Source organism: Desmodus rotundus, chromosome 8 (assembly GCF_022682495.2).
Source record: "Desmodus rotundus isolate HL8 chromosome 8, HLdesRot8A.1, whole genome shotgun sequence".
NCBI classification, from domain to species: domain Eukaryota; kingdom Metazoa; phylum Chordata; class Mammalia; order Chiroptera; family Phyllostomidae; genus Desmodus; species Desmodus rotundus.
Genome location: NC_071394.1, coordinates 124,624,663 through 124,738,892, shown reverse-complemented (window position 1 = coordinate 124,738,892; position 114,230 = coordinate 124,624,663). Strand labels below are relative to the sequence as shown.

Here is a 114,230-nt window from a genome sequence, read left to right as displayed (position 1 = left end):
CCATCGCAACTGCCCACTTCTAGTCCTGGCTCACATGACCACATGGGGTACTCTGGAGTCCTCAAGGGGCTGCTTGGCCCTGATCCAGGGGAGAAAAACTGAAATGCCTGCAGGGCCACGCAGATATTGGTCATAGCATAATGCAACAGGGAACAGTGGGAGCCAGAGAGAACTGGAGAGCCCATGGCCCAGCTAAAGACATTCACAGTATTATAAACCATTAGATACACTGTACCTGCCTCCCCACTGAAACACGCCTGTGGGCTGCATTCAGATGCTGGGATTCCAGTACGCAGCCTCTGAAGCTCTCACACTGTATCTCCCGCAACTCCACCACTGCACGGATATAAAATATGACAGACACAGAGTGGCCACGTCACCATTACCAGGTGGCAGAACTCAGGGTGACCATGTGTCCTCCATGGAATGCGATGGAACATGGGAAAGCAGGCTGCCCTATGCAGACTTAGGGGACTGCGCTGGAACATGCTGTGTGCAGGCAATGCCCTCTGTGGAAGAGAGAATGCCTGGGAGACCCCACCCCCCGCCCCAGCCAGAGCAGTCTGGTGCTTCTTCTTTGGCAAGACCCCAACCTCAGTGCACAGAGTCAGCCTCTGACGCTTTTCTTATACCTGCTATATTGCATCCAACAGGAATACCCGCTCCCCCCACATTCACAGCCAAGACTACAAGGGACAGTGTGGTGAGCCTCCCAGAGCACCTCTTAGGATCCACATACTGTGGTTCCTCCAGCTGCCAGGAGTGTGGCTGCTGACAGCTCCCAGCTGTGCCCCTGTCAGGCATTGCCCTAGCCTCAGGAGTCTACCTCGACTGAGGTTATGCCCACCCCCAGAGCAGCCTGCTGCCAGTGACTGGTTGAAAAGCTTGCTCACTCTCCTCTGGCCTCAATTTGGCACAACCCCAAGGGGTCATCTGGCTCCAGAGCTTCCTGTGGGCGTAGCTGGGGCCTTTGTTGTAATTGCAGTGAAGATCACCTTCTCCCTCTGCCCAACCCTACCTCCCTCCCATTCTTCCAGGTGCAGATGCTGTTCCCAAAGGCATGCACTCCCTGGAAACTTCCTGCATGCCAGTCTGCATCTCAGAGTCTCTTTCTGGGGGGGCAAAGCATGGACAGGATTCAATGAGTACTACTGCCAGGTTCTGAAAACTATTTATTCCACGTCCAGGTATTCTTCGATTTGATCCTCTCAACTCCTCAGTGAGGTGAATATATAGTTATTCCATTCTATGTATGAGTGTAGTAAGGTCTGGAAAGGTTCTATGTCTAACCCAAGGTCTCGTGAACAATGGTGGTGAATCTGATCTAACCTTCCGACCCTGCAAGCCCGGCTCCCTAGCTCACGGCAATAGCCAGAGCTGATGGGCGAGGGACAACACTTTATAGGGAGGAGATGGGGTGGGGTGGGGAGCAGGAGCAGGCTGCCACACACAGTTACTGTGCTTCACACAACCTTGGCCCGCGGTGCGCATCCCTGCCATCGGAGATTTATATCTATTTTCTCTCGAGTCTCCAGCAGGTGGCAGTCAAGAGTCTTGAGGATCCAGAGGCTCTTTCTCATTTGCATACCAGTTTGACTGGGCTCCTGGGGAGCTGACAAAGGTAAGGAGTGTGTGTGTTTGCGACTGAAGCTGAGCGCCCAGGTGGGAGGTGGCAGAGCCCATCTGGCTCAAGTAAGAGCGTTAGCCTGACCATCATCTAGGTATGAAAGCAGGTCATGCCCTTGCCCTTGACCATGAACGCACCTCCCTTTTTCTCTAACCCTCATAAGATGGCGGGTCTCAGCTGCTCAAGCACTCAAAATAAAGCAAAGTTTCTTCTTGGGAGAACCCTGACCACCCACGAGGGCTGACACCTGCTTACTCCTTAAAAATATCTAGGGTAGAATCTGAAAAGGGGGAATTCTTCAAAAATAGTAAATTTGAAGACATTCCTTGAAAGTTCATTCAATGACAGTGCATAATTTTGAAAGGCATAAACCCTCCAAGGACAAAAAAGTATATAGAAGAGAAAGCAACAGACGTGGCGAGAACTTTTAGGAAGTTTGAGCGGTAACTGCCTCGGCAGAGCGGGGGAGTCTGGGTACAAAGTGCCCACAGAGGTGCTGGAGGCGGCAAAGGACGCACTCCTCAAAACCCCGCAGTTTCAAGGGATCCGGGCGAGGTTCCTTTGCCGGAGGGGAGGAGGGTGTGGCTAAAAGCAGTAGGGCTGGTAAACGGTTTGTACTAAGGGTACCTGGGCTTTCAGATCCCTCCGTTCTGGACACACAATCTGGCTGCCATTACAGAGAATCCCGTCTCCTTTATTTACACAAAGCGGAAGCGAACTAGGAATGTGGGAGCTCTGCAGTTCATGGTCAAGGGGTCAGCGTCAGCAAACCTCCCGGCCTTACCCTCGGCTCCAAGCAGCGTGCCCTCCCGAAGGGCAGGAAGAAGAAGAGGGAAGAGAGCACATCGGGCTGCTCCTGTCCTCTTTAACCAGGAAAGCGGTGCTTTCCCAGAAGCCACCCTTCCCCAGCAAAGCTTTGCTTAGGACTTGTGGCCATTATCGAGTCACGTGGCCAGCACAAAGCACAGGGAAAACTGGAGAGGCAAATACTTTGCTTATGGAGCCTTCCTAGGAAAGACAAGCAAGGAGCAAGAGGGTGGGAATGAATGTGGGCCGAGCTACAGTTGTGGTCGGTGGGTGCCCAGGATCACAGGGCTTTTCTCTTGGCTGGTCATTTTCTCAATGTGGAATTCCCCAATCCTTTGCCAGAGTTGTGGCATGTAGCAAAGGTAGGGAAGCAGGGGGCTCACTAGGACCCCTTAAGGCCCCTCACTCCTGCCAATTGCCCCCTCCCAGAGCCGGAGGGAATATCTCTGGGTCTACAAGTCTTAATGTGAGCTTTCCATGGGCCCTCCTGCTTTGGGCCACAACCTGCACTGCTGCCTTCTAAGATGGCTAGTCCTCAGTGTTTATGGTTCTGAACGCCGATTCAGCTTGCTTTTCACCTGCCCCCGCCTCAGCCATTAGCAGAGTGAAGAGAATAGAAACACGAGCCAGGTACAACTCTTCCATCCCCTCACCATCTTCAGGCCTACCTGCCATCCATGTAGGGAAATGGGTAAACTTCGGTGGGCGCATACACCCTGCAGCTGTCAGAAGCAAAGAACGAGCTGCCTACACCACCCCATGGACAGAGCTCAAAGGCAGAGTGTTGAGGGAGAAAGATAAGGAAAAGAATGAAAGTTAGAACAATACTCATTTCCATAAATGAAAAGCGCATACACACAAATGGCCAATAAACCATGACAGAGTGCTCAATTTCATTAGTCATCAGGGAAATGCCAATTAAAGGCACAATGTGAAACCTCTGCACACCTACTCAAGTAGCTAAAATGAACAAGATAAAAATACCAAGCGCTGGAGGGGAGGATGCAGATGAACCAGAATTCTCACACGGTCACTGCTGATGGAGTGTGTGTTGGTAGAACCACTTTGGAAAACCGTTAGGCAGTGTCTACTAAAAGCACACACACTCTCACCCTGGCTGGTATGGCTCAGTGGGTTGCAGCATGTTCCTATGGACTGAAAGGTCCAGATTCCCGGTCAGGGCCCATGCCCAGGTTGTAGGTTTGATTCCTGGTTGGGGCACATATGAAAAGGCAGCCAATCAATGTTTCTCTCTCACATCGATATTTCTCCCTCTTCCCCCACCCCTCCCCCACCCACCCTTCCTCTCTAAAAGCAATGAAAAAATGTGGTGGTGAGGATTTTTTAAAAAGTAAACACACTGTCTCCCCTGACCCAGCAATTCCACTCCCAGGTGTGTGCCTGGCAGGATTGCATTATATACATTCACCAAAATTCCTGTGCTAGAATGTTCTTAACGGTGCTATTCATAGGAACCCCAAACTAAAAACTACCAAACACCCATCGGCAGTAGAATGGGTGGGTAAAGTATGGCATATTCACCCAACAGAATTCTAGAAAGCAATGAGAACAAAAGAACGAAAACCACAAGCGATATGGATGCACCTCATGAAGCTAAAGCTGATCAAAAGATGCGAGAGTTCATACTATAGGGTTCCATTTAAATAAATATCAAAACTAGGCAAAACTATCACAGGGAATTCGATGTGATGGGAGTAATTAACCTTGGAAGCGGTGGTGACAGGAAGAGGACATGAAGGGGAGTTCTGTGGTGCTGGCAACGTTTGGTTTCTCGACCTGTGTGCTGGGTATTGGGACGTGTTCAACTAGTGACAACCTGTGAGCGGGAGGGACACTGCGGGTCTGTGCACTTCTCCATTTGTAGGTTATCGTGCGATCGAAGTAAAGCAGAAAGAAAGGGCTGGGGCAGTAAAAACAGAAAGCACATAGGCACAAGCAATAGTACATACTTTACAAGGGTGTGTACACATTTAAAGGCCTGCTTCACCTGTTAGAGAGGGTGCCTGCGTGGGGAGGGACATGGCAGTGAGGTTGGGGTGGCAGGGGAAGAAAGAAACGGAAGAGCAGAGAGGAGTCTTGTATGCCTGCACGACACTGTGCCTGGCCCCACTCTGCAGCTGAGGAGCGGAAAGTGTGGAATAAGGAAACACTGGTTTGAAAAACCTTGGACTGTTCTCTCAACGGTCTGCTGGATGCACATCCCTGCTTTCGTTAAATGGGGTCTGGCAAAGAGAACAGAGTCGCCCAGATCTTGACAAGGGCTCTTGGCGGCAAGTGCCCCATCTCAGGCTCACTGCCCTTTCCTGCCTCCCTGAGGCCTCTCTCAGACTACAGATATGTTGGCTGAATCTCCCCAGGATCAGAACTCTGGTTCCTCCTCGTGGGCTTCTCGTCTCAATCTGGGTGCACGTAGACTCGTCGGGCTTAGCCCACCTCTCCTGCTGGCAACACCCCAGTGCTCAGCACTAAAGAGGACTGTGACAAGCTGAACGTTGTTAGCTGTAGATGAAGCTAGGGGCTCTCTAACGCTGACCCCTTTGCCCCCAGCAGACTCCATTCTAGCTAAGTCTCCTACTCGGACCAACGTCCTCCATTTGCAAGTTTGAATCTTCATTCTGGAGCCCAGAAGCCGCCGGTAGAAGACCTCAGGGAGGACCCGAGTTTTACTCCCCTCTCCTCCCACCTAGGAGGTGTGAACTCAGGAAAGGCGTTCCCGCCCCCGGGCTGAAAATTTCACATTGTCTGCACTTCCCATATTGGCCGCTAGTGGGAGATGGTGGCCAACCTGAGGCCCGCCAGGGGGCTAGAAACGGGCAACTAGCAGTTGGTTCATCCGTCTAGCCTCCAGCTACACAACTAGACGCGGGGCCAGAAAGGGTCCTGTGTCCTGAACTTCCCTGTAGACTGATTTTCTTCCTCATTCAGGCCCCTCCTGCAAGCACAGATAGCTCCTCAGTGTACATGCAGGGCGCTCAGTGACCCCTGGAGCTCCACACACCAAGGTCCCGAAGGGAAGATGGTCCCCTGGTGACCGCTCCAAGATGCCAATAATGGAGGGCAGGTCACAGCCTCTGAGCTCCCAAATACAGCACCTCAGTGCCCTCTGAGAACTCCATACCCTTTTGCCCTCCAACAACAATCCTTACTTCCAGCAGGAGCCTTGAAGATGTGTTAGGAAAGAGTAAAACGCTGCTGGGAAAAAGTCTCTCGTGTGTGCACACACGTGTGTGCATGGGTGTGCTCTCGTGATGCTCTGGGCTGTGGACCCCGTGCAGGGCAGTGCATGCTACCCCTTTCAATGATGTTACTGCTCTGTGGGCAAAAGATGGTTGTGGTCTCTTTTGTTTACACAAGGAACTGTGTTGCTGGATAAGCATCCCCACCGGTCAGCCTGGGTGTGTGAGCGATTGTGTTTGTCAGTGTCTGGATCCCCGTGCCCTTGTGTGAGAGATACTGTCTGGCTGTCTCAGTGTCAGCTGTGTGTCTCCATGTGTCAAGGTGTGGGTTGCATGTGGTGAGTGTGAGTGTGTGTGTGTTTCAGTGTGAGTGTCCGTGTTCGTTGGTTGTGTGGTTCTTCCAGTCAGGGTGTTTCCATCAGCGCACGGTGTGTGTATAGGTGTGCACCATCGTGCAGACCTGTGTCCTGTCTGTGCATGTGCCTCTAGGAGCATGTGGGTCTACGTGAGTGTGTGTGTCTGTGTCAGTGTGTCAGTGGATGTGTGTCTCTGAGTCATGAGGGTGTCACTGAGTTTGTCAGAGTGTCTGCCTCAGTGACAGCGTGTGTCAGTGATGTGTCTGCTGTGTGTCCCTGTGGGTGTTTGGATGTCGGTGTGTGCCTGTGTCGGTGTGCTATGTCGGGCATGTTTGTCTCAGCACGGTTGTCTATGTGTGTCAGGGTGCTAGTGCATGTCCGTGCGCGCAGGGAAGGTGTCTGGGGTAGGGTCCCCAAGCCAGGGAGGACATGTGTGTGTACTCTGGCCAATGTTTGCCGGCGTCCGCGTGGGTGGCTCTCTGTGGCGAAGCATCCCCAAGTCGGTGTGGCTGTACCCCACCATGTGCCGGTGTCCGCGTGTGCCTGTCCGTGTCGCGTGGGCGGCTGTTTGTGGCGGGGCGCCCCCAGGTCGGTGTGGGGGTGTACGCCCCGGCGGGAGCCGAGGTGTTCTCCCGGTGAGCGGGCGGAGCGCCACGTGCGGAGCCCCGGCCGCGTCGCTCTGGGGCGGAGCCAGCCGGGGGCCCCAAGCCCCAGGCCGAGCCCAGGCGGGGCCCGCCCCCGACCCCGCCCCCAGCCCGAGCCCGCGCCTCCCGCGGAGTCCCGGAGCCGGAGACTAGCGGCGGAGCCGAGACGGCCGTGGCGCCCGTGGGATGCAGGGATCGCGACCCCGGGGCTGCTGAGCCTGCGCCCAGTGCTTCGAGCCTCGCGCCGAGCCGAGTCCGCGCCGAGCAGCAGCCACCCATCCCGGGGCCCCGGCTGGGGCACCAGCAGGTGAGCGAGCGTCCCGGAGTCGGGCAGCCCGGCCCGGCCCGAGCACCCTTCGCCTGCCGCCGCCCAACTTTCCTCCCCGAGGGTCGGAGCTTCCAGCCCCTGCTCTCTCCCTTCCCTGACCCGGGTCCGCCCGGCAGCTCCCTCCCCCATCACTGCCCCTAAGGGTGGGAAGGGGAGAAGAAGGGGCGCAGTTCAGCCTGGCTGGAGGGGATCCCCGGGGGAGGGCATCTCTAATAGCCGCGCACCCCCTCCCCTTCCCTTTCCTTCCGGGTTTCCCAGTGCGCTGTCGAGGGCCGGGGGAGGGGGAGCTGCGGCCCCGGCTTCCCCGCCGACCCCGGCGCAGGCTCAGGGAAGGTCTGGGATTGGGACCCGGATTCCCGAGGCCGGAGACCCCAAGGTCAGAGCGGCGACTAGGCGCGCAATGAATGTGGTTCCAGGGAGCGGGGGAGCTGACAGAGCAGGGCTGGGAATGGGGGAGGGGGCCAAACACCCCCTTTCTCTGGGCCGTGCGGAGCCGTCTGCCCGGGCAGTCCTCCCTGGGACGAGATCTCTGCCCGTCCTGACCAGGGACAGATCTCTGTGCGTCCTGAGTGGGGAGAGATATCTGTGTGTGTGTTCTATCTCCGCGCGCCCCGACCACGAAGAGATCTCTGCGCCCTCTGACGCCCTAATGGGGCGGCATATGGTCTCCGTGCGCCCTGAAGGCGGAGAGATCTGCGTGTGCTCTCACCAGGGGAGATCTCTGTGCGCTGGGACTGGGGCGCAGCTCCCTGCCCTCCCGGCTCTGACCCGGGCAATCCACGTGCCCTGACGGGAGGTGGCTCTTGTCTTCTGTTATTTGATCGTCTTTGGTGGCGCCTTAGGAGGAAATAGAGGTGCCTTGCCTTGTGGGAGCTGGAGGTATGGAGTGGTAGTGGTGGGGGGAGTGCTGGGGACAAGGCCCTGGCCCTAGGCCCGCCTGCGTTGGAACACCTGTTTGAGGACAGCGCAGAGCCCAATCAGGAAGCCATGGCCGAAGTTGCGGCAGGAGTCGATCTTCTCTCCTTACTGCCTTGAGACCAGCCTGGAGTGGTGGGATCGACCATCTCCTCTTGGGGCCCTGGGCCGGCATTCCCTTCCCCCAGCTGTCTCCTTGCTTCCTGCTGAGACCCTCCAGCCCCCCAGCACCATGAAGACAGGCTATGCTATGATCCTACCATGCCACAGCGCCTCAGCCCTCTCCCGGATCCCCACCATCCCCCTCGCCATCCAGAGGGATCTTGAGAAGCAGAGGCTGGAGCCACCCTGGCCCAGGCCCTTGCTGCTGCCTTCAACTCCATCCCCTTGTCCTCAGTTCCTCCCGACTAGAATTGGGCGAGTGCTCAGGGTTGGGGGGTAGTGGAACTGGAAGGTGGAATGAGGGTGGCACCAGCCAATGGCTCAAGTCAAGCTGTAGTCACAGGAACGTGGGGAGCTGAGGGCCAGAGTGTGGAACACAGATTTCGTGCTAGGATTTCCAGCTCCGTACTGAAAGGAGCTTCACTGAATTTTTAATCTTACTCTGTCATCACCACCACGTTGTACCGGGGGAGGGGGGTGGAATTGAGGCTGGGAGTGAGTCAAAGACTTTATACAAGGTCATTGGATCTGGGGCACCACTTAGGGTGAAGATTCCTTGAGATCTTCCCGGGGCCACACTGACCTAGGACTGACCGAGGCGGATCTGAGCAGAAGGGAAGCTGGCCCCAGCTGCGGCATGGACAGCTGCAGTGCCTCTTGGGTGCTGGGCCTGGTCTCTGGGTGGGGATCGCAAGTCTCCTGGAAAAATGATGGGATTGACTCACTCAGCATGAAGCTCGAGCTCAGAGCAGTGGGTCAGAAGCCCCAGAGACAGCTGGGGGTGAGGGAGCAGGAAAGATTGGGGTCCCAGGCAATCCAGGGAGGAGGGAGTCCTGGGGGCAGCCTGGGTGTTGTCAGTGGCGTTCTCTGTTCTGTTTTGTTCACAGGAGGCTAATTCCTGCTGACCTTTGGGAAGGTTATCGGGAAAGCATGCAGTGAGAAAAGCGTGTCCTCTTGGCCCATTCAAAAGAGGAGTGATTACTTTTGGCCAAGAAAGTCTAGGGTATCTAACAAATATAACCTTTCACCTGGGTTTTGAAGGATGAATAGGAGTTTTCCAGGAGAAGAAGGTACAGTCCAGCCATCAGGCCTAGCATGTGCCAGCCGTATCCAGAGAGGTGCAACAGCACAATTGTTACTTCAGTGACCTGTTAGGTCCCAGTGAAGGAGAGAAGAGCAGCAGCTAAAGTCAAGATCACAATTCCAAGGGCCTTTGTGAGCTCTGCTCAGGAATTGGGAATTTATCCTCAGTAATGGTACTAAAAATAGCTAACTTTCACTGAGTGCTGCCTGCCAGCCAGGCGGAGCACTAAGCACTTTATAAGGCTCATCTCACTGAATCTTTGCATCAACCCTGGAGGTAGGGACCATAATAATGACCATTTTGCAGGTTGATAAAATCGAAGGCCCAGAAAGCTTAAGTAACTTGCTCACAGTCATACATCGCTAAGTAGCAGGACTTGAGTTTGAGCCCAGGTGTCAATACAGCTGCTCTGTGCTCTCCCACCTCTCCAGTGCAGACCAGAGGTGCCATCGAAAGTCTTGCAATGGAAGGAGAGGGACAGGCAGGTTACCGCAAGTGACAGAACCTGTCGTGTTCCAGCTGCCTTCTCTGTTAAGGGACATGCCACTCTCCTGTCCCTAACTTAGATTGCTCATTAAGTGAGGTTCTCTGCCTCCCTGTCACACTGGGAAAGGGGCAATGGGCACGTGAGGTTTGGGTTGGCAATCTAGATGAAGAACGAAGGGGAAGGGTTCTGATTTGAATCTGTAGCACTTCCAGGGAGGGATGCTGATGTCCAGTGTCAGTTGGAGGGAAGGGTCCACCCTTCAGGAAGGAGACCTGAGCAGGAGATGGGAACTTAGGATCATCCGCAGACACTGGAGCCATGGTAGTGAATGAGATTGTCCAGCAAGAGTGCTGGTCAGTGCTGGTCACCAGCCTCTCAGTCCTGGTGACATTAGCATCACTTGGAAGGCTTTAAAACAAAACAAAACAAACCTATGCCTAGGCCCCACCCCAGAGATTCTAATTCATTTGATTCAGGTGAGGCTTGGGCATCAGCATTGTTGAAAGCACCCCCAAAGTGACCCCAATTGGTGAAGAGGGGGAGAGAGAAGAGGGTGGAGGGTGGAGTCCAGAGCCCTCGGGCATTCTAACCATTCTAACTGTCGAGGCAGGAGGAGTCCACCAGGAGGCTGGGCAGGAGCAGTCAGCGAGGTGGGATGAGAGCCACAGTGGAGGTGTCCCAGAGGCCAGGAGGGTGCCTGTCCCAGAGGAGGGGAGTCCCCTGTCTCTTTCTTCTGAGTTAAAAAGGTACATTCTGAGAAGTTCATGGATAGATTTAAAAAAAAAAAGGAATGCTTAATTTTAAAAAAGAATTGTCCATTAGACTGAGCAACAAGGAAGGTCCTGGTGATTTTGACAACAGAAATTTCCCTCTTAACACTGACAGAATGTGGTGCCCAGCAACACCGATTGTGGGATGCATGAATGAATGAATGGGTGAATGAATGAATGAATGAATGAGTTGGTGACAATGGAAGTCCATTTTGGAGAGGGATGAGGAGTGAGCAGGAGGTGAGGACGTGGAGAGAGCATGTGTAGACAGCTCTTTCAAGGAGTTTGATGGTTTAAGAGGGAGGAGAGAGATAGAGGGGAGCTGGCAGGGGGTGCGGTCCAGGGAGGGTTGTAGGAAGAGCCTGGAGCGGACACTGAGTGTCCATGCAGTGCATCCGTGTGTGGTGCTGATGGGCAAGTGCCTGTTCCTCACAGCGAGGCACCAGAAGCTGTGAGTTAAAACTGTGCCCGTGGGGGCCAGTGGGCCAGTCAGGAGGCCTGGGGTAAGACGACTCTTCCCATGAATCTCTGAGCAGCAGATTTCGGTGGCAGGAACTGTGGTTCCTGCTGGAGGTGGGGTCAGCAAGGGGAGGGAGATCTTGCTCTGTGGAGAGAAAAGTGATGTTTGGGGACAAGATGAGGTCGTCTAGAGCAGGTGTCCAGGAGTAGAGGGGCAGGTGTGAAAGTCCTGTGGCTAAATGCCCAGCAGCAGAGAGAGGAGAGGGCAAAGTCAGGGGCAGCCTGTGCACACAGCAAGGAGCAGAGCTGGCACAGGGGTGGCTGGAGCTGCAGGTGAGCCTGGGACTCCTTCTGCCAGCTCAGACCACCCTGAGTCAGAGAGGTCTGAGGCAGAGTTCAGCCTGGGACGGCGGGGAAGAGCCTGGATAGGACATTCAGCACCTACTCTGGGCCCTGGAAGATTCTGGAAGGTGTACAATTCAGATACAATAACTCTTCTCCTGAAGTCTACATACTGTTGGGGAAAGACAGACCAGCTGCTACTAATCAAATAGATAGAGAACATAATTTTAGATAGTGACCGGTGTGATGAAGGAAATAAAACAGGATGATGTGAGGGAGAGATGGGAGTCACTTTACACCTTCTTGAAGGAGGAGACTGAACTGCAACCCAAGTAACAAGAAAGAACCGATTTTGAGGAGGCCCCGGGAAAGGATGTCTTGTAAAGAGGGAGCAGCAAGTGCAAAGGCCCTGGGGCAGGGACAAGCTCCCGAGGCGGGGTTGGCAGCTGCAGCTGGGGTAGGGTTGGGGAGGTTCCTCACTTCCCTTTCCACCCGCACCCTCTTGGTCATCTGCCCCTCCAGACTGCCCCTTCGGCTGTGCACACCACTCAACGCAGGCTGGCAGCGATTCCTGGGGATGAGACTATATTTAGATACAACTCTCCTCTCTGTGGGCCTAGAACATACTGTGTCTTTTTAAGATGATCAATATGGAATGGGTGCTATTTATAGAGACCCCACGTCAATTTCTGGGGCCTGAGACCCTCCGATGGGGGAGGGAGTCCAGGCCCAGGCTGTGCCAGGGCAGGCACCGAGGCTGGCATTACATGGGAGCCATGTGACTCATGGATTCTTTGAAACTTGTATCACCTCCCCTGCCTGCCAGGCCGCCCTCACCTCATCCCTGCAGAGTCACAGCCATGGGCTGCAGAGCTGAGTGCCCACCTCCAACTTCAGTTCCTGGGGGGGGCGGGTATCCAGTGTGCCCCAAGCTCAACAGAAAATTCAGTTGTGGTTGTTGAAATCAGAGTCCAATGGGACAGTTTATCAATCTCTCTTGTCCATTCCTCGTGCCGTTTACTACTCTGAGTAAGCAGAAAGGACACTGAGGACCCTTGGGGCCTCTCAGGTTCACCCCATGGGCCAGAGAATTTGTCCCAGACAGAGAAAATGCAGGATTGGAGTCCAGAGCTCAGCCTCCCTGGTGGGAGGTCAGTGTGTCCCAGAGCAGCCAGAGGGGACTGCCTGGAGGAGGTGGGATTGGAGCCAAGCCATGGAAGATGCACAGGCTTTGGAAAGGTGAGAGGGATTGGATTATTTGCTGCCCTGTTGTGGGAATAGAATGTTTCTGCTCTGATGCTAGACTTCTTTTTCTCTCTCTCTCCTCTTCAGTTTCTTCCCCTGATTAAATCTCCCAGGGAGGCAGTGGAAAGTTGAGTCCCCACAGGCGTGATAACCAAGTGGAAGGACAGAGCTGCTCTCACAGCATCTGTGTGGGCCCAGGGAAGGTCCCTCACTCGCTTGGAGATTCGGCTGTTGTCACCTCAAGGGCTTTTGATCCTCTCTTAGAGCCCTGGGAGGCGGAGGACCAGTGCCGGCCACCCCGTAAACTCAAGGTCACACCGGGATGCAGGCGGCCCTAAGCCCAGGGCCTGTGTCACCCGGCCCCGCCTAGGTCTTGCCCAGGCAGTCCCCATGCTTTCTGGGAATAGATTTTGAACAGTAGAAAGGCTCTTCCTGGCAGCAGGAGGGTAGTAAATGCCTTTCTGGCGGGTATCGATTCCTCGAAGGCCTGTTTGAAGGAAGGGCCTGGCCCAAGAGGCAGTTTTCAGAGGGACAGCAGGTCAGGGAAAACTAATGTGGCTGCAGGCACCAAACCAGTTCTCAGGCCACATTAGCGCTGCCCCCATTTGGGCCAGGCTGGGAGGTACCCTAAACCCCCTAAAGTCAGACCCTGGGAGGGACCAGCCCAGCTCAATCAATACCTCCTGCGTGGCCATCAGAGCCCCAGCCTCATCGACCCGAGGCCGACAGCTGGAAAGTGGACCAAACAAGCCCCCTCAGAGCCCAGGTGCCTTCCCTCTGCTGCCTCTGGGCCTATTCCCAGGAAGATCCCATCCCTGGGCCCATTCCCTGCTGGCCCCAAGCCCACTCAAGGGACACCCAGCTGGTGTGGGGGTGCAGGGAGGCCAAGGGACGGAGGCCTGCTCAGCACACCCAAAACTGAGTGGAAGGCAGCACAGGACCCTCCAGGGCTGGGTCAGACGCAGCCCACACTGTCAGTGAAACCAAGCAGCAGCCAGTCGCTAGCAAAATTGGAAACCCAGGGAAAGCCTCCACTCACTTGCTGGGCCTGGGTGCCTATTAGATGGATAATTGCCGAGCTTCTGTTTCAGGAAATGTCTGAGGGAAGGAGAGAAAAAACTCCCCAAGGATCCCCCGGGGCCGATCATGCCCAGAGATAGCTGGACTTTGGGTCTCTTCCAGCCCTCGCCTTTGTGATTCAATTAAGGGCTTGTCCCCAGATGGATAAATTATGTTCACAGTGCATTGCACAGGTAACTTAGATGACACTCACCAGCAAACACAAAGTAAAAATTTCAAGGGTGTTGAGCAAGAACACATAGGAGTCCATACGATGTCATTGCATAGATGTGAAGTTTGGGAGCGGGCAGAAGTACCCTATGGTGATAGAAATCAGAAGAGCTGATTGGAAGGGGACTGTAGGGAACTTCCTGGGATGATGGAAATGTTTACTATGTTAACTGGGGGAGTAGTTACCCAGGTATGTACAATTGTTAAAACTCACCCCCCTGTACCCCAAAAATCTGTGCATTTTCTTCTTGTATATATTTTACACCCCAGTTTTAAAGAGTAGGAAGGAAAAAGGGCTGCACATTTGCCTCTCCTGTCACGAACACTTGTGGCGCAGATTTTGTGTGTTGGTGGATTGGCCTCTCTCCCTCTTGGGGGGCGAAGAAACCCTGTAGAGTAGGCCCCTTGGGCTTCTCTGGGGGCATTTTTCCCTCTCTCAGTGCACACAGTAGGTGCCCCATAAACACCCCGGTTGCCATGGCATCAATGCTGACAAATCAGTGCTAAAATTAGTTGGAAGAAACTGGGCTAGAGAGAGACTTAGGATGCTGGTTGCTGTCTCAGGGGCACCTGTGTGCCAGGAAGGGCATTTCCTGGACCAAGGTGGGCACGTGTCTGGCCCCTCGTGTGTGCTGTGCAGGTTTAGACGGTCCGGGGTCTGGGGAAGGAGTGCCCCTGGGTGACAGAGCCAGCTCTGTAACTTCTGGGAGTTGTACCGCGGTCCCTCGTACCCACGGTTTCACTTTCCGTGCTGTCAGTTACGCGTAGTCAAATGCTGTCTGAAACTATTAAATGGAAAATTCCAGAATTAAGCAATTCATAAGTTTTAAACCTCACGCCAAACTGAGTAGTGTGATGAAACCTCGAGCCACCCTGCTCTGTCGCACCTTTGACCCTTGTCTCCGGGCTGTGTGTGCTGCCCACCCCTCAGTCACTCAGCGACGATCACCGTATCCAATCGGTCATCGGAGCGAGAGAGACCACATTCACTTGACTTTCATTGTGGCATGTTGTTGTAATTGTCCTATTTTATTATTCGTTATTGTCGTTAATCTGTTACTGTGTCCGAGTTATAAATTAAACGTTATCATAGGTATGTATGTATAGGAGCGAACATAGCACGTACAGGGTCGGGTGCCGTCGGCGGTTTCAGGCACGCACTGAAGCTCTTGGAACAGATGTCCAGTGAATAAGGGCGGATCACCGTCGGTCATCTGGGTCCACACCCTGGAAACCCAGGGCCCAGGGCAGTGCTGGTTCTTGACTGACAGCTCAGTGCCACTCAGCACATTAGAGATTCCTGATGCAGGAAGCTGTAAAGGGGTGACAGGAAGACTTGAGCTTGGGGAGATGGGGGTGCCGGGTACCCTATGGAGGGGGCCCTGAACAACCTAGGGAGTTTGGTGAGATGGATGAGCAGCTTCCAAGCCCCCCACCCCTGTCCTTACTGTGGAATGTGGAGGGGGATGAGAAAGCAGGCATCTTGGGCTGAATCTAGGGCTCAGGCCAAAGGTGCCCACTGCCCTGCCCATGCAAGCTCTCCTCAACTTCCGCTCTGGAGGGGAGTCTGGTCTCAGGGACCCCCACCTCCCATTTCATCCCTGCCTGGGAAATCACTTGGGCAGAGCAAGCAGGTGGGGTTTTCCAGTCAGCTGAATTTCTCAGGGCTTCAGCCTGAGCGTTGGAATTCATGAGATGCAAATGTATGTAAATGAGGGCATCCCCAGCTTCTGGGGTGGGCGTTTGCCTCCGGCAGGGATGGGGGTGATTCCAGATTGCTGTGGGTGGGGATGGGGACTAGAGAAGGAAAGCCCCTCAGGATGCCCCCTTCACGAGGACCGAGGACCAGGCTCTGGACTGGACAGGGTTAATGTCGGTGCAGCTTCAAAGAAGTGGCGCTTCAGGGAGTCGGTTCGCTGAGGCCCCGCACAAGGACGCGCCTTTGATCTGGGAGCAAAGACCTGAATGCACAGGCCACCAGCACCAGCTGGCACCCCCGCCGAGCCTTTGTCCAAGCCTTTACCCCGAGAGAGCCAGGGCTGTGCAGATAATTGCCGGGGCGGCAGGGATGTTCTGAAACCTGCTGTCGACCCCCACCCCCCACTACCCCACCTGTGGCTTGAGCCTGCAGAGCCTCCCACAGCCACCGCCAAAAACCTGGGTGGCCACTTTCCAGTCTGCTGAGGACAAGTCTCCTTCAACTCATCCCGCCCCTCCTTCCCCTCCATGTCCCCCTCCCCCTCCTCCCCCATCCCCAGGCTTGCTGGCCACCCAGCCCCAAAGCAGGTGGAGTTCTGCAAGGATTTAGGGAGAACCTGGGGGCTGGACTTCTGTGGCAGCACCATGCAGTAGAGATTCAATGTGAGCTACCAATGCAAGTCACATGTGCAATTTTAATTTTCAGTAGCCATATTTTACCACGTAAAAAGAACCGGGTGAAATTACTTTTAACGTACTCTCTTTCATCCAGTATATCAAACACATTACCAGTTTCAGTGGTGGTCCATATCTAAACGTTGTTAACGAAGGAGTTGACGTTCTTTATCGTACTAAGCCTTCAAAATCGGAGTGGATTTCCAACCGCACATCTGGATTGCCTCTAGCCACGTTCCAGGTGCGCAGCAGCCACAAGTGCTGGGTGGCTGCCCTGTTGGACAGGACAGCTCTGCGGGGCCTGAGCTGGAGAGAAAACTGCTGCGGAATCGTTTCTGTCGGGGAAGCTGCCGACTCTTTGGGTGTGGGCGGAAATCGACCAGGTCTCCCTGGGAGCATCTGCTCACCCGTGGGCATGGCCAGGCTGCATAGAGGGAGGACCAGCCTTAGTGGAGGTCCTCGGGGCAGCCCCGTAGCTTTGGAGTGGAGATCCCTGACATGCTTGGTCCAGGTAGGCGGGCCACAGGTAAGCTATGACCTTTCCTCCTCTGCTCTGTGTGCCCTCAGAGGTGGGAGGCAGTGTAGTGAGTGGTTAGGCTCAAAGGCCTGGCTACAGGGAGGCTGGGGCTTGCTTACCTGACCTCTAAGCATCTCATGCTCTCCTAAGACAGGGATAATAGCACCCCTCCTTGGCAGGACTGGTGAAGCAGTAGAATAAGGTGACCCACATTTAGTGCGGCCCCTGGCATATAATGAGCACCTGAGACTGGTGGGATGACTCCCCCGCCCAGGCTCTTGGTTGAGGAAACTGATGTACAGAAAGGAGGGGGATGGCATTGTCCAATGCCACAGTGTGGGTTAGTGGCTGGGCAATGGGTAAGGTAATCTGACATTCATTTATTCGTTTATTCATTCACTCACCAGACTCTTGTAGGCAACTCTGCTGGGCCAGACCATGCTTGGGGAGCGCAGGGACAGCCAAAGGGAGAGGCGGGTGTGGAAGTAAATTACTGTACCCTGCAATGAAGCTTGGATGGCAACACAGGTGTGCCAGGTACACAGAGAAGGGAGGGGCCAGCCAGGCAGAGAGGGCAGCAAGGAAGGCTTTTCAAAGAAGGGTTCTCTGAGCTGGATCTCTTAGGGGAAAAGTAATGACAATACCACAACCATGACAGCAGGTGACAGTCATTGAACACTTCCTGCGTGCCCAGCACGTACAAGTACAAATACATGTATGACACCCCTGTGAAACGAGGAAGGTCTGATTTAACCCCATTTTACAGATGAGAAAACTGAGGCAGAGAAACATCAATTAACTTGCCTAAGAGCGCATGACAAGTAAGTGGCCAGGAACCAGATCCACAAGCCGTCGTGCTTCCAGGCCACAGATCTAACCACTCCCCTATCCCACTTAGGAGCAGGAATCTTCCAGACAGGGGGCTGTGTGTGAGAGGGTTGGAGGGGGGGACAGGAACAGAGCTGGACACAGGGCTGGGTTCTGGGGCCCAGGGCATTTCCTCCCTGCCATTCTCAGCTAGACTGGGTGGAGGCTTCCTTAAAAGCTACCACAGAGTCTCCGTTGGTGACTTTTCCTCATTTCCCTGCCGTCACCTGTTGATTTGGGATCCATCACCTTGGGAAGGAAAGGTTCTACCATGCCATCTGTAGTGCCCTCTACACAGTGGGCACTGATTAGATGTTTAATGAATTATTCAATTAATGAGTCCACAAGTCAGGATGTTAATTAGTTGTAATGTGTTCTCCTCAAGGAAGAACCGCAGTCGCTCCTGGGGCCCTTACCTCCAACCCCCTGTGGGGGGTGAGCCCCTGCTTCAAGGGTGGCCACACCCTCTGCTGGAAGGCGAAGTGGAAGGCCATGCCACAGGGCCAGGGCACAGGTGAATGAGTGCCCACAGTTGTGGGTGCCCCGGCCTGGGTTGCCCCAGGCTGCAGGGCAGGAGAGGGGCAGGCCGTAGAGGAAGCCAGCTGAGGTTTTCTAGGAAGCCTGCGAACCACTTCCACAGGACGCTTTGCATAGATTTACAAGGCTCCAGGCTTTGATTCCAAGGTGACCCAGGACGCAGGCCTGTACCTGCTTTCAGGATGGGAAGGGGAATGGGGCTGCAAGGAGGGGTTGGCTGGAGTCGGGTCCTTCCTCACGCCTAGCATGGCCAGGTGCCCTGGTATGTCCGGGACTGAGGGCATCTCGGGAGGCAGGGATTTCAGGGCTCAAACTAGCGACGTGCTGAGCATGGCTTCCCCTCTGTGGTACCCACAGCTGCGCAGGCCGACGTGCCCCGTGTCAGGACACAGTAACCGGCACTGACTGAGCAGCAGCTGCTTGCCGCGCGTGTTCAGGGAAGTCTCCCTTCCGGAAGGGACCGAAAGAGGAGACAGTGCAAGGGTCCATTTCCCGGTGTGCACAGTCGATCTGCTCCCCCAGTAGCATCTCTGCCCTGATGTGAACACCCGTGCACACAGGCCAGTGATTCGGAAGGGGGTGGCGGGGCAACGGATTCCCAAGGAGAGGCTTTCAGGCTGTCTGGGGAGGCCAGACTCACCTGACAAACCGGCAGAGAGCAGGAGGCCAGGAAGGGGCCAAGGGCTGTGGGCAGGGCACAGCCTCCTGGCCCAGAGGAGGGAGGTCAGTGTGGGTGGGCAGTCAGAGGAGGGGTCCTGGAGGAGGTGGGGCGGTAAGAAGAGCCTGAGGTGACTGCCATCACACAGGGCAGGGGAAGTGTTTGGGGATGTCTGAGCCAGGGAGTGGTGGAGGGTGCAGGTGGGGGTGAAAGGCAAGAGGGAAGATGAGGGTGGCATGGGATCCACACGGTCCCAGCTGGGATGGGGAGGCCTGTCCCAGGGCAGCGGCACTGGGGATGGAGGCCGTGATGTTTGGCAGGGGTCGAGGGGGTGTGGCCAGTGCCGGAGGAAAGGACGTCAAGAGGAGCCAGTTTGAAAAGGGGAGTTCACAGTTTGCTTCTGTTAATCCTTGGGAGCCAGCAGAACTTTGGGAGAGACATGCTGCTAACCAGAAGCTCACAGTCTTGGGACAGGGTGGAGTAGATGGTCCCTGGAGCTTAAGTGACACTGACAGGACAGGGAAGATTGGCCCAGGAAGGGGTGTCAGCTGGAAGAAGCTGTCCCGGCCTGGGGAAGGAGCCGTAGGGCCAGTGCGGATGGGGAAGCTGCTCCAGGCGAGGGAGGAGTGTCGTGGAGTGCTGGTATCTAGAAGGGTAGCTACGGTCTTTGGACCAGATCAAGTCCAGGCTCCTTCACATGTTGGAGAAAGAGAGGCCCCCTTGCTGGTCTTCCCTGCCTGGAGGTAGGTCGTCCCCACAAAACTGGTGGAGACTTGACCTCCTAAGCCTGAGGGGTATGGCTGGGCCTGTGCCTGGAGCGTCCTCAGGCCACCCTGACCCCTCATTAGCCTGGCACCACCGGAAACCTTGCAGCTGGTCTCGGCCAGTCTCAGCCACAGCAGGGCATGGGCCCTGAGCTCCTGAAGGAAGGGCAGGGCCAGAGCCAGGTGCCGGAACAAGGGAGAAAATGGTCCTGCCTTGAGGCACCTGTGTGGCCCAGAGACCGAGGATGCTCTGGGCTGGTTTATTTTGGAAGCTGAGGCTGCCTGGCCGCTGGCAGCAGGGAACTTCATCTGGACTCTGGTTTCAGAAACCACTCAACCCTAAGGGTTTGGGTGCTCTCCTGGGCGCCAGGTGGGACAAGACCCTTCCTAAGACCCAGGGCCCCATCTTCAGGGCCTCTTATCAGTGTATCAAATAAGAAGACCTAGTAGCGGGTCTGAGGAGTACTGCAATTTTGAAGTATCGGTGAGCGTTAATGATATTCTAGGTACCTGCCGCACCTGTAGTGGGCAGGGAAACCTCCCTCTGCAGGCTCTGTTGGCCTTGGGTACTGCTAAACCCGTCCGTTTTGCTGCCTACATTCCTAATGGCAGGAAATGCTAAATTTCAGTGAAAGGTTAATGAGAATAAGAGGCACTTTCCCCCCAAATTCTTTCCCCATCTCTCCGAGAGGTCTGTTAGGAGACCCTGAACTACACAGACAAGCAAAGCGGGTCTCTGCTATTAGCAATCAGCAGAGGGGTCACTCTTGGCAGGGGAGGGTAACTGGTTAGTGACCGGAGGGGACCCCCCAGTCTGAGGGATGGGGAGCATTTTATTTCTTCACCTGGATCCTGGCCCCAGGTGTGTGCAGTTTGTGGAAATTTGCCCACCTGCACCCTTGGCATCCCTGCAACAATCCACATGAAAGGTTGGTTTCAATACAAATTTTAAAAACACCTTTACTAGAACAGATGTATAATATATGCAGGTGCAAGCTCGCACGCGCACGCACACACACACACTCACACACTCATGCTGGTGTGTGCCAGGGAGCCTCAGCAGGTCCATGGTGTGCGCTCGTCTCCAGAACCCCGGCAGGCATGTGGACACAAACGGATACCAGGAGACGGAGGCAGAGAGACTATTTTTAGGAATTAACTCCAAGCAAACAGGGGCCTCCTGACTTACAGGTCTAGAGGTCACTCAGGGTGGAGAGGGTCGCCCTGCAAGGGGCTGCTGTCATTCCAGGCTGGCTTTTTTTTAAATAAAAAGAATGATGACATTATTGTTTTCATAAAAATAATACAAGATCAGCATACCTTATTCAAGCACTGAAGAAAAGGAGAAGGAAGAAAGTTGGAATTTACCCAAATTTCCACCAGCGAAGGAAAGAAATCACCATTCACATTTGGTGACGAGTATCACAGATGCCTGTCTCTTTCAAAGATGGGAGGGAGACAGAGACGTGCTTTTGTGAAAGGGAACCTACTCCCGCACCTGCTCTTTTTAACAAAGATGTTTCTTTAACTTTACTTGAATGCCACCGAACTAGAGGCTGAAGGGCAGGGCAGTTCTTAAAGCCAAGGCTCTGGAGCCTCCCGCCTCGGCCTGCGCCCCCCGGGGTACCAGAGGCGCCCTTTGGAGGCCTGCCTGTGTTGTCTGTGCTCGCTGTTTACCTGGCACCTGGCCAGGCGCCTAATTTGTAGCAATCCGCCGAGCCTGGGGCCAGGCCCTGGGAGGGCTGTGTGCAGGGCGGCGGCAGCTCGTTGGGGTCACTGGTGACATGTTTTGCAGGAGTACGATCAAGGCAGAGTTGGCCCTCGGTGGACAGAAAGGGATTCTGCCCTGGCAGAGATCTCCGACAGGTGTCCGTCCACCCTGTGCTCTCAAGCTGGTGCCTCGCCAGCCCCGGGTTTGATGTAATTAGCGACGCCGCTTCCCGGCGGTGTCCTGGTCAGGAGCTGTGCCGACCACATCCTGTTTTGGTGGGGCAGTCAGCAGCGCATTCTCCGGTCTCTGTGTCATGGGCAGAGCATGTTCACACCAGGTCCTGGATCCCTGGAGGCCGCCGGGGCCGCATTCTCCCGGTTTGGCGTCACACACATATGCCGGCTGGGCGTCCTAGTGGATAAGTGGTCACTGTTTTTCCAGTTCTGCTGTCACATGGGGTTGGTCCTGGTTTGTCAGACTGGGGGGAGGGGGCACATTGAGTGGGGGCCTGAGGTGCCTGAGATGCACCCTCAGCACTTCCCATCTTTGCAAGGGTGCCTCGCCCTGGGGGTTTCACTGAGGGTGCTCTCAGCAGGGCTCCTCAGCAGCTGTGCACACCAGGGTGCCGACATCTGGATGACAACTCCAGCTGTCCCCAGAAGCCCACAGGATTCACCCGGGTCTCTTTCGGCAGAGACGGGTGCCTTTGTCTGCTGCCAGATGTCAGCACCCCCGGGCCCCACGTGAAGTCCGTGTCCCTCCCCGAGGCCGGCCTGGGGTGCTGTGGGAGACCAGGCAGAGTGTCTCCCACCCTGTGACCCCACCACCCTGGCTGGAGAATCTGCCTGGAAAGGAAGCCCAGTGTGTGGGCTTTGGCCCAGGAGGCCTCTGACCATCCTCATAGGGCCCTGGGCTCCTGTAGAGGGGACAAGCTTGGGAGGAGGGCTTGTATGGGGCACCCTCTAACGCCCTTGCCCCGCAGCTGTGTGCTCCTCATCTCTGTTCCTCGTTCGTTTGTTCGGCGCCAGCCCTGCCGGACGTCTGGGATAAAAAGGTGACGGGCCCTGTCCTCGCCCCACGGGGTGTCCCTCTCCATCCGTAGCATGTCACACAGTCATGAAAAGTGTCTCAAAGTATGCCTGGTTAAGGAATCAACAGATGCGAGTGTTTCTTCTGCTGCGTGGGGCAGAGTGGAGGGACTTTGGTGACACCATCACTGTCATCCGCTGGCATTCAGACCTGCTCGTTGGGATGGAAAAAGGTTCAGGGAGTCTCCTGCGGGTCCCCGTGCACGCCCCACAGCCTACAGCGCTCTGGGTTCACCCAGCCCGGCGTCCACCAGGTGGGCCTGTGGGGACATGGGGACCTGGGGTCTGGGAGCATCTTTGCAAAACCTGCCCTTGCGTCCACCAACACGGCCACTCCCCAGCGGCAGGCCTGGCCTCCCTGCCCTCCGGCCCTAGGTGCAGCATCAGGCCTGGTGTTTGTGTCTTCCAGCCTCCCCACAGGCAGCCTGAGGACAGCCTGGGCCCCAGAAGCAGGATGAGAAGATGGCAGACTTCCTGTTACCTCGGGGCACCAGCAACTTCCACAGGTTCACCCGAGAGTCTCTGGCAGCCATCGAGAAGCGCATGGCGGAGAAGCAAGCCCGAGGCTCGGCCACCTCGCAGGAGAGCCGCGACGGGCTGCCTGAGGAGGAGGCTCTCCGGCCCCAGCTGGACCTGCAGGCCTCCAAAAAGCTGCCGGATGTCTATGGCAACCCGCCCCGAGAGCTCCTCGGGGAGCCCCTGGAGGATCTGGACCCCTTCTATAGCACCCAGAAGGTGACTGCCCCCCACCCGCTGCCCATGCTGCCACACAGCCTCCCAGTCTACACAGCAGCCTGGGGAGAGGGCCTTGCCGCCACGCTGGGCTGTAGGGAAGTGAGTCATTGGCGATCTATATCCCAGTCACCTTTATTTTGGGGTTCCAGAGTAGAAGGCCAGAAATGTGCGGCCCGAGATGGCTTGGTGTTGTGAAGAAAGAGAGGGCGGCCACGATTAAAATCTTGCCTCGTGGCGGAGTACCTACTTGGGGATTGTCTGGTGTGTGTGAAATGGAGGTGGGCCCCAAGTCCCGTCCTGAGTTCAGTTTGGGCCCCAAAGCACAGCATGGGATCCCCTCGCCTAACGAGGGACAGCGGGCAGCCCCCACAGCCCGCCTCAGAGAACTTCCTGGGCTTCAGCTGGGCCAGGGTAGCCTGAACTGGGGACCTCAGCAGCAGCTTCCTGGGCTTTGTGGCTGGCAAGGGGACCAAGCCAACCTGCAGGAAATCTGAGAGGGGTGGGGAGGGTTTGTTCTGCTTTTGTCCCTGAGTGTAGGAAGAGAAGTGGCTTTTGTCCACTAGGCAGGGTGAGTTCGGATCTCTTCGAGGATGGATTTCTATCCAGAAGATAAATTCCCCCACCTGGGTCCCCTGCCCTGGCCTCACTTCTCAAGACTGACTGCCCAGCCCCGCACCCAGCCAGGCCCCAGGCACACCAGGCTCTCTGCGGAGGCCTGCTCCCCAACCCAGCTGCCCTCACTTCAGGCCTCACGGCTGGAGGAAAGTGGATTCGAACTTGGGGAGGCCTTGCCCCAGAAGGCTGGGGACAGAGGACAGTGGCTGCTCACGTTACTTCAGTCAGTGCCAGGGCCGAGGAAGCAGCAGGGCGCAGACGGGGTCCACATTCCAGGGCGAGTGTGAGTCTGTGGCAGGTGTGGGGTTGTGTGTCTCTGTCACAGGGCACCTGACTGTGCTCGAGAACATGTTGAGGAGACTAGGGGGCTGAGGGTGGGTGTGGTTGCAGGTTGGCGCCACGCGTGAGTGGGAAAGTAGCCTCGTGTACGTGCACAGGTGGGAGAAGAGACCTCAAATCTGGTCCTGCTTCTCCCGGTTCCAGTGACTCAGGAGGGTTAAGGTCAGTGGCTGGGGCCAGAGTTGGGGCCAGAGTTAGACTGGAACTGGAAGTAAGAATTGAGGTTGGGGTTAAGACCACAGCCAGCGGGGAGTCAGAGTGGTGATTAGGTGTAGTGAGCTGGGACAGGCAGGAGTCACAGCAGGGGACCTAGTGGAGAGTGAGGTCATGACTGGGCTCAGCTTTTGCAGACTGGTGGCAGTTGAGCCCGGAAAGAGTCAGGGATACTGTCTTCTGTCCCTGGGACTGGGAATACTTGAACCGTGGCCCAGGTATGATTCTGGTCTCCAAGGTCCGGTCTCTCCTTTCTGACCCCTGGCCACGCTGCCTGCGGCCCCGCAGGGTGACGCGAGCACCACTGCCGTGCTTTTGGTCCCAATAGATCTGGTCAGCTTGGCTCCCCGGCCCAGATTAAATGGACCTTGTCTCACCAGCAGCAGCCTGGGCGAAGCCCGCCCCCAGAGCCATGCCACCTCCGCCAGGGCCGGCCCAAACGCCCACTCAGCGTGCATGGGGCTCAGCCACACAACACTCAGGCCCCCTTATGCGGGGTGGACAGTGTCAGCTGGGCACTTGGGGAAGGGTCTGCCCCAGGCTGCTCACGGTTCCCCCAGGGGATGACGCTGTGGGGCTGGCGTCCTGGCTCCCAGGGCTGCTGCTCTGTGCTGAGCTGGGGTCTGCCCTCCCTCACCCCTACTCCTTGCCCCTTAGTCTTCTCTCCCGTGGGCCTGGGGGGAAGCCACGCCAGGCAGTGGTGGGGAGTGGTGGTGAGAACAGAGAAGGAGAAGGAGGGGCATCAACTGGGTCCCGGCTGTGGCAGCAGCTTGGCTAGGATCGGGAGAGGCCCCTTCTTGCTGCAACAGTAATTCTGAAAGTGCATAAACTAAATCCCATCCGCCCTTGATGTTCTGCCCACTCCAGCTGTGGTGACCCAGTGGGGGTCTACTGACCTGCGGAAGGTGCTGCTTCCCCCATCCCTCGCTCTCCCTCAGACCTTCTCTTCTCCCCGCCCCACCCCTTAACCAGGGCTCTAAGGTTTTGTGTCCCGCAAAGCCGTCTCCACAAGGGCCCAGGGGCTGCCGCCCGACCTAAAGCAGCTCTGTGTCCACAGACCTTCATCGTGCTGAATAAAGGCAAGACCATCTTCCGGTTCAGTGCCACCAACGCCTTGTACGTCCTCAGCCCCTTCCACCCCATCCGGAGAGTGGCCGTGAAGATCCTGGTTCATTCATATCCTTTTCAGGCAGCCCCTGCTGTGTGTGCTCTGGGGGCGGGGGGCGGCGTTGAGGGGGGGGATATGCCTCAAACAAGCAGCATGGTCATCAACCCGGGAGTGAGTTGAAAATGTAGAGTCTCCGACGCCACCCCAGGCCTGCAGGTCAGCACCGGCGTTTTAACAAGGTCCCAGCGGATTCCTGGGCACGTGAAAGTCTGGGAATCCTTGCTTGGATTCTGCAGGAGAGAAACGTCCTAGGAGCTAAACTACTGAGCATCCCAGAAGAAACGAGGCCTGTTGGTGTCCCCTGGCTCTGATATTGGCTCCAGGTGTCCCCTCCCTCACCACCCACTTGCAGGGACCTCAGGCAGGTCACCCAGGCTCAGCCAAGGAGAAACCACTTCCCAGTAAAGAGGCCTCTGGTTCCTTCGCTCGTGGGTATCTTTCGGGGGACGCAGCACTTGCTTTTTGATTAGGTGTTGATGAAATGTTTGCAGTTGCAGTGTCTCAGAGAACTCTGGTTAGCGTTCAGTTATATAAACCACAGCCTGAAAAAGCCGCAGGCGGCAGAGGAGAGCTGTGGAGTGCCGCCACATCACAAGGGACATGCACTGGTCTTCGGACCACCCGTGGGACGGGGTGCTGGCACCCAATCATGGCTGTTCCCCAGACTTCAGGAAAGGGGCCCCACAGACAGAGCCTCTTGGAGAGGGTGGGTGATGGCTGCAGAGGCATGGGCGTCTGTGTCACTGTGATGGCCTGGGCAGCCTTCCTTTTGACAGGCGGCTGGCTCTGCTCTCAATGGAATCCATGCTGCTGGGCCCAGCGGTGTGATCAGTTGTGGGTGGGGTGGGCTGGCCCAATGCAGCTCCCAAACGTCCCCCTCATTTCCCCACTCTGGATAGCCAAGGAAGAGACCGCACCCATTAACCTCTGGGCAGGCAGGAGGCTTCAGGAAAACAGCTGCCCCATGAGGGAGAAGTAACCAAGGTTGGATGCTAATGGCCTGGGGGTTTTCCTGTACAGGCAGGAGGGAGGACCGCTCCTTCCTGGCCCCACGTTCTACCTCCCTGGGCCCCAGGCCTGGTTCTCACCCCAGGGATGAACTGGAGGTTCTCGGTGCTGAATTTGTCCTGTGCTCACAGACGCTGCCCGCTCCTGTCTTGCTTGTGAAGTTGCTGAGCCACGTGTTAAGTCCGGGGGAAATCCCACCTTTGGGCTGTGGCCGAGGCATCAGCAGGGTGGTCTCTCAGGTGGCCTATATTCAGGGGGCAGCCTGCCATTCACAGCTACATCTTTCTGAGACAAGAGTGGTCTTAGATTTAATTTTGAGCCATTCTGCCACTGTTCCCAAGCCCTCTGTAGAGGCCAGGGACTTTTCTGGGCAACCTGGGATTATAAAGTTGCATAAGACCCTGTCCTTGCTCCCCTTGGGAATTTTATAGTCCCCGACAAGTGACAAAACAGCTACAGGAATACTTGTCATTCCTGCAGGTGTGTGGGCACAGCCTGGTGAGGGAGGTGGGGGGGTGGGGGCGGGGCGGGCAGCCGGATGAGGAAAGACCAGACTTCTTTATTGCGCTGAGCCTGACTTGGACCTCACTCCGAGGGCAGGCCTCCCTGAAAGCCAGCTTCAGCTCCCCCCTGGGGTTTCTCCTCCTGGTTTCTAACCAACCCAGCAGTGCTTGGCAGCCAAGGCAGCCCCCAGAGATAAGGCAGTAGCCCCAGGGTTCCTGAGGGGCTCTGGACGGGGTATGGAGCCCATGAGGCCAGGGAGGCAGGTGGGGGCACTGGAGGTCCCAGCCTGGCCAGAGGGTTCATTGAGTGGTGGATCTGAGGCTGTGAGGTTCTGGTACCACCCAGCAGGACTGGCCCTGTGGGCTCTGAGCCAGCCTGAGTTGCTCAGGGCGGTTGCCCCAGGGAAGTGGCTCAGTGGGAGAGAGGCTCTATGCTGGGTTCCTAGCTGCTGCCTTGACACTCCTCTGCCTGGGGATGGATGGGCGGGCACTGCAGGCCCTCAGCAGCGCCCCTTAGTGGGCTGGGGGTGGGGCACTGGCAGAGAGGAAGGGGCCTAGATCCGCAGGGTTTAGAAGCCACCCCTGGCCCTGAGCTTGCCATTCACAGTGTGGCACACCCACCTGTAGCATCAGATCTTGTAGGGATTGCCAGATCTCGGGCCCACCCTGCATTTCAGCACAGTGCCCAGGACCCCTGAACACACTGCATTGGGCAGACATGAGTCTGCAAGGGCCGTCTCAGTCCCACCCAGGAGGTTTGTTACAGTTGCAGATTCCTACCCTTTGCAGACTGCAGTCTCCAGCGGTGAGGCCTAGGGATCTGTAGCTTTCCGGTGCATCTTCTTAGTCAAGATGCAATTCACCTGCCATAAAAGTTACCATTTTAAGCTGTACAATTCGGTGGGTGTTAGTGTATTCATAAGGTGGTGCAAACAGCACTGCCGTCCAAGTCCAGAATACGGTTATCGCCCCGAGGAGAAACCCCCGTCCGGTGGCAGTCACTGCGCATTTCTGGTGCACACAGATCGCGTGGTTTGCATTATGAACTTCTCTCTGCTTGCATCATTGTTACTGTGGTTAAAGATCCTATAGCATGAAGTCTGCCGTCTTAACCATTTTTCAGAGTCCAGTGCAGTCATGTTGCCTGTATGCGCCTTGCTGTGCAGCATCTCTAGAAACTTTTTTTAAAATTTTATTTATTTTTAGAGAGAGGGGAAAGGAGGGAGAAAGAGAGGGAGAAAAACATGGATTGGTTGCCCCTCGCACACCCGCAGCTGGGGACTGGGCCGCAATTAAGCATGTGCCCTGACTGGGAATCAAACTGCTGACCCTTTGGTCCGCAGGCCGGTGCTCAGTCCACTGAGCCACACCAGCCAGGGCTAGAACCTTTTTCACCTTGCAGAACTGTGACTCTACCCGTAGCTGGCTTACCTCTTTATATCCTTTCAAACACCTAAGTTCTCAGAGGGCAGAGGTCCGTGTCAGGCCCTTTGGAAAGAGCATGAGGGGCAAAGACAAACTTAAAAGGGGGCAGGAATGCAGTCCCCCCAATCTCAAGAAAGAAATCCCACTCACTTGCCACAACTCGGGCACGCACAGGGACATGTTGGCGAGTGCATGCCGCGTCAGTTCACCCTCGCCCTGGGCTCCACGCTGACAACGCAGCCCTGGGAAGGTGCCCGAAAAGAAAATAGGGGCATGTTAAATTCTTTTTTTCCTATGTATTTCTGTTAAACTACTGCAGGGTGCGTTCCCGCTAGGATCAAATCAAAGAAACCCCGGATTCCACAGCAGTTGCGTTCAGAGAGTCCTCGTGCTCACGCCAAGTGGCACTTTGCTTTCCTGGCTGCACAGCTCTGTCCACAAAGGCCTCCCACACTTCTCCAGCAGATTCAAATGGGCAGTCACACCGCATGTTTGTGTGTTCATTAAATAGCACAAACCTATGAAAAATACCCCCACAGTTAATTTCCTTCCCTTTGGGAGTTTTTGGACTCCTTGGGATCTGAAGACAGGCAGCCGGGTTGCAGGCAATCCCCGTGACCTATGCAGGGAGTTCTTGCTGGCATTTTAATCATGAGGCTGGGAGTGGGTGTCTGGAGACAATGACACGACAGGATTGAAGATGTTCAGCTGCGCTCGGGCCTGGAGAGCTGGCCTGTGCTTCTGCCCACACACAGGACCAGCTCAGCCATCGGCCTGAAACCACCAGGCAGTGCAAACAGGTGCGCCCTGGCCGGGAGTGTGCCTGACTCATCCCTCCAGTATTGGCTGCGTGCTGGGCTCCATGGGGGAGCTGGGGATGCTTTGGGCAGAGTCTCATGGACTAGAGGCTCAGTCCAGGTAGGAAGAGATCGCACACACTCACACACAGCACACGGGTGCACACACAGTGGAAAAGTTGTCCTCAAGGCCCGGAGAGCTAGGTGGCGTTTTGAACAGGCAAGGGCCAGAGACTCGTGACTGCCACACCCTGACCATGGCTGCATCTGGGAAAGCCAAAACCCAGCCACGCAGCCCCTGCCACTTCCCAGCATGGGACCCGGGCCCTGGTGGGCAGGACTCAGAGGGCTATCTGCTCTGGCTCTTCCCTAAATCTCACCGTTCGAGTCCAGCTCACCTCTGTCTGTGTCTGCTCAAGTCCTCTGGCCCAAGGTGGCCTGCCCACCCTGCCGCTTGCTGCCAAGGGGCCTTTTCTGCACTCTGGTGAGAGCTGTGGACAGCTCGCATGCAGCCAGGAGAGGCTTGGCTCCACAGAGAGGGGTCTCCCCAGCCTCAGCCCACCCCGCTTTGCCACAGCCAGCTGGGCTGACTGCTTGCTAGAGGCAGCCCAGCCAGCCTTCTCTGCCTGTCTGAGGGCCTCCTCCAGGAAGCCCAGCCAGAGGCAGGTCTGGTTTCCTATAACGCCCCATCTCCAAGCAGTTCAGTGGCTCCAGGGCCTCCCTGTCTCCCACACAGGGCTGGGCACACCCGCTCAGGTGGCAGTTCTTAAAAATCACCACTAAGCCCACTCCTCCTGTGTGGCATTCTGCTCTCACTTCCGGTGTGAGCCCTGCACGCGTTCGATTTTCATGCTGCCCTGTGGGTGGCAGAGGCCAAGGTGGGGTAACAGCCCCCCTCGGTGGGTGAGGGCCTGAAGCAGTGCGCCTCATGCTGGCCCTTCAGTCTGGAGGCAGGCGAGTGGCCCAGGTGACCTTTGGTGTCACGGTGCAGAGGTGGCAGGGCAGTGGGGCTCAGAGTGGAGGCTGAGCTGGGCCATTGACCAGCTGTGTACCTGCCGGCATTTTCTGCGGCTGCTATAACAAACTACCACAAACTTAGCAGCTTAAAACAACACGAAGTCATCACCTTATAGTTCTGGAAGCCAGAAATCCAAAAAGCTCTCACTGGGCTACCATCAAGAGAGCGGCGGGGCTACGTTCCTTTTTGGAGGCTCCAGGGGAGAACCTGTTTTCTAGGCTTTTCCAGCGTGTAGAGGCTGCGTGCATTCCTGGCTGGTGGCCCTGGTTCATCTTCAAAGCCCTCGACAGCTGGTGGCGTCTTTCTCGCATGCATCACTCCGAGGCTGGCTCTCTGCCCCGCTCTCTCACTTATCAGGACCCCATGATGACCCTGGGCCCACCCAGAAAATCCAGGATAATCTCCACACCTTAAGGTCCTTCATTTAATCACATCTGCAAAGTCCCTTTGCCATATCAGTTCACATTTATAGTTTCCAGGGATGAGGGGGCTGTTATTCTGCCTACCATAGTATCCTTCAACTTGACCTCTGCGCCTTGGTCTCCTCCTCTATGAAATGGAGACAAAGTCCCACCTACCTCGTGGGGTGTTGGGAGAATCGAATTAGTTCACAGAGACGGAGAGCAGAGCCCGACACCCAGGAAGGGCTCTGTAAGTGCTGGCTGTTAGCATCATTTCACATTTCGGGAATCATCTGGGGTCCTCAGCAGAGGGCTGAGCAGTGGATCTATGGAAATGAATAAAGGCTGGTTGAGGGGCTTGTTAGCTATCTGCTCCATGAGGAGAGACGCAGCGTGGAACCCAGGTGTGGGGAGCGTGTGTGTACACGCATGTGTGGGGGGGGGCGGGGACACTGAGGTGGGTGAGACAGCTGCAGAGGGAGGTGGACCTGCCCTGGAGACCATCACACAGGCCGAGGGATGCAGATTCCAAGCTGAGGGAGGGACCCCAATGCCTGGAGAGGTGTCACCTGGCCAAGAAGAAATCAAGGCTTTCTGGGGCCCTGGCCTCTGAGCTGAGCAGCTCTGGTTTGATTAAAGGGGGTTCTGAAGGCTGATCCCTCTCATCCCAGACAACAAACTAGAGAACTGGTTGTAAGCTGGGGGCCGGGTTTGGCATGGCGTTACCTGGTCCCCCAGATTCTCTAGAAGGAGGACTGGAGGTGTGGGGAGCATCCACATGGAACCCTTGAGAGGCCACCCCTTTCTCCCCAGCTGAGGCAGCCCCTCCCCTGAGAAGTCAGCACCCCAGCTCAGCCTGACCTCTGGTCGCACAGCACTGGCCGGCGGCGAGGCTGGATCAGGCCGTGGAGAAGGGTGGAGCTGTAGTAGGCGGTGGCCTGGCGCCCCCGCCCCCCACACACGTGGTTTTCCTTGACCCCGGCCCACGCTGTTCAGCATGCTCATCATGTGCACCATCCTGACCAACTGCGTGTTCATGGCGCAGCACGACCCTCCCCCCTGGACCAAGTATGTCGAGTGAGTATCTCCAGCTGGCCCCTCCCTCTCTTCCTTTCTGTTCCCGCCTACAGCCCCTAAAGGCACCCCTGAAGAGGGCTGGGTTCAAGCTCAGGGACTCATTCACCTGGGGAGGGGGCAGTCCTGGGCCCAGTCCCCACCCTGTCTTGCTGCTCCTGCCAACTTCCTGCTGGGAGTTGTGCCCTCGGCCGGGGGGGGGGGGGGGGGGGGGGGGGAGCTTTCCAGGCTGACAAGGGGGCGTTTCTCCCAAAGAGGCCGCATGATGTTGGGAAAGGCTCTGAAATAATAATGGGTAATCCTTGATGGAGCCCTTCGTGCTGGCCGGAGATGCCACAGGACACTCGTCTCCTCTAGCCTCACGGCAGCCCAGGAGGTTGGGCACGGCCCTGCCTGTTCCACAGAGAAGGAGGCAGCGTTGGAGAAGGAGCTCGCCCAATACCGCAGCTGGGAGCTAGGGCCCCAGGGCTACCCCGACCTCACACCGAACATACTCGGCTGCCCTTGCCCTCCAAGTCCTGCCTCCTCTAACCATTTGCACGGTTTTAGAAAACTGCGTCTGATCTTTCCTTCCCAAACCAAAGGCCCTTCCCCACAGGCGCTAAGCAGATCTGATAGGCCCTTGGTGCACGTGGCTCCTGTGTTCAGGAGACCCAAGCAGCTTGCCTGGTGGCTGTCCCTGGTCACAGAGGACCAGCAGGGCCGGGGCCTAGAACCAGGTGCTGAGACCTGGGAAGCACATGGTGGGGCCCCTCCCATTCCAGCCATGTGGGCCCCAGTCCCAGCATCCCGGCGTTTGGCATCCTTCAGCCCACCCCAGGCAACACCCCCCCACCCTGCCTCAAGTATGAGAACATCAACCCCTATCCAAGGTCAAGGTGGACGTCCATAGCCACCTACCCTGTAGGCAGTTGAGGATGGACCATGCTCTCCTCACTAGCTGCTTAGGACCCACCAACAAGGGTGAGAGGCTGTGGCTATAGGTGTCCTTACTGTCCCACGGGGCAGGCCCAGTGGCCACCATATGCCTGTGGACATGAGCTCCCAGGGCTGGGGTGAGGGGGTAGCTGGAGGGTCTTCTCACATCAACACAATCGAGAGAGAGAAGACAGCGGGTCAGGGGGCACATGGCAGGCCCTCCGTGGTGAATAAACAAATGGGAAGGTGGATTCGTCAGCTGGAGGTTTGAAGCAAAGCTCCAACCCACAACTCCCACTCTGCCAGGGGACCTTGCAGAGAGCCTGGTCTGAGGGCCATTTGAGGGACAGGCTGCCCAGGACCAATGCCGCCTGGGGAACCTGGCCCACAGGCTTCCACCTCCCTGAGGAACCCACCTGTCTTCTCCTCAGGTACACCTTCACGGCCATTTATACCTTTGAGTCTCTGGTCAAGATACTGGCTCGAGGCTTCTGCCTACATGCCTTCACCTTCCTCCGGGACCCATGGAACTGGCTGGACTTCAGCGTCATTGTCATGGCGTAAGTACCACGCTCGCCCACTGCACCGTGCTGCACCGTGCCAGGCCTCACGGAGGGACAAGTGCACTGCCCCGTGCCCGGCCCTCCCGGCCTCCCCGCTGCAGTCCGCCTGCCTCTCTGCACAGGGCCATGGTAGGAGGAAGGCAGGGTGGAGACCCCAGCTCACCCTGGTGGGGAGAGACGGGTGCACAGTAGCTCAGGCAGGCCGTGGTGATGAGGTGCACCACCTCACCTGTCGGTCCCCAGCAGCCCTGTGCTTGGGGCACGCTGTTGAGATTCAGGTTGAGCACCTCCGCCCTTTCCACCAAGGGAAACCAGCATTACAGCCTGAAGTCCCAGGACCACTGCGAACTGTCCCCTGGATTCCAAGGTGACTAAGAATGAAATTACAGTAAAGAGAGAGAAGGAGCCTGGAGAAGCACCTGGCATGCCCTGGTCCTTGTGCCAGGCCCAAGCAGGGCTGCTCTCCCCACTCACAGACTCCGAGTCTGGCACATTGTAAGGCACCGGTCACTGACATGACCCAGTGGGTCCTCACACCGGCCAGAGAGGTGGGATGGGTGGGGTTTCTAAACCCCATTTTACAAATGAGAAAACTGATGCCAAGGACACACGGGGAGCCCGCCAGAATGTGAATGTGACCCCTGGCCGGGGGCCACACACGCTCGGGCCCCGCCTCCTCGCCGTGGAGGAGACCCTTGCAAAAGGACTGGGCTGGAGCATGCCACGCTGGATGTCTTGGGCGTTGGGTGCTGTGTTCCGCAGAGACGACTGCTCAGGACCAGCCTGCCGTGCGGGAGTTGTGGACAGGGGCTCAGCTGTGGCACCCTTTCTGAAAGCCCGAGGTGTGTGGAGAACCCAGTGCACGTGGGGCTGGCCACCATGTCTGGGCAAGGAGCAGAGCTGGTGAGGGTTACGCTCCCTGCCCCTGCAGAGCCTCAGTTTCCCCACATGTGAAAGGACAGTGTTAGGCTGGGTGGTATTGGAGGTTCAGTTCAGTGCCCATTTTGTATGATTCAATGATTCACAGAATCGACCTATTTATGGCAGTCTTTATTGATTTTTTAAATTATTTATTGATGAGAGAGAGAAACACTGATTCATTGTTCCACTCATTTATGCATTCATTGGTTGATTCTCATATGTGCCCTGACTGGGAATCGAACCTGCAACCTTGAAGTATCGGGGACAATACTCCAACCAACTGAGCTACCTGTCCAGGGGGACAAATTCTTGTTTAACCCCAGACATGAGCAGCTCTGAGCTCAGCCATGCTCTGAGGGAGGGAAGAGAAAGAAGGACCTGCTGACGATCTAGATAGAAAATCCAGTGGTTAAAAACGACAGCAGAGCTGCTGTTTCCATTTGACAGGTAGGGAAACTGAGGCTTGGAGAGAGACTACCCCTTCCCCCAAACCTCGTGTGACTTAGGCCTGGGCGGAGCTGAGGAAGCCAGGGAAAGAATAATGGGAGAGGAGGATGCAGAGAGGGGCGTTTGGGGACAGGCTGTGTGGCCCCACAGACCACATTAAGAGCCAAGTGCAGCGGGAGCCACTGGGGGTTAAGAGCAGGGAGTGACGTGGTCTGATGTGCATTCTGTAAAGATCGCTCTTGTTGCTGTGTGGACAGGAGACTAGAGGGGCAGGGTGGAAGCCACAGAGCTTTTAGGGGGCTATTTTAGTAGCCAGGAGAGAGGGGATGGTGGCTGGGCCCAGGGTCCCCGTGGCACAGGTGAGTGACACGGTCAGTCTGGATATCCTGTGAAGGCAAAGGCAGGGCTGACAGAGACCCCGAGGCAGTCTTTGGCTTGAGCAGCTGTGGGAATGGTGGTTGCCACTTGTTGAAATAGAGAAGAATTGGAGGGAGGAGCGGGCTGCAGGGAAAAGGGAATCAAAAGTCCGGATTGGAATGTCTTAAGCTTGAATGCATCAGGGTTAGAGTTGGAGCCAGCAACAGGATAGTCCAGTCTGGAGCTCAGGCTGGAGGTCCGAGGTAAAGATATAAATTTAGAAGTCATCAGAATGCAGATGGCATTTAAAGCCAGGAGATCAGATGAAATCATCCAGGAGTGGGCGTAGCCAGAGAGGAGAAGCCGCCTGGGGACTGGACCATGGGACGCTCGGAGGTCTGGGGGTCAGGAACAAAGAGGATGGAAGGGAAGAGACCAGAGGGAGCTGCCAGGAAGGGTGGAGGGAAATCAGGAGAGTGCAGTGCCCCAACCTGAAAGATACCACAAGGTGGCTGAGGGAGGCCAGAACCAAGGCTGGACAGACAATGCGAATATCGCTGATGACCTTGACAAGACAGGTTCCAGTGGAGTGGAGAATGGACACCTGATTACAAAGGGCTCGGGAGAGAGGGAGGAGGGGAGGCGGAGCAAGTGTAGACATCAATTTTGTGGGGTTTGCTATAAACACGATCGAAAAAGGGTGGTGGCCTGAGGGGAAGACGAGTGAAGGGAAGCATCTTTGCAGGCGGCCAGGCCTTGGAGCATGCGGGAGAGCAGACGTTTGATGGGGGGTGGGGGGTGGGGGATTGCAGGAGAGAGGCCCATACACAGGTCCGAGGGCTGGAAATCCAGGGCCAGGTGGAGCGTTTATGTTAAGAGCGGGGAAGACAGAATTTCAGGTGGAGGTGGACTGATAGAGTCGATGATGAGAGAAGAAGAAATTTCTCTTGTGATTGCTGCTATTTTTCTCAGTGATAAGGAGTGGGATCATCAGCTGGGAACATGAGGTCTGAGGAGAGGGGGCGCCAGGAGGTTGCACTGACCTGGGAATGGAGTAGGATGGATGCTGGGCCCAGGCTCCAGGGGCCCAAAGGGAAGGGGACAGTGATCCATGGGCCCCTGAGGGCCCAGTGTCACAGAAAGGGGGCTTGGCAGGAGAGGACACAGTGGCCACCTGAGCCATCCCTACTGTCCCATCCTGGAGCCTGAGCAGGACAGTTTCACGGCAGTGATCCCCCGACCCTGGGAAAGAGGCTGCCCTGGGCCGCTGGTCGGATGGCAGGAGCCAGGCCCTGGCCTGTCTTCAGCCCATGACTCTGGGGGTGCTCTGCGTGGCCTCAGGCCCTTAGCAGGTCCTCCTGTCTCATCTCAGGACAGAATCCCAGTCTCTATCCCCACAGGATCCCACAGAGCAGGTGTGTCCTACCTGCCTTCACTCTGGGCCAGAGAGCAGGGTGGCAAAGCGGAACAGGGCCTCAGAGGCCACCAGACTATTTCCACATTTACCAGCCTCTCGCGGAAATGGCCTGCTCACCTCCCTTAGGCCACGTGGACCCACTGGAATGCCAGCTTTGTGCTCCGGGCTGGATTGGCCTGGCACCTTTCATTAACAGTGATTCCGCCTTATGAAAACAATTACTGCCGTGGTAATGCAGTGACATGATTCGATAATGGGGGGCTCTTAGGATAATCAGAGGAGTGTTAAGTGGCAGAAAAGTTGTGTTTCCACGAAACTGCCCGTCCCATCTCCATTTTATAGATGGAGAAACCGAGGCTCAGAGAGAGCCTGCCCTTGCCCAGAACTACAGAATGAATCAACAGCAGTGCTAGGACTGAAACCAAGTCTCCTAGCTCATAACTGTGAGAGGTACCCCAAGTCTCCTGTTTCTGGCCGGGTTTTGACTTGATCCCCCACCCCCACCTCCACCTGATTTAGAGGTTGTGGGAGGGTTGGAGGGGGCCGGGCTCAGCTTTCAGCCCTCCAGCCAGAGCTCTTCCTGTGGCCCCCTCCCAGCTGGGCATTACCTGCTAGTTAGCACAGCCTCCCACCATCTGGGGTTGTTATGGAAACCAAACCTGGAGGGGAAGGGGGGGAGGGCAGAGAGGAGAGGGTGGCAATCACCGCAGTAGCTAGTGCTGAGTGTACCCTCTGCCTGGCAGCCCAGGAGGGGCCATCTGCATTGAATGGGAGGCTGCACAGCAAGACCTGAGGTGGAATAGGAAGAAGGCCTAGGTCTGCCCTTCCTCCTGGGTCCTCAGCCTCCAGAAATGCTCCCTCTGCACGGGGGCTGGTAGAATGGGGTGGAATTTTCACCCACCGCCCTCTGCTCTTTCTGGGTCAGGACCCACGATCCTACCCCAGGCGCCTGCCCCTGCCCAGCAGCTGGGCTCTGGCAGCAAAAGTAATGTAGAATGGCTCGGAGGAGCACTTTGCCATCCCGACAGACAGAGCCACTCCCACCGTGGCTGAAACTGGCCCTTTGCCAGACATGGGTCCCTCCTGCCTGGCCACACTCCAGGGCCCCAGGAGAGGCCTCACTCGGGGTCGAAGGCCCCAACCTGGGAAGCAGCCAGGCCGCAGGCTCTGTGTTGAGTAAAAGAGGCAGCAGCCCTCATGTCTCAAACATGGTCACAGACACCCCTGCACTCACCCAGCCCTGTGCCCCGCTTTCAAGACTTCCCCCTCCTCAGGGTCACTCCCACAAGTGTCCCAACTTCACAGACACGCGCCCACCAGCCCCTCTCCTGTTCTCAGCCACTTGGCCGGCTTTGCAAGCCGGGGGCAGCACACTGCTTGGGATCTTGGGGTCTCGGCTTCTCTGTGCTCAGACCCAGCTACAGAGGAGGCAGGTGATGAGTACAAGGCAAGCCCTGTCTGTGCTGGGGACCCTGAGTGGCTGGGGAAGGCAGGTTCCACGCTGGGACAGGCACAGACAGGCGGCATATGCGTCCCGGGAGACTCCAGGGGACAGACAGGGCCTATAGGGGAAAGGAAGGGAAAAGCAGGGACGGTTGGTTCCCCCTCTGGTCTGCACGCTGTCCCACTCACTCCCTGGACCCAGAAGAGACAGTCTGGAAAACCATGTCCAAAGCAAGAGAAGTTCTTTCCTTAGGCCGCACCTGCTCAACCAGCGGCAGGAAACAGGGCCCAGAGCCACCAGCAGGCGAGAACCATGGCTTCCGTGGGATGGCGACATTGGCAACGTTTCAGGCTCAACTTGACAGTCCTGTGACAGCACCGTGTCTGGACAGAGAGTCCGAGCCTGAGAGAAGCATGTGGAGCCGAGGCCAAGGGTCTGAACCACCAGAGAGAGTAGAAACCATCGACAGTTGAGAGGGAACATGGACCAAGTCGAATACACATAGGCCAGAACAAGGGAGGTGACTTCTGCCCCCACCAGTAGGTGGGGCTGCTTCCGATCGCTGCCCTGGGAGAAGGTCAGTCCTCTGAAGTGAGTCCGGGTCATGAAAGGGAGCCCACGGTCTGCGGTGTGGCCAGAGGGAAAGTTCTGCTGACTTCGCATCTCCGGAGGGATGGAGTGAGTGAGGAGGGAGAGACGTGGTCCACAGGGCCCCAGGACGATGGACAGGCCCCACGAGTGGGCCTAGAGGAAGCTGGTGTCAGCCTCTGTCAGTTAGAGCTGGGCCAGACTGGACCCTGCCTACCCCAGGACGCCTGCCAGTCCTTCCCTGTGGATGCCCACGGCGGCTGGAAGGCAGATGCAGAAGCTCTGAGTAGAGTGGAGGGGCCCGGAGGCCCAGGCCGCCTGGCAGAGCGAGGCCAGCTGCAGGGCCAGCTCACCCCTGGCACTCACGCGGCACCGCTGGGCTGACGCCCTGGGTCTGACATCACTCACACACCAAGTCGGACACTCTTGGTTAAACATCAGACGTCCTGCGTCCGCTGTCCTTTGTTAAACATCAGACACCTTCGGTTAAATGTCAGACACCCTGGCTGCGAAGCCTTTGGTTAAATATCACAAGTCGCTTGCCATTGTCCCGATGGCCCTGATCACACTCTGTCCCTCTATCTCTCAGACATCCTGGTCATATGGCCTGTCCACATGTGTCCTCACACTCTGCGTGGGCAGGTCCCTGCTCCCCAGAGGTGACTCCTTCCCCCTCAGCCTATGGAGGGCTCCTAGGTCCAAGTTGTAGGCGGCAGCCCCGAGGCCACTCAACCCTGCAGAGCATCACTGAGTCCAAGCAAACCCTGAGGGCAGCTCACTTCCAGAGGTCACTCCTACTGTGGAGGCCCAGGGCCATCCTTGGGGGACACTGAGGGCTTTGGGGTTACCCTGGGATGAACTCATGGGGTAAGGGGTGGAGTCTCCCTAGGATCCCTCCTCCTGCTTTTTTCTCTTTGTCGGCCATTGCCTGTGAGCATTTGAGGAGCTGAATGTTCAGACAGCCTCCCTGCTCACCTTCCAAAGCATCAGCTTGAGAACTCTGCTTCTCCCCTTGGGTGCACAGGGACTCCTGAGCCACTGCTCACACAGAGACTTGCAGTTGGAAGGAGAAAGGGTGCGGTCCTGGAGACCCAGCCACACTTCTGAGACAGTCTCAGCTGGGGCTTCAGGGTCCCCTGGTTTGGACGGAGCAGCCTGGCACAAGCAGATGGTCTAGGCTACAGAAGATGCAGAGCGAACCCAAGATCAGAAGCCCACTTGCTTCCTCTCTCCCCTGGCCAGGGCCTCCTGGAAAAGCCTCCTTCTTCACCCTGCGGTGTCCACAGCCTCAGACTGTGGTCCCCAGTGTCATGGACAATGTGGCAGAGTATTTGCCTCCTGGGACCATCACCAAGAAAGCCGCCTGGGGCTTGCTGTGTGCACGTCCTTAGGGTACCGTGGCTGAGGTGCCCGTGTGAGGAGGGTGGAGATCAGGAAGAAAATCTGGGGCAGGCCCTGGGCCATCACGTCCCGCCCTGTGGGAGAGGGCTGGTGGGGGGAGGGGGCAGGCTGAGGCGCTGCTTTGTAATTCCCAATAACTGTGGTTTGACTCTGCAGGTATGTATCAGAAAACATAAAACTAGGCAATTTGTCGGCTCTTCGAACTTTCAGAGTCCTGAGAGCTCTAAAAACTATTTCGGTTATCCCAGGTAAGATGCCCAGGTTTGCCTCTCAGATCTCAGCTACAAGTGACTCTCTCTCTGTCTCCCCTCCCCGCCCCCACCTCCCATGTGTCCCCTCTTGGCGTGTTGTCACTGTCTCGTGTGTGACTTTCCCTTGTTACAGATACACAACTGAATTTGTGGACCTGGGCAATGTCTCAGCTTTACGCACCTTCCGCGTCCTCCGGGCCCTGAAAACTATATCAGTCATTTCAGGTGAAAATCAGGTTAAACGCCAAGGCTGGAGGGACTTTCCAGCCACCTGAGAGTCAAGGCGACCTCAGGAAGGCCCCTCGAATGTGCCTGTCACCAGAATACTTTTCCCAGAGCTCGGGCGCGGGAGCCATTGGCGGTGGACACTGCTGTGTCCTCCAAGCCTCAGGGATGGGCTTCAGACTGCCTATGCCAGCAAAGCCCACTCTGACAGACACCGGGGGACACACAGCGCCCCACGGCAGGCCCTGGGTTGAATCCAGATTCGACCCCAGATAGCAATTTCTTCCCCAAACTCAACTCAGCTGCTTGCATAGCTAAAAGCTTATGTGTGAATCGCTTCTACCTGAAGCCTCATCCTCCGATAAGGAAATCACATATACCCCTGGAGCAACAACAACAACAATAAAAAGAAAACTTTGGCCCAGTCTCTCATGGCTGAGTGCCCAGCCCGGCCTTGTGTCCCTGCGGGTGATCTGTGCAGAGCCGGAGCCCCAGCCCCACGTTGCAAAGCGGAGTGTACTCTGCGGACAGGCGTCATCGGGCCTTGGCGTCTAACGGCCCTCGCTGCATGATGCGGTAGAGGCGTAGCAGACCGCGCATGGTAGCCTGAGGAAGAAATTCTCCTTGACGGATGTTGGCAATTGTACCCGGAAACCTCCCCAGGCCAGGAGGCTTCTAGAGAAAGTCAGCCAGCCCCATCGATTCAGGAAAGCTCCCAAAAGACTTCCCGTGATTTCAGAGTCCGGGGGCTCTTTCTAGAGCCTGTTCTGAATGCAGCTGCTCTGAGAGCTGGAGAAGACACTTCTTTTAAGAAAGCAGCTGGAGACTGGTTGCAAGCCACGGATCCAGAGAGGTGTCAGAGCTGAGGGAGGGTTGCACTCACTCCTGGTTTGGAAAGTCGGTGGGGCCTGGCCCCCTGGCCTGCATTTGGCTGTTGCTGCCCTGCTCTGAGCCCCCTGGTGGCATTAATTATCTTATAAGAGGACCCTCCCCTTCTGCTGTGCTCACACCCAGCCTCAGAACATTCCTCCTGCCCTCTGAACCCACTGTGGGATGCGCAGAGGGGCTGCTTGTCCCCTACAAGTGGCCCAGACCCCAGCTGAGAGCCAGTAGCAAGAGTCTGTTCCCAGCCGCTCCCGTGGAGCTGCCCCACTGGGAGAGGTGTCCTTTCTTGACAAACGCATACATGCTCAGAAGCCTCAGGGTCTGTCTGCTGGGGTCCCAGGGACAGCCTCACAGCACACACCTCACAAGAGAGGGTAAGCACACTTGACCGTAGCAGTTAAGGAAAGGCATGTTCCAGTCCATTTTGTAAGACAGGCTGACAAAGGAAAATACTTCTCAGTCCTTGGGAAAAGTAGGAAGCCCATCAGTCTCAACCCAGCTCCTTTGGATCTCTTCAGGGTGCCAGCAACCCAGTGAAGCAGCAGAGAGCAGACTCTGAAAGTAGGCATTAGGAAAATGTTGTGGTCAGTATCGTGGAAGGCTCCCTGGAGGAGGTGTCTCCTGAGCTGAGTCTTGCATAGCCTTGGTCCTCTCTAGACCTTGGTCTCCTTCCCCATAAAGCGGGGACGGAATAGAATAACCGTTGGTGTCTGAGAGCTCTCTGCCTAACCTGTTAGAACTTCAGTAGCAGGAGGATTTTTCATTTGGTTTCCCGGGACTCTTCCCTTCCTGGGTCTTTTCAGAAAGAATTCCTTTATTTCATCATCACTATTATTCTTGCCAGAAATAAACTCTGGCGTTGAAGGGGTTGGTCCGTGCTCACCAACACATTGTCCCCATGGACACTGTCCCCACAGACCAGGATGTGCCTTGCTGGACCTTGCTTTAGGCCAAAGATGCTTTAGCCTAGCCTTGCGACAGAGTCCAACTTGAGTGGGCAAGCTGCTGCCCACCATCCTTTGCTTTGTTGCCCACCACCCCCATGCTAGGGGCAGGGTCTCTTGGCCCAGTGGGCAGAGCCAGAGTGCCCACTGAGGGGTCCTAGAACCTCCGCAAGAGCGGAGGAGTTCTGGACTACCATAGGCTTGTGAGTCCCCCCACCACCTTCACTCCCTGCCCAGACCCTTGCAAGGTCTACCCAGGTGGTTGCCAACATCCGCCAGGATGATTTCCACAGAGCGCGCTGAGTGCCTCTGAGCCTTGGGCAGGCGGCAGCATTGGTAGCGTCGTGGCTGGGACTTCCTCTCCCTCTCCCTCGTCTGCCCAGTGCTGCCTCCCTGCCTCTGGGTCATGGGCACAGCAGGCTCAGGCACAGCTGCCACGGGTGCTCCTAACACATTAACCGGCTGGACGATGGATGGATGGAGCTTAATCTGAGATCTGGCCGCCTGTGGCGGTGGGGGCGGGGGGGGGGGGGGTAGGTGGACGGGGCGAGGGAGGGGGGTGAAGGGGCAGGGCCCCTTGCTCCCCATGCTGTGCTCGAACTTCTTGTACGGCAGTAGCTCAAGTGTCAGACCAGAGGTGTCTACACGTGCTTGTCTGTCACTTCACTGTGTGGCGCTGGCTTCTGCAGGGAGCTGGGCTGGGCAACTAACAGATCACCGCCTCTCCGCTTTGGGGAACGGGATGGACAGGGATGGGTCCCAGGAGCACAGAGCAGAGGAGGAAAAGGCAATATAGGTCAACCCCTCCCCTGCCCCTGAACCTTTCCCAGAGTGGGGTGAAGGGGGGGCGTCACCTACCCTGGACTTGCCAGACATCCCCCTGCATCCCTCAGCACATGAACTAGATCCTCTACCAGGAACGGCCATGTCCCTCCCTAGCACAGGATCAAGGCTGAGGCCCCTCTGTTGACCTGGAAGAGGCCTGACCGCAATCTCCCTTCCTTAGGCTACATTTAAAGGGGCAGGCCTGGCATACCTTGGGGGCAGAGCCAGAGGGGGACAGGCTGGAGTTTTTGCTTCCTCAAGAAAACAGCATTTTCCACCCCCCATTCATGTGCATGGCTAGGGGAGAGCAAGGAGAACTGGGAGCCCTGAAAATACACAGCCAGACTGAACTCCCACCCAAGGGCAATCAGGGCAGGATCTCAGCGGAGCAGAGGGGGACTTTTGTCTGAAAAGCCCACGAGAGGCCTCCTTCACTCTGCCCCCACCTCACGATTGCCCGCCTGGCCTGGCGGCCCCTTGGGCCTGCCCCTGCCCGGGGGAGCAGGAGGCAGGTGGCCGTGGGTGAGCCCTGCCTGCTGTCGCCTCCCCCAGGCCTGAAGACCATCGTGGGGGCCCTGATCCAGTCCGTGAAGAAGCTGGCCGACGTGATGGTCCTCACGGTCTTCTGCCTCAGCGTCTTCGCCCTCATCGGCCTGCAGCTCTTCATGGGCAACCTGAGGCATAAGTGCGTGCGCAACTTCACGGAGGTCAATGGCACCAACGGCTCCGTGGAGGCTGACGGCCTGGTCTGGGAATCGCTGGACGTCTACCTCAAAGATCCAGGTATGGATTCTGCTTGGGGCCAGGCAAGGCTTTATGGGGCCTCGGGGCTGGGCCACTGCCCACCCAGGCCTTGCCACAGGGCAGGCCTCCCTCCAGAGTCATCCAAACTCGGCTGGAGCCCTCAGAGGTGCAGCTGTGTGCTCAGATTGAGGGGCCCGCCCTCGTGAGTACCCGGGCAAGGTGGGGGGATGAGGCCGAGAGGTCGGGAAGGATGGGGTTTGATGGAGAGCCAGACCAGAGCAGGAGCTGCCACGCTGGGAGGTGGGACTGACCCTGGAGGACAGGGAGTGGTGAGGAGACCGCCCTGCCTACAGGGACAGGTGTGTTTGGGAAAGGGTGGGTCACAGAGCTGGGGGAGCTTATGAGGCTTCAGCGTGGAGGCCCCCCTGCTTGGCATTTGACTTTTCACTTGACTTCAGGGTTCCTTGCCAGGATGTTAATTCCACACACGTGCTCCCCAGAACTCCGTGAGGGCGATGGGACAAGCTCGGTGGTTGTCCAGTCACGTAAGCCCCTCTGGCTTCCCTGCCCTGCGGTTGGCATTTCCATTCTGCGGGCTGATGGCCAGCATGTCTCTTGGCTGGTGCCACTGGCCTGAACCAGAGGAAGGTACCATTGCAGGCTATGCTCCAGACCACCAGGCCCCCGAGGGCCGGTGTGGAGTCAGGGACTCTCACACAGCAGAAATCCACTTCAGGAAGTGAAGTGTAGACAGAAACTCCATGAGGAAATTTGCTTGTGGTTCAGCTGGGGCCACACAGCAGTGGTCCCAAAATTTCGCGTGCACCAGAGTCACCTGGGGGCCTTCGGGAAACACACTGCCGGGCCCATCCCCGGAGTTTCTGAGTCAGTAGAGCTGGGTGGAGGTTGAGGGGCAGGGGCACTCAGCACTCAGGAAGTTACATTTCTATCTGGTTCTTGATTAATGCTTGACGCTGCTGGTTTGGGGACCAGACTCTGGGAAATGCTGCCCAAGACTAGGGCAGGTAGCGGTGAGTAATAAGGACTGACGGCTGGCCACATAGGAAGGTCCTGGGCTGCACCTGGTCCAGCGCCAGCCCTGGCGGAGGGGATCAGTTTGGCCACAGTGACTGTGGCAGGCAGGCATCGCTTCCACCACTGGATGCACAGGGAAGTGGGTCCAGACAGAGCTGGGCTGTGACTCAGCAGCCAGGCTGGAACTCTGCCCAGACCCCTGCCTCCTAGTTCAGGGCCCCATTGGCCCCTTGAGTGGCATGAGGCAAAGTGCAGAAGCTCCCTGTGGGGACTTCCTGAGCTTTCAGAGAGTGTTGGGGACCCTGGCAGCCAAATGCCTGAGGAGGAGGAAGGCCAGGGAAGTAGCTGGAGTTGCCTCGGACCTGGTGGAGCAGAGGGTGGGGTCAGGGCAGGGGCAGAGGGGAGGTGGGAAGACCACCAGTGCCTCCAGCTCTCCATAGCCTGGGTGTAAGGTGGGAACCCAGGAGTCCGGGCCACCACACCCCTCACCATCGGATGTTTCCCTTCCAGAAAACTACCTGCTCAAGAACGGCACCTCTGATGTGTTACTATGTGGGAACAGCTCTGACGCTGGGTATGTGGCACCCGCCCCCCGGGCCAGCTCCCCCAGCCGGGGGTCTCCTGGTGCTTTCTAAGCCAGTTTTTGCCTTTGACCCCAGGGGCAGCACAGCCTCCCCATGGCTCCCTTCCTGCCAGGTGCCCAGCAGCTTTCTAGTTCTCTCCCGTGTGACAGAGGAGATAGCTGTGAAGGGGGTGCAGATCTACAGGGAGAGTGAACAGAGGCCCAAGAATGGGGTGGCACTGGGCTGTAGCCCAGGAGGCCCTGCAGGGCCCCCTACTAGCTCAACCCTGGCTCCATCCCCGTCCAGAAGCCCTCCAGGGCTGCCCCCTCCCACTCAACCCTCTCCTTCCCTGCAGATCCATCCCTCGGTCGGGTCTGGAGTGAGTATGGTCGCTCCAGCAGCCTGGACCCTCCTGCAGGGCATTCGGGCCCCGGACCTGCCCTGAGTGTGGGACCCAGAGTGCCCACTAGCCATGTGCACACCAGGGCAGGGGCCATGTGACGGTGCTGTAGGTTGTTGGGGGTGGGGGCACACTCTTACGTCACTTGGTGGGGAAGGTCCTCTGCATGAAGTTCCAGAGCCCTTTGTGCCACTAAGAGATTGTCTCAGGGTCTGAGGACATTGGCAAGGCACAGAGGCCCCTAGCTGTGTCCTCCTGCTTGCTTAAACACCCAGCCCCCTCGGCCCCTTCTCTTTCTCGTGCATAGTAAGCATGTATGAGTGTAGCTCAGTGCTCCCTTTTCAGAAGAGAGGCTGCCCCTCCAGCCCAGTGCACTGGGGGTCTGCCTCATTGCCCCTGGGTGGACAGCTGTGGGAATGCGCACATTCTGTGGACATGCCCAGGCCCCAGCCCATCCACCCCAGAATCACCCCTCCGCCCCTTGGTCCACCCTTCGCCCTGCTCCATCCCGCTCAGTTCAGCCAGGCCTCACTGCTCCCCTGCATGCCTGCACTGGGCGCTCACTCCCCGTGGCAGAGGCAGGGAGAGGAAGAGACGTGAGCCAAGCCCTCAGCACTTCCTCTGCGAGGGGAGAGGCAGCTCAGACAGTCGTGGGGATGGGGTGTCTTGTTGGCAGAGAAAAGGGGAAGACAGTGACCCAAGCAGGAGGAGGCACAGTATGAAATGCTGTGGAAGCAGGACTGAGCAGTGTGGCACTAGGTTTGTGAGGCTCAGGAAGCGGTCGGGAATACACCCGGCTGCCCAGGAAGACGAGCCAGGCCGGGCAAGGTTCTCGGGGGCAGAGGACCCCTCACAGCATGAGACAGAGCCTGCGTGTCTGGCTGCAGGGCTTGTCCTGATGGCTACCGGTGCCTGAAGGCAGGTGAAAATCCTGACCACGGCTACACCAGCTTCGACTCCTTCGCCTGGGCCTTCCTGGCGCTCTTCCGCCTGATGACTCAGGACTGCTGGGAGCGCCTCTACCAGCAGGTGTGTGTGCGCATGCACGGTCCAGCAGAGGGATGCCACAAACGGGCTCAGGACCCCGCACCGGGGCCAGGCTGTACCTGCCCTCAGTGGCCCCAGAAGCTTTTCCACTGGCAAGAGCTGAGGCGGGTCTGGGGACAGGACCCGTGCATCTGAGGGACGGGCTCAGCAAACAAAGAAATTGTCTTGTTGCTGGTGACCAAGTACCCATCCCTTTATATAGAACACTGTGCTCTGTGAGTGGGACGCCCTTCCACCCTATGTGATGGAATAGACCCCTCTGTAGGTACAGTTCCCCTGTTGATGGTGACATGCTGTCTCCCCCTGTGGATGGGACATCATCCCCTGGGTGTAGGTCATTTTCTGTAGCACACTTCCTTCTATAAGTGGGACACTCTACCCCTCCCCATAAGGGGGCCCAGTGTGAATGACCTCTGCCCCCTCGCTCCCCTAGACCCTGAGGTCCGCGGGGAAGATCTACATGATCTTCTTCATGCTCGTCATCTTCCTGGGCTCCTTCTACCTGGTGAACCTGATCCTGGCTGTGGTCGCCATGGCCTACGAGGAACAAAACCAAGCCACCATCGCTGAGACGGAGGAGAAGGAAAAACGATTCCAGGAGGCCATGGAATTGCTCAAGAAAGAGCATGAGGTGGGTGAGCGGCCGTGCCCGCCCCTGGCTCGGGGTGCCTGCTGGGGAAAGCTGCTCCCTACAACCATGGTATCTTCTGGGTAGAGGTGCTTCCTATGAACATAGTGCATGCTGGGTAAAAGAGATCCATGTGGCCCTGGCCGGGTGGCTCAGTTGATTGGAGTGTTGTCATCTACACCAAAAGGGTTGCAGGTTCAATCTCCAGTCAAGGCACATACCTAGGTTGAGGGTTCAATCCCTGGGTGTGGCACATGTGGGAGGCAATCGGTCGATGTTTGTCTCTCACATCAATCTCTCTCTTTCTTCCCCCCCCCCCACTAATTCTCTCTCTAAAATCAATAAACCTATCATCAGCTAAGGATTGAAAAAAAGAAAGAGAGAGAGACCCATGTGTCCGTGGGCACAGTTATCCTGGTCGGGGGGGCCTTCTGGCGGGGCAGTGGGTGTCCAGGGTCAGAGGCCTGAGCCAGCCCAGCACGTAGCCACAGAGCAAGCCTGTTGGAAGCCAGGCTGTGGACATCTACTTTCTTCTCACTGCCCCATGCCACTACCTCCAGCACCTGTTTTGAACAGCCAAACCTTCTAGAAGATTCTCTGACCTCTGGTTCTGTCACTTCGTCTGCTCGTGAACACCCCCCCTCCATCTGTCGCACACTCTCCCCTCTTTCAGGAGCTGCCCATGTCAGCCACACTTTCCTGCTCCCTGACTTTGATCTTTCCCAAACATCCTGGGTCTGTCTGAGCCCATCCCTCCGAGATGCCCTTATTTGGGAGGGAGTGCCCAAGTCCACTTACTGATGGGAAAAGCCGAGACACTGGGGGTTACCTAGCCAGTCTTAGCCCGAGGCTGCCTGGAGTCTCCGTGACCGAGGCATCCCTTCTTCCACCCTTTTCCAGGCCCTCACCATCAGGGGTGTGGACACCGTGTCCCGCAGCTCCTTGGAGATGTCCCCATTGGCCCCAGTAACCACCCACGAGAAAAGGAGCAAAAGGAGAAAACGATTGTCTTCAGGGACCGAAGAGTGTGGAGATGACAGGTTCCCCAAGTCGGACTCGGAGGATGGTCCCAGAGCAATGGCAAGTCCCCAGCTGTGGCTCTGACCCTGTCGTGGGAGATGTGGTATCCAAAGCCCTCGTGCTAGGTCCCTGGTACAGTCACTGCCCCGATGGTTGCTCCGCAAAGGAGAGCACCCTCAAGCCCCTCCCAGCCTTCCTGTTTCCTGTGGCCATTTTTGGAGTGCCCTGGGCAGCTGGACAGGGCTGGGAGACACCCCACTGTGTGAATTGGTCAGACACCGCAGACAGGCCTATATGAGGGAGGCACAAGGCTGTCCGGGCCAGGCTCGTCTATAAAGCAGGAACCTTCCTGCCTCCTCTCCCTTAGCCCCACCTTCAGGCCCAGGTGAGATTCTGTCTCAAAGCCCGAGAAGCACAGGCTCCAGGTGAGCAAAGATCCCAGAAGGTCCAAGATTGCTCCAGCCCTCCACCCCTTCCCTGAGTACCCCCTCGCTCAGCTACCCAGAGTCACGTGGCCGGCTGAAGCCCTCGAAGCTCCGAGAAGCAGAGTTGGGGCCAATGCCACAGGATATGGGCTGGGAGCACTTGAAGAGCTGTCTTGGTCCTGTCCCCTCTCCCTATGCCCTCAGAATCATCTCGGCGTCACCCATGGCTTCAGCAGGACCTCGGTGAAGTCACGTTCCAGGCGCGGGAGCATTTTCACCTTTCGCCGGCGAGACTTGGGTTCTGAGACAGATTTTGCAGATGACGAAAACAGTACAGCAGGGGACAGCGAGAGCCATCGAACATCACTGCTGGTGCCCTGGCCCCTGCGCCGGCCTAGCGCCCAGGCACAGCCCAGTCCTGGGACCTCAGCTCCCAGCCACGCCCTCAACGGCAAAAGAAACAGCACCATAGATTGCAACGGGGTGGTCTCCTTGCTGGGGGCCGGTGACCCTGAGGCCACCTCTCCAGGGAGTGGCCTCCTCCGCCCTGTGATGCTGGAGCGCCCCCTGGACACGGTGAGCCAGCCCCTGTGATGCAGCACCAGGGCAGATCCAGTCTCCCAACCCATCACCAGGGCCAAGTCTAAAAATACTTACCAAGCGTTTTCCGAGCACCAGGTGTGTGCAGGGTTCTGCGGGTGTGTTATAGTGATAAACAGAGGTGATAGTTAAATATTTAGCAACTGGTGAGGCCTGGGCACCGAAACAACATGGTAGCACAGGACCAGGGGCCTGGAGGGGCTGTGTGTGCCACGTGTCAGCCCCGTAGAGCTGCTGGACCCTGGGCCGTCCAGAGGCTCCAGAGAGAAGGGCCAGAGTGGCAAGAGGATGCTTGCCAGATTTGGGGCAACAGTTTTTCACCAAATGTGAAGTATTTCCATGCATTACAACTGGTGACTCAATGTTAGCTCAAGTAGTAAGTCCTACAAGAGACGGAAGCAGAGAAGAGGGAGAAGGAGCCCCTGTTCATTAGAAGGCATTTAAGCAAAGACAGGAAGGAGGCAAGGGTGGGAGCGAGGCTGCTTTCTGGAACTCAGAGGGCTAGTATGGAAGAGTGGACAGCACCCGGGTTCTGGGGACAGACTGGTTTAGAATCCTGGTTTATGGCCATGGGCAAGTTACTTTATTTCTCTGTGTATCTCTCATCTGTGAAATAGATTAAAAATACCCATCTGAGGACTGTTGCGAGAATTAATGGGCTAACATGGGTAAAGCAATTAGGACATGCATGGGTATGTTGATGTTGTAATAACATACTGTCATTTCATCATTGGAGGTGGGGAGGGGAGCATGTTCCAGGCCTAGAAAACAGTAAGTGCGAAGGCCCTGAGGCAGGAATGCGCCTAGCCTATGGGAGGCAATGCCGAGAGGTCAGTGTGGCTGGAATCAGGGATCACAGGGGAGGGGGATCAGAGTTATTGTCAAAAAGGTAACGAGGAGGGACAGGCTAGGCCCGGGAAGACCAGTTAGAGTTTTGATCTCTGAGTCCACTGATCCCAGGACCGACAGATGACTGCCCAGTCCACCATGGAATGTCCTTGTAGACCCTTGATCCCCAACACAGGGCCCAGAGCAGCCCGCCCAGACAAAGGGCAGACATGTGACTCAGACCCCGATGCCCACAGGGAGCTGGAAGAGGGCAGGCTTTCTGAGGAAGCGAGGACAGGACAGGGGAATGTTCAGGAAGGGGGAGGGGAGGGAGATGGGGCTGAAGGGGAACCTGCGCATGGCCAAGTAGCCCATCTCACTTAGACTCTTGGTCTAGCTGCGAGTCTCTGCACTGGTTAATACAGTTCTCTGTGCCTCCCTTTCCTCGTCTGCAAAGGGAAAATAAAGTTAATGTCCACGCCAGCAGGTTGTGCAAGGGCTAAAAGAGTTAAAACCTGCCCGATGCTTAGATCAGTCCTTGCCTGATGTTCCAGTAATTATTATTGTTTTTATCTGTTACTGTAATTATTGAGCAGGAAGGAATCAAGACTCCAGACACATTGCAGAGTGCCTGGGGCCCTCACACACTTTTGGAGCAAGAAGTCCAGACGAGGGTCCCGGGAACCCACTGGGGGCAGACCACAGCCTCTGGGTGGGCCTGGGGAGGCCCCTGGCTGTCGCCTGTAGGGTGGGGTGTCTGGCTTCCCAGGAACACCAAATCCCAGTGTCTGTGGACCCCTCTTCCTGTCCAGCACTAGAGTCTCATCCTTGTGGAACCAGGTCAGCAGCCTGGAAGCTAATAGAATTTCCTAATCTTGTTAGGGAGAAAATCATCTCGGTGTAGTGCACAGGTCAGGAGGAGTCCAAGTTCAAACACTTCATTACCGGAATTCTGACTTCACCCATTCTCACTTCTGTAGGGCCCATTTGTAACCTTAAAGGGATTAGCTGGCCAAGGGGGTCATTGGCAAAGGTAAAGGAATTAGTGGACGAAGATGGAGACATTGAAAAGTTAAAGAGATTAGCAGGCTGTAGGCCCCTGGGAATGCCTTCTTGGCTCCTACTCAGTTCCCAGTGAGACAGTTCTGCCCAGTTCTAGTCTGAAAACAAAGCACAGTGTCAGGCATATGGTGGGCACTGCATCAGCATGGGAGGAAGGGCCATCCAGCAGACAGCTCATGTTTAATTTATCCTGATTGGGGCAGGCGGGAGGGGTGTGTGTGAAGATTTAATTTGTCCACTGTCTTCGAGGGAGTGCCTGTCCCTGAAGGCCACCTGGGGCTGGGTGAGGCACACCCAACAGCCACTCATTAGCCTTTCCTCCTCTTCCCCCTACCCATCCCATCATCTCGCAAGTTAGAGGCAGAGCTAGAACTCTAACCCAAGCCCTCTATTCCCAGCGGGCTGCGCTGAGTGCAAGCAGTGTCTGAGGCTCCAGGGTTATAGCAATGAACAAAATGGACAAGAGCCCTGCCCTGGTGGAGTTTACATAGTAGCTGGGCAGACAGTTAATTGGTCACTGTATCCAGGTAGCAATAAGGGTCATGTTATAGAAAGTTGCTAAGGGGAGCTTGGGGGATGGGAGCTTTTAGTAGGAATAATCTGAGAAGTCCTTCCAGCAGAGGTGATATTAAAATTGGCCAGTAAATGACTTTAGGGAGCCAGCCATGAAGGTGTGGGAGAGTGGCATGTTAGGTGGAGGGGACAAAGAGGGGACAAAGTGCAAAGACTCTGAAGAGACATAGGCTTGACATGTTCACAGGATGAGAGAGCCAGGCAAGGCCAGGTGTGGTGGAACCCGTGGAAAGGGATCCAGAATGAGTTTGAGGAGTTAGGTGTTGGACTATGCAGAGCCTTGTAGGTGATAGAAAAGTTTGGATTTATTAAGCTGGGGAGCGATGGGTTGGGGGAGCTGTTGATCAGAGGAGTATCATGACCTGATTTTTAAGGGACCCTCTTTCTGTTGTATAGAGGATAGGAGGAGGAGAAGAAGCCAGTGAGGAGGCTGTTGTGGTGGTTTTAGGAAACAGATGATGAGAGCTTGCATTAGGATGGTGTATCTGTCAGCTATTGCCAGTGACGCTGTGTAACAAACGACTCCCTAAGTCAGTGGTGAACAACAAGTTTTTATTCTCAAGCTCACTACCTGCAGGTGGACAGTAGTTTGGCTGCTCTGGGTTGGGCTTGGCTGGGCAGCTCTGCTTCAGACTTCAATTGGCTTGGCTCCCCACTGTGGGTTAGACTCAGGGCTGCTCCTCTCACCTTTGTGCAGAGGCCCAGGCTGAAGGAGGGGCAGCTACCTGGGCAAGCTCTTTTCATGGAGGATTACTGATGCACCACAGCAAGGCAGATGGCTTCCGTCCACATCAGGTCCACTAACTTTGCATTTTCCAAAGCAAGCATGTCATCAGTGAGACACGGAAGTCTATTTACCCACGCTGGAAGGGGAAAGAGTAAACGTTTGCTAAATGATAACTCCCAACTATCCAACAGTAAAGGAGGAGAAGAGAGGTTGGGAGAATTTAAGACAAGCTGGTGAGTTAAGCTGTTCGGTAGTACCTAGGGTACCACTGTTACACCAGCCACCTCAGCCCTTCTCAGGTGCCTCTGCTTGAATACTTCCAGTGACTGAGGACTCACTACCTCCTTAGACAACATTTCAGGGCAGTGCCACCAATTACAAAGGTTGACCTGAACTTGATGGATTTGGCTCCCACCCCAGGCCCTGGCTCTGCCACCCTGGGTAGCCTAGGCCCACCCTGTGACCTGTAGAGATGATAGAACCTCGCTTTTGCATGCTGAGCAGCCAGGTGCCTTCAGCAATGCTCAGCACGAGCTCCTAGACTGTGTTATGCAAGGCTGTGCTGATAGGAAGCCTTTGTGTGTCCCCCCTTCGTTCTGGGAGGGGGGGCGGTGCCCAGTAAGCTGAGAGAATGCTGCTGCCACCTGCCTTCATCAGACGCGTCTCCATCTCCCTTTGCAGACTTACTGCTTTGACTGACAGAAACGGTGCTTTTGCAGGTTGCAAACAGATCGAATGGTGCAGAAGTACGTGGAGGGAGCGGGCACTTCTCTCTCCCCTTCCCTCCCCCCACGGCCCCATTCCCCGATACAGCCACTCGACCAGTTCGGCGTGTATCTTCCAAGTCTTTGCCTTGTTCCCATCAGACTGGATGTCTGGGACGTGCTCCCCGGGGGACACACGTGGCACTGCCTTGTTCTCTGCATTGTCTGTGTCAGGGTCCAGAGTCGGATTGTACCCATAATTGATTTTAAAATTCTCCCTATTGATTAGTTGTTCTGTCTTTACAGTAACAGGAACAAATGCTGCAACGAACACCATTGTATGTATATTTTTGGTGCACGTGTCTAATTATTTATGAGGTTAGATTACTAGCTGAGGAATTGCAGAACCGGTTTAAAGTTTTCTTGGTAGACAGAGCCAAACTGACTCCACCACAGCTCCCCACCAGCTATGTCGAAGCATTGTGCTTTAGGCTTGTGTTAATGTCACCGTAGAGCACGGGGCATTATTTTTCAGCTTCTTTATGCTCATGACTCTAGGGAGCTTGTGGTCAGTTAGGACTCCCAGATCGTTTTTGCATGGACTCACGCGTACAGCAGCAGCCTCTGGTTAATAGAACTTGGTTATATAGGGCCTGTCCACACTCAAGAGTCACCACTGCTGAGAGATGGTGAAGAACAGAGAACGAAGGAGATAATATTGGTGGGAGGGATGGGGGGAGTTACTGGGAGGGAGTGGGGAGCTGAGAAGCCCAGCACCCAGTATGGCACCAAGACCCCCACCCTGTCTCCCTGGGACCTCCCCAACCTGAGTCTGGGCCAGCTGCCCCAGGTCCAGCAGAGCCCCGTCCCCAGGCTGACGCATATCTCCTGCTTGTACCCAGACCACTCCATCGGAGGAGCCAGGCCGACCCCCGACGCTGACCCCCCAGGCTCCATGTGTGGATGGCTTCGAGGGGCCAGGAGAGCGGCAGCGTGCCCTCAGCGCGGTCAGCATCCTCACCAGTGCACTGGAAGGTCAGCACCGCCCAATCCCCCACACCCTCTGTGTTGTCCAAACATTCCCCACTTCTGGTCGAGGCCTCGTTATCCTGGCCAAGCCAGGCTTCCCCCAGCTGCATGGCCTGCCTTGTACATCCCCACAGCTGTTCCAGACCCTTCAGTCTGTGTCCCCTGGCCCAGGTGTCCCTTCATCAGTTTCAGCTTGTTCTCTCCTGCGCCTTCTCAGGAGCCATGTCCATGTTTCTTCCAAACGTTCCTGCGAGAGTCCTGGCCGGTCCCAGGTGCTTATCCGTCTCACCTGTCCTCTCCCAAGCATCCCCATGTCTGCCTGGGACCATCCTGTCCCAAGTCTGCCTGCTCTAGCCTCACCCCAGCCATTCCCACATCTCCCACAGGCTTTTCCAGGCATCCCACATCTGTCCCGGCCAGTCCCACCCTCGGTGACCCACGTCCAATCTGGTCTGATCTTGGCATCCCCTGTCTCGTCCCATAGGTGTTCACTTTTTCCTGGCCTGTGCCAGGCACCCCCTGTCTGTTCTAATACACCCCAGATGTCCACAGCTACTCCTGCCTATTCTATCCTGGGTGTCCTTCATATCTGAACCGGCCTGTCTCAGATGTTGTTCTCCTTGTTTGCTGACAGTCTGTCCTGCTCTGACTGTCCCCACGTCTGTGTGGGACTATTGGAAGACAGCCCACATCTGTCCTAATCTGCCCTGTCCCAGGTTTCCCCACATCCATCCTAGCCCCCTGTCCCCATGGCCTGCTTCTCATATTCTCCAGGGTATGGGCTCGGGACACAGGCCACCCCTTCCCTTAGTCTTCCCTGCCCCCTTTATTGTCCCCCTGCCATATCTGAGCCCTGTCCTCTCTCCGGCTGAGTCACACGTCTTTTCTGACTCCCATGAGTTGTGTGTGACTCCGTCAGCAAAAACAAACCAGCTCACTGACTGTGCCCCCAGAGCTGGAGGAGTCCCACCGCAAGTGTCCGCCCTGCTGGAACCGCTTCGCCCAGCACTACCTGATCTGGGACTGCTGCCCGCTGTGGATGTCCATTAAGCAGAAAGTGAAGTTCATGGTCATGGACCCATTTGCTGACCTCGCCATCACCATGTGCATCGTGCTGAACACGCTCTTCATGGCGCTGGAACACTACAACATGACAACTGAATTTGAGGACATGCTGCAGGTCGGAAACCTGGTAAGGGCCCCCGGAAGCTGCCCCTAAAGTGGGCGGGCGGTCGCAGTCTTCATGGCTCGAGGAGGAGGGATCCAGAGCACAGAAGCATCTTCTGACGTGGGAGTCACCTCGGAAGGCGCCTTGAAGTAGGGAGCTTCAGGATCGGCTTTTAAGGAACTGACAGATGTAGCTGGGAGCAAGAGGTTGGGGATAAAGGTTCATGAACGTGCCCAGAGGCTAGAAAGCCGAAGGGAGGTGGGGGGTGAGCCTGAAGTGCGTGGGAACGAGAAGCTGGGCGATAGTAGAGGGAAGAGGGAAGTGTGTGCAGAAAGAGGCAGTTCTCTTACAGCCAGGGCTTCCGTAGGTGGACATCAGTGTTTGGTGGATGGAGGAAAGAATGGACGGGTTTTTGGATGGAGAGAAGGATGGACAGAGGGGTAGAGAGCTGGCTGGCTGGCTGGCTGGCCGGCCGGATAAGTGGATGGATGGATAGATGGATGGCTGGGTGCCGTGGGTAAACCACGCACAGCTAGATTGGAATTCTGACTCAGTTCTTACTAACTGTATGTGACCGCAAGCAGATCACGTAGGCTCAGGAATTGGCGCAGAACATGTTTGTTGAATTTAATAAAAGTAAAATTAGCGTGGCAACATCAGCCCCATGGGACGCTGATGAGGACTGAATGAGACCATGTGTGCGATGTGCTTGGCTCGGAGTTTGAGAAACAATAGGCAGGAAGACGAATGGTGGCTGTGGTTGTTACCGTCGTTATGTTATTAAAGAGCTCTCCCTGGAAGTCAGAATGCCTGGCTTCTAACTCTGATTCCCCCGCCCCCGGAGACTAAATTACGTCCTACCTCTTCACTAGAAAGATGAGAAACTGACCCCTGAGAGGTGACATAGTGGTGACAGAGCTGGGCATGTAGCTACTGTCCCCAGACTCTGAGTGACAGAGCCCTATCGGCCCTGTGCCCATAAACCCGGGGTCAGCCATTCCCCGAGGGATCCTCGAGCAAGGCTGGCGAAGCCCCCACTGGCCTCCGAAAGGGCTACTGGGATCGTCACTGAGTTTGGGGGAAAGGTGGGGACCATTCGCTCTAACCTCTTACTGCAGACCCGGTCCTGTGTTGTCCCAGCTGCACAGATGCCGACCCCCCCACTAGGCAGGCCGGTCCCCCACACTCTGGGGTCTGAAGATCATCTTCTCTTACTGCTTTCCATATCCAGGGCTCTAGGTAGTTCTCAGCAGGATCTACTCAGATTTTCTCACAAGTGTGGGTCCCTTTGCTATCGTTCTGCTTGTATATGCAAATGGAAGGGAAAGCCGCATCTCAGTCTGTAGGAGGCACAGGACACGGTTGTGGCTCCCTCGTCTTGGTCTTTAGGTGGTGGTGACATGGGGCCTCGGCTGACTGTAGTTTTGATGGAATGTGGCCATTGGTTTGGACGGAGCAGCAAATCCAGGTGAGAAAGAGATCTGTTGGCTTCCCTGCATCATTAAGTAGTGATTGGATTGCAGTTGTGTTAAACCTGTGGTTCCATTATTGCTACTAGGTCACGTAGTTGGATTATAGCTACATCTTGTTCTATTTGGGTAGCTTTATTGCTAGTATATAAGGTTTTTACTGTCTCGCAGTTAATATATGTTAGGTGGTTTAAATATTAAGTGGAAACAAACAAAACCACAAAAATAAGCATGAGTAAATAATCTTGGTATGGGAAAAGCCTTTTGAAGAGTGTCACTAAAGACAAATTCCAGAAAGGAAAAGATTTATAGGTTTAAATGACTTTTAGCCCATCATATAATCAAATGTAAAAGGCAAGTGAAACTTCCGTTCCCGGCAATATGGTAGACAAGAAAGCTCGGAAAGCCTCTGACTGCAAAACAGAAATATAGCAAACGGTCTTTGACACGCATAGCAAAGTTCATGAGGAAGTAACACAAGTGCCCAAGTGCCAAACACAGAGAGGGACTTACAGGCCACAGCAGTAAACACGTGAGATGCTTCTGTAGTTGCCCGGATGGGACGGGGGAACAGTTGGTGATTTGAGTAATCTGGGGGTTCGGGTTTCCGTGATCATGTGTGTAGAGGCATGTCTTTGGCATGGTGTGAGTAGGGGTTGGAACTGAGTAGTCCCGTAGGAATATAACGCTCCCTTCAGTACAATGGTGAACCAGGAAAACTCTACACACCGACGCTGGGAAATGACAAAGAAGGAAGCCTGTTGGTCCCAGCCAGCAACTGCGGTCCCTAGGGGGGAGTTTATAGCCTACGGGATACAGGGTGAGGCGAAAGTGGTTTACAGTTGCTCGTAATGGGAAATAATACGATAATTGACAAATACTAGTACAAGAATAAACTGTCCCGTGTACTCAGAACTGTAACCCTGCCTGCCTCAATCTGCATACATTAACAAAGAAAAGTTGGAAATTAATGAGCTAGTCATTTGATTCAAGTAGTTAGAAAGAATAAATAAAAACTCAAAGAAAATTAAAGAAGAAAGTAGGACATAATTTTAAAAGTGTAATTAGAGAAAAGTCTGAAAAAAAAACCATTTTTTGAAAAGCCTAATAGACAAACTTTTAGCAAGATTAAAATAAAAAATGGAAGGCACAAATAAACAAATTAAGAATGGAAAAGAGCATAACTACACAAAGAGCAGAGCTTAAAACACAGTATAAAAAATTATAAACAACTTAATGCCTATAAATTTTTTTAAAGATTTTATTTATTTTTAGAGAGAAGGGAAGGGAGGGAGAAGGAGAGGAAGAGAAATATCAATGTGTGGTTGCCTCTCACATGGTCCCCACTGGGGAGCTGGCCTGCAACCCAGGCATGTGCCCTGACTGGGAATCAAACCGGCGACCCTTTGGTTTGCAGCCCATGCTCAATCCACTGAGCTACACCAGCCAGGATTAATGCCTGTAAATTTTAAACAAACTAAGCAAAAACTTTTCTAGAAAAATAGAAGTTACCAAGAAGATATTTTTTTTAATATTTTATTTATTTTTTAGAAAGAGGGAAAAGGAGGGAAAAAACCATCGATTGGTTGCCTCTCTCACATCCCCACCTGGGGTCGTGGCCTGCTACCCAGGCACATGCCCCACTGAGGAATCGAACCGGTAACCTCTCGATTCACAGGCCGGTGCTCAACCTGCTGAACCACACCAGCCAGGGCATCAAGAGGAGACTTAACATCACAAAGAAAGAGAAAAAAATTAACTGAAACAAATTCAGCAGTGTATGGGTAAGAAAAATCAAATAAATAAGGAGAAAATTCCTCATGATCAAGTTGGGTTTATTCCAGGTACATGTGATGTTCCCTTCGACATCTAAAAATCAGCTTAGTAAAATTAAACTCTCTGTGGTAAGAACTCTTGGCAAACTAGAAATAATCTGACAAAGTATCTATAAAAATCTATGGTAAATAACATCCTTGACCATGAAACATTAGCAGCCTTCCTGTTAAAAGCCAGGTACTGGCCCCAGCTGGTGTAGCTCAGTGGATTGAGCACAGGCCTGTGAACCAAAGGGTCGCCAGTGGGATTCCCAGTCTGGGCACATGCCTGGGTTGCAGGCCAGGTCCCTGGTAGGAGGCATGCAAGAGGCCACCACACATTGATGTTTCTCTTCCTCTCTTTCTCCCTCCCTTTCCCTCTCTCTACAAATAAATTAATTAAATCCTTTAAAAAAAAAGAAACTGTACATAGATGTGATAGTGAAGACGATAATAGCAGTAAGGAAGATGCTATCATTATTGGCCCTATTTTACTGATAAGGGAACAGAGGCACAAAGCAGACAAATAACTTAACCAAAGTCACACAGCCAGAAAGTGGTGGAGCCAAGATTTGTATCGAGAAGCCCACGTTCTAACCCAGTGCACTACATCGCCTGTCTCCCTGCTTCCAGTCCACACTGCTGGCGGTGCCCATCACCAGAGAAGGGAAAGAGGAAGCAAACAGGTCTCACGTTCTTTTCCAGATGAGGAAAACCTACGGAAAGACTAGGAGTGCTAATAAGAGAGTTTATCAGTGCAGCAGGTACGGGCACAATTACCAAAATTGATTCTGCTCTGAGCCACCGTGGGCACGTGAAGAGAGGGATTTTTAAAGTTGACACTCTTAAAAACAAAGCGCAATAAAACGATGAGAAATCTAGGAATAAATATAGCAAAAGATTATAAATTTTATATGGAAAATGTTTTTAAAAACATAGAAGACGTAAATTAGTGGAGAGATACGCCTTTTTTTGTGAGTGAAAGTCTCAATATTGTAGGGGGAGCCGTTCTTCCCAAGTTAACCTAGATATTTCATGGAATTCCAGTCAGAATGCCAACACGGTTTTGATGGGAACTGACAAGGTAACACTAAAATGCATATGGAAATTAAAGTCCGTCAGGCTACATTAGAAGTAAGGTGGGGAACTTGCCCTGCATGTATGGGTCACGATGCACTATGAAGTTAGAGCAATGAAAGCATCATAGTATCGGTGCAGAGATGGGGAGTCGGACCAGGGCTGCTGAACCGAGCATCAGAAATGGGAATGCGAGTCTGGAGACGTGATAAATAATAGAGGTGGCATTATAAGTCAGCAGGAAAATGAGAGATTATTTAATAATAAATAACGCTGGGCACAGGGGTTATCTAGAGGGAAAAAAATACATTTAGATCCCTACCCCACACCATACTCATTAATTAGTTGTAGGGAATTGGATCCAAAACCTAACCGTGATCAAGCAAAATTTTTAAGCTTTTAGAATAAAAGGGGGGGGGGCAAATATTTAAAATCCTGGGGTTGGGGAGGCTTTCTTCGACAACATAAGGAATTTATACGATGAAAGGAAAGATTGATAAATTTACTTATATTAAGATTAAAAAATACCCATCAAATAAAGCATACAATAAAACAAACTGAAATCACTACCATAAGCTAGAAATTGATATTGCGAAAAGTATTTAACTAGAAAGACATGAAATCCAGAACAGTGACTGAAAGCTTACACATCAGTGAGGAAAAGAGGGACCACCCCCTGGCAAAAAGACAGGCACAGTGGACAAAGGAAATGACAGGCAAATCACAAAGAGGAAATTCAGATGGTTATAAACAAACGAAAAGAAACACAGAGGAATGCAAATGAGAGCAACATTGAGATTCTGTTTCTCACCCCTAAGAGAATGAAAAATAAACTTCCATGTGTTGACGAGGATGTGAAACGGTGAGAACTCACACTCTGCGAGAGTGTGGCTTTGGTGCAGCAGGAAGCAACTGTACAACCAGGTAAATGACAGATGTGCCGACCCTGTGACTTAATTTCAGATACAAAGTGTCAGGTCTCTCAGAGACATGGACAAGAAAACTGTTAGGTGTAGGGAAAATTGAAATCGATATAAATGTTCACCCCTCCATTAAAAGATAGATAAATCAATTATAGTATATTTGTACAATGAAATACTGTACACAACTAGAAGAAACACCCATACAGTCACACCTCCGTGCTTCTCGGCTTCGGAAAGTGTCAAACCCCATACTGGTTGCATTTTGACGAGAAAAAAATGTTTCAGCATTTGGTGCTTGCTCAGGACTTGTGGCACTTGCTAGAACTTTTGTGAGTCACAGCGCCACCCTGCAAGAGAAAATGCTTCATCATTCTGTACTCATCCGTTCCAGCACTTGTCACCAGTTCCGGGACGAATTAACGTGGAGTACCGAGGTACCACTGTACGCATATCAATATGGGTAAATCTCATAAACGTGCAGTTTAGAATAAAAGGAACTTTACAAAAAAGAACATACACAAGGGGGGACCCCCCAAAAAACAGAAAGATCTTCTGGAGGGTGGACCCCTTTTATCACATGCTTCCCTCGCTAGGTGTGTGTTCTAGGAATCCATCTCACCAGTGTACCAGCTGGTGTTGTTGTGAGAGGCTGCGTTCAGTCTCAGTGAATTTTTTTTTAAGACTTTCAACGAGTTTGCCCATTTCATGATGAGTGATTTACAAGTGCACCCACCCACCCCACACAGTTAGTGTTGAGCAGTTTTTGACCAAAAATGGCATGACCCCCATACCCTACCCTCCCTATTCACCTGATCTCACCCCAAGCAACTTTTGTTTGTTTCCCTGGTTGAAAAAAAGTCCTCAAAGGGAATCGTTTTGTCAATATGGAAGAGGTGAAACAAAAAATGGCAGAAGCACTAAAAGGCATCAAAATCAACAGTTCAAAGACTGGTTTTGAGCAGTGGAAAAAAACATCTCAGTAGGTGTATTGTATCAAATGGAGAGTACTTTGAAAGTGACTGAAGTATAAACATGTAAAAATAAACACACAATTTTTTATAAATACCATGTTTTGGGGGGTATATTTGGGGTTCCCCCCCTTATACAACATGGCCCATTTATATGTAGCTTAAAATAATGCAAATACTACATATTGTTGTTATATACATTTTTTTTAAAACTGTAAGAGGGCACAGGAAATATAAACATGAAAGTCAGGATGGTGATTACCTTGGAGTGAATGTGGTACTGCAGGTGGCTTCAGTTTTACCCGTGACGGCACAGAGCGAACTCTTCGTGGTAGAAGCCGAAGTACTTAGACTCGATGTCAGGCCCCATCATGTGAGCTGGCGGGTTGACTTCCTGACTTCCCCACAGTGAGTCTTTCAGCTCCCCTGTCTGCACAGAGAGCGTAGCGCCCTTGCGCGTCTCGTATCTCGTGTGGTGGCTGAGTGATTTAATGGGTGTAAAGCACCAGCGTGGTGCCTACCATGTAGCAAATGTGCTTTAAGTCTTTGGCATTATTTTGTAAGGAATAATAAATCAAGGTTCGGTTAAAAATATGGCAAAACGTTAATAGTGAACGGAGATGCAAAGGTACTCATTGTATTATTCTGTGCTTCTCTCATGCTTAAAATATTTTGTTACTTTAGAAAATATAATGACAAAGGCAAACGGCAAAGCAGGAAAATTGTTGCAATGCGTAGAGTACACACAGAGATTATACCCTAAATATATAAAGCATTATTTGCAAGCAATAACAACAAAAAAAGACAAATACTCTAATAGAAAAAGTAAGCAGAGGCTTGGAATAGGCAATATCACAAAAGAAGAAACACACCAAACAAACAACCATAAAATAGGGCCTTTGCCCGGTATTGGCGGGCTTGTAGAGAAGCACTCCCAGGCAACTCCTGGAGTTAGTAAAAAACTGTCACTGAGCGCCACTGTCAGACTCTCTACTTAGGGCGCGTCTGTGTGTACAGTGGAATGTCCCGGAACTGTTTAAAAAGAGAAAGAAAGAAAAAGAAAATGATGCTATTATAGTCAGGGGTGTCCAACCTTTGGGCGTCTCTGAGCCACCCTGGAAGAAAAAGAGTTGTCTTGGGCCACACATTGAATACAATGTGACATGTAATCACCAAAAAATCTCGTAATGCTTTAAGTACATTTACAGTTTCTTGTCGGGCTGCATTCACAGCCATCCTGAGCTGCATGGGCCGTGGGTTGGACACCCGCGCGCGGTAGGTCCTATTTAATTAGCGCGGAAGGATATTCACAGACTGCCATGTTTTTAAAAGCCCGTTTACGGTATGGACAGCATGGTCCCATTAAAAGACATATGCAAAGCTTCCCCCAAAGTCCACCCCCTTCCCGGAGAGCCACCGTTAGCACCGTGGATCAGTGGACTGCCTGCCAGCAGCCAGGGGAAGCGGCCCCCACTCACGCTTTGTCTGCTGCATCCCAGCGAGCCGGCGCATCCCTCTGAGTGTGTGTATCCGAAGGCCGAGGCTGCCCGGGCCTGGAATTCCCAGCCGCTCTGCCCCGTACAGCTAATGCTGCCGGCGGTCACAGTAATCGCCCTCTTGTAGGAGCATCCACTTTACATCCATTAGCTCCGACTCTTAGAAAGCTCCTGCAGAGCTATTGTTATCCCCGTTTGACTTAGGAGGACACTCGGCTCGGAGATTTGAAGGCACTGGCCCAGACTACACAGGGACACCCCATGCTTCGGAACCGGGTCCACCTGCCATTCTCTGCACATCTTGAACCGCCCAGCTCCGCCCACCCAGCCTCAGAAAGCCTGGGGCAGTCCCCTGGACAGGGCGGTCTGGTTCCAAGATCCATGTACTTCTAAAGCAGCTGCTTCTCGAGTTAGCTACACATTAGACTCACCCAGATATTTCTTTAAATCTCGGCTCCTGGGCTGCACCTCAGTCCAATTTAACTCAAATTGCTGGGGGTGATGACCCAGGTGTCAGCATTTTTAAAACTCCCTAGGTCACTTTAAAGGGCACCAAGTTTGAGGTCCAATGTTAGCACTCGTCAAATTTCACATCTCCCGGGGATCTAGGTCCAAATGTATAGATTCTGCTTCCGCAGGCCCAGGGTCTTCCAGATCCTGCCTTCCCAAAGAGCTCCGAGATGATGCTATTGGTTCTTTTGCTCATCACCTCCCCAAAGGCATCCTCCATGAGCCCCTGCCATCTTTTCTTTTTCTCCTGGCTTCCGGCACCCCTTAATATCTGCTGCCTTGCTGCCAAAATAGCTGTGACCCTGGGTAAGTGAGGCAGGAGATCTTTCTGAGCTCCTTTCCCCCCAAATGAGCATTTGCACCCCGAAGCCTTGCAGACAGGCCTTAGGAACACACACAAGTAAGTGGGTTGGCACTGTTCGAGGTGCAGGAAGACAGAAAAGGTTGCTCCTGCTGCGGAGCTTACAGTCCAGCTCAGAGGAGACTCAACAGACAGAGATGTAGCTACATACATGGTACGTCAGATGCAGGTATGTGAGGGAAGGGAAAATGAAACGAGGAAGAGGAATGAGCAGTGTGGTAGGAGGGGCCATGATGTTACGTGCCAGGAAGGCTCACTTACTAGGTGGCTTTCGAGCAGAGACCTGAAGGATTGGGGGGGGGGGGGGGGCGGGGAATGATCCACAGAAACTGAGCAGCAAGTGCAAAGGCCCTGAGGAGGAAACAGCAGGCAGGGAAGATGGCTAGAAGAGTGGTGGAGACGGGGTCAAAGGGATGGGGGAGGTGTGGGTGCATCCCCCGGACACAGGCTTGGGTGCTTTGGAAAGGGATGGAACTCAAGGACGCCTCTCCACCTGTTAGGGCAGGTCAGGAATTTGAGCTGAGGCTGACAGATTTGGGGGCCCTCGCAGTCCCGAGACCCCAGCTTGCGGAGGAACAGTTCCCTCTGGGAACAAGCACTAACAAGACTGCTGAAGTCAGGAGGGCTGGGCGGGTGGGCGGTGCCCTGTGTGACAGTTCAGAGGTGCCTGGCCACCTGCCATCCTGGGCCAGTAGCCGTCCCCTGTCTACAGCCACTGGGGTGCACCTTAGAGGAGGGGGACAGGGCTGGTCCTGGGGCGACCAGCAGGTGCCTCTCCTCCTCTCCTTGCAGCACAGAGCCCTCTCAGGTAGATGCCAATGGCCGGGTGCCCCCTTCTGACTGCTGACCCCAGCAAGTGCCTCGGCCATGACCTTTTCTCTCAGCTTCACCCCTCCCCCTCCATGACTACTGCTGGCCAGGCACTCCCCCTGGGGTCGGCCTGGCCCCCTGACCTCAGCGCTCCCTGCAGAAGACCTCAGTGCCCCCCGGGCCTGCATGGATAACCTGCGGCTCCTCCACGTGCCCAGGGAGGCTTGTGAACAGAGGACGCCGACTTCCCTCCAGCCATACACTCACGGGACATGCCCCCTCCTCTTGGAACCATGGTCCCGTAGCAGCAGCTGGCACACCTCGGGGCAGTTGGCCATGTCTATGGCTGCCTGGCCCGCCACAGTGTGGATTCCTTGACCAGAGGTCTCTGCTGGCCGGGTCTGGGCAGCTCAGGACTCGTGAGTCCATGAACCAGGTGAAGCCCGGCAGCCTCTGCCCCGCTCAGAACTGTTTCTGAGAGAGAGGCAGTCACCCTGAATCTTGAAGGACGGCACTGAGCTCACCTCTGGTTCCTGAACTCACAGCGACATGACCCAAGAAAAGTCACTGACCTCCCAGAGCCTCAGTTTCCTTACCTGTAAGAGAGGGATAATGATACTTTCCTGTCGAGTTGTACAGATTAAAAGGAACAACGTATGCACAGCATTCTAGCCCACGCAGCTCTAGGACACAGGCAGGCCCTCAGGAAGCGGTAGCCGGTCACCCCTGCGGTGAGAAGAGTTCAACGTGTGGGCGAGGAGGGAGCGGGCACAGCATGGATGGAGGTCTGGAGCCACGACAGCCTTGGCTGTTCGTAAGAATGCGTGTATTTGGCACGTGTGGAGTGAGGGCGCGTCCTGTGACAGAGGCTGGGTCCCCTGCCCTCAGGTGCTTCCTAAACTGAGTCTGCAGAGCCTCCGCTGGGGCCAGCTGTTTCTGAGGGACAGGCTGGCAGGTCATGGTTGGTGAGCCATGGAGAGGGCTGGGGGCATCGGGCCAGAGGTAGCCCTCCAGGGCTAGGCCATGGCCAAGTGAGCCCCCACTGGGGCCCGGGTCCAGGCAGAGCTGGCAGCCCAGAAGGGAGACCCTGCTGGAGCGAGTGTCAGGAGGCAGAGTCCCCCCAGTGGCCAGGGGGTCTTTCCAGCCCAAATGTGGGGAACCCCTGATTTCCACTCCCTCCCCAGGTCTTCACGGGGATCTTCACAGCAGAGATGACCTTCAAGATCATCGCTCTCGACCCCTACTACTACTTCCAGCAGGGATGGAACATCTTCGACAGCATCATCGTCATCCTCAGCCTCATGGAGCTGGGCCTGTCCCGCATGGGCAACCTGTCGGTGCTGCGCTCCTTCCGCCTGGTACCGGACTGGGCCCTGCAGGGGGGCAGGGTGGGGGCACTGAGGCACATCTCCCTTCAACGTGACCGCTCAGTCATCCCAAGTCTGAGTTGTCATGCCTTCACCCAACAGCTATTGGCTAGGTACCCCTGGGTAGCAGGTCCAGTGCTGGCAATGTGGGGGGCACCCAGAGGTGGGCAATACAGAAGGAAATATCCCTCCAGCCCTGTATGATTCACCGTGACCCCTTTGGTCCTCATAGGATCCCAGGGGTGGGGCTGTTATTACTAAATCCCCATTGCAGACAAGGGGGCTAAGGCTCAGAGAGGCTGTCACTCTGGTAGTTGTGGTGAGAGTCCGGAGTCCCTGCTGTCCTGTTATGGGGGATCCAGGCCTTGCTACCGTGACCACCTATCTGTCAAGGGCAAGTGCATCTTGCCTTGTATCTTTACAATGTGAGGAATTCCAGAGTTGAAGGAGCTCCAAATCTAAATGCCAAAGAAGGGGCCTTTGGAAGAGGCAAAGTTGAGGTGAGTTCAGGAAGAAGTCAGAAATAATTTCCCAAAGCCACATGGCAAGTGGCAGGTGGAGCCAGGTCTGCTGACAGCTCATCCAGGGTTCTGCCTGCTGGTTTCAGAATGTGTAATTTGGAAACAGATGCACACACAAATCACCCGGGGATCTTGTTAAACTGCAGATGACGGTTCAGTAACTCTTGGCTGATGCCCGAGCTCCTGGTCTGCAGACCATGCTTTAAGCTCAAAGTGCCTGAGAGGTCCAGACATGGGGCTGAAGGTAGGTCAGGGAAGACTTCCTGGAGGAAGTCTGAGTACTCCTGGTGCTCAGGAGGGCAGGGAGGTGGGAGCAGTAGAGAAAGCCTAGGCTGTGACTTGTAACCCCAACTCCACTGCCGCGAGCCCAGGGACGGAGACAAGTTACTCCACCTTTAAGGGTTGGTTTCTTTATCTGTCGAAGGAGGTAATAAAAGTGCCAACCTCATGTGGTTGTTGGGAGTTCTGAATGAGTTGATTCATCCTAAACACGTGGTCTGGCACAGCAGGTGTTTAATAAATGCTACCACTGGCTCCCTTTCTTTGTTAGAACTAAGAGGGAGAAACAGGGAGGTGACTGGGCAAGTCAGAGATGGTTTGAGCTGGCCCCGAAGGGCATCTGATGAAGCAGGGTCTGACAGAGGAAGGACTTTCCATGTTGAGGGAGTCTATGAAGTCCCTGGAAGTGAGACCATGCGGAGCAAGGGGCTGCAGTGGGAATAGAGAGAAGGGCTGAGTAGGGGAGATGAGGCTGGGGCTGTTGACCTGGCTCCCAGACCAGAGCCCGCTGAAGCCACCTGCAGGCTGTGCAAACAGACAGTGGTGTGTGCTCTTGGAGAAACAGGCGTCAGTGACTTTCAAGGGTTCCCTGGGCTTTCAGGCAGGAACTAGGGGAGGGAGGTGAGGGTGTCCATGGGCAGTGGAAGCCAGAGCCTATCAGCCCATCACAAGGGCCCCTCCCTCCCCAGCTGCGTGTCTTCAAGCTGGCCAAATCGTGGCCCACCCTGAACACACTCATCAAGATCATCGGGAACTCGGTGGGGGCGCTGGGGAACCTGACGCTGGTGCTGGCCATCATCGTGTTCATCTTCGCCGTGGTGGGCATGCAGCTCTTCGGCAAGAACTACTCAGAGCTGAGGCACCGCATCAGCGACTCCGGCCAGCTGCCCCGCTGGCACATGATGGACTTCTTCCACGCCTTTCTCATCATCTTCCGCATCCTCTGTGGCGAGTGGATCGAGACCATGTGGGACTGCATGGAGGTGTCTGGGCAGTCACTGTGCCTGCTGGTCTTCTTGCTTGTCATGGTCATTGGCAACCTTGTGGTAAGTGGCCAATGGCCTCACACACACACACATTCACCTACCATCTATTTACCCACCAGCTGCCCATCCACCCCGTCTTCCATCTATCCATTCACTTCCCCTTCCTTCCATCCATCCACTCATTGACTCAGCCATCTGTCTATCAAGCCACCCACCCACCCATCAATCTCTCATCTCCCCATCTATTTACTCCCCCATCTGTCTGCTCATTTACTCACCCTTCCATCTGTCTACTCATCCATTCATTCATCTACCCACCAATGTACCCACTTTGCACTTTGTAGCAATTCATCCATTCACCTACCAGTTATCCTTCTCTCTACTCATCCATACATCTACCTATCCATCCATCCATCCACTCATAATTCACCCACCCACTAACTCACCCATCCATCTGTTCGCTTCTCCATCGACCTGTATACTCAGTTACAAAACTTCACATTCATTTTCTCACTTGCTCACGCAGCCATCCATCCATCAACCCACATCTGCTCATTCACTTACCATCTACCTATTGACGCATCACCCATCCATTCATCTATCCACCAGCCACCTGATCCATCACTTCCATTCATCATACACATCCATACACACATCCCTATTTATTCATTCATTTACCCATTCATTTATCTACTTATCATTCACTTGCCTACCATCCATTCATCCATTCATCCATCACCCATCTTTCTACTCACTCGTTTCTCCACTCATTCATCCACCCCACATCCATCTATGAACCCACTCATCCATTCACTCACTCACCATTCCCACCTGCTACTCGTTTACCCACCCACCTATCTACTCACTCACTTATTGGCCCATCCATTCATATCACTCTTCACTTGTTCATTAATTCACCCACTTGTTTGCCTGTTTATTCATTATTTAGTCATTTTATATTCATTAATCTACTTACTCATCTACCCATTGTTTTATTAGTCATTCACTGGCAATGATTTATCACGTGGTTTTTCAATTCAGCTTAAGAAACACTGGCTGAGCCCCTGTTGCTTGCAAAATATTGTGCCAGATGCTGTTGGACACACAGAGGTGACTGTGGCCATGACATTACTCATAAACTTGAGAGAGTGGGGAGGTGAGGAGTTAAAAAAAGGTATGAAATAACTCTCAAACTGGTCAGAACAATCAGAACCAGTAAGGGGAAGCCCATGGGTGCTGACCCCCTCCATCTGGAAATCAAAGAAGGCTTCCTGGAGGAGCATTTAGAGCTGACCTGATAGGCAGGTGATGCTAGAGAGGGAAGGGTGAGCAAAGCACAGGTACAAGCAGGTGTTGGTCCAGGTGAGGCGGGGCCTGTAGGACCCTGTATGTCTGTCTCCCTGGGTAGCTGTGGTGGAAGTTCCCGCTGTCCTGTCATGAGGGATCCAGACCTTAGCCACCTGTCTGTCAAGGGCAAGTGCATCTTGCCTTGTGTCTTTACAATGTGGGGAGTTCTGGAGTTGAGAGAGATCATAGTCTAAATGCCAATGAAGGGGCCTTTGGAAGAGGCAAAGTCGAGGTGAGTCTCAGGAGGAAGTCAGTGTCCACTATGGACGTGGGGCCAACCTCCTGGGACACAGGTGTGCCTCACATGCGCAGACATCACACCTGCATGGTCTGGCTCCCAAGGGCGTGGGCAGCCCAGGCTCACATCAGCTCATAGAGGGGTTTTAGGTGGCACCAGTCCTGTGGGCTGCGGATTCTAGAGCCCTTTCCCAAACTGGCCTGCTTTCTCCTCCCCCATGCCTTAACCAGGCCAGGGCAGGCCCCGGCCAAGGCAGGGTCAGCCCTACTCATGCCCCACAGGTGGAGGAGCCCAGAGAGGAAGCAGGGCCTTGGTGCACCGTGCTAATCAAACCCAGCTCTTCGGCTGGCCCCACAATCCCCCTTCCACCTCCTTAGACTGGGTGGTGGTCAGGGTGGAGCCTCACTCAGAACCCTGGCCTGCCCTGGGTCCCCCAGACTCTGTGTTCCAAGAAGGGTGCAACACTCAGAGCTGTCAGCCCAGAGCCAGGTTGAGCTGCCCTCAAACACACAGCCCTGTGATTTCCAAGCGGATCTGTCTGGGGATGAGAAGATTAGAGGCTGCTGGGGGAGGGAAGCTAACGCCCACACACCAGCACACCCCCCCCCAACACCCCAGCCTCGGGAATTGGGCTGCCGCCCAGGCGTAGGAGGAAGCAGTTGCCATTGAAATGGGAAGTGATGATCAAGCAGGGGCTGGGGAGTAGTGGCGTGATTGACAGGGAAAGCGCTGGAAGAGACAAACTTCTGAACCAGGTGACAAGGGAGGCCCTAGTGTCCCGTGTGGGTGGTCAAGGCTGCCTGGGCGCCCCCTGCCCTGCCCCCAGCCTGGGCCCCAGCTGCCTGCAGGTCAGGGGAGGTGGCCCAGGCCTGAGTGAAGGCAGTGGGGGAGGATCCAGGGTGGGCAGCCAGGCCACAGGTCAGGTGGAGACGGCAGCTCTGAATCACATCATATTGCCCCCCTGCCCAGTGACAACATGGAACAGGCTGCCAGGTGTCAAAAGTAACCATTTCTCCATAGAGACAGGATCTGGAGGTCCCACTTCTCAGCCCTTCCACACTGTCTGTGTGAGTGTGTGCTGCTTTGTAAACCGAGGGTTGGTTTCGGAGGCCTGGCCCTCCATCCTTCCCGGCTGCATTCTCGTCCCCAGCCCTCTGACAGGTGTGCCTCAGGGGTTTGTGAGAAGCCAGAGCAGGGGCTCAGCATGGGTTTCCACTGAGAACTGCGCACCCACCTTCACATATCCCCCGATGGAGGGACCCCCATTCAACTGAGCTCCCTCCTGGGAGGAGGAGGCACCGAGCCCAAACCGGGGAGGTGTGTCCTGGCCTGTGTGCCCGGTGATGCTGCGGAGCTGTCCGACCCACTGGTGTCACCTTCATTTAACCTTCAGGAACCTGGGAAATGGGCCCATGCCCAGCCCCTGGTCACTCAGCAAGTTTTCTAACAAAGCTTAAACTTCACCCCTGCAGGATACTTCAACAAGCAGTAATCCAGGCCATCCAAAAACAGAGGAATTATGCAAACCTCCCTTGGGGTCTCAAATCCTTAACCCTGAAACCTGAGCCCCTCGCACAACGCCTCAGTGTCCCCCTCAAGGGCCGGAGGCTGAGTGCCCGTGGTATGGCGCCTGCCTTGGCCAGCCCGATGCGTTGTCTCCACAGGTTCTGAACCTCTTCCTGGCGCTGCTGCTCAGCTCCTTCAGTGCGGACAACCTCACGGCCCCTGACGAGGACGGGGAGATGAACAACCTCCAGCTGGCCCTGGCACGGATCCAGCGGGGCCTGCGCTTCCTCAAGCGGGCCACCTGGGACTTCTGCTGTGGCCTCCTGCAGCAGCGGCCTCAGAAGCCCGCCGCCCTTGCCGCCCAGGGCCAGCTGCCCAGCTGCATCGCCACCTCCAGCTCCCCACCACCCGCAGACATAGAGAAGGCACCTCCGGCCCGCAAGGAGACACGGTTCGAGGAGGGCAAGCGGCCAGGCCTGGGCGCCCCCGGGGAGCCGGAGCCTGTGTGTGTGCCCATTGCCGTGGCTGAGTCAGACACGGATGACCAAGAGGAGGACGACGATGAGAATAGCCTGGACACAGACGAAGAGTCCAGCAAGCAGGTGAGCCCCCACCCGGCCACCTTTCCCCCGCTCCTCTGCAGCACCCACTTACCCAGGGCCCAGGGCTCTGCTGTGCAGGGCAGGCAGCCTCGCCCAGAGCCTCTGCCCTGCCAGGCTGCCACAGTGGGGCTGGGGTGCAGGTAGAGGACAGGAGGTCTCCAACAGCTGGCCTCATAGAGGGGCACTGAGACCAGCTCTCAACCCTCTCCCCAACCCAGCCCAGGAGGGGAACTGGGAAGGGGCTGCTGTCTATGATTCATCCTCTGGTGGGTCATGGGCACCTATTTGTACAGAAGGGAAATCTGAGGCACAGCAAAAGAGAGGGGGACTTGCTAGGAGTTCCTCATGTATTTTGGATAGTCAGGACCGCTGGCGCCTGGCCCCACGCTGACCATCGCCCCCTCCAGGACTGCCAACAGTGAAGGCGAGTGCAGTCTCCTGACCTCCGACTGCCCCTCCCCTCCTCCCAGGCCCAGGGCTCATTCTGAGATTTAAAAATAAGCATCCTGAAGATGGCAGGTGTCAGAGACGGCACTATCTTATCTCCCAACCTGTTATTTTTAACACTTAGGACCAGAGTCTGTATGAGAGAGAGACAGAGCCTCCCTACTGCTCGCTCAGCGTCACCGCGGCCTGAGCCAGGCTCACATGGCTGCTTCTCGGGTCCTTAGGTCCAACAAGGAGGGTGGACTCTCTCTGTTTCATTGGGCCCATCCTGGCCGCTCCCTCTGGGCCCCCACTGGGTGGGTCTGACCATGAGTAGCAGCTGCGCCCCCTGTGTGGAATTTGATCTGAGGCTTCAGACTTGGTTCCAGGCCACCTGCCTCCCTGTGGTCCCAGAGGCCAGCTTCAGCCCTGGGAGTCAGGCTGTGGGACACACGACGCTGTCAGCAGGGGAGGGAAGTGTCATCAGGGGAGGAAAGTGTCGGTGTTGCCAGGACCACAGCTCCCAGTTCTCTCTGCGATGCTCCCAGCAGAGGGTGGAATTCTGGCCGCCCCTCCTTTTCTCTCTTTTGCTTCTCATGAGCCTGTGGGCTCTGGCTCCCTGGCATGTGTGTGTGAGTGTGTGCGAGTGAACAAGCCGGGGGTGCCGTGGGAACTCACAGGAAAAATCACCACATCCTTCCAAAGTGGAGGTGCCACATACAGGAGCTGGGTGGGGCAGCCTAGCTGCACCCCTCCAGGGATGGGAAGAGGGGGAGATGTATGCCAGACTTTGTCCGACTATCCGTCCTTTACCTGGATCGACCAGGAGCCTCCCCGCCGCCCACTCAGGGCTTCTATGGGAGGGTCTTCCCTGAGATGAGACCCGAGGAGGAGGGCAGGAGGCATGGTTGGGGCCTGAGGTAGAGCCAGGACCCTGGAAATGCTGGAGCCGGAGCTCATGGGCGGGAGGTCTCTTCAGCAGGAACCCCAGCCTGTGTCTGGTGGCCCAGAGGCCCTCCCGGAGCCCAAGGCCTGGAGTCAGGTGTCAGAGACTGCCTCCTCCGAGGCCCAGGCCTGCGAGGCTCTGGCAGACTGGCAGCGGCAGCGGCAGCAGCAGAAAGCGGAGCCCCAGGCCCCAGGGTACAGTGAGGTAACGCACACCTTGGTCCCTGAAGCCAGCAGGGTGCCACCTCTTGGGCCGGAGCCAGCTGTGAGAGGTCCCGGCACATGCCTGCATTGGTTGATGGGACCCACAGCAGCCGTCCCAGGCAGTGTGGGAGGCCTGTGAGCAGAGGGGACCGTGGACAGCCCTGTCCTACGGGGGAGGGATGGGAAGGCATGGGGCTCGAGCCGGGGGGCGGGAAATTCTGGAAGCAGCCATCCCAGGACCAGGAAGCAGGGCTAACCCAAACCCTCGCTGTGCTCAGCCCTTCTCTCTCAGCCCCTGTGCTGTGGTCCTGTTTGGCAAACGTTCGTCCCATCCCATGAACGGCTCCATCCCAGGGGCTTCGGGGAGCTGTGAAAACAAGATCTTGGCTTCTTGGCACATGGGCCACCAGCTGCTTCTCACCTGGACTAAAGCAGGGGCCACAAATGGGAACCCTACCGTAGGGTTTTGTTCCAACCACAGAAAGAGTTTTAATTCAAATTAGCTACCAACATTTAAAACCTGGGAATTCTTATATAAAAAATCTGCATTTCTGGCTTCTCTTGAAAAAAATCAGAAGAGCCGCCCTGCTGGGAACAAGGGTCACCACCTGATGGATGGGATGGCAGCTCTCTGTTGGCTCGGAGCCCCTCCCCCTGCCTGGCTTCACCCCACTCGTTACCTGCCCGGACCCCATAAGCATTTGTGTTTGCGATCCCTGTGCTCTCAGACTGTGGCACCGCCAACAACACCCGCACCCACTCCCTCACACGCCTAACACCGTGGGAGGTGGCAGTCATGTGTGCAGGGACCGTGCTGGGGGCCATGGTCCTGCAGCCTGACCTCAGCCCTCTGTCCAGCAGTGGTGACCTGCTCCAAAGGCACATTTCTCCTGTGCCTCGTCCCTTTCATGGGATGGGCCTGTGGGAAGCTTTGCGGTTTCAGAGCGCGAGGGTCTGGTGGAGCCATCATCCCGACAGCAGGTCACATCTCCCCGTGGAGGGCCTGCCACACAAAAGCATGTGGGGACAGAAGGACACAGGACGGGCAGAAAGTCATGGAGAGAAGAGCTTTTATATTAGAACGTTGACCTTTGAACGAGTTTTGTGACTTCTCTCTGTCCTCAAATCCATTCCTGTCGTACCCCGAAAAAGGTGGGCTGGGGATTTCCTGGGAGAGAGACCCTGTCATCTCCCTGCAGTGGATCTTGAGAGCTTCTCCTCCCTTGTGACAAGCCTGCATCCTCTAGGCGGCTCCTGTGTCTGAAAAGAAAAGCAGGGTGAGGCCCCCCCAGCTGTGCCTTTCTCAGCTCGGTGCCCCCCAACAAAGCTGGGAGGAAAAAGGAATGGCCCTCCAGGCTGCGGGGACCACAGAGATGAAGCCACAGCTTGGGGCCATGGATCAGCCCTGCAAAGAGCAGCACCTTCTCCATTCCCACTGGGACTGTGCACTTCCCCATCGTAAGCCTAAATGTTAAAGAGGACTTCGAGACACCAGCGGAGTCAGTCGTGGAGGGAAGAGAAAAGAAGGCAGCTCGAGGAGCCGAGGTGCAAGATCTCAGACTGCACGTCTCTAGGTGGAGCCTGAGCAGCAAGACGGACCGACTGAGCTGAGGCATTGGGGGCTTCGGATGTGACCTGAAGCCAGTGAAGTCTCCCTTTTCTGCAAGGAAGCCCTGCCCTGCACACCTGTCCCTAGGGTGGGCTCCGAGAGACAGTGCCTGCGACGGGCTTCCTCCACAAAGGACTGACTTCGGAGAGCTCTCAGGAGACACTCACCAGGAAGGAGGAAGCAGGATGAGAGAAAGGGAACAGCTCCAAAGGCATGATGACCTCGTGCCTCATGGTGGTTAGGCTCTAACCTCAGATTTGTTCCCCCCATATCAGTCAGTCACTGGGTGTCAGCTGCCCCTGGCTTTAGTCTTAACTCCCAAGCAGTCTCCAGACAGGGAAGCTCCCCAGCTAAAGACAGTTGTCTGGAAATGGAGCCAGGAAGCAGCCAATGTACACAGTGGCTGGGATGGGTGCACTGGCCTGGTACACGGGAACTGGGCAGAGCACCAGCAGTAGCTGCTACAGCCCCTGACACACCAGCGCTCACACGTGACACACACAGACACAGGGCACATATATGCACACACCTATCTATGTCAGGTTAAGCGAGGTCAAGGCCACAGAGCCCTGCATGGCCGGGAAGGGAATGTGCCAGCACCTTCTCACTCTTACCCCAGGCTCTGCGCCTCACAGCAGCCCCCACAGGAACTGGGGGAGAAGCACGGGCGGGTTGCCAGCCTGTTCTCTGCATGTCTGACCTTGAGCTTCTGTGTGCCCGTGATGCTGGTTCTGACTCCGATCTGGGTGTGGCATGCCTGTGTGCTCTGCGTGTGCCACGCTACCGCTCCACGTCCATGTCCCGGTGTGTGTCTGTGTTGCCACCCCATGTCTTCTTTTTGTCCAGCTGGACAAATTCCTTCTCCCCAGTGTTTTCCCAGGTGCCTGCACATCCCCCGCACCCCTGCCCTAGGCCCCAGCATACCAGAACCACAGACCCAGAGGCCTGCGGTCCAGCCTCAGCTCAGCCCTGACTGGCCCCAGGTGACCTCTGGGGCAGGTTCTCATTCGTCTTGGGCTCAGATTCCCCGGGAGTGCAATGGGAGATAGTCCGGGCACCTGCCCTCCAGGAGCTGCAGGCTCCCCCAGATGCTGAGCTGGAGGCTGGCACGCAGCCCTCACTCACGCCCTTGCCCACCCCGCCCCACACTCCTGCCCACAGACACACGAGGACAGTCTCTCCGAGGGGAGCACAGCAGACATGACCAACACCGCTGACCTCCTGGAGCAGATCCCCGACCTCGGCGAGGATGTCAAGGACCCAGAGGACTGCTTCACTGAAGGTCCTGCCCTGGTGGCCCTTCGCCCCAGCCTCAGCGCTGCCGGGGAGGGGCAGGAGGACCTGCAGCTCCTTGGGGCCCGGACCCATATTCCACCCCATGCTGGCCCGCGTGCTTCCCCTCCCTGCCCCACTCACCATGACCCTGGGGGCCCCTCCATCAGGACATGAGTCACAGCGAGTCTGCCAGGAGTCTACTGGGCCAGGCAGGTGTGGGCCAGCTACACCAAGGACTGGTGACAGTGTTTGTGGGGTGGTGGCATGGCTGTATGCCCCAGAGCAGCAGGGACTGGGTGTAAGTCACCCCCACTCCCCAGGCCCCAGCCTAGTGCCTGGCATATAGTAGGCCCTCCCTAAGTACTCGAGGTGGGGGTGACTCGTGGTCATGGGGGGGACTGGCACCTGGTACATTGGTGGTATCTGTGGAGGGCAGCTGGGGATGAAATGAGGAATTGACCTCCATGTAGCCCATCATTTGGGGCTGCCAGTGAAGGGTCCACCCTTCCCTAGGCTTAGAAACTGCAAACATGGAGAAGGCCCAGGGACAGAGCAGCCCAGGCAACTCTAGAACATTTGGCAGGAGGAGGGTCTCCCAGATGATCAGAGGACAAGACGGAGCCCGTCCAACCCCAGCCTTGCCCACACCTGCCAGGCCCTTCATCCACTTCCTGGGTGCCTGGTCCATCTGGCCTTTCCACAGAGGACCTGCTGAGCATGGGCCCCTGCGGACAGCCCCACATCCTCCCTGCCCCCCACGGTCCTGCCCCCCATGTTGCCCTGCTCATCACCCATCACTCACATCTCTCTCAGTAATTCTTTCAACTTCCCAGCCTTCTGCCATCAGATATGGTCATTCGCAGGCCCTGGGCCGGGCCTGACCCCTCTCCCTTCCCCACAGGCTGTGTCCAGCGCTGTCCCTGCTGTGCTGTGGACACCACGCAGGCCCCAGGGAAGGTCTGGTGGCGACTGCGCAAGACCTGCTACCGCATCGTGGAGCACAGCTGGTTCGAGACATTCATCATCTTCATGATCCTGCTCAGCAGCGGAGCGCTGGTACCCTCCTGGGGATGCTGGGCCGGGCAGGGAGGGGTAGAGGGGGTGGCGGGATGAGGGCGGGGAAAGGCAGTCTCCAGCTGGAAAGCCAGGTCAGAAAGTGGGGCAGGACCTCTGCTGAAAACGTGCCCCCTCAGGGCCCCAGATCAGGAGTCAATTCTCAAATTCTCAACACCTGTAGCACAGACAGAGGTCAGAGGAGAAAGGACTCACGGGGGTTGTCTGTCCAGACGCCCTTGTTCCACGAAGGGGCACTGTTTGCCCCAGGTCACAGTGCATCACTGGTATAGGTCACAGGTCACCAGCCTCCCACACCTGAGCTCTGGTGATACAGCCCCTGCATGCAGCCGCAGACACTCATCGGGCTGATCCAATGCACTTCACGATGCTGGCTGAGGCTGCAGTGGTGGCTCCACTCACCACCGGTTTCCAGGGCTACAGACCAGACTGTGGGGTTCACATGTGATCACAGTTCGCCCCACAACAACCTCTTGTAGAAACATTAAATACTTTGCCCAAGGCCCCGCCACCCAGAAGCAGCAGATGTGGCATTGAACCCAAACAGTCAGATTCCAGAGATCTGTTCAATGGGTCTTTTCTAAGCTCTCCTGTATCTACTGCTGCGAGCCATGGGGGCGGGGAATAGGCAACAGGAGGAGGAGACCCTGGACCTGGCATCAGGGGATCCCCGTCTAGCTGGGGGAACCAGACTCAGCAAGTTTGAGAGTCAGATCAGCTCAAGAAAGCTGAGCAAAAAAGGAGTGGATGACTCAGGTGATAGGAGGTCATGGGAACTGGAGCAATCAGGAAGACTCCCTGGAGGAAGCATATGGAACTGGACTGTGGAGGACAGGGCGGTTTGTTGAGCCCAAGAGAAGCAGGGAGGCCTTCCAGAGATGCCCTCATCTGGCTCCCAAGCACCCAACTCTCATCTCTCAGATCCCTTATTGGAAGAGATGAAACATCCCTGAGGAGGGTTCTGGAAGGTACTGGTGAGCAGGGAGAGGGATGATCAAGAAGGCAAAAGACACAGAAACTCTCCTGACCCTGGGCAAGCAAGCACCTGATATTGTTGGGGATGAGCAACCAACAGGGAAATGCTTTGGGCCACAGAGTGGGAGAGGGCCCCTTGGATCCGAGGCTGTGTGCCCCCAGTCCGAGATGCCTCCTGTGGGGGCGGGCCATGGGGAGGCACTGTGCTGTCACTCCTACCCCTCTGGGCCTCCCAATCCACCCTGCATTGCCCCCTCCAGTTCCAGAGCTGGCCTGGAGCCATGACTTAGAGACTGCCTGCTGTGTTACCATTGGCAGCTCGAGTGAAATCTCTGCAGGCTTCAGAGGATGATTTGACAATATGTTAACGAGGTTTGTTTTTAAACAACCACAAACAAGGGCAACCAGAGCCATTTAGTCTGGGCTGTGGAGGAAAAGCTCAGCCTGGCATAAGGGAAGAGGAGTTTTGGCAAGCAAAGGTGAATCTAATCAGGGGAGACAGCCAAACACTGTTTAAAAAAAAAAAACACGCCAGTGATATATTGAGAAAAAGAAGCCTGAGTGTGTTATTTAAAGTTATAAACTTGTTTAACAGAAAGCAGACTATATATTCCTTGCAAATTGCTGAAGGAAAGACATTTTTTAAGCAAACAGATCTGGCATCAGAAGATAGGAGGAAAAAAAAATAAGCAACGAGGAAGCACTGAATCAGAAAACAGAAAATAATATGACAGAGGCAAGGTCAAATGTGTCTCAGTAATAAATGTAACGGGGTAAAATTCATCTTTTAAAAGAAAAGGACTCTGAGGGGATATTTTCAGAACTTCAGCTATTGCTCTGAAATGACAAGCCTGGAACTCTGTGACTGAGAACTATTAAAAGATAAGATAAAACAAGCAAATGAAAACAATGACAACAAACACCAAAAGCACTTTTGTTTGTTAATATTAAACGAGGTTGAATTCAAGGTGAAAAGCTTGAGATAAAAGAAAGAGAGCCCAGCCTATATTAAAAATATGACTATTATGAATATATTTGCTGGGGATTGTATAGCACTCCTGTGAAGCAAAAACCACTGGGGGATGCCAACAGTGCAATAGTACCAGTAGATTTCGCCACGCTCCTATTCTTTACAAATCAAATAGAAAGAATGAGAAAATAAGAAAACCAAATATACATATATAATATATTGACCTAACCTCATAATAATAAAAATAATAGCTAATACTTAGACAGCACTGGCTGTGTGCCAAACTCTCTTATAAACACATGACAAACAATTCATTTCATTTTCACAATTACCCTATAAAGCAGGTGCTGTTATTAAGCCTAACTTACAAATGAGGAAACTGCTAGAGGTAGGAAAGATAGATTAAAAACAAATCCTTAAAAATGTAAAAGTCATTCTTAAATACATCTTGGACTGAACAAAAAATAGTTTGGAGGTAGGTTCATGGGTGTTTGTTACGTTAATAAATAAGCAAAGAAATAAAATAGACTATCCAGGGACCAAAGATGACACTCAGCCTGTCCTGTCCACCTGAAATCTAGAAAAATGAGAAATGAAAAATTGAGAAATAAAGGAAAAAACTGTAATTGAGGGGAGGGAAACTAGAAAACAACAATATTGAGAATATTGCATGTGAGATGCAGCCAAAGCTGTAATGAGAGTAAAATTCATAGACTTAAACAATTGTATTATTAAATAGAAAGAATGTAAACTAATTATTTAACTCAGTAAATTAGAAACATAACAAAATGACTTTAAGGAAGTGGTTTATAAAATACAAACATAATGAATTAGAAAATAAATAGTAAACTGATAAAACTTCAGAGTAAAACAATCAGATGGGTACACTCAACATCTCCAAGAGCAGAATCCTTCACATTCTCAAGAAGGAAAATAATCCCAGTCCTATTTAAAATATTCTAGTGTATGAAAACAGATGGAAAGTCTACAAATTCTTTTTATGAAAGCTAAATAATGCTGATTTTTAAAACCTTAAGCATACCAAAAGGAAAACTATAGACCAGTTTTCATACTCCATACTTAGGAATAGTGACAGAAAAATCTTAAAATACATGCAAATAGTATCCAACAATATATTTAAAAGATTAAATTAGCCATAACTAGCCCTGGATGGTGTGGCTCCGTGGACTGAGCACCGGCCTGCAAATCAAAGGGTCGCCAGCTCGATTTCCAGTGTGGGCACATGACTAGGTTGCAGGCCAGGTCCCCAGTGAGGGCCACATGAGAGGCAACCACACGTTGATGCTTCTCGCCCTCTCTTTGTCCCTCCCTTCCCCTCTCTCTAAAAATAAACAAAATCTTTTTTTAAAAAATAAGCCATAGCTAGATATATGTCAAAATAGTGCCATATCAGAAAATCTATTTATATAAATAGGACAAAGATAAAAATTATGTCAACAAATTTCTGATTTTTAAAGCCAATAAGAATACAAATAACATATATTTCCCTAAGTTAGTGAAAACTTAACTCCCAAATTAACTTTTGTTATCATCATTAGTAGTAAAACACTTCATCATTTTTATTAAAGTCAGAAATAAGGAGAAGAATGATTTAACTACTTTTCATGTGTTGTTCATTACTTAATAATCTTGAAGTACTAGCCAGTGCAATTAAAGAAGAAAATTAAACATACAGTAAAAAAATGGAAAATAGAAATGAAGATAATATAGTTGAGTACAAAACAAGAGTTAATAATAATAGAAATAAATAGAAATTATATCATTACTTTTAGATAATGATTGCCTACAAAAAATTTTAAAACATTAAAAACATTGTGTGTCATAAAATATACAAAGAATTGTTTCTGTTGCTGTTTTATGCTAACAGAAACCTTTCAGTCACAGGCAACATTTCTCGAATATTCCTTACATGCCAGGCATTGTAAATAAAACAACTGGGCATAAATATAACATGAAATGTTATAAGAGGTACTTAAAGAAAACTATAAAACATTCCTAAGGAATGCAGAAGAAGACAAATAGATAAATATACTATAAATATACTCTAGTCTTGGATAGGAAGGCTTTGTATTAGTTCCTAAAACAGTTAATAACTTAAATGTAATAACAATAAATTTCCAACATTTTTGAGGGAATTTGACAAAATGTTGCCAAATTTTTTATCTTGGAAATGTCCAAAGAAGGCCAAGAAAATTCATATAATACTAATTCAGGAATAGACATAGAAGAACCATATAGAGAGCTCTGAAACGAGATGTAGTAGATGAAAATGTTGACTCTGATCTGTGGATTTGAAGTCATTCTTAAAGTGTTGGGACAGTTCACCAGCCACTCTGAAGAAAATATAAAAATAGTTGCTCGTTGCCAAAATTAGATTTTTTTAATTGTCCTACAAAGCAATGAAACCAGAAAGTATTTTTAAAAAGAAAAGAAGGGTCATTTTTTTTTCTAGCTTTGGAATAGGCAAGAGCTTTCTTAACATGCCACAGGTTTTATTTACTACATAAAAGTCATAATAATGATATAATTCTATTACATTATACAGTAAATGGAGATGAAGTGTAGAACTTCAGCGTGGTAAACAACAGGAAACAAGATTGAAAGGCACACAATAGGATAAAGTGTATCAAATAGAGTTCATGTCCCCAAATAACCCAGACACTCAAGTGAAAAAATAAGCAAGAGAGGAACACTGCAGATCAATAGCCAAGGAAACGATGTCAGCATCACCAGTAATAAAATAAATAAAAATGGAGCAAAATGCAGTTTGTGTTCATTAGGCTGGGAAGGGTGACAAGGGAGAAACGTCACCAGTGGGGGCAGAGTGGCGAGGAAAGAGCCACCTTCCAGCGTTGTCAGAGGAGGGTTTACTAGGTGTCTCCTGAGGTCCTATCCCCAATCTGCACCAAAGTTTACCTTTGACTTTCAGCCCAGTTCTAGAAATGTGTCCCCAAGAAATGACGAGACCTGCTGTTCGAAGTGTGTGGTCTCTATTGGGATAAATTGGAAACAATAGTTATGTTCACCACTAGGGTTATTGGCTAAATAAACAGTAGTTTATGCAAATAAGGAAATGCCATGCAGCCTTTAAAAGGAATGGTTTGTAATCCCACCTTGGAGTCGACAATTGCTCACAAAAGGTTGTTTAGTGGGAAAAAAAAGTTTCAAAACAAAATATTTAGTATACCTTACGAAATGGTGCATGTATGCACCCACACACACAAGGAGTGTCCAAAAGAACGTTCTCCTCGGTGTTAGCAGTGGCTGCTTTAGTGTCATGAAATTGGAGGTGCCTTCTCTTCTCTTCTTTACAACTTCTATCTTATTTACATTTTATAAGAAGCACACCTACTCTTTCCATTGGACAACTCTCCAATCCGTGCTGGGACTGCAATCATCCTGTTGTCCCGTGCACACTGACCAGACTAGCCACACGTGTGCATCCACGGTGCCTGCTCGGGCACTGTGGATGGCACTGGCCACCTGGATCCTGCCGCTGGCAGCCAGACAGGGAGGCCCAGAGCCACAGGTGGAGGAGGCGGCTCCCCAGGGCCCTCGGTGACGTGCTCAGTTGCCTAGACTGGGAGGCTCAGAGCCCGTTCTGTATGCAGAGTAGTAACCCAGGTGGAGCGGGTACAATTCAGAAGGATGGAGGTGGAGGGCAGCTGGGAGCCGTGGGGACCTGTATGTTGGCTCAGGAGTTTGGGCTGAGGCAGGAGTGAGGAGGTGGAGAAAGACAGCTCGTAGCTTTACACACTTTGACTCCTAGACTCTTGAGGATTTTAGGAGGTTCAGCTTTATCTGGTCCTGTGTTTCCTAACCTTCACAGCTAGAAACTGTCTTTATTATCATTCATTTAAGGTTTTGCTTTAGATTAACTCTCATTGGGGTTTTTTTGTTTGTTTGTTAAATAAACATATCATAAAGGGAAACTTCTAATGATTATTGCAATTGGAAACCAATGTTATTTCCTATGAAAAGTAGGTAACTGCATAAAGGAGAGTGAAAACAAAAAAAAAGTTTCATACTGTTTCCAGCAGAAGGTTGGGAGTGAGCTAAGCCTGCACACCCACTCTCCTAATTAAAATGGAAGATCAGCAAGTTCTAGAAAGTTCTTTACAATGCCCTAGACCAGATCTGAGACTTGCTCTTCAATGTAAAGGAAGAAGCGTTCTCACACACACTCTGCCCTATTCTCCGCACACCACGTCCGGCCATTCCCCGGCCCACCAGGGGCTCCACGGGGCACGGGCTGACCGCTCAGGGGCCTCTCCACTGCCTGTCTCCACTCTGCCCCTCTCCCCGCCCTCCTGGGTGGCAGTTGCTATTAGAGTTGATGCTTCGTGCAGAGTGGGATTGGCCATGGTCAGGGTGTCATGTCCATTTGTCCGGCCTGGTCTGCAGGCCTTCGAGGACATCTACCTGGAGGAACGGAAGACCATCAAGGTTCTGCTCGAGTATGCCGACAAGATGTTCACCTACGTCTTCGTGCTAGAGATGCTGCTCAAGTGGGTGGCCTACGGCTTCAAGAAGTACTTCACCAACGCCTGGTGCTGGCTGGACTTCCTCATTGTGGACGTGAGTGTGGCCCCTGGCGGGAAGAGAGCAGGGGGAGGCCCGCGGCCAGTGCAAGCAGGAGCTGAGACAGAGGGCGGGTGCGACAGAACGACAGGGCTGGTGGGAGTCGGGCAGCAGTGGAGACAGTACCGCGGGGCTGGCAGAGGGAAAGGAGACCGGAGTCTGGGGTCATGGAGGAGACACCCGGTCCCTGCCATCAGAACCCCCAATTTGGGGAGACAGAGGAGCAGGGGGAGACCTAGGCCCTGTCCTCAGGAGCCCCCTGGCTTCTGGGGGAGACTCACTGTATGAAACGGTGAACAGCATTTCAGGTAGGGGTGTGAGCCAGGGCAGGAGTGGGGGCTCCCTCTCATCCTGCTGGGAAACGTCTGTCAGGCCCACGCGACACGTGGCCAGACAAGAGCCTCCGTGCCCACGTGCAGGAGGAGGCTGTCTGCACAGGGGATGGAGCCAGCCAAGGCCGGAGGGGACAGGGCTGGTGAAGAGGTGCTGGGCAGGCAGGAGAGACCCTCCTGGCTCAGGCAGCGCATCCCACCTAGGGAGGTGGGAGGGGCAAGGTCGCCTGTGAGAAGGAGGAAAACCGTGCACCTGGCCAAGGGCTTCTGAGCAGCTGCCCTGGATGACTGGGTGGCTGGCAGGGCTTACCTGCCCAGACTATGTCCACGGAGGACCCAGGTCAGGGGGTTGACACGTCCTCTGAGTACGCAGTTGGCAGAGGAGTAGAAGGCCCCAGCCCCACAGCTACCCCAGCCCAGGGCACTGCTGGGTGCCAAGCACGGTGAGTGCAGGATTCGATAGGGTTCCTGAGCAGGCAAGTGGGAGCTGGCCGGGATGGGGGATGAGACCGGGGTGCAGAGCAGCCTTGGACCTGCGTTCACTGTGTGTGGAGGGCCCGGTGAAGGCAGAGGGCTCGGACGAGGGCTCACCATCCAGTTGTGGTGGGTCCTGCAGAACAGAATGCGGGTCAGGATCTGCAGACTGGGAAGAGCTTTCCAGAAGCCACCCATGGCTTCTGGGCTTGGCCGCAGGCTGTGCCCACCAGCAGGGGCTGTCCTTCCTGTGGTTGCAGAAGAGGCTCAGGCCTGTGCTCTGTCCCCAAACCCTACTCTGAGACTAAAGGGAGGAGCTCAGTCCCCAGCATGCCTGGCCAGGGTCCAGGCTGAGTGGGAGAGGCTCCTTGGGTCCACTCCTGTGTGGGGACACAGATCAGGTCATTGGACCCGAGTCCAGGCCTCTTTCTGTCACCCCAAGTGGCTAAAAGAATGCTCACGCTGGGGTGAGGGGTGCTAGGCTGGTAGAGAGGGAGGGGCCTCTGGGTGCTCTTACAGCTTGGAGCCCTCGGAGCCAGGGCCTGAGACCCCGGCTGCCCCCTCACCCCATCCCCGACTCAGGAGTCAGGCCTGCTGAGGGGCTGTCCCTGGGCAGGCCCGAGGGAGTCTGCAAAGACTTCTGGAGAAGCCTGCCCACACCCACCACCTGCCACCATGGGGAAGGTGGCTGAGGCTGGGCAACAGGGAGCGCTTCCTGCCCAGTCCCAAGACTGCACCAGCAGCTGGTGGAGAAGGAAGCCTTGGCTCACAGCAGGGAGGGGCTCTGCCCAAGGTCAAGCAGAAGGGAGTGAGTGCTGGAATCCAGCTTCCCTGACACTGGCCATGCAGCCCACAGCCCCATCCCCATATCTCATGGGAAGGGGGTTGTTCAGGCCTCAGGGTCTGGAGAAGGATGTTTTCAGGGTCAATTCATGCTTTTTTTTTTTTTTTTTTTTCCCAGTAAACCCCATTGAACATGTATGGGTAGGGGCCGGTTTAGGTGCTGGGGATCTCAGGGAATAAAACAGACAAAACCCCCTGTCACCTTGGAGGGACAATAAACCTAAGTAAGCCAATTTTATATCATGTCACAAGATGAGGAAGAAAAGGAAGTAGGGGCAGGGTGAGGAGGGCCAGGGGGCAGGGGGAGGGGAAGGTATAGATCTGAACTTCAAGTAGGCTGGTGGACATTTGAGCAGGTTTGAGGGAAGTTGGGGTGGGCCAGGCAGGTGTCAGCAGAGCATTCCCAGCAGAGGTGGGAACGGCAGTGCCAATGTCCTGTGGTCAGTGCCTGCCTGGCACACTTGAGGAACAACAAGGAGGCCAGAGCAGCTGGAGCAGGGTGGGTGGGGGAGGCAGGCACAGGAGAGGAGACCAGACACATGGGGCAGAACGGGTGCAGCCTTGGGAAACCGGGGGCTTTTCTTTAGAATGACATGAGGAGACATGGCGGGGCTTTGAACAGAAAAGTGATATGAACTGACTCATGTCATTGAAAGAACACCCGGGGGGGCGGAGGGGTGGCCAGAGTGGAAGCAGGGAGCAGAGTCAGAAGGCCGTGGCGGTAATCCAGGGGAGAGGTGACAGTGGCCTGGCCAGGACGGCGGCAGTGACTGTGCTGAGGAATGTCTGAACTTCTAATGTAGTTTGAAGACAGAGCCAACAGGAAATCCTGATGGGTTGGGTGTAAGGTGTGAGAGACGGAGACGAGCAGGGTGACGCCGAGGCTGCGGCCTGAGCAGCTGGAAGGATGGAGTTTCCATCGGCCGAGTTGGAGGACTATGGGTGGGACAGGTGGGGCAGGAACAGACGTCAGGGGTGGCCTGCGGGACCTGGGCAGGCTGACTGGGCCCAGGGCCCTGCCCTCAGGAGATGGTCCGTAGGAGATGCCCCCTGCCTCTCCAGGAATGGAGCCCCAAAGCTGGGTACCCTCAAGGGGTGCCCCTCTGTCCAGCCCCCTCCCACCCGGTGCTTCCAAACCTGGGAGGAGGCTGTGGCAGTCAGGCCCTTGCCCGTGGCGCCTCACCACCCCCTGGCTGCGCCCCCCCCCCGCCCCACCCCAAATGCCAAGGCGCTATTAATGGCGATTGCATGCGAGGTCAGGCAGGGGGCCACTTCCAGGCTGTGATCCCAGGCCAGCAGCGAAGTAAGAGCGACTGGATGCCCACGGAGCTTTAGGAGGATCAAGTCCCCAGGAAGCAAATACCATGGTGGGGGTGGGGCCGAGGGAGCAGAGAGCCAAGGCTCTAGTTGCCCCAGAATCTCCGCCTAAGCCTCTCTTCTTGGAAGATATCAGAATGTTGCAGAGTCTGACTTCAGCAAAATGCCTCTGGAGGGTCTGTCTGCTCATCCTCAACCCAGGACAGGTCTTTCTTCCCCAAAAGAGGCCCACAAATTTGACTTAAAGGCTTTGTGTTTTTGTTCCTCCACACCAACGGGTGGCTTTGGGGGCTCTCAGTTAAGGTCTGAAAGCCAGGACACGCTTAGGCTTGCCCCATTTCTGGGGCCCCAGGAAGGCTGGCCCCGTGCGCGGGAAGGCGAGGCAGTTGGGAATAATGAAGATTGGAGGTGGGCAAGGCCTGCCAGCCCTCTCACACCCAGTGCTGCTTTCGGGGACCCCAGAGCCCTTCCATCTGTCCCCAGAGCTAGCTCCACGGCCCCTACCTTGCTTCCCACAGGTCTCGCTGGTCAGCCTGGTGGCCCACACCCTGGGCTTTTCTGAGATGGGCCCCATCAAGTCGCTGCGGACATTGCGGGCACTCCGACCCCTGCGAGCCCTGTCACGATTTGAGGGCATGAGGGTAAGAGGGGTGGGTGGCTGCCTTCCCACCAGGGACTGGGAGGTGGCTCCACTGAGGGGACCCGCACGCTCACTTGCAGACCAAGCTGCCCAGCCTGGAGCTAGGACTGCAGCCCTAGGAGCACAGGGAAGAGCTTCCAGGAGAGGGGCAGCCGGGCATGGGGGCGCACAGAGGGTGGAGAGCTGTGAGAACCACCCACAGGCCAGTCCCCTCCAGCCCTGTGGCCTCCACAAGGGCCAAGACAGCGCTGGACAAAGGAGAAGAGGCACCGGTGTCTCCGCTGCAGCCCAGCCTCGCTGGTCCGGGGGTCCCAGCTTCTGCCATCCTGTAGGGCCTTGTCTCTGAGCGTGTCCCAGCTCTGTATGTCTGCTCTCGTCCCTGCCTCCTGGCAGACACGGGCCGCCTTCCCTCTGCCTGTGAGGGGCAGCATGGCTGTAACAGTGAGGGTGTGAAGCAGGAAGGAGCAAACTGCATTCTCACCCTCAGATACCAGTTTGCATTTGCAAGAGTTTACTCTTTTGCACTATTTTCTAAGTGTAGAGAGCCCTGTGCATCTTTGTAGTCACCAAGTTTTACAAAAAAAAAAAAAGTGCTCCCATAAAGGAAATTTAAAAGCTCACCGAGGATACACGTGACCCATGATACATGGCGAGAGAGCAAACATCGTGTGTGCCCACCGTTTTTGTTTGCAAAACGCAGTTTGTACGTTGTGGCGGCTTCAGCCGCACGTCTGCGTGCTTCTCACTGGAGCAGCGGGCACCCTCAGGCAGCCCCCGTTCGGTTGACTGTCTTGAACTAACCCCCCACCCCCTATCTAGGAAGACACAAAGCACTTGTTCCCTGTGGAAACTACCCCCAAGTGAACAATCCGACCTTGGCTGAAAGTCTCTTTGGGAGCAAGGACGTTTGATTCCAGAGGGACATGGGGGAGATGCTAGTTGCTGTCAGCCACTGAGCCAGCCAAGGGCACACTTGAGAGCTGAGTTTCCTACCCTGTTCCTGGGAGCATCGTGCTTGCCTGGGAGCTGGGGCCCCCTCTGTTCTGCATATGTCAGCATTACCCACCCGGGCCCCGTACCCACACACAGCCCCGCACCCGCTTCACTTCCAATCTGTGGCCAACGTGTTCCTAGCTCGCAGACAGCTGGGGACTTGGTTCATGGAGGGGCGACCATATGCCTTGGCCTGGGAAGCCTCTCCTGGGCTCTGTGAGTTTAGAGGAACAGCGTGAGGCGGTGGCTCCATGGGGTCAGAGAGCCACTCCCCTGGGAGGGCAGAGGCACAGGGAGCACCCCCCGACCCACCCTCCTGGCCCTGCTCCCCCAGCAGCATTGGAGGACTCTCAGATACCCTCCCCACACACCGCATGGAGGTCCGGTAACCCCAAAATAAACTCAGAAGCTTAGCTCATACAATATGTCTCCAGAGGCCCTTTCCCAAAATCTGTCTCTGGCGTAGTCAGCTACCCTGCTGAACATTAAGTTTCAAGGTCATGGATTCGGGCAGGGCCAAGCAGGGGAAGGCAGGTGTTCTGGAGCTACATCAGACTCTGGGGTGCGAAGGGAAAGGTGTGTGTGTTCTTTCTTACTCGCCTCGGTCCCCACCAGGGCTTCCAGCTCTGGGTTGCCTTTCCTTGGGGACAGAAAGTGTTCTGCACCCCTCCCCCACAGGGACCTGTGGCCAGGGAGTTCAGTAGGTCAGGGGTTGACAGGTCTTAGAAAGGGCATACTCTCTGGGCACCCCCGGGAGCTGAGTCTCTTCTCTGTCCACTCGAGGTGGTGGTCAATGCCCTGGTGGGCGCCATCCCGTCCATCATGAACGTGCTGCTCGTCTGCCTCATCTTCTGGCTCATCTTCAGCATCATGGGCGTGAACCTCTTTGCGGGGAAGTTTGGCAGGTGCATCAACCAGACGGAGGGGGACCTGCCTTTAAACTACACCATTGTGAACAACAAGAGTGACTGTGAGTCTTTCAACATGACCGGCGAGTTGTACTGGACCAAGGTGAAGGTCAACTTTGACAACGTGGGGGCTGGGTACCTGGCCCTTCTGCAGGTGGTAAGTCTCAGAGGGGAAAGGCCTCCTTCCGCCCATTGGTTCTCTAGCAACAGCGTCTGCTGCCACGGTGTGTGCAGGAGGGGGGCAGTGAGGCCACTCTGAATCCTCACAGTAGGGCCTCGTTGCCCAAAGGAGGCTGAGGTTCTCCAGAGATGTCTTGGCTCCTTGGGGAGTCCCCGGATTGTCCTTTCTGGAATGGATACCCCATTCTCCAAGATCCATGGGATGGGGGCTGGGCCCTGAGGCAGAACTAACTTCCCAGCCAGCAGTCAAGTTCAGCTCCTCATGCAGTCACTTTGGCAGTGTGATGGCACAGGTTAAAAATGAAAGACCATAGCCCTGGCTTGTGTGGCTCAGTGGATTGAGTGCCAGCCTGTGAACTGACAGGTCACCGGTTTGATTCCCGGTCAGGGCACATGCCTGGGTGGCAGGCACTGGTCCCTAGTTGGGGATGTGCAAGAGGCAACCAATCGATATAGCTCTCGCATGTCAATGTTTCTCTCCCTTTCTTTCTCCCTCCCTCCCTTGCCCCTCTCTCTAAAAATAAATAAAACATTTTTTAAAAAATGAAAGACCATAGAGACCCAGGGGCTGAACTATTAGCAAAACTGTGGCTCCAACCATCCCTCTGTTACAGAAAGTAGTGCTATCCTCTGCGTTGTTTAAAAGAATAGATTACCTTCCATCCCTGATGTTTAAACACACACGGCTCTACCCCATCTTTCCAAAGTCGTCATTGATTTGTGAGGACCGTAGTTCAGGGACTGTAACACACGCCATAAAACTGACCTACGAGTAGCCCAAACGGCGGAAGTGCAGACAGAACCGTAACTCACGAAGCTGCAGCGCACTCGCCGCCCTACTCTGAGGCCCAGACACCTGTTTACAGCAGTCCCCGCAGCAGAGGTAAACTCAGCGGTGCTCCCACCCGAAAACTTGATGCACGTCCGCTCGCACCTCCACGCACCCCTTAAATCCCAGTAGAAGCTTCCCCCAAAGACTCCCCTGAAATACCGCGTGGAGAACAGGGCCAGGTCCAAACCCAGAGGTCCTCCGATCCCTGTGACTGTCCCTCCAAATGTCAGAGCTTGGAAGGAAAGGCCCCTTTTATAGACTGAGGACTGCCCACCGTTCCGGACGGAACACCATGGGGGCTGGAAAGAATTTAGTCACAGGCATCTCATAACCGTGGGCGGTCCTCAGCAGTTCCCAAAGCATTTCCAGGCCTCTCTGCACGGGCGAGGGCCTTGTGGCATAAGGGGCTGAAATCACTTGCCATCTGCAGAGCAGCCTCAGTTTCCCCATCTGTCCTCCCAGGCTCATAAAAACTCTGACTCGTGCAACATTGGTGTGGAAGAGCTTGTACCGTGAAGGGAAGCTTGGGGTGAGATTGAATTTTGCCAAGGACACAAGGGAGGCCCACTGGGTGGTTGGTCTCACCGCCTAGCCTTTCTCGAGGTCTCTTCAGCATCTCCATGGTGGCCCAGCCTGGGGCAGGCAGTGCAGCCAGCACCGGCGCCCTGTCTCGTTGCCACAGCGCGCGCCAGAGCCAGCTCGTGTGGATTCACAAGAGCTGATTGTTACATTTTCAGATATTTTGCAAGCCATTATTAAAAATTACATTTTATAAAGTTATAATTAACTAAGTGATATTAAAATGAAATGAAAACTCACCATTACCACCTAGTATCATCTGTGCTCTTGAGGTTATTACATCTATCATATCTGCAGAGAAATCCCGTAATGCTAGGTTCCCGTGCGCATCTTCCCACCCCTGTGCTCTGTAGCAGCTCGCTGGCAACGTGAAATCTGCCACGGGGGGAGGGTTTACGCGAGGAAATTGGCAAACCCAACAATTGGGGCTTTTTCTTTCATCTGCAAATTCATTGTTCACCACTTACCCACACACCACTGGCCTCCCTTAAGTACAAGGGAAGATTGGAATTCTTTAAGGACTTCCTTTCAAAAGCCATGGTGTAGAAGCCACCAGGTTCTCTGAGGTGCAGGACAGAGGGGACCTGGACAGAGCAGAGAGCCCGAGCCCCACCTCTCTGTCCCTGACACCCGCTGTGGGACTCTGTGTCGTCTTAGAATCTGAAACGCATGTGGATCTGAAGGGCCAACCTCCTTCAGGCCTCATCAGTCTCTTGGCCAACATCAAGAAGCTTATTCCCCCAAGGTGGCCTTCGGGTATCTGCTTGGCTGGCTTCCCCTCCACCCTCAGCCCTGAACAACAAGGCCCTTGCCTGACCATCTAGCCATTTGGACCCTGCCGTAGGGGTGGGTTGGGCTGCTAGCTTCTTGCTGGAGTCTACTTCCCAGCCTCACCTGTGCAGGCAGGAGCCCTGGTTGCTCAATCCATGCAAAGTTCAGTGATTTTCTTACTTTCATCTCTTCCTTTCAGGCAACATTTAAAGGCTGGATGGACATTATGTATGCAGCTGTGGACTCCAGGGGGGTAGGTTGGCTTCTCCCACCCAGTCAGGTGCTTAAGGCTGTGGGCTGCTCAGCTACTGGGGAATCAAAGCCCACATCTGAAAGCCCCCCCATAAGGGCCAGATCTCCTGTGTCAACCTGTGGTTGAACCTCTCTGGAATGCCCAGGCCTGGCCCCAGGGCAGTGGTCTCCCCAGGAGTCCCAAAATTCCCAAATAGCTTTCAAATTGAATTCACTGTAGTTCACTTGAAGCTTAAAGTCTTAACCCCAGGAGGATGGGGTGGAAGCAACAGAGATGCAATCAAGCTGCTTCTTTGTCCTTGTACCTCACCCATTCACGCTGACAGTTCACAGAAGACAAAGAGACACCCCATATCCTCAAACTCCTGATGGCCCAGGGGCGAAGCCATGCAGGGACCCGGTGCCAGGCCTGAGCCCAGCATGCCTGCTGTCCTCACCTGCCACCATCCACTTCTCAACTCCACTCCCCACCCACCCAGCCCTGGCCCTGCTCGGTATCACACCTGTGCCGGTGACCTTCCTCTGGACACCCCCTCTCTCCCAGAGAGTGGACACCCCCAGGCAGCCCACCGCCTGCCTGTCTGAGCTCCCTGTCTGACTTCTCCCCTCTAGTATGAAGAGCAGCCCCAATGGGAATACAACCTCTACATGTACATCTACTTTGTCGTGTTCATCATCTTCGGGTCTTTCTTCACCCTGAACCTTTTCATCGGTGTCATCATTGACAACTTCAACCAACAGAAAAAAAAGATACGTAGCGCTCTGCTCCCCGGGCTGGCAGGGCTGGGGGCCGAGGGTTCTGGCGCCCGGCCCCATTTGCTTTCTGCTGAGGGTGGTCCCCTCTTGCCCCTGCTGGATGCAGAGGGGCGGGAGATGAGGGCGTCCATGATGGAACACGCCTAGGCCTACAAGGGGCTCCACACCTGCCTTAGTCTACCTGAGACATGGGGCTCCTGGGAGAAGCTAGGTGAGGGTGGGGACTCTTCTCCTGGCCCATGATCAGAGACAATGGGTGGGGCCTATGCAGAGGCCACGGTCTTCCTGGAACCCCATCAGAGGGGCCATGGCTTGTTTGCAGGTAAAACCAAGTGGGCAGAGAGAGTCTCCAGGCTGGCTGTGTTGGGCAGGGGAGAAGGTGGGAGTAGGGACAAGATTTGCAGGTCACAAAGCCAGAATGAGCTTGAGGTGAATGGAGGGACCCAGGAAAGGCTGGTTTGGGGAGGAATCTGGTGCAGCAGGATAGGGACATACTTCACTGGGAGAGGAAGTGGGGAGGAAGCCACCCCTGGCACCCTCATTAATGAGGCAAGACCCCTGTGCCATACATGCTGGAGCCTCTGAGAACCCCAAAATGAGTCTGGTGCTTGTCTCTGCACTTAGGGGGCCAGGACATCTTCATGACAGAGGAACAGAAGAAGTACTACAACGCCATGAAGAAGCTGGGCTCCAAGAAGCCCCAGAAGCCCATCCCCCGGCCCCTGGTGAGCCCAGCTCCCAGATCAGCAACAGTGGGGAAAACCTGCTGGGGCGGGATCCTGGAAAGCCCCCACAGCCCACGACCAACTACCACAGCCTCTTCACAGTCTTTCAGTGTAGCCTGGGACCCTCGGCCAGTCCAGGGAAGGAGGGGGACCCTCAAGCATCTGACCCTACACAGAGACCTCAGTTGCATAGAGATAGTAAGGAAGCCATGAAAAGGCTGTGGCAACCGGGGGTCACCCCACCCCACAGAAACCCACCTGCCTCTAAGTGAGCCCCCCTTCCCTGCAAGGGCTCAGGCTTTCCCCAAGGAGAGCAGGACAGTCTTCACAGCCCCCACCCCCAGTCATCGTCTCATCTGTGAAACCCCCTGAATGGCAGAGGCCCCTGGTGCATGGGGCCAGGAGAGGCCCGGGGGTCCTCTGCCGGGCTGACTCCCTTGCTCGATCAAGCCATTTTCCAAAAAAGCGTGTGTATGTTGGAGCAGGGTGGGGGCCAGTAATCAAAGTAATTAGGTGACATAACCTAAATCATTAGCTAGTAAGTGGCTGCCCAGTGTTTTTGATCTAATTCATCAATTTCATCTGATTCCTTTCTGTTCACCATAACTCTGTTCTAGGTTAGCTGTGTGTGTGTTTTCACTTATTTATAATCTTCTCTCTTCCCCAAAATAATCTGGGGAAGACACATATAAATATAGTTAGTAGAATAAATAAAGTCAATTCCTTAAAAAGAGTGGAGGAAATTTATTAACCAGAGGGCAAATACAATTACTAGGACTGAACTTTAACTTTGACCTTGAGCCTTCAGACAGTGGGAACAAAAAGAGAAGCCCAGTGAACACTGCTAAATAAACTCAGAGGAGGAAAAATCTCTTCCTGAAGATGCATCAGAGAAGGCCTGAGAGAAGAGGGAGCCTCAGGCCTGGGCGCTGAGCCCAGGTAGCGCTTTGGCAGGAGAACCAGGCTGTTTCAGAGCTCCTGACGTCTTCGTCTCTGGCGATGGTCTGGTGGGGCGTTGGCCTCAGCAGACCGTAGACTAAGCGGTGGGCGATCTGGGCCAAGAGGCAGCAGCAGGGGGCATGCTGGCCTTCCCAGGGTGCTGCTGAGCCCATCCTTCGCCCCTCCTTTCAGAACAGGTACCAGGGCTTCATATTCGACATCGTGACCAAGCAGGCCTTTGACGTCATCATCATGTTTCTCATCCTGTTGAATATGGTGACCATGATGGTGGAGACAGATGACCAGAGCCCTGAGAAGGTCAACATCTTGGCCAAGATCAACCTGCTCTTCGTAGCCATCTTCACGGGCGAGTGTATCATCAAGATGGCTGCCCTGCGGCACTATTACTTCACCAACAGCTGGAACATCTTCGACTTTGTGGTTGTCATCCTCTCCATTGTGGGTGGGTATACCAGTTGTCTGGATGGAGACGCCTTCCCCAGGCCAGGGCTTTCCTTCAGCCCATGGTCTGTACTTAATGCCAAGGACTCTGAGGCTCCTTTATCCTTTTCTCTCTGCATTCCTCCCCCCTCCCGCATCACACACACAAACACGCACTCAAACTCTTGACCCTGCCCTCAGGGAACTGGGCCTTGGAGTGACTGACTTTTCATCTTTCTGCCGTGTGCAGCCTTTGGTGAACTGAGAGGGAAATGCAGGTGCAGCTGTGGTGATGGGCAGATGGTTCAAAGCTGGGAGTAGCATCAGTAGATGCCAGGGAGGTTCCAGGCAGGGATGAGGGTCAGAGTGTGTCTCCTGGGACTGGAGGACATAGGGCAGCGGCAGCAGGAATGGAGCTGTTGAGGGACAGTCTCAGAAGCTTCGGAGGTGCAGCATGTACCTCAGAACACCTGCTGGTCCCAGTGCTTGGCCATCCCAGTGCTTGGCCGTCCCAGAGAAGCACGGTTCACAGGGATTAACAGGTCAACATGGAGCCAGCGTGTCTGAGTTGAATCCCAGCTTCTCACTGACTAGGTGGCCACTGGGGTGAGTTACCTCACCTCTCAGTTTCCTCTTATGGAAAATGAGGATGACGGTATCAGCTTACACCCTAGGGTGACGGGAAGGGATTAATGAATGATATGAAGTGTTCAACCCAGTGCCTGATGGACAGTAAACACCAGGCACATGTCAGCCAGTGACATTATGATTCTGTGAGGAGTCTGGAAAGATCACTTGGGCCAATGCAAGGCAAGTTAATTTCACTCTTTCTCCTATAAGTTATATCTGTGCTTAACAATCCCAACCCAGAGTAGTCAACAGAGACCAAGGGGCGGGTAAGTCCTGGAAGCTAGCAGAGTTAAGAGGGTGATAGCTACCATCTCAGGGAGGCTGAGATGCAAGTGGCGGGGCGTGGCAGGGCGTGGCACAGAAGACAGTGCTGACTTCCAGTCCTGTGCTTCTTGCACTCAGTGTGCAGGTGAATGATCTGGGCTTGTGAAAATGCAGTGCACCTGGGGCGGAGCTGAGGTTCTGTATTTCTGATACGTGCTAGGAGGTCTCAAGGCTGCTGGTCCTCAGACTACATTTTGAGTAGCAAGGATGTAAGAGGCCTGAGTTCTGGTCCAAGTTAGGCCTCTAAAATGCTGACCAAGTCCTTTTAGGCCTCAGAGCCCCTGATCTAGAAGATGGACCTAGTACAGTTCTGTCATGAAGTGTTCTCAGAGGGCACTTTGCAAAGGACATGGGTCTTCATTTTCTGGATCAGATGCAGAAATGGAGATTCAGAGAGGCGAGGAGAGCAGGGCTTTGCAATCCCCCTGGAAGGGCCCCCTCCTCCTGGCTCCTTGCTGTTCAGAGACCCCACCCAGCAACGCTGGGCTGGAGGGAGGACAGAGATGCCATGGGTCGCCACAGTCTCTGTTGTTTCCCACAGGCACTGTGCTCTCAGACATCATCCAGAAGTACTTCTTCTCCCCAACGCTCTTCCGAGTCATCCGCCTGGCCCGAATCGGCCGCGTCCTCAGGCTGATCCGCGGGGCCAAGGGGATCCGGACGCTGCTCTTTGCCCTCATGATGTCCCTGCCTGCCCTCTTCAACATCGGGCTGCTGCTCTTCCTCGTCATGTTCATCTACTCCATCTTCGGCATGGCCAACTTCGCTTATGTCAAGTGGGAAGCTGGCATCGACGATATGTTCAACTTCCAGACCTTCGCCAACAGCATGCTGTGCCTCTTCCAGATCACCACGTCGGCTGGCTGGGACGGTCTGCTCAGCCCCATCCTCAACACGGGGCCCCCCTACTGCGACCCCAATCTGCCCAACAGCAATGGCTCCCGGGGGAACTGTGGGAGCCCAGCCGTGGGCATCCTCTTCTTCACCACCTACATCATCATCTCCTTCCTCATCGTGGTCAACATGTACATTGCCATCATCCTGGAGAACTTCAGCGTGGCCACGGAGGAGAGCACCGAGCCCCTGAGCGAGGACGACTTCGACATGTTCTATGAGATCTGGGAGAAGTTCGACCCCGAGGCCACCCAGTTCATTGAGTACTCGGCCCTGTCCGACTTCGCCGACGCCCTGTCTGAGCCGCTCCGAATCGCCAAGCCCAACCAGATAAGCCTCATCAATATGGACCTGCCCATGGTGAGCGGGGACCGTATCCACTGCATGGACATCCTCTTTGCCTTCACCAAGAGGGTCCTGGGTGAGTCTGGGGAGATGGACGCCCTGAAGATCCAGATGGAGGAGAAGTTCATGGCGGCCAACCCATCCAAGATCTCCTACGAGCCCATCACCACCACGCTGCGGCGCAAGCACGAGGAGGTGTCGGCCACGATCATCCAGCGGGCCTTCCGGAGGCACCTGCTGCAGCGCTCCGTGAAGCACGCCTCCTTCCTCTTCCGCCAGCAGGGAGGCAGCAGCGGCCTCTCTGAAGAGGATGCCCCTGAGAAAGAGGGCCTCATCGCCTCCAAGATGAATGAGAACTTCTCCCGGCGCCTTGGCCCGCCCTCCAGCTCCTCCATCTCCTCGACATCCTTCCCACCTTCCTATGACAGCATCACCAGGGCCACCAGCGATAACCTCCAGGTGCAGGTGTCTGACTATAGCCGCAGCGAGGATCTCGCAGACTTCTCCCCATCCCCAGACAGGGACCGAGAGTCCATCGTGTGAGCCCCACTCCGGCTGGCCAGGACACACTGAAAGGCAGCCTGTTGCCTCGAGGCAAACCCAAGGGCAGCCACAAACCTGCATCCGCCGGGCCTTCCTTGCTTTGGGCTTCAGGGATGAGAGAGGAGCCTCAGCCCCAAGGATGGAAGAGGAAGAGTTCTGTGGCACCCTTGTTGACGGCCGAGAGCAGTTGGCCAAGCCGACCACTAGGGGCGCCCTGTCCCTGGAAGCCCCACACGTACTAGTGGCCAGGTCTGGCCAGGCAACACCCTAGGCCTCTGAGAAGCAACTCATCCCAGCTTCTGCGGCAAAATATAAAACCGAAACTGTATATGTTGTGAATGGGCTTTCATAAATTTATTATATTTGATATTTTTTTACTTGAGCAAAAAAACTAACGTTTTTTCCGTGGACGTCAGCAGCAACGCACACTGCCCCTCCTGAACTCTGAACAAGAGTGGCTATGCAGCTGCTGGGACTCTGTTCTCTGGGCAGAAGTGGAATCCAGTGTGGCTCCCGCAGGCCTTCAGTGCCCAGGGGCAGGAAGGGGCTCCCCTGCTGCTTGGGCCAAGCTGCCAGCAGGGCTGAACCCCTTTTCTCACACACACATGTGCACATGCTCACACTCACACAGGCCAGTACCGCCCCCCCTCTGACAAGTGTCAGGCAGCCACCCCTGCCCCAGCCCCCACGGGTGGGGTTCTTGTCAGCTGGGGCTCCCTCTGGCCTCCCATTGTCCCTGAGGTCCTGTTTTCCCCCTGTGTTTATTAGGCAGGGCCTACTAGGGTCAGTTCTACAAAATTAAAAGGCTTCCGAGAGAGTTGCCAGGGTCCCAGGGCTGGTCTGAGGCACTGGAGTTGCCCTTTCTTCCCAGGAGAGCTTGGCCTCTATAAATGAGTATTAATGTAGAGCTAAAGGGCCTGAGGGAGCCAGCCCACTCACGGCCTGGCACCCAGCTTGTTCCTGCTGCCGAACCTGGCAGAGCCTGCCCCACAGGCCAGGAAGAGAAGGCTGAGCACCATGGGGTGGGAGCTAAGAAGCTCAACAGCCCTCAGCCCATCTGAAAACAGGACCCTGTTGTCATCGCTGGACCTCTCTGCTCTAACCATGGGGGTGAGAGGAGTCCCACGTGGTCCCCAGCTCCTCTCCAGACGCAGCGGCATGGGAGTGGGGAGGGAGGACAGCTTGGGTCCTGTGCACAGAAGGGGCCTCGGAATGGTCAGGCCCTGTTCCTGTGCCCTGGGAGGAGATTGGACCCAAGGAGAATGGACCCCTTGGGAAAGGAGTAGTGTGGCCTTGTACCAGCCCCTCGGACTCAGCTCAGGGTCCTGGTGACACCCGCACACAGGACCCCCTGGAGGAGGGTCCAGGCTGTCCCACAGGTCTTGTGAGAAGGCTTTTTCAGGGAAATCCACTTTTTCTAGTACAATTCCCCCAAGGGCCTCTTCAGCTGCTGACAATCCTATTTAGCATATGCAAATCTTTTAATGTAGAGAACTGTCACCCTGAGAGTGACAGTGTTGGCTGCTGGAGGCCACGCAGGCTGGAGCTGGGCTGCCTGATTCCAGCTCCCCAGCAAGGCTGCCTTCCTCCAGGCCACACCCAACCTCACCTCGAGGGCAGCCCAGGCAGCCAGAAACTGGCTGTTCCTCACCTACCTCGCAGAGCTGCCGGAGGGCTGGACGTTCTGAGCTCCTGCCAGTGCTGATGGCATTGCCAGTGAGTCAAGTATTACATTTCTTCCTGTCACCTCGAGTTCCCTGGTGGCTCCCCCAACCCCCACCACACCACACCCCCGTGATTTCTCCCCTGTGCTCCCTTTGAGTCCAGTGTGGGGCGTGGTTGTCACTGTCCCGGGGACACTTCTCCGAGTGGAAATCTTATTTTTGTAGATCTCTGTGCTTTGCTCTCAAGGCTTGGAGAGGCGTGCGCCCTCCCTGCACTCAGCACGCTGCAGGGGCAGGAATGCGGCCTGGGAGATGGCCGGGCTGCCAGCCCAGCTGGCCGGAAGGGGACTGTCGTATTGTGTGGACAGCCTGGGAGCCCTGAGACAGGTGCCGGGGCTGGCCGCTGACGGCACCTGTGGCTGCAGACGGTGTGGTCGAGGGCAGGGACCAGCTGGACCCGACTCCTTAGCTTTTAGGGTGGCTCTCATTTTTCCTAGAACTGCACAATGACCAGCAGAAGGGGAAAAGGGGGCGGGGGGAGGGAAGGACAAGCATCCAATGCCAGCTGTTGTCTGAACTAATCGAGCACTTCTCACCAAACTTCGTGTATAAATAAGATACATATTTTTAAAACAAACCAATAAATGGCTTACGTGATCTGCCCTGGGCTCCGTTCTTGCGCCGAGGTTTGACAAGGCCCAAGGAGCCAGGGAGGGGGCCTCGTCCTGGGCAGACCGGGACGGCAGCGGTGTTGCAGGAGAGCTGGGCCAGATCCTGAGACCCACGCAGGGCTCCCCATTGTCTTCCCAGGGAGGTGGCAGGTAATGGTGTGGTGTGGGCACAGCAGTCCACCCCCATGAGAGGACAACCCAGGCCGTGCCTTCCAGAGCTCCGGCCTGAGGCACAGCAGAGGGAGAGGACCACGATTTGGGGCTCACACCATGGGAAAGGTTTGGAAAGGGGCAGCTGCCATGGAGAACAGCCAGGTGGTGGCACCTGTGTGTCAAGCCAGACTTGGACCTGTGACACCTGGTACTGGTATCCTCACCCTCACCTCCCCCACACCCCTCAGTCCATTGTCTCTCTGCTGCCCTAGCCCCCACCAAAAGCTCTCTGCCAGCCAGCAGGGCCTCCTCGTGACTGGATCCAGCAGGGCCTTCTCTGACCTCATCTCGTGCGTTCCATCCATCCACAGCATTTAACTCAGTGGACGGTGCTCCCTCCTGGAGACCCTCTCTTCCCCAGGCTGCTGTGGCACCACCCCCCCAGGGTTTCCCCCAGGGTTTCTCGGATCGCCTCTTAGAGGGGCATATTTTGCAGTGTGGGACTGAAAGATCAAGCTCTTTAGGCCCTGGGCCCTCTTCCAAAAAGAGAGTGGAAACACCCTCTCACCCCTGGCCATGCTTTAAAGAACAGTCTGCACTCTGTACCTGGAGACACAGCCTCACCACGGAGCCCCAGGCCAGTACACCAGGCGGCCTACTCAGGTGTCTCCAGAGCTGCCAGCCCCAAGCCCATGGGGACAGGTACCCCACGGGTGCCCCCTTCAGCCGCAGGCTTTCCCTTGCCCCTCCCCCGGGCCCACACCCGGTTGCCACTGCATTCTCAGCGTCTGTGAGGCCCCACCACTGGTCTGCCTTGCTGTTGCTTCCCTGGTGAGGCCGGCATCTTGCCTGACAGCTGCCCTTCCTCCAACCTCGGCCGTTTCACACAACTCAGCTACCAGGAGATCTAATCCAAGATCGTTGCCTCCTGGGTAAAACCCTCCAGTGGCTTCCTGCTGCCCCAGGATCCAGGCAAACCCCTCGGGGCCTCCAGCCCTGCCAACCTCTACATATCCCTCTAACCCTCAAAGGCCCCGGCTCTTCCTCCTCTCAGCCTTGCCAGCTGCTGTATCCACCTGCCAGAGCACTCCTCTCCTTTCCATGCAGCCTCAGGCCTCACCTTGAGGTCCCCTACTCTGGGTGCCCCCCTCCCCCGACCACTCACCCGCTCTGGTACTTCCCTTGTCACAGTGCTTATCACTTCTCACTGGGAACACCTGCAAAGCCCATGTGTAAACAAACATGACCCTGGAGCCGTGGAGCCCAGCTTTTATTTTTGTCTCTCCTTGTCCCTCTTGGCTTCGCTCAGCACAGATAATCTTCCCCGGCCCTGGTTGGGAACCCGGTGGATCCTGGCCTTTCAGCTCAGTTGTGGGGAATAGAACGACAGCCTGCAGTCACATGACCTTGTAAATAGTCTCAAGCTGGCTCATCATTAGGGCGTCCAGTCCCAGGAACATTTGGGGCTAGGGTGGCCGGGCAGGCGGCCCCTCCCTCCGAGCCAGGCAGGGGCCAGGAGGACTCTCATACAGGCCTCTGGGGGCTTTCTGAAGACTCCCTCCTGGGCGTTCTCCCTGCAGATCGCTCAGCCCAGGAGATGCACCCTTTTCAGAGTGCCCTTGTGACCCCTTCCTTTGCCCCTGGCACCTGTGAGTCCACCCCCAGCCTCTTCCTGCCAAGGCCCTCTGCCCTCCAACAGGCCCTGTCGCGGTGGCACATGCCGGCCTTCTCTCGGCGGGCCTCCTCTGGTCCACAGGCAGCACCCAGAGCTCTTGCCCCAGGGGCTGAGTGCTCCACAGCCACCACCACGGCAGCTGGCCAGAGACCCTCTCTCCCGGTCCAGTGGCAAGTCAGGACCCTGCCAGCCATTCACCTGAGCTTTTTTTAGGCCAAGCGAGGCCTGGACCTCCCCACCTCCAACCTGTCCAAGCTCTCCTAGAGGGCCCTGGAAGCCCCCTCGCAAGCCTGGGCTAGGAGGTACCACCGGCCCGCCTGCAGGCTCCGCTCCAAGGGAAAGCCACAGGGTCCCAGAATCTCTGGACACTTTTCTCCAAAGAAACCAGCCAACAGGTCCTAGGCCCTCCCCTCTCTTGGACCCCTTTCTACGTGTGACTTGATGTGACTGCAGGTCCCAGTGTCCGGCTCCACTTCCCTTGGAAACAAGCTGCATAAGAGATACTTGCTTCCTGGTCTCCTGAATTCCTTGGTTTTAGTCCTTTGGTCAAAACTGTGACAGAGCCCTGGCTGGTGTAGCTCAGTGGATTGAGTGCCTGACTGTGAACCAAAGGGTCGCTGGTTTAATTCCCAGTCAGGGCACATGCCTGGGTTGTAGGCCAGGTCCCCAGTTGGGGGGTGCATAAGAGGCAACCACACATTGATGTTACTCTCCCACTCTTTCTCCCTGCCTTCTCTTCTCTAAAAAATAAGTAAAATCTTAAAAAAAAGAAATACTGGGGCAGGGACAGTCCATTTTAACCTTCTGTGACACATGTTTGTCTTTTCCCAGCCGGACCGGGGCTTTTCAAAGGGCAGGTCATATCCAGTGTAGCAGGCCAAGGCCAGCTTTTAAAAAAAGAGTATCGCCTGTGGCTCAGCTGGTTGGAGCACCGTCCCGTGCACTGGAGGTTGCAGGTTCAATCCCAGTCAAGGCACATACCTAGGCCACAGGCTTGATGCCTGGTCAGGGTGCTTAGAGGAGGCAACCGGTCAAAGTTTCTCTCTCACATCTCTCTCTCTCTCTCTCTCTCTCTCTCTCTCTCTCTCTCAAAATCAATAAACATATCCTCAGGTGAGGATTAAAAAAATAAAGAATATCAGAATTTACAACAGCTGTGTGTCCTGTGTGGTAAGGGGAGTGCGGTTTTGTGGACCTGTCGTTTTGGGTACATACAAGCCCTGGGTGAGCGCCGGTGTGTGCCTGGATCCCACGGGAGACAGATTTGTTCCTGGAAACCCCAGTGAACAGGCGAATGCAGCATGGGGACAGGGTCTGTGTCTGCTTTGCTCACCGACACCGCCGGGCGGCAGCTCAGCGCCTGTGTGGGGGGTGGGTGAGAGGTGGGAAGGAGGCTGTGTGCCCACCATGAGGCTGAGAAGGGCCAGGCCTCTTCTCTCACAAGCTCCAGGACATGACGCCATGTCAGCGCCCCTGTGGAGGCTTCCCCGTTGCCCCCGGGGTCTTCCCTGGCTGCCGGAGAAGGGCATTCCTCTGGCCAGGAGTGGCGGGCTCATCTGGAGGGAGGCAGGAGCGAGTCTGTGTGCTCAGAGCAGTGCCGGAGCTGTCACCGGCTGCTCCAGGGTGAGGCTGGGGTCCAGGTGGCGGGCAGCTCTGTGAGGGACGGACGTCGGCTCCTGTGTCAGCGGGAAGGCATGTGGCCCAGGGAGCTCAGCCTTTGGCAGGGAGAGAGATGCTCCTGGACAGACGTCAGCTGTCACCTTGGGGCCATGGCGCTGGCAGCTCCCTTGCCCCGTGCCAGCGGCTCCTCCGCCTGCCAGCCGTGACAGCCACGAGACTCAGAGCGGAGGCCGGAGGGGCAGGGGACAGAGCACAGGTGGAACCTGGGACGGGCAGCAACAGCGTGCAGAGAGCCGCCATAGGACACCACTGATGGCTCAGGGAGGCTGGGACTGGTGGCTGACGCCCCAGCGGCCTCTTGCAGACATCTGTGCTGGCGCAGCAGCTCTGCACCTTGAGGGCTCTGAGCCCACTGCATGGCAGGCTGGCCTCGAATCTGGGAGTGGGCGAGGCCAGGCCAGCCGGGCCATTGAACCTCGCTCTCCAACCCACCCCTGTGCCTGGCACAGACTGCGAGCCGAGAACATTCACAGAAGAGAACCCAGTCAATTCACTGTCTGCTGAATTCACCTGGATCCTCTCCTCCAGCTTAATCCTTCCTCTCCTCTGAGGTCCCCCAACCTTTTCTCACCAGCAATCCCCCTTCCACACCTGTTTCTCCTGGAAGGTCAGACACAGGGCCCTTTGAGATCCTCACGTACTGGGAGACACGTGCGGATTCACACACGTGCAGATTCACACACGTGCACTCTCAAGGCTCAGGCACAAGGGTTCCTGCTAGGGCAGGGGAGGGGCATGACCACAAGGAGATGTCCTAAATCCCAAGAACGAACCTCAAGCTTTCTGTCCCAACCCCCCTTGGAAGAGGGGCCCTAGGACATTCCCAGGGACAGAGGTAGGCAGGCCAGAGAGGATTTCATTCAGGAACAACACTGAAAGGCTGGCAGCTGCCAAGCCTTGGGGAGGGTGGGCGATCCCTCTCGGAGGGACCCTGCAAGCCCTGCTGGGGCCCCAACCCCCTGCGGTGTCCCCGGTCAGAGGCCGGGCCCGGCCAGCCTGAGCCCCGCACGTGTGCTGACCACGCCGACAAGCACTTCCTCCCACGCCAGCTCACAGGGCTGGCGTCCTGGGCGGCTGCCAGGCACCTGCTGCCGAAGAGAAAAGCCCCGTCATCCCAGCCTTATGAAGAGACAGGCCGGCTCGGATTCCAGAAATGCGTAGTACGGGTCGAAGCAGAGCCCCCTTCCCAGACGTGGGCTGACTGGCAGGCAGTATGTCCTGGCTCCCACCCTAAGCTGTGCCCAGCCTCCGTGGCCAGAGGCTTGAGGAGTGGGTGCTGGGATTGTAGGTGTGACCGGCCAGGGACCTGAGCTTGCCTCCAGTATTTGTCCTTGGAGCCGTGTCTCCTGGGGGACCATCTGTCTGTCACTCGCCCTCTCAGGGTGCAACCCCTCTTCCTGGAAGGCCAGGGACCACGCTGCTTCTATGTGCAAGGCCGTGGGAGGAGCTCAAGGACCGTGGAAGGTGGGGAAGCTTGACCAAGACAGGCCGGCTTCACAGCGGTAATTGGGCCTCTGGTATCCTGTGTCAATCCATCAAATTTGGAGGCTCTCCAGACAGGAGACAATGAGGAAATGACAAAAGCCAATCAGGCCAATAAACAAAGGGTAATGGAATAACCAGTATGTGCCGTCCACCCCCTGAGCCCCAGAGCCAGGAGCAGGGCTGAGCCCCTCCCTTCTGGATGTCTTGACTTCAGCCACAAGCCCGTGGGGACAGTTAAAAGTGGTCAACAACCCCCTCAGGGATGCCTGGCTGAATTTCCAACTGCCCAGGCCAAAAACTTTGGCGTCATCCTCGCCTCCTCTCCCTCTCTCTCACACCCTCCCTCCAATCCGGCAGGAAATCCTGTTTGCTCTGCCTTCGAACTATATTCCAAGTCCAACCCCTCCGAACACCTCTGCTGCCTCCCGCCGGTCTGAGCCACCACCATCTCTTGCCTGGTTTCTTGCAAAGCCCTCCTCCCGGGTCCTGCCCCAGACTGTTCTCAACACAGCAGCCAGTGGGTCTGCTCCAAGGCAAGGAGGGTCACGTCACTGCTCTGCTCAGAACTCCCAGTGGTCCCCGCGGCACTTGGAGAACAGCCCGAGCCCCTGCGCAGCCTGGATGATCTGCCTCCATCCCGGTGCCTAAGCCCCTCCACAGCCCCCTCTACAGCCGGCTCTGACTCCATGTAAGCCCCACCCACTCCCTGCTGGTTCCCACCCAAACTAGGCACCCCGGTCTTAGGGTTTCAGCGCCAGCTGTTCCCTTTGCTTGCCTCCTTTGTCTTTCAAGTCTTTTTTCCAAATGTCACCTTTGCAATGAGACAGCCAGGACCATCCTACTTCCTGCCCTCTCCAGCCCACCATTTCTGTACTCGAAGCAGGTCAGGTGAGGTGTAATTTACAGGAGATAAAATTCACCCTTTTTAAACACATGGTGTGGTGAGTTTTGACAAGGTACAAGCAGCATAGCCACCACCGAAGTCAAGATATCGAACATTTACTTCTGTTTACTCCAGGAATTCCCTCGTGCTCCTATGGCGACCCCTTCCCCGACCCCGACCCCTGGCAGCCTCGAGCTGTTTCCTGTGTCTATTGATGGGACTTTTCTGGAGAGTGCATGTAAATGGGTCAACATGCATGCAGCCTTTGCATGCGGCCGCTGTCCCTCCACGTGACGCGGCTGAGACTCAGCCACGTGTGGCTGGTGTCAGTTTGCTCCTTTTCGTTGCTGAGTGGCGCTCCGCAGCATGGAAGAACCGCCACTCACTTTCCATTCAGTAGCTGAGGGACATCTCGGTTGTTTGCAGTTTTTTGCTGTCATGAGTAAAGCTGCTATGAACACTCGTGTGAACATATGCTTTTATCTCTGGGACAAATACCTAGGAATAGAATTTCAAGGTCATGTGATTAGTGTATGTTTAACGTTATAAGAAGTTGTACAGTGTTTTCCAGAACAGTTGCTTGTTTTCATTCTCCTGGCTACTGGCAGCCAGGAGAGTGCCAGTAGCTCCAGATCCATGCCAATGTTTGGTTTGTCGGGATTTTTATTTTTTTTCTTTAATTTTAACCATGTGAATGGGTATATCCCATAATCTTCATTTGCATTTCCCTGATGACTAAGGGTTTTGAGAATCTTCTTGTGTGATTATTAGCCATTCCTTGTTTAAATGTGTATTTATTGATTTGAGAGAGAGAGACATCTATGTATTTGTTGCTCCACTCCCTGATGCACTCACTCATCAGTTGCTTCTTGTCTGTGCCCTGACTGGAGATCGAACCCACAACCCTGGCATATGGAGACAATGCTCCAACCAACTGAGCTATCCGGCCAGGGCTCACCAGTCATTCTTACATCTTCTTTGGTGAAATGTCTGCCACCGTTTTTAAGGAGCGTCAAACAAATACTTACATCATCACCTGAAGGAGCGAGACTTTCCGGTGCAGTGTGATGGCATTCCACGGCACTGCCACGGGCTTTCTGTGTGCCAGTCTCCACTTCCTCGCCTGTAAAGTGGGCATGACCACACTTCCCTCCCAGGGCAGTGTGACCGTTGTGTGCAGTGAGGCGTGGAGAGAGTTTACAACAGTCCCTGGTACATGCCAAGCACTTAGTAACTGTCCAGCATGGTAACAATGATTATTATTACTAACCCTCCATGACCTGTTCGTGTCCACCCCATTTCCCTCTTCAGAGCCCTGTGTTTTCCTCTGTAAGCGTTGGGGACAGGCTGATTCCCTGCACTGCTCTACATTTAGTGACACACCCCTCCCAGGCCCCCTCCTCCACCCGGGGGCGCCCCCCACAGACACTAGTCATACACACAGCCCTGGAACGCTCCCCAAGCTCCCGGCCCACAGGGCCTAGCTCCTCAGTCACCAGCAAGCGGGACCATGAGAAACTAGAAGGACTGGGGGAAACAGATAAAGGGTTGGGAAGGACAGATGACACCAGGCAAGACCAACAGACCAGGGGGGCCTATGAAAAGTCATATGGCCTTGCAGGGACAACGCCCCCTGCCCACAGCGGCTCAGTAGGTTCTCCCCATCCCCACCCCCACAACTCCTCCCTAGCTCAGCTGCACAGCTCCGGGTGGGCCAGGCCCTCCATCAGCCCCACCCTCACCCCACCTGACCTCTGGAGGAAAGCTGGATCCCCAAGGCGGGAGGGAGGCAGGAGGAGGGCAGGAGTGTTGGGAAATCAGTCCGCACAGATCTGGGGCCGATGCCAGGGTGCCACAGGGAGTGAGGAGGAGGTGATGAGAGAAGGGCAGGCCGTCAGGGCCCAGGCCACTGGCAGGGAGGGCCAGGGGCAGTGGCTGGGGGAGCTGCAGGACTGGGAGGCTGGGGGAGCTGAGGGGGTGTGGGGGCTGGAGGCCAGGGGGTGCTAGAAGCCCAGGGCAGGGAGAATAGGAGCACTGAGGGGCCAGAGTGCAGGAGGGGAGAGGAGATCACAGAGAGGAGAGGAGTGTGGGGAGGTCGGGGGTGGGGGTGGGGAGTGGGGGCACATGAAGCTCTGGCCTCTCGGCCCTCCCAGTCCTTCACTCCCACTAAGCATGTACTTCATGCTCATTGTCACCTCCTCAATTGTGGGCAGCCGCGCCCCGCCTTCCCAGCCATCAGCCCCGGCCAAGACTCCCTGGGCACCCTTGCCACCCATGCCCTCCTCTCCGCAGGGGGCAGCTGCCACCTCAGTGCCACCCTCACCACCCACCTGCTGCCAGGCCCCAGCCACAGAGCCCCCAAGTCAATCCTCTGCTCCTGTGTCCCATCTGAAGACCACCCAGCCCCAAGGACAGACCCACACGATGCCATGCACCTGCCGCATGACCCAGCCGCCCTTTTCCTCCCGTGGATAAGTGAAAGCTGAGTGCTGGGGCCATGGCCCAGCCACCAGGGCTGTCGACGCCAGCGGTGCACCCCGGGACTGAGTGGCAGACGGCAGTGGACCCAGAGCGATAAAGGTCCCCTTCCTCACTCACTCTCACTGTGTGATGGGACCAGCTGAGGAAACTGAGGCATCTGTCCGCTCTTCCTTTAGGAAACACATACCGCGTATGATAACTGGAGTTCTACCAATGAGCCAAAACAGACGAGGCCCCCACCCTCGGGTAACTCACAGTCAAGTGCAGGAAACACACATTAACCTCAAAATCTACAGCCAAAGGCTGTTTACAGTTACGAAACTGGAGGGGAGGGGGGCCAGTCCACAAGGGAAAGACGGCCCACAGGGCTGGCCCCAGCCGGGCGAGGCCCAGGAAAGTGAGCCTGAGGAGCTGCGGAGCTGTTGGAGGGAGGGTTGTTGTAGATCCTTGTGATTTTTGGAGGGAGGGGCATGGTTGCTGAGTGGGTTTCTACTTTAGAAAGACCACACCGCCTGCTCTGAGGGAAAGGTTTGGGGAGGACAAGAATGAAGAAGGGGAAACAGGCCAGGTGGCCTCTGTGGGGACAGATGATGGTGGCTTGGACCAGGATGGGGACAGTGGAGAGTAGTTTAGGATGCTCAATTGGTAGCCAGGGCGCCCGGGAGCAGGGGAGGAGGCTCCTGTGGTCTCTGGCGAGGACAGTGGGGAAGGTGCCACAAGAGCCTCCTCCAGCCACCTCCCAGGGCGGCCCTCAGGCCTCCTACACCTGCCTTAAGGAGCACCTGGCAAATGGTGTGGGTGAGTCCAGGGGGCTTCTTCTATCCAAGAAGTCACTCTAGGTCCCACCTCCCCTAATCCTGCCTCCTACACCTCTGCCACAAGCAGAGCAAACTCCAAAAGACAGCAAGTTTCCCAGGGGGAAACACCGGCTTCTCTGGCCACGTGAATGCAGCTGTAGGAACTGAGCCCTGGGCACTGAATACCCCAAGGGGGCCTCAATGCATGTTTAGTTTTCTCTGCTAACCAATCAGTTCACGACCTGTCCAGTACGTCCCTGGAGGAAACTTCACCTTCTGCTTGGATTGTTTAAAAACAAAACAGGGTAGCAGCTCCTTCTTTCTCTGCTGCATAGAATTCCATTGTGTAAATGTACCATAGTTTTTTGATCATGTGCTGATGGGCACTTAGGTTGCTTCCAGTACTTGGCTATTGTAAATTGTGCTGCTATGAACATTGGGGTGCATAGGTTCTTTTGGATTGGTGTTTCAGGGCTCTTAGGGTATAATCCCAGCAGCGGAATTGCTGGGTCAAAAGGCAGTTCCATTTTTAGTTTTCTGAGGAAATTCCATACTGTTTTCCACAGTGGCTGCACCAGTCTGCATTCCCACCAACAGTGTACAAGGGTTCCCTTTTCTCCACATCCTCTCCAACACTTGTTTGTTGATTGAGAAAGAAGGAGCTTATATCCTTTGCGTCAGCATGGATGGAACTGGAGAGCATTAGCTAAGTGAAATAAGCCAGGCAATGAGGGGCAAATACCATATGATCTCACCTTTAACTGGAACATAATCAACAAAAGAAAAAAGCAAACAAAATATAACCAGAGACACCGAAGTTAAGAACAATCTAATAGCTGGAGGGGAGAGGGGACAGAGGGGGAAGGGTTTTCAGGAACTACTATAGAGGACACATGGACAAAAACAAGGGGTGGGGTGGAAGCAAGGGAGGGAGGTGGGTTTGGATGGGGTGGGGGGAAGGGGTGGGGAGAAAATGCAGACAACTGTAATTGAACAACAATAAAATAATTTTTTAAAAAACAGAACAGGGTTTGGGGGGTGGGGGTTGAACAGCACAGCCATGTCACCCCTGAGGACACTTAGACACCTCACAGGTCCCAGCACGGGAACCAGAAAACAGTACCGTTCCTCAAAGTCAAGGGGAACCAGGGGTGGGTCCCCACTTTGCCTCATCTCGAGGGGACAGTCCTGTGGAGGAAAGACCCCAGTCCCCAGCCGAGAGCAGCGGCCCAACCTCAGCATGGCAGAGCCTCTGGAGCTCCCAGCAGTAGCCTAACTCCCTGCTGAAGTCAGCCCCCCACCCCAAAAACACAGGCAGGCCCCTGCTGCAAACCTCAGCCACCTCCCCAGACTCCTGTTTTTCTCAAGATAAGTTCATTTCAGAAGCCCCTGGCCCAAGGCCTTCAGTGTGGCTGCCCCACTCCACCCCAGGGGATCTCTGTCCCTTCACATCTTGTACTAATACTGCCTTTTTCCCTCCCAGAGGCTTTGGGCTTCTTGGATGCACCTGCCCCGAGGGCCAGCTTTGCAGACCAGGGGTCTCAGGGAGAAAAGGCCTTGAATCTAGTCTCAAAACAGTTCATTAAGTCCCAGAGGGGAACCAAGGCTACCCACTCACCTACATCTGCTTAACTAAGAAAGCCATTCAAGGGGCCTTCCCTGGGTGCCAGCCAGCTTTTTTAAACTGTTCCTGTACCTGCTACCCGTGGACGTGGCCAGTGGGCTGTCCCGGGCAGTCAATCCTCCCAACTGGTCCCCAGAGCCTTGAGGAGGCTGATTTGGAGAGCACACCTCCAACGGCGCCCCACCCCCACCAAGCACAGGCTTTGGTCTGAGTGCTTTCCATGCAGGAAAAAGGAACGTTTCCAGGTGGAAATCTTCCAAATGTGTCTTCCGCAAGCACCTTGTCACCAGATTGTTCTAAGCTAAAACTTTCTCGTAAATTATCTTTGCCTTTGGCTGTTCACACACAAAGGTCACATAGCTGTCTGCTCATGGTATCGCACACGTAGCGGGGGAAACAGTTTCAGAGGTTCCCACAGCTGGAATCTGCAGCGGAATTCTGACCAAGAAAGTGGAGGTGAGGTCATGATGTGGGGCTGGGGGTGGGGTGGGAAGGAAGGAAAGAGAAGGAGGGAAGGGCTCGGTGAGCTGGCAGAGGACTGGGGGGGCGGGGGGGATCTCCGGGTCACCTCGCTCCTTTCACCCTCCCATCACCACGCTGCCACGTCCCAGGTGCTCCCCCCACCGTCACACCCAGGTGCACCGACGGCAAGCATGGTCCACAAGAGGCAAGAGTACACCGGTATCGACGAGCACGCGCAGCACCCAAATCTTGGCTTCTAAATACCATTCTGCACAGAAAGGGACCAGGGCTCCACGGTGAAACGGCTGATTCATCGCGGAGCAAACACGAGAGGGGCCTGGAACGTCGTGTGCCACAAAGGGAGAGAGTGAGCACAGGCTGGTGGAGGCATGTCAGAGGACGTGGGGCTGGTCTGAAAACCAGTGGGTAAAACTTTGATGGGGAACATAGCATTTCCCTGCAGTTACTTTTTAATTACAAAAAGAAAAGAGCCATTCTACAGTGCGGGGGAGGCCGGGGAGGGGGCACTGGGCACATACCCCCTAAACCAAGGAAGACAACGTCCCTCACAGATGGGAACCCAGGCCTGGCGCGCCTTCTGACCTGGCGCTCTGAGCAAGAGCCAACGCCACCTTGTAGTAACCTCACCAAAAATGAAGGACCCGAAACTAAGAATGAGGAAACAGCACACAGAATTTGAGGGGCCTCACTGCACAAAACCACCGTCTGGGTTGTTCAAAAAAGTCAAGTTCAAGAAACACAAAGACAGACTGAGGGGCTCTTCCAGGTTAAAGGAGGCCAAAGGGACAGGACAGCTAAATGCAGTGGGTGGCCCTGGGACGGGAAAACCTGTGGATATAAGGAGACGCAGCTGGGACAGCTGATGAACTCTGAATACAGACAGTGGCTTGGATGAGAGTATTTTGTCGATGTTCAATTTTCTGATTTTGGTATGTGTACTGTGGTTTTATAAAAGCATATACTTGTCCTTACGAATATGCCCCTAAGTAATTAGGAGTAAAAACATGTTCTGCGTACAGGGACTGTAGTGCGTATGTAATACAGGGTATATTATACACACATAGGGGGAGAATTATAAAAAACTGGTGACGCTGCATGAAGGAGATATGGGAATTGCTTGCAACTTTTCTGTAAGTCTGAAGCTGCCTCAAAATAAAATTTCCAAAAATAATAAAGGCCAAAACCTAGGTGGTGCTGAGTCTGTGCCAGGCACCGTTCAAAACGCTTTACTGCGTTCACTCACTGGGCACCCACACAGCCCTGCACGGCGGACGGCGCCCGCATGCACTCTGCATGTCCCTCTCGCAGATGCGCAGCTGAGACATGGAGCAGTGGGCGAGGGAAGATGCAGAGCTGGGCTGTGAGTCCGGGCCCGGCTGCCTGGCTCGGAGTCCGTGTTCTCAGCCTCTGTCTCTGTGGCCTCCGAAGCCGTCCCGAGGCTGAGACAGGACCCTAGATGGGGACACACACAGGATGGGCACACACTTACACCCAGCACACATGGATGGGCCACCTGGCACAGAATGGGGGCAGCCTGAGGACAAAATAATCTTGAGATCTGGACGTGGAAGAGCCTTTGAGAACGTAGAGGGGAGGTCCGAGTGAGCGCTTTCGGGAATGGGGACCTGGACAAAGGCCCCTGTCTCCCGAGGAGGTTTCCTGCAGGCTCTGACCCGGTCCCGTGGGCCTCCCTGGCCTTCCCCAGAGCTCCCAGCTGTTTCTCTTCCAGCCTTCTTTGCTTCCCCCACCCTTTGCCCACAAACCCAAATGTAAGGTGTTTCTGGCCTTGGCCTGCTGGAGAACAGTGGCTGGGGCCTTTGAGGAAAGAAAGGGGGCTCAGATGGAGCCGTGGCCCCAAAGCCAGAGTTTGGGGAGAATGACTGAAAGCAGATGGCCACAGGGACAGGAGGAGAGGAGACCAGAGGACCAGCTTTGAGGTGTGCCCAGGGATAATCAGCACCCGTGAGCTGAGCCCCGGGACCCATGACCTGTGATGGTGGGAGCAAGCCTGGTGGGCACAGCCTTCTTCATTGTAAGAGAGGCCTGTTCCCTACCACCCCCGAGGAGGCCCAGGCTTCTGGAGCAGAAGCCCAGTCTCAAAGCAGGGGCGGAGTGTCAGGTAGGATGCCCGTTTGGTTGGGCCTGTCCATTCTGGCAGGGAAATGGGGGTGGGAGAGGAAGATGCTGACGTCTGAATTCAGAAGTGGAGTGGACCCCTGTCACCCCCTCCCTGCTGAAGGGCCTGTCACAAGGCAGCCGTGTCTCACACCTGCTTATCAGGGCCGGGGTGTGGAGAGGGTGTTGCAGACGGGAGATAGGGCCAGGACAGGGCTGTCTGCACTGGCCCGCTCTGCCTCCCTCATTCACACCTCCTCAGAGGCCCCTCAGCCCACTTATCCCCTGCGGCCTCCAGCCTGCCCCAGCCTGCCTCCTCTGCAGGCGGCCTGTGGGCTCTGCCCTGGACACCATGCGGGGAGCGACCCAGGAGGCTGTCTAGCCTGACCCTCCGCTTTGCAGATAGGGAAGTAGAAGGAAGCAGGTGCCACTCACCTAAAATCATATTGCAAGTATGCACAGGAGCAGTGCTAGTCTCGGACCCGAGGCCAGAGCATGGAAGGGTACAAACCTCAGCCTGGGGGCTGCTGAGGCAGGGTCCCAGGGCCACAGTGAAGGGGGCATGAGGGGCACATTTATCTTAGAGGAGCACCAGTCTATTCCGATTTCAGCCTCCTGTAGGGACAGGGCACAAACAACCCCCAGTGTCCCAGAGTCCTCTGACCTTGGGTACAGTCGGAGGGATCCACCTGTGTGTGAATGGCGATGGATGGCAAGGGGTTAAAGGCCCCCTGTGCAGCGGTGGGCAGGGAGGGCAAAGAGGTGAAAGGGGCACAAAGCACAGAACCTGGGAGGCCAGTGAGGACAGTCGGGGGCCCATGCTGGGTTGTGGTAGGGAACTAAAACATCTGTCATGTCTGGTGGCCTAAAAAAGGGCCACTTGGGCCCCAGCCGCACCAAGGCCTCAGAGATGCTTCAGAATTCACAGCCCCTGCCAGCCACTGTTGCCACATGGGCAGCCTTAGAGGACGTTCTGGTGGAAAGGCCCCCAGCATCACCACAGGGAGGAAAGTTCACCCTGTGCCTGCGGAGGAACTGGGGCAGACGGACGGAGGGAGGGAGGGAGGGAGGGAATGAGAATTGTTCCAAGACCCCGCCTGGGGGCAGGGAGAGGGCGGGGCTCCACACCTGCACACAGCCGGAAGACCCAATTTTAGCTCGGCTTCCCCGGGGCCAAACACCGC

General features: G+C 55.0%; 1 protein-coding gene across 7 annotated transcripts; it reads left to right on the top strand.

Moving 5' to 3' along the window:
- Window positions 1-6,782: 6,782 nt before the first annotated feature.
- On the top strand, window positions 6,783-99,656 carry SCN5A (sodium voltage-gated channel alpha subunit 5). Of its 7 annotated transcripts, none has more exons than XM_024565673.3 (28): window positions 6,783-6,938; window positions 22,638-22,963; window positions 25,188-25,306; window positions 31,438-31,527; window positions 32,874-33,002; window positions 39,965-40,056; window positions 43,263-43,493; window positions 45,000-45,063; window positions 46,340-46,481; window positions 46,933-47,130; window positions 48,028-48,207; window positions 48,777-49,148; window positions 53,969-54,101; window positions 55,049-55,287; window positions 65,876-66,049; window positions 67,548-67,904; window positions 71,094-71,537; window positions 72,946-73,113; window positions 75,883-76,003; window positions 76,898-77,052; window positions 83,441-83,614; window positions 87,102-87,224; window positions 89,000-89,281; window positions 91,686-91,739; window positions 92,351-92,488; window positions 93,115-93,219; window positions 94,351-94,621; window positions 96,095-99,656. In XM_024565673.3, the coding sequence occupies exons 2-28, from the start codon at window positions 22,691-22,693 to the stop codon at window positions 97,333-97,335; spliced, it is 6,069 nt and encodes a 2,022-aa protein (XP_024421441.2). In that variant the 5' UTR covers window positions 6,783-6,938; window positions 22,638-22,690; the 3' UTR covers window positions 97,336-99,656. The 7 variants fall into 7 exon arrangements, with proteins under 7 accessions (XP_024421441.2, XP_024421437.2, XP_045055760.2 ...); XM_024565669.3 differs by having other exon boundaries at window positions 72,943-73,113; XM_045199825.2 differs by lacking the exon at window positions 39,965-40,056 and adding an exon at window positions 39,737-39,828.
- Window positions 99,657-114,230: the final 14,574 nt, after the last annotated feature.

What these genes read in the sequence shown, in the direction of transcription:
- SCN5A (XM_024565669.3), top strand. Translation starts at nt 22,691, where the DNA reads ATGGCAGACTTCCTGTTACCTCGGGGCACCAGCAACTTCCACAGGTTC. An exon ending in TTCAGCGTCATTGTCATGGC is followed by an intron (nt 33,003 to 39,964) that starts GTAAGTACCACG and finishes CCCTTGTTACAG; the next exon opens with ATACACAACTGAATTTGTGG. An exon ending in CGTCTACCTCAAAGATCCAG is followed by an intron (nt 43,494 to 44,999) that starts GTATGGATTCTG and finishes TTTCCCTTCCAG; the next exon opens with AAAACTACCTGCTCAAGAAC.